Here is a 110498-nt window from a genome sequence, read left to right as displayed (position 1 = left end):
CAACATGATAATGATCCAAAGCATTCCAGCAATACAACCAAGGAATGGCTGAAAAAGAAGAAGATTCGTGTTCTGGACTGGCCCAGTCAAAGTCCTGACCTAAATCCCATTGAAATGCTGTGGCGGGACCTGAAGCGAGCAGTTCATGCCAGACGCCCATCAAACCTCTCTCAACTGACTGCGTTCTGCAAGGAAGAATGGGCAAAAATCCCCCAAAGTAGATGTGAGAGGCTGATTAGTCACTACAGAAACCGTTTGGTTGAGGTAATCTCTGCAAAAGGAGGCGCAATATCCTATTAACTGAAGGGGTTCACATACTTTTGCACACATGATATCTGAGTTTTTCTTAAATCAACCACTTTTGTTAAATAAAGAATGACAATATAACTATTTCTTTTGTTTCAGTCCATTATTTGGAATGTCAGTATTGTGGATTTGGGTATAACTTAACATTTAATAAGGTTATTTTAGTTTTTTTTACAAAAAATCTGACCATCGCTGTGGGGTTCACAAACTTTCGAGCAGCACTGTAGATATTAAGGGTGTAACGGTACATGTAATAGTATTGAACCGTTTCGGTTCGTGGTGCTCGGTTCGGAACGGACGCGTACCGAACGAGTTTCTAATGTAATATAACCCTTACTTTTCGAGGCTGTGAGTCGATCGGGTTAGTTCCTTTTTGTAGATTATATTCACTCCGTCTTCTCTACTATAATGAGGACCAACACGGTAGGACAGTACCCAGAAACATCAACTGCACGACAACGTGGCCGCCGCGAGAACGCAGTGAAATGCAGGCGTTAAAGTCAAGTTGTATAGGCTGATGTTCCTATTGTTGAAAGCACAAAGGTGTGTAATAAACTACTAACACATTTATATTTTGCATTTTGTTTTCTTACAGTACCGAAAATGAACCGAACTCAAAACCGAGGTACGTACCGAACCGAGATTTTTGGTACGGTACGCAAAACGGTAACGGTACACAAAAATCTCGAACCAAGATTTTTGTGTACCGTTACACCCCGAATATATATATATATATATATATATATATATATATATATATATATATATATATATATATATATATATATATATATATATATATACATATATATATACATATGTGTGTGTGTGTGTGTGTGTATATATATATATATATAATATTATATATACACACACACATACATATATATATATATATATATATTTTTTTTTTTTTTTACTTGAAAAAAAAATCTGCGATAGACCGAGCGCGAGAAGTAGCGAGGGATCACTGTCATACTTACCCATAGGAATTTGCACCCTTCAAAACTGAGAGACATCATTAGTCTGCTCAAGAAGAGAAGTCCAAAATACTGTACCTGCTGGGGATGCAGAAGTCCCATTGAAAATTACAAAAATCCTTTGCAGAGATATTGCCTCAAAAGGCTGCGCAAAATAATATAAAGTTAAGGGTTCTTTGTTGTTGAGGCTTTTTTGAGTTTGGTTTTAAAAATAGTTGATGTAAAGTTCAAACCCATTGTCTGATTTACACTGATAAATTTTCACTACATTTTGTAAGTTTACATTTTTCTGTGACCACTGTTGTTTTTTCTTTCATTAACACAGCATTACCTCTGAGCATGTATGTGTAGGTTAAATGTCACCTTGACAGACGCATTACCATGGCAAAATTGAAGCGATGAGGCCTAGTTTCCCTAGAAACAGCGGTTGTCGTAGCAACAAAGCAGAGCCTACTGGTTGATGTATCCCAAGTCCAATCGGAGCGTGGATGCCTTTTTATTTCTGTGCATTTCCAAAGCATTCATTGATTGTTTGCTTGAACTGTCAGTGAAGTGGCTGTAACAGCTGAATTAAGGATTAAATTGATGTGTTGCTTCAAGAAGTACAGTAGATCCAGCGTAAAAGCTACGCCACTGAACAAATAGTGAAGTGAGTATTAACTGTTTCTCTGTCGTTGACGACGATAGACTTCCAATTCATTTAAACATAGAAGACTGGCTGTGAGTGCTGATATTTTCCCTCTGTGGATCAACCGTGCTGGTCTCTCATACAAAAATGGATCTGATTAGTTGGTCTATCAGCCCAATTGACAAGATTTTTTTCAACAAGACACGGTGCACCAAGAGAGCAGTCCTGCCCTTACGGGACCTTCGTCGCTGGTTATGTGAGAGATTCATGGGATCACTGGAAACCAGCGTGTCTTACTGTCCTATTGATGGAAGACATCGAGGATATTTGGCTGTTTGGTGTGATTCAAGGCCTTTTTGGAGGATCGCGTGGAGGCCCGGACCGAGAACTGGCTCCGTGGACTCACGGTTTGGTCTGAGGACGGCTGATGAAAAGTGGATACTATCTTGCGCCAGGTGACGGAACTGTCGGGGCAGATGACTGAACTGTCGAGGCAGACCGCGACTAATGGCAATGACTTAAGGGCCTTGAGATCTCGCCTACGCCATGAGGAGCGCAAATTTGACTGTAGACCAACAGCATTTGGGCATACTAAATGACTTATTCGGTTTGATTTGATTATAATTTTCCTTTTCCGAGTGCCCTTACCCCCCCCCCCCCCTTCTCCTAGAGGAGCCGCGCAGGTGTTGATATCTTTTGTCTCTGATCTCTTCCCAAGGCCGGTCGCAGGGCTCTGGGGCATTTATTTTGTCTACAGACACATACAAATGCTGAAACACTTGCGCAATCACACACGAACCGCCTGCCCCCCCCCCTCCAATCCGCCCCCGCCTTTTTTGCTATCACCCACCCCTCCCTCCAGCCATGACTGGTAGTTTTCCTTTTCTTTCGTACAAAAAAATCCCTGCACGTGACCTGTGCGTCGTGTCATATCCCTGCTATATTGTTGATATGTGTGCGTCTCCTTGTAACTTGGTCTGTAATTTCTGAAGAAGAGAGAGAAGTGGCGGCGCGGAACACAGTATGCAGCTGCCTGATACTCACTCATCGAACGGAATTTCGTTGCATCTGTTGTCATCTTGTGAGAGCTGGTGTCAATGACAAATAAGAATCTCTGAATCTCTGAATCTGAATCTTACAAAATGCTGTAGGGAACTACAAAGAAACTACTGAAGCGCATTTGAACACGGGGTAATGCCACATTCCAAACCATTCATGTTAAACATTTTAGAGACAAAAACACCAGATAAATACAGTATACATACAGACATATACAGTATATTATATATTAGTACAGGCCAGAAGTTTGGACACACCTCATTCGATGCAACCCCAATGATAAAGCTATAAATTCCACCAATCAACCCTGAAAAGCCATACCTGTGAAGTAAAAAAACATTTTAAGTGACTCCCTCTTGAAGCTCAACAAGAGTGCAAGAATGTGTAAAAAAGTAATCAGAGTAAAGGGTGGCTACTTTGAAGATACTAGGAAATATTATATATACAGTTGTGGTCAAAAGTTTACATACACTTGTGATGAACATAATGTCATGGCTCTCTTGAGTTTCCAGTTATTTCTACGACTCAGATTTTTCTCTGACAGAGTGATTGGAACAGATACTTTTTTGTCACAAAAAACATTCATGAAGTTTGGTTCTTTTATGACCTTATTATGGGTGAACAGAAAAAAGTGATCAAATCTGCTGGGTCAAAAATATACATACAGCAGCGCTAATATTTGGTAACATGTCCCTTGGCCATTTTCTCTTCAATTAGGCGCTTTTGGTAGCCTTTTCCAAGCTTCTGGCAAGCTTCTGGTTGAATCTTGGACCACTCCTCTTGACAGAATTGGTGCAGTTCAGTTAAATTTGATGGCTTTCTGACATGGACTTGTTTCTTCAGCATTGTCCAAACGTTCTCAATGGGGTTTAAGTCAGGACTTTGGGAAGGCCGTTCGAAAACCTTAATTCTAGCCTGATTTAGCCATTCCATTACCACTTTTGATGTGTGTTTGGGGTCACTGTCCTGTTGGAACACCCATCTGCGCCCAAGACCCAATCTTCGGGCTGATGACGTTAGGTTATCTTGAAGAATTTGAAGGTAATCCTCCTTCTTCATTATCCCATTTACTCTCTGTAAAGCACCAGTTCCATAGGCAGAAAAACAGCCCCACAGCATACAGCATAATACTACCACCACCGTGCTTGACGGTAGGCATGGTGTACTTGGGGTTAAAGGCCTCACCTTTTCTCCTCCAAACATAATGCTGGGCATTGTGGCCAAACAGCTCGATTTTTGTTTCGTCTGACCACAGAACTTTCCTCCAGAAGGTCTTATCTTTGTCCATGTGATCAGCAGCAAACTTCAGTCGAGCCTTAAGGTACCGCTTTTGGAGCAAGGGCTTCCTTCTTGCACGGCAGCCTCTCAGTCCATGGAGATGCAAAACACGCTTGACTGTGGACACTGACATCTGTGTTCCAGCAGCTTCTAATTCTTGGCAGATCTGCTTTTTGGTGATTCTCGGTTGAATCTTCACCCTCCTGACCAATTTTTCTCTCAGCGGCAGGTGATAGCTTGCGTTTTCTTCCTGATCGTGGCAGTGATAAAACAGTGCCATGCACTTTATACTTACAAACAATTGTTTGCACTGTTGCTCTTGGGATCTGCAGCTGCTTTGAAATGGCTCCAAGTGACTTTCCTGACTTGTTCAAGTTAATGATTCACTTTTTCAGATCCATGTATGTATATTTTTGACCCAGCAGATTTGATCACTTTTTCTGTTAACCCATAATAAAGTCATAAAAGAACCAAACTTCATTAATGTTTTTTGTGACAAAGAAGTATCTGTTCCAATCACTCTATCAGAGAAAAATCAGAGTTGTAGAAATAATTGGAAACTCAAGAGAGCCATGACATTATGTTCTTCACAAGTGTATGTAAACTTTTGACCACAACTGTATATATATTTTGTTATTTCGACATTTTTTTGGTAAGTCCATAATTCCACACATTTTCATCCATAGTTTTATTACGTTCATTGAGAATTTACATTGTAAATAGTTATGAAAATACTAGGGCTGTCAAAATTATCGCGTTAATGGGCGGTAATTAAGTTTTTTAATTAATCACGTTAAAATATTTGACGCATTTAACGCACATGCCCCGCTCAAACAGATTAAAATGACAGCATAGTGTCATGTTCATTTGTTACTTGTGTTTTTTTGGTGTTTTGTTTTGTTGCCCTCTGCTGGTGCTTGGGTACAACTGATTTTATGGGTTTCGGCACGATGAGCATTGTGTAATTATTGACATCAACAATGGTGAGCTACTAGTTTATTTTTTGTTTAAAAATTTTACAAATTTTATTAAAACGAAAACATTAAGAGGGGTTTTAATATAAAATTTCTATAATTTGTACTAACATTTCTTTTAAGAACTACAAGTCTTTCTATCCATGGATCGCTTTAACAGAATATTAATAATGTTAATGCCATCTTGTTGATTCATTGTTATAATAAACAAATACAGTACTTATGTACAGTATGTTGAAAGTATATATCCGTCTTGTGTCTTATCTTTCCATTCCAACAATAATTTACAGAAAAATATGGCATATTTTATAGATGGTTTGAATTGCGATTAATTCCGATTAATTAATTTTTAAGCTGTGATTAACTCGATTAAAATTTTTAATCGTTTGACAGCCCTAGAAAATACAGAAAACGCACAAAAGGTGTGTCCAAACTCCTTGCCGTTGTATGGTCATAATAACAACAAACCCTAACCCTCCTGTAGATATTTTTCAATAACTTTGAATGCCGTTTTACCAGGTTTGCATAACAATTTGTGTTGAAAGTAGGGACATGAGCGACTAGTCTTCCTCATGATTAAACGTTTCGTATTTTACGAGTCGGTTAAATGCAGCATCATGAGCCCCTTTAAAAAAAAATATATATATATATATATATATATATATATATATATATATACAGTGGGGACGACAAGTATTTGATACACTGCCAATGGGTTTTCCCATTGGCAGTGTATCAAATACTTGTTCTCTTCACTGTATATATAATATAACTACATCCCTCCAAGAGTACATCATGAAAATGGCCCCCAGTGATGACCTGCTCGGTGAATGCCTCAGGCAACAGAAGCTCAATAAGGAGGAGGACCCTGAGGAACCATAATGGATGGACAAGCCCCTGCATTGGTGTGTACCACCGACAAATTGAGGAGCTAGCTGACATGGGAAAAACATACCAGTGACTGGAAAAGGCCGGACTGAAAGACAACACAGAGGCACTGATCATGGCAGCACAAGAACAGGCCCTCAACACAAGAGCAATAGAGGCCGGGGTCTATCACACCAGACAGGACCCCAGGCGCAGGCTAAGCAAAGAGGCCCCTGAGAAAGTCCAGCACATCACAGCAGGGTTTAAGATGCTAGCAGGCAAGGCATACATGGAACGACATAACCAGGTAGCAGGCATAGTGTACAGGAACATCTGTGCCGAGTATGGACTGGAGACCCCAGACTCAAGGTGGGCGACACCTCCGAAGGTGGTCGAGAACAACCGAGCCAAGATTCTGTGGGACTTCCAGATCCAGCCAGACAAACTGGTGATGGCCAACCAGCCTGACATAATGGTGGCGGATAAAGACAGCAGTAGTGATAGATGTAGCAATCCCGAGCGATAGCAATCTCAGGAAAAAAGAACATGAAAAGCTGGAGAAATATCAAGGGTTGAAGGAAGAGTTGGAGAAAATGTGGGGAGTGAAGGGAAGAGTGGTGTCAGTAGTGATCGGAACACTAGGGGCAGTAACCCCCAAGCTGGGTGCATGGCTCCAACAGATACCAGGAACAACGTCCGACGTCTCCATTCAGAAGAGCGCAATCCTAGGGACAGCTAAGATCCTGCGCAGGACCCTCAAGCTCCCAGGCCTCTAGTAGAGGACCAGAGCTTGAAAGGAGAGACCATACCGCCCAGGTGGGCGACACGACGATTTAAAATTTATTTATTTATTTATTTTTTATATATAAAATTTTAATTATTATTATATTTGGTATTTAAGCTATCCAAAAGTAATAAGACATTGTTAGTTTTAAATGATATCACTCCGTTAATGTATTTTTTTTTCAGTTATCGAAATACATTTTAAAGTAGAGTAACCCTGGCTGAGATTCCTACATCCCTTTAAAGATCGTGCAAGCGACCCCTGACAGAACAAGCCAAAAGCAACAAGAACACGTATCCTCCACCGAGCACAATACATAGATAAATAACGGTTACCAGTTGGGGACCTGACAATCATAGTAATAGGGTGGGAGATGAGTGTGTGGGCAGGAGTTAAATTGATATTTTTAGCAACAAAAGCTGACAAAATGACACATACTGCATGTATTATGTTAACTCCACCAAATTACTGCTAATTCCAAAGATGGATGAACCTTCATTGAAGTTTACTCCCTGATTTATTCGTTGCCAAATGGACCAGGAGCCCTTAGTTCTTGGTACTTGATGTCCTGGGAAATGAATACAATAAAGGAACATGTACAATGACAATTCTGCCCATAACCCCCCCGTCCCCCCGTCCCCATAGGGCCTCATTCCTGCAACCATGTCTATAGTGTCAATTTCCTATAGGTGTGTGTTACCAAGTCAAGTTTGGTTTATTTGTACTAATCTAACCCTAAATTACAAACAGTCTCAAAAGACTTAAAATGCCCACATTTAGCAAAGATTGACTACTTTTCCTGGAGAAGACACCTCAACCAGGAAGTGAAAAACTTTCCAGGAGAAAAAGAAGAAACCTCTAAAAGGGACCACAAATTCCCCTTCCAGAATAGTCGGGCAGCAATGGATGTTGAATGAACAACATTTAACACATTGTTGCATATAGTATGCTGCAATGTTAGTTAAAACAGCATAAGTGTCCCTTTAGTATTGTAGTTCTTTAAGTAAAAACATAGGGCACACTGCCTGCATAGCAGACATGGCATTTTAAATTTTGGCTTTCAGCAAGGATTAAAATAAAACACACAATCCACCTTAAAACTATGTTATTATTTATTTGTATGCGGGGTGCATGTGGGTGTGCGTGTGTATGGGTGGGACATACATCCCTGGTACTTTTTGACTGAAACATTTGAGCGAATAACATCCCAGTGCTTTCAAATGCCCTTCCCTGAGGTTGGTAATGTAATTGCATTATATGACGCTGACATTTACATAATGCTAATTTTATGAAATTGTTTATTTTAAAAACAAAAACATCAAGAACATTTTGCAATGTTAATGTTCAACTTTGTATGAATCTAATCAGGATATCACTTAACATGCTCGGTGTAGCTAGCGTAATGCTAAGTCAACACGAACATCAACAAATACATTGGCAAGCATTTTGTAGAGAATAAAAAAATAATATCATTATAAAAGAGACTTTGGTTGTTGTACAATGTCAAATTTACACATCTTTGGCCACAGTGCAAATGTGCCCTTTGGTGCACACACTTATTACTTTACGCTTTGTCCTGCACAGTTCTGTCTTGCCTTTTCCCCCCACTTTTTAATTGATTAATTAATTTATTTATTTATTTATTTATTTTTTGAACCAGTGGATATGTGAGTGGACTAGGGCAACATAGCTGTGGTGACTCCTACTATGAACAGCTTAATTAGAGCAGCCGCTGCAAATAGCTGGCATCAGGCTATTCACATGCTAAACTCCACTTGAGCAGTTTTGGGTCTTTTCTCACAATTTTTTGTTAGTTATCTTGATCCGTATGCTGACTGATTTCTGTCTCCGGGCCTTTCTTATCAAACAGTAACTACAACAGAGTTTCTTAGTTCATATTTTCTGGGTTGATTTTTTTTTGGGTGATTTTTATGTGTTGTCATTTTTTTCAATATGGCACTATCCACTTCCCTTTGATTCTAGTCATTGTTTATTTGCTATTTTTACACCAATGATTTGTCATGCCACTTTTTGTTATGTACACATTGCAGAGCTTTAATTTGTATAAAAATGTGCGCTAAGTAAATCTGTCCATACTTCTAGTCTACAAATCTACTTTTGGAATCCCTTTTCACTCCTTCGTGAGGCCTAAAAATCCAACAAAATGGATCTCGCTGACTGAAAATATCTGCCAAGCAAAAGATCATCTAGAGCATCTGGTGCGGTCAAACAAGAGCGGTCTTTCTTTGAGTTTAGGGACATGGTTACACTGTTAAGTAGCCATATTGGTATACCTGTTTCTTGAGTGGATCAATCTCCGGTTCCGTCAGTGACAACCACCGACACTCTTTTTTTTTTTTTTTTAATGCTTTCTCCTATATTTCCGAATCTGATTTACATCATCCGTATCTAGTTAGATATGGATTCTAATGTCTTTTGTTTTTATCATGAGCATTCCTCTCACTCTTTGCATATGACACAAGTCAGGAAACAATTGTGCTCAACAAAAAATGTTTTTTGAATAACTTAAAGCTACTTTTTTACATTGGGCCAGATAGATTTGGATACCCTCCTGAAAAAACATAGTCATTATTCAGAAAGTGCACTTTGCATTTACTTGGGTTGTCATCGGGCAATATTAAGATATCTTAAAAAAAAAAAAATCCCTTTTCACTGTACCATAATTGCTCAACCATTCATTTTCAATGACACTTCATGAAGTTTACAGATAAACTGGAGCCAATCATTGCCAATATATGACAACATATCTGTATTGTCTAGTCTGTCTGTCTGTCTGTCATTGAAAAAAAAAACAACAACAAAAATTGCTGTTAGCTCAGACTTAGCGAAAGCTAGGTTACATGACATGAAACAGATAATTGCGATCAATATACTTATGCAGCTAGCTACAGTAGGTAGTCATTGCGTAACTAGTAAAAAATATATATCTACAACTTTTGAACTGAAGTGTATCATATGGGACTTTTCATTATGTACACTGCGGTTCAAAAGTTTGGGGTTGCTTTTATCCCAAACTTTTGAATGGTAGTGTAATTCTATTTATGCTAAAATACCAAAATTCTTTTGATCATATTGTTGGGTCAAACTCTTGCAAGAAAATGGGTCATGGGCAAAAGTGTACACCAGCTGACTAATCTCTTATGGTCACTATCTTATAGTCTTCAGGTGTTTTGTGTGTGGTTTGGGTTTTACATTTATCGTAGTATCTCATTAGAGTTTGATTTCGGTGAATTTTAAGGTTTGGTCAATTTAAAAATCTCACGTGGTCTCCACAGCTACCCCTTTTGTCAATGTATATACTGACTTTTGATTATTTTCAGTAAACAAACAAAGAATGTGAACAAGATAAAACTGTGAACATACTGTAGCCTCAGCAGGAGCGATGCTCCTCAGACAGTAGTAACAGACAGTAGAGGGCTTGGACACAGTTGAGTGTCTACCTCCACTCGGGTCCCATGGGTCAGCAGTTCCTCCACTGTTGTCCAGTCATCAAGCAGCTTGCTGTTTCTCAGTCGATTCTGCTTCCTGTGGCTCAGCTCAAGAACTACCTGGGACGACAGTGAGCTCTGACCGCCACATGCGGCGCCTTCCTCGCCACTGCGACGCTCTCTGTGTTGTCGTGACAGCACGAGGTGACGTCTTCTCTCAGCTCTGTTCCAGTACCGGCCAGCCCAGGGGCCCTCCACCCCTGTATGGTCCCCACTCCCCTCTGCTTCTCCACGAACCTCTTCGTCAGTGGTGACCTCACTCCGTTCCCGTGCTAGTCTATAAGCACGGGCCCGCAGCAGCTGACTCCTGACGGACTTCTGATTCGACTGTCGATAGTTTGGCGAAGGTGGAGACCTTGGGTTTCTCTGTGTGCCCAGGGTGTTATAATAGGGACCTGCGGAACTTTTGGGAAATCTGATTTGATTTCCCAGAGTCTGAAATGCACGCCAATCCGTTGAACCACTTGTAACTAAGCCATGACTCCTGGAGTCCTCTTCCCTACTGGTGCCTGCGCTCTGGCTGGCTCTGGTTGTGTTCTGGTGACTGCTCAGGTCAGTTAGGTCCATGCTGAGGTGAGCAGGATAACCGTTCCTGCTCCTCAGATTTAGCGTGTTATGTGCTGGATGCAATTGGTTGTTCTGAACCTGCTTCATTTTGGAGTTTGGTTCCATACTCAGACTTGTCCTGTGGCGCCAATGGGCCTCACTTAGATCCATTACAGTGTGACTGCGTCCTGGCACATCTATGGTACGGCCCGCTCTTGCTTGGCGCTGCTCGAGCCACAGGGCCCTCCGCTGACAGGGCTCAGTACGAGAACCTGGAGGCAGACAAGATCTATCAGTCTACTTCTGGTTCTTGGATGTTTCACATCTGATATAAAGGAATTAGATATCTAAACCCTATTATTCTCCAAGTAGTATAGTTCAGTTAATTTTGGTGTGCGTTTTTATACATTTAGGTTGCAACCGATTCCAAAAAATCTGACCTATAATGTCTGAGTGCTTAGATGTGTAAACTGCTGATTTAAAAATGGTTCGGTTAGTAAATCATGTCATCGTTCTCACAGCTTGCTCCAACGAAATGCGCTGTGGTGGAAACACAAATGCCTGATTTGGGAAATGTCCTAATCAAAGGACGATCGAATGCCTAATGGAAAATGGTTTTCAGGTCAGTTTCTGAATGAATTGTGGCTCTGCTGAGATGTACAACTGACTTGATATGATATTTATTTTAATGTGAACTCTGTCAGTGAAGGCCTTTGGGATATACGTTGAAGAAAATAAGTATTTGAACATCCTGTTATTTTGCAAGTTCTCCTACTTAGAAATCATGGAGGGTCTGAAATTTTCATTGTAGGTGTATGTCCACTGTGAGAGAGACAGTGTTGTTAATAATGGCATTAGAATATAACGGCGTTATTTTCTTCAGTTGTGAGTAATCTAATTAATTACTTTTCTCATCTTGGCAACGCCATTACCGTTACTGAGGCGGGAAAGGCATGCGTTACTATATTGGTTGACTGACGCGAGAAAATTCTGAGAAAGACGGACTCATGGAGACTAGAGAGCAGAGCAGGAGTGGGGAGGACAAAAGGAGGGTGACACCGTTGCTAACGCGATGCTACTATGCTAGGTGGCACCAATAATACCTGACTGTAGCCGATAGCCTACAAACTACGCCCACATGATGCTTCGGTAGATATCACATATATACAGAACTAGATGCAAATGACAGACACGGCTGCATTAGCAACATGTATAATAAAGAACTAGATGCGTTAGTAAACAGCCGCCATCTTAAAGCAGTAGACTTCTCAGGAAGCTCTGTTGTAGAGAACCTTCCTAGCGAACCTAAGTAACTTTTTATCTAAAATGCTCCTAAATCGGCAAAATTTTGACTTAAATCTATCTTTAAATGACGAAATAGTTTTAAAACTTACACGTCAAAAGTAGACAGAAGGGAACTAATGCAATAACGAGAGCAATTTTAACAACTTTAAAGGTTGATTCACAACATTAAATGACTTCCACACATAGCAAAGGTTACTATCTAGTTATCGCAATATCCGCAATTCCCCTGTGTCTAGTTAAGTTTAGGGTAAAGAATTGGGCTAGGGCCAATTGTCCCAAAAAGCCCTTTAAACTTCACATTGTGTGACCTGTTTTTTTTTTTTTTTTTTTTTTTTTTTGAGAAAAAAAACATGAAAATTATCACCAGTAACTTTGCCAAGTAACTAATTACTCTTCCATCTAGGTAACTGAGTTACTAACGCAATTACATTTTGGGAGAAGTAATTTGTAACTGTAATTAATTACTTTTTAAAAGTAAGATTAACAACACTGGCTCAGAGAGATAATCTAAAAAGAAAAATCCAGAAATCACAATGTATGATTTTAAACGATTTATTTGTGTGATACAGCTGCAAATAAGTATTTGAGAAAACGAATGTTCATATTTGGTACAGTAGCCTTTGTTTGCAATTAAAGAGGTCAAACGTTTCCTGTAGCTTTTCACCAGGTGCACACACACTGCAGGAGGGATCTTGGTCGACTCATCAGTCAGGTTTCTGTGCTGTCGCTGAGAAACATGGAGTTTGAGCTTCCTCCAAAGGTTGTCCGTTGGGTTTAAGTCTGAAGACCAGCTAGGCCATTCTAGCACCTTGTTATGCTTCTTACGGAGTCACTCCTTGGTTTTCCTGGCTGTGTGCTTCGGGTCATTGTCATGATGGAAGACCCAGGCACGACCCATCTTCAATGCTCTGACTGAAGGAAGGAGGTTGTTCCCCAAAATCTCACAATACAGGGCCCCAGTGCACTCATCTTGTCCCATGTGCAGAAAAACACCCCCAAAGCATGATGCTATCACCGCCATGTTTCACAGTAGGGATGGTGTTCTTGAGATAGTACTAATCATTCTTCTTCCTTCAAACATAGTTAGTGGAATTATGACCAAAAAGTTCATTTTTACTCTCATCTGACCACAAAACATGCTGCCATGATTCCTCTGCATCATCCAAATGGTTATAGGCAAACTTAAGACAGGCCTTGACATGTGCTGGTTTAAGCAGGTGAACCTTCCGTGCCATGCATGATTGGGCTGATTTCTCACATTTCTAAGGATCATTGAGACCCCATGAGGTGATATCTTACATGGGCTCCACTCTGATTGAGATTAACCATCATTTTTAGCTTCTTCCATTTTCTAATGATTGCTTCTTGCCTCAACACACTCTGATTGAGATTGACCATCATTTTTAGCTTCTTCCATTTTCTAATGATTGCTTCAGCAGTGAACCTTTTTTCACCAAGCTGCTTGGCAATTGCTCCGTAGCCCCTTCCAGTCTTGTGGAGGTGAACAGTTTTGTCTCTGGTGCAGAGGTTGCGCTAGACTTTTTCGTTGTCTGTCATTTTGACTGACAGGGTCATAAAAATCCGGTCATAATCTATTTTTACCCGTCACTTAAATTTTTTAAATGATGATAATGACATTGCGGTGACCCTTTGTTTGGCATAATTCACCTTCTGTACTTGTGTGTCCATTTGGCCGAGCGCGTTACCAGTGTAGGTTCAAGCGCCTACACCGGCTACGACAGTCACGTGACGGAGACACTTAAGAGCCGCGCGCAGTCCCCTCACTATCCACTCGCTCTCGCTATATGATTGGCCGAAGAGTCGAAATGCTCTCCCGTGAAATGCCTGTTTAAAAATGTTCCCGTTGTTACTTCTTGCGTTCGCTTATAAGTGCCCATTTAAAAAGGAAAAGCGATGGATGATACTACACACAGAGCGTATTATTAACAAATGTTAAAGTTGTATAATCATATAGCGAGAATAAGAAACGTCACTGAGGCCCCAGTAGGTAGGTAGCCTACCATATGTAGCATATGGAACAATGAAATTAACAGTTCACCTGCTGTGGCCTGAACGTAGTCTCACACTTTCCTCCTGGTGCGCATGGACTTGAATTGCGTGCGCGCTTGTGCAGTCCCTGTTTTTTCACCTCTTTTATCAACACCATCGTCGTTTTGGGGCTTTTTGAAGAAACTTCGGACACTCAGTTGCCTTGACATTTTTTCTGAGTAAGGCCAACGACGTCATGCATCAAGAGAGACAATAGCTAATTAATATGCTCACTCGCCACCCTGTGGTCTGGGGTGTGAATTGCAACCGGTCAAAATGACGGATGGACTTCAGTTTTTTCCGTCACCGTTTTGAAAAATCGGTCAACGACGGAAAATATTCGGTTAACACGACCCCTGCTCTGGTGTCTTTGGACAGCTCTTTGGTCTTGACCATATTACAAGTTTGAGTTATTGTTATAAGTTATTGTTTGGGGTGTATGCTGCTATCGACCTCAAACAAGTGCATCTGATTCAGGATAATACATGGAGTGGAGGAGGACTTTTAATAGGCGGACTAACAGGTCTTTTAGGGTCAAAATTCTAGCTGATAGACAGGTGTTCAAATATTTATTTGTAGCGGTATCGCACAAATAAATTGTTAAAAAATCATGGATTGTTATTTCTGGATTTTCCTTTTTAGATGATCTCTCTCACAGTGGACATGCACCTGCGATCAAAATTTCAGACTCCTCTATGATTTCTAAGTGGGAGAAAATAGCAGGGTGTTCAAATACTTATTTTCTTCACTGTATATTGATTATTTGGGGCTATATAAATCAGCTTACCTTGATTTGTGAGTAAGTTGACTTTGTTTTTATCTGATCTCAGTCTTGTGCCTTGTTAGTCGCTAGAGTAGGGGTGGGCAAACTATTCCACAAAGCGCTGCAGTGGGTGTGGGTTTTTGTTCATACCCACCATGAGGACAGCCTTTCACCAATCTGGTTTCTTACAAGTGCAATCAGTTGATTCCAGTGAGGTGCTTCTTGTTTCCACTGAAACCACATTGGTTAAACTATCTGTGCTGAATCATTTGGAACAAAGACCAGGACCCACTGCGGCCCTTGAGGACCGGTTTGCCCACCCCTGCCGTAGAGGATACAGTATCTATGAGTGAAATGACTGGATTTAACAGCAACAAAAAAGACTACTTACTGGGACATAAGGTAGAATCCCAGAAATCCTGTTCACGACACAAATTTGCCAGCTCAATCCTCTCTGACCTGACTTGACTATTCAGGGGTGAAACGTGTGCTACAGTATTCATTTTGGTTCCCTTCACAAATGTTCAATGCAAATAAGACAACTGAGACCAACTCAAGCGTAACCAGGGGTGAAAGTGGCTAGAATTACTTGCCGGAACTCCCTGACGTGAAGGTCGCAAGGAAGCCAGATTTTTTTTTTTTTAATTCTTGTTTTGGGGGTGGGGGTCAAACCTCCTAAAAACAACTGAAATGCAAAGAAAACTGTTTTCTACTGTTTAATTTCTATACTACAAACAAAAACTGGTTTTCATTCAAAATCATATTTTTTCAATGATTTGCAATATACAAGAAAAAAAAAAAACAGCAATAACCCCAACTTCCATCTCCTAATTTTTATTTTCCCTCATTTCCTCACATTCTAAATGCCAAAATTTAAGTACTTAAGAACATAGGATGTATATTAAAAATTGATGGTAATGTAAACACTTACTTTTGCTTTTTTTTTTTTTTTTTTTTTTTACAATAAAGATATAAGTACCATACATTCAGAAAAATAAGTACAAATGCAGAGTGAAATGGAATATATTTTAAAGATCGCGCAACCAATTACTTTTTGAAATCATAAGGAAATGAAAAAGTAGCCAAACATAAATGAACAAATATAAGTCCAAAGTGCACATTGACAGCTAAGATGTTCTGATCCTCCCCATCATGGCAAATAAAACTAAATATAATGAATAGGCCTCCTCAACTCTTTCTTTGCGCTTGAAGATTTGATCCATTTTCTGTTTTTTTGTTGTTGCATCAATTCAACAAACTTTTCTTTTTATTTTATTTATTTATTTTTTTATGCTCGTCCAGAAAATATGCACATTTGAACCACTCAGAGCTAACTATCTCTGCTGATCACATGTCAGTATGTCAGCCAATTGAACGGATAAATGAGTCCAGGCATTTTGCTTTGCTGCGTGCATTTGCACATTGATGTGACTCATCATCGTCAGACTCGGATAACTGCAGCAGCTGGCTGCCGTCCGTGGAATAAAATAAATAATAAATATAGGTGGAAACAGATTATGTTACACAAGCACTTTACTATACTTGTTTACTTGTGTATGTAAATCTGATGTTGGTAGATTGCTTTCTTCATGGAGATGAAATGCATGTGTGGCAGCTTAGCATTTTTTTTTTTTACATAGCGTTTTGACAGTTGCTGTCATATTTTTGGAATCAAAGCACCGTATACCGGAATTGCGTTCCGGCCCTGAATCTTATACCGGAACTGCCTTCCTGACCGTTCTGGCCCACTTTCACCCCTGAGCGTAATGTAATGTATGTATACTAACCGGGGATGGACGAAGGTGGCGAGCAATTGCGAGGCAGAGTGGGACTCCTCTCAGCGCGGTGGACATGGACAGTGGCAGTGGTGCTGTTGGCCACAGTGCAACTGGGCAAATGCTGCTCCCCTGTGTGACTCACAGGCATTGTCTCGGGGATGGACTCCAGGTCCCAACGGCCTCTTTGCTCATGAGGAGAGTGGCCCAAGCGTAGTTGTGGGGCATGTCTATGAATCTTGTGGAGACATCTGTGTTCGCCAGTACTGACGCTGTGGAAACCTGAATCGCTGGGTTCTGAAGAAACCAGAGATTCGGAGGAAGAGGAGGAGCCCTGCGAGGAGGCGGTGTGGCCTGGTAGCGATGACATGGCATCTGTCTCGGCTTCGGAGAGGGGCACGCGGTGATGTGGGCTCTCGGGGCTACAGCTCAGTCGGTTGTCCACGTCATTGACAGGAATGTAGCCCAGTGGACGCCAAGTGGAGAAGTAGTTAGACTGCAAATAAGAAGAAATCCCTAATGTTAGTTTACAGGGACAAAATGTTTTTTACCCGCGTTCTTCACAGACTCTGATTGGTTGAAAATGGTTGGTACAGGAAGAACAACCTGTCTGGAGAAATTCTTCTGCTCCATTTCTCCAGAGTTGTAACAGCCAAGCAGACAACTCTCGGAATTAGGCTGATGTGCTGACATTTCTGGAGCCTAGACCAACACAGAGGTATATTTTGGGAAGATATTTTGACTCACAAGGCCACACATTTTAGCAACCTGACATAAAACAAGATTGACTTATTTTCAGACTCACTAGAAACCGCTTTAAAATTTGTAGACATCGTAATAAAAGATGGCTTTTACATGATATGGGTACACATCCTTGAATTTAAATGAACTGCTCACCTCGAAGTCCAGGCGGTCCAGATGGTCCAAGCTGTAGGAGACACTGGGCAGGTAGTTTGTGGCGTGATGCTGTGTGCTAGATCCTCTAAACTGGTATCCGTTGGTTGGATAGATCTCAGGCGACATCATCAACCCATTGTTGGTAGCATATATATTGTCGTATAAGTGTCTGTCAGGAGAAAGGACAATCTTGAATATTAGTCTTTAACTGTGCTCTCTAGTATATAAGAACATTCATTCACCTCACGAATACTAATGAAGGCACCAAATGGTGATGTGCATTGTTGTAGTGACCTTGGACATAAAAGTGAATGTGCTACGAGCACATAGTAGTAATAACTACTTTCTCCTTTTTGCTTTTTAACTATGCTTCATAGATTCAAGGAATTATGCTGTCACACCACAATTTCAACATCCCGATACCAACTGAAATAATCCCTTTGTTGTGAGAATAAAAATATAACAATACTCAATGAATGTTTCAAGATGACAATCGACAGAACTGCAACATTTCAACTGAAAAAATACGTTTTCAACATACTCTTTCATATTGTACTGTTTTTCTTACAATTTAGTATACTTTTTATGTCGCTAGATAGGGCATTGGTCTGAGCATAAAAACTACAAACTGGTGAATTTTTCTGCAAAAAAATCGCAGGGTGAGTTCCAAAGCATATGGCGAAAAACACAGACAAGACTGAAAAAGCAGTTTCTGCTCTTGCACTCCTCTTTAAAAGAAACTGCTGTATTTTAAGCCAAAACAACTGTTGTGTTTGATAGAACAATATGTCTATATGCTGCCATAGCAGATTCATGGCGCATTAAGCCCCCGAACTATTTTTAATTTGCCCGTTTTACCCTGAAAACCCCCGTTTACAGACGTCACGCAACCGCTTTTGTTTCAATCCAGCCATAAAACGAAGGTAATTAATAATATTTATTATTCAAAATGTCTGTCATTTTTTGCATGGAATCATTAATTGATGTCTAATATTTCGTAAAAATTTTTTTTTTTTTTTTTTTAAACGACTTTAAAAAATTATTCACTTACATATTTTAAACTGTTAAACAAATTACGTCACAATGAAAAAAATGGTGTCTGTAAAAAAGTCACGGATATTTACCTCATAACTATCACTTAATTGTATTTTTTTTGTTTCTGTCGCATTTTTTCCCGATGTTAGATGATAAATAACCGATCCAAACAAAGAAAATTTGGGAAAAAAATGTTTAAAAAGGTAAATATATAAAAAAGAAAATCTCGACCACTCCTTGATGTCTGCGATTTCTGCATCGTGACCCTTGTTATCTTACCATGTTTCACCCATAAAATCCCCCCAAAATCCAGCTGTAGCCATTCACAGCTGTGTCTTGACACTCAGCGATACATGCGACATGGAGTTTTTGGATCGAAACAAGGTAAGTACGCGATAATATCTTGTTAAAGTCATGGCGTCTGTAATTCTGCTGTCGCCTCCAGATAGGGTTTTGCTGTTTAAAAAATCTTACCAATGATCACACGTGCATATCGGACAATTCAAAGTTGGCTAAATTGGGGGTCTCAGAGCGGAACTTCAAGTCACCTGAGTGTTTTCGCCATATGCTACTATGCATGCAACATACCCAGTGTTGTATCTGCCTCTGCCCTCATCAGCCTCCATCAGTCCAATGTCTCTCAGAGCTTCCCAGTGTCTCTCTGAAGACGTCCTGTGCTCTACGCGCCTTCTCCGGTGGCTACGTCCCATTTTTCCCTCCACCTGCATGCCGATCGGCTGTCCATACTGGTCCATAAAGCGCTGCTGCTCATCGCGGTGTCTGTAGCGACTTGGTTGTCGAGCCTGGGTAAAGGGACAACACATAGCAGAGGCTCTTTGCAAAACACTTTTCAATATACAGTAACAACTACAAGTCAGAAGAAAAAGGCACCATCACACACATATTGCCTAAACTCATGAGGTACGATGCATTATTATGTGGGGAGCTATCACTTATGGACATCACTTGATGGCTTTGAAGTTTTGAATAAGGATGTTTAAATAGCACTAAATAGCCACTAACGGCTTACTCATTATTTGTTGGGAGAGGCGGACCAGAAATCCACGTTTTTACCGATGTATGTCATGTTTGTGCGCATTCTCAGTTCTTTTTTTTTTTTTTTTTTTTTTTTTTTAATTCAGCACCTGATTGAGCCAGATGGGCAGGGCATTGCGACACACCTGTGGAGCATTAGGAATGCTCAATATTTAAGGTCACCATCTGCAAGTGTCGGACTTGCTTGCTTACTGCTGTGTGCATCATCTCGAAATCTCTTGCCTTCTTACAGTTGTATTCTTTATCATCACATTGTTGTTGTGCTGGTATTTTTGCTGGATTTTGCTATTATTTATTTTTGCCTTTGCTGCCCATTGTTCCCGTCCCCTTGGTTGTCTTGCCGACTGGTTCGTGTCATTTTTGTTTGTATTTTTTTCACGTGTTCTGGCGTGCTCACTTAGGTCTTGTTTTTTGTTTTTTATAATAAATACTCCAAATTTCCATGTCTGTGTTTGGATCAATATTTAACGGCTAGCCGTTTCATAACACTATCAGAAGATACAGTGGGGCAAATAAGTATTTAGTCAACCACTAATTGTGCAAGTTCTCCCACTTGAAAATATTAGAGAGGCCTGTAATTGTCAACATGGGTAAACCTCAACAATGAGAAACAGAAAATCACATTGTTTGATTTTTAAATAATTTATTTGCAAATCATGGTGGAAAATAAGTATTTGGTCAATACCAAAAGTTCATCTCAATACTTTGTTATGTACCCTTTGTTGGCAATAACGGAGGCCAAACGTTTTCAACTCTTCACAAGCTTTTCACACACTGTTGCTGGTATTTTGGCCCATTCCTCCATGCAGATCTCGTCTAGAGCAGTGATGTTTTGGGGCTGTCGTTGGGCAACACGGACTTTCAACGCCCTCCGCAGATTTCCTATGGAGTTGAGACCTGGAGACTGGCTAGGCCACTCCAGGACTTTGAAATGCTTCTTACGAAGCCACTCCTTTGTTGCCCTTGCTGTGTGTTTGGGATCATTGTCATGTTGAAAGACCCAGCCACGTCTCATTATCAATGCCCTTGCTGATGAAAGGAGATTTTCACTCAAAATCTCTCGATACATGGCCCCATTCATCATTTCCTTTACAGATCAGTCGTCCTGGTCCCTTTGCAGAAAAACAGCCCCAAAGCATGATGATTCCACCCCCATGCTTCACAGTGGGTATGATGCAATTCCGTATTCTTTTTCCTCCAAACAAGAGAACCTGTGTTTATACCAAAAAGTTCTATTTTGGTTTCATCTGACCATAACACATTCTCCCAGTCCTCTTCTGGATCATCCAAATGCTCTCTGGTGAACCGCAGACGGGCCTGGACGTGTACTTTCTTCAGCAGGGGGACACGTCTGGCAGTGCAGGATTTGAGTCCCTGGCGGCGCATTGTGTTACTGATAGTAGCTTTTGTTACTGTGGTCCCAGCTCTCTGTAGGTCATTCACTAGGTCCCCCCTTGTGGTTCTGGGATTTTTTGCTCCCCGTTCTTGTTATCATTTTGACGCCACGGGGTGAGGAGAGAGTTGAAAGTCCGTGTTGCCCAACGACAGCCCCAAAACATCACTGCTCTAGAGGAGATCTGCATGGAGGAATGGGCCAAAATACCAGCAACAGTGTGGGAAAAGCTTGTAAACAGTTACAGAAAACGTTTGGCCTCCGTTATTGCCAACAAAGGGTACATAACAAAGTATTGAGATGAACTTTTGGTATAGACCAAATACTTATTTTCCACCATGATTATAAATAAATTCTTTAAAAATCTAACAATGTGATTTTCTGTTTTTTTTTTCACATTCTGTCTTTCATAGTTGAGGTTTACCCATGTTGACAATTACAGGCCTCTCTAATATTTTCAAGTGGGAGAACTTGCACAATTAGTGGTTGACTAAACACTTATTTGCCCCACTGTACCCCGTTTAGGCCCACCCAAAAAAATCCTCTTGGCATGAGATGAAAAAGAGATTATTGCTATTACTGAAGAATACAGCACTAAATTATTCTCAGTATTTGCATCTGTCTTAAGCACTAGTCTTCAAACATACCAGTAGTTCATGTATTTAGAGAATCATGAAAATGACTAAACAGAACTTTGAACATGCCGTAAATCTATAATATTCGGGTTGTCGTTCTTATATTTTCAGAGGTTCAAGTTGCAAGCACCATAAATAAACATGGCCACATTTGATTTGGTGACGACTGACCTCAGTTATTAGACATTAAGCGACGTTAAGCGACATTTTCTATGCTCACAGTAAACATTTTATACTGTCCCACGGTAGATATTAATCTGTGGGCTCTCTTTACTGACAACAAAACAGAGCTGACACTTGCAGAACAAAAACGCAGCAACAGAACATACACTTTTCTTTGGGATTTTATATAAAGCTTTTCTCTTATGACATTACTGAAGGTTTTAAAATTATCTTTTCAGAGAGATGTGAGGTGTTTTGGAGAATAAATTACAGGGAGCTGACTTGGACAGTTTGGATGCTGTACATCCAAGGGTGGATATTCATAGTGAGACGACAAGCGTTGACATGCTAGGCATGAGATAGAGCTATGAAGGCCCAGGTTCATAGCAGAAAAAATGCAGAAAATTGTGACCCTTAACAGGACAAATGGAAAGAAAAGGAAGTCTCTGCAATTCCACTGTTGCCACAGCGACTTTGTCAACAAACCAAAAGCTGAGACGGTAATGAGGCCCACAGGATGTAGGTCAGCATCCCTCGTTCACCCCACCCAACTCTTTATGCTCACGATGCAATGCCTCAGGCTCACACACAAGCAATGTTATATGCTGATGCATGTTGACGGTGACACGAATTGATTCAAGTCTCACTTCATCTACGCTTTGGCTTTCACTCATTTGCTACCACTTTGCACTTTGACTTCGGACTTTCTCAATATATCTTATATATCTTTAGCTATATCCCCTCTCTATCCTTGCATTTATCTTCTACTGTGGAATGAAAAAGTATCTGAACCTTTTGGAATTTCACACATTGTGCATAAAATCACTATCAAATGTGATCTGATCTTTGTCAAAATCACACAGATGTAAAAACAGTGTCTGCTTAACTAAAACCACCCAAACATTTATAGGTTTTCACATTTTAATGAGGATAGTATGCAAACAATGACAGAAGGAGGAAAAATAAGTCAGTGAACCCTTTGCCTAAGGACACTTAAAGAGCAATTGAAACCATTTTTTTACCAAACAATTTAGATCAGGTGTGTGCCCAATCACTGATGAGTGGTTTAAAGCTGCCCTTCCCACTATAAAACACACCTGGGAAGAATTGTCTTTATGAGAAGCATTGTCTGATGTGCATCATGGCTCGGTCAAGGATTGTTGATTTGTATAAAGCTGGGAAAGGATACAAAACCATCTCTAAAATTCTGGATGTTCATCAATCGACAGTCAGCTAAGTTGTCTACAAATGGAGAGTTTGGCACTGTTGCTTCTCTCCCAAGGAGTGGCCGTTCACCAAAGATGACGCCAAAATACTGAGAAAGGTAAAAAAAGAACCCTAGAGTGTCTGCTGAAGACTTACAGAAATCACTGGCACAGTCCAATATCTCTGTGCACACATCAACTATACATCAAACTATGGCCAAGAATGGTTTTCACTGGAGGAATCCCCGGAGGAAGCCACTGCTGTCTAAAAAAACATTGTTGCTCGTTTAAGGTTTGCAAAAAGGCACTTGGACTCTCCACAGAAGCTTTGGCAACATATTTTGTGGACTGGTGAAACCAAAGTTGAATTTTTTGGGAGTAACACACAACGTCATGTGTAAAGGAAAAATGGAACAGCTCACTAACATCAACACCTCATCCCCACTGTGCAGCTTGGTGAAGCAAGCAGCATGATTTGGGGCTGTTTTGCTACCTCAGGGACTGGACAACTTGCAATCATTAATGGAAGAATGAATTCAAAAGTTTATCAGGATGTTTTGCAAGAAAACCTGAGGCCGTCTGTCAGACAATTGAAGCTAAAAAGAGGATGGATGCTGAACAAGACAATGATCCAAAACACAGAAGTAAACCAACTTCAGAATGGTTTCAGAAGAACAAAATACACGTTCTGGAGTGGTCGAGTCAAAGTCCAGACTTGAACCCCATTGAGAAGCTATGGCATGACCTAAAGACATCGATTCATGCCAGACATCCCAGGAATCTGACTGAACTGCAGCAGTTTTGTAGGGAAGAATGGGCCAAGATTAGTCCTGATCGATGTGCGAGACTGATCTGCAGGTACAGGAAGCATCTGGTTGAAATTATTGCTGCCGGGGGGGGGGGGGGGGGGGGGGGGGCACAAAATATTAAATATGATGGTTCACTTACTTATTTTTCCTCCTTCTGTCATTGTTTGCATACTATCCTCATTAAAATTTGAAAACCTAAAATGTTTGGGTGGATATAGTTAAAGCAGACACTGTTTTTTAAACTGTGTGATTTTGACAGATCAATCACATTTTATGATGTTTTTATGCAGAATGTGAGAAATTCCAAAAGGTTCAGATACTTTTTGATACCACTGTATATGGAAGGTGAGCAGGAGCCTTGCCAGCCAATGGCAGGACACATGTACCTACATACAACATATTGTAGCACTAACACCTGCGGACAAATAGGATTTCTTAGAAACCAGTTTTGGAAATGAAGAGGACACACTGGAAGAACATTAAAACTCCACACAGGTTCAAACCTTGCACTATTGAATTTTTACCACTATTTGACCACCAAGCTGCCTCATCTCATCATCGTCACACTATCTAATCACACGATATTATTAATATTTTCTGTCTCTCTGTCAGACTATTACCTTGTAAGCAAAATGACAGTACTTCTCTTACATTTTGTTGGTTTGTTAGCATAATGCTGATGAGAGTTATGATTGCTCCTGCTTTGACTGCATCAACCTTCATGTGGTCAAGTCATTAGCTACACCAACTGGTTTCAGTGCTTTCAGGTCAGAATATAGCAATGAGTGAAGAGTGAAAAACATTGTCATTATGTGGTGCTGAAAGAAATGCCGGATGAAAACATTGCATAAGCGAGTGATGATGCTGACATGGAGGAGGAAGGAGGAGGGTGAGTCACGCTCTTTTCTCGCTTTTTGGACTCAAATGTATTCTATTGATGGATTGGTTTTGTTTTGAGTAAATAGAATTGCCTGTTTGACTCATTGCTTTTTTAGCTGCTTTCGATAGTCGGAAACCATTGGTCAGACATTAGATGCGTCATGAAACAAACAACCCCAAATTATAAAGTCACTTTTCTGTTGATATGTTTTTTTCAAGTTACACTAAAGTGTTATTTAATTTATTTTACATCATTTTTTAAAACCTTGGATGCCATTTCACCAAGTACTACAATTTGCATTAAAAGTGCACAGAATGTCATTTTAATGTCAATCTCGAGTCATTTTTGGGTCTTTCAGAAAAAAACAATTTGAATATTCAATATTTAAATTTCAACTCTTTATTCTGAGTGGCCATTGGCCTTGGTAATGCATGCAGTGACTTGACACATCGCAGAGACGAGTACTCCAGTTGCAAATGCACAAGTATAGATTTAAATACTGCATTATTTGCATACTGTATGTTTGGAGCGTCTCACTATGAAACCAGGAAGTGGCGACAAGCTTGCTTGATATTAGTGGGTGTGGCGTGAAAACAAAGAGGGCAGGTACTTGCATAAAAAGACATGGAGCGACATCACACCATGACCAATTTCAAAGACAGAGTAATTCCTGTATACCTTACCAAAGTGATTGCAATCAAGTATAAATATTACATAAATAACTTCAACCAGGGCACATTCCCATTTCGACTTACAGTAGCTTATGCATAAAAGAGTGACAAATATTGGAAAATAACTTAAGTGCCTCTTTAAAGCACATTTTTAACAACAACAATAATAATTTAAACTCCACCCTTATTTAATGTTAAATTAAAATTTTTAGTTAATGTGAAAAACGTCATTAACATTGGCTTTTATTTAGGAAAGTAATGATTAGATGTGTTTCCTGTTTCAATTGAGCAAAGGCATTTTACAGAAAAAATTCACAGAAACCACCAAATGAAAATATCATAAAAAGTTTTAATATTGAAATAATGATGATCTGTGATCACTGTGAAATATGGGCATTAAGCTGATGTACTCCCAGTAAACCATGACTTATTGTCATTCATTCAGTCTATGAATGAACATAAAGTACACTAAATGCAACAGGTAATTTTACAGGTGTATTATACAGTCATCCATCCAATGAAACATCATTTAATTGTACTGTTTTTCAGTGTGTCAATGTAGGTTACTTGCATATATAGATGAAAGCTGGAGTATGTACCGGTTTTTGTTAACAGGTCACCCAAGCCACTATCGTTACTACAAGCGATGATACAATGATAGTTAAGCCAGCATGAATGAATGTACAGTATGACTTCCCTCTAACATTATGTGCTTGGGTTAGCCCACCATCCATAAAACGTAGTGACTGACGGCCCCTGTGGCCTTGTATGTGACATAATAACACAATGCCGCGCAACATCCTCTCATTTGGGACATTACTATGATCATGCAACGTTAAAACATAACCATGTCACATCACCATATGGCAATGTATCGTCACTAACATCAGCATTTCAGTGACTTCATGTAATACAGGTATTTTTGGATGACATCTGATCTCATTACATGACATTGTGACATGTTGCTTGATGAGGTAGTCATGTGGCCACTGTGAGGCATTGTTGTTGTCACATGACAAGCAGACCGCATATTATTCTTAAAAAGCTCCCTCAGACGTTGTCATGGCTTGTAACCACCGACATTTTCAGGACAATATTTTGACGCCTGTTTCCATGGTAACCGCAAATCCAGATATCCAAAGAAAGACGCCTCCTAGTTGATTTTCTCCCTGGAAGAGGTCACTCACCTTGGTCCGAGTGAGGCGACACCCCATGCTGGCAGCTGGGCAGATCTTACGAGATGTCAGGATGGCGATGAGGAAGATGAAGAAGAGGACAAGGGTGGAATGACAGAAAAAAAGATTCCATGAAGTGGTCCCCTCAGTCTTGCGGCCCCGGGTGGTTTATAGCAGCTGCCATGATGCTGCTATGTGCAAAGCATTCAAATATGAAGTGGTGAAGAGCAGAGGTTCTTCTTCCTCCTCCCCCTCCTTCTCCTTCTCCTCTCTCCACTCATTTTTCTGCTTCAGATCAGTGCCCAATCACAGAGCCCAGATAGCAGCCTGATGCTGTGATTGGCCAAAAGCAGCATAGCTGAAAACATCCATTCAGGGTTCTCTGTGTCCCTCGTCACCCATCTTCTCATGCTTCTTCTCCTCATAATCTTCCTACACGGACGTCTAATGAAGCATTATTATTTTGACAGTCACAACAGCATCAATTAGTACATCCTGCTCTGTCTGAAATTATGGAATCTCAACCGAATTATACTTACGCAGCCAAGGATTTGATGTGTGAGGGTGGGGGGCTGCTACATATAAACAGTATATGATGATAATACTTACTAGGATACTGAAATAACGTCCAATAATGTACACATCGGTGAGACAGGAAGAGGGCAATTAACAACCAGCCTCACTTGAAATTTAATATATACTGTATATCGCAAAAGTGAGTAGACCCCTTACATTTATGCAGATATTTATATCTCTTCATAGGACAACACTGAAGATATGACTCTTTGACACAATGGAAATTAGCCAGTGTTATCAATATAACAAAAAAAATAAAATAAGAAGCCCTTAATATCTAAACCACTGACAACAAAAGTGAGTTCACCCCTAAGTGAAAATGCCCAAAGTGTCAATCATTATGGTATTAGATGAATAGCACACAACTGGTTCAGAAGTTACTTGTTCAGCCAACAACAACATGTTAGTACCGTATTGGCCCGAATATAAGATGGCCCTGATTATAAGACAACCCCCTCTTTTTCAAGACTCAAGTTTGAAAAAAGACTTTTTGAACACAAAATAAATAAATAATTCGAGTACATCTGAAACAAATGATTATAACAATATATTTGAGAGAAAAAGCATGTTATTTTGCCTCATTCAAATCTTAATATCTGAATACTTAAATATGTAAACTAAAGGGCAATCACATTCGTAAATGAATGGCTTCTGGTTTTTGAAATATAAATAAACCAATCTATTATGATAAAACAACAAAATTGCAATAACTGCATTAACCATCAAAGTGAGGTCTAACTAACTGTAGTCTTGAAACAAGTCTGAATAAGGAAAAACATTGCAATAGAATAATGCAAACTGGTTGAACTTGAGAGTAGCTGAGATCTATCATGACAGAACATTGCTCCTCAAATTCAGCATTCGCTTCAGTGATATCTGGCGCCATCTAGCATCGTGAATGGGTAAAATGTCTAGACCCCGAATATAAGACGACTCCCACTTTTTCAGTCTTATTTCAATGCAAAAAAAACTTATATTCAGGCCAATATGGTGTTAATAATCCTATTTCACAAAAAAAGGAAATAAAATATGGGGTCCCCCAGGGTTCAATTTTGGGTCCACTGCTTTCTTATTTACATTAATGGCTTTGTTAATTCTTCTGACATACTACACATGATTAAGTTTGCTGACGATACAAACTTGTTTCTTTCACATAAACACACATTACATCTACAGCTCATTTTAAATGCAGAGTAAAAAAAAAAAAAAAAAAAAATAGCTGGCTCAGGTGCAACAAACTTTCCCTCAACATCAACAAAATCAATTACATTGTGTTTAGATTAAATTAGCAATGTCAGTTTAAAATATGCGAGTGAATGATGTTTTAAAGTCTTTTTTTTTTTTTTTTTTTTTTTTTTTAGGAAATATTAGACATCAAGTAATGATTTTAAGCTAAAAATGACAGACATTTTGAATGATAGATATAATTAATTACCTTCGTTTTATGGCTGGAACTAATATTCACATAAGAACTAAAGTTATACAACATAAAATATACAATATAAATGTAAACTACATCACATTTCTAAAATATAAACACATAATAAAATAAATAATAGCCCATTTAAATAAAATACATTGAAATGAGCTAAAACACCTGTAATTGAATAATAAGAATAACACACAGATCCTGCTTACACAATTAATTTTATTAATTTCTGTGTGGTGCTTTAACTTGAGAAAATCCACCAATAAAGCTTTTTAAACCGTTCATAAGAAAAAAAAATGATTGAGGCATTTCATGTGTAAAATACATGGTAAAATCTTTGTCATTGAGATTGCTTTTCTCTTTATCACAGGAATTCTTTTTTCTTTCAGAAATAAAACTGACCAATACGCAGGGTCTGAAAGGCAAATTGTTGCTGGATTATCTTTAAATACCCGCTACTTTTTGAGCAGAATTCTAGCTTTGTATAGGCTAATGTTCCTAATGTTGAAAGCACAAGGTGTGTAATAAACAACTAGCACATTTATAATTTACTTTTTTTCCCTTACTGTACCGAAAATGAACCGAACCGTGACCTCAAAACCGAGGTACGTACCGAACCGAGATTTTTGTGTACTGTTACACCCCTAATAGTTACTGTATATGTCCATGCATGTGTCTTAAAAGTCTCTACTTTTTAATGATTCTTAAATATTTTGCAGGAAATTTAGTCTATTCATTTTTTTTAGCATCAACAAAAGAGTTGTTTCTGTTTATTTGCTAAATTTGCTGTCAATTTTCAAAGACAACAGGACCAGCTGTTTAACTACATGAATGTCTCCAATTTTGACAATCGTCAGCCACCTGGACGAAGGCTTCGCCAACATTCTGCAGCATCTTTCTCCCTATTTTGCTGCAAGCATTGCAGATTCTTTCCACAATCTGTAACAGGTCACTGGCCTTATTGGGGAAAAAACATCTTGCTTTTAATATAGCCCCACAGAAAGAAGTCACAAGGTGTGATGTCAGGAGAACGTTGAGCCCATTCGCAGAGACTGCTGCTATATTCAGCAGATGATTCGGAAGGTTATGTTCTAGCCAGGCTGACTTTGGGTTCTTCAAGTGCTTCAATTGTAAGATAATGATGGACGTGTGGAAATATGTCCCAAAACATATTTTCACCCTTTTGCAGCTGATAACATTGTGTTCTGGCTTGAACAGTTTCATATGTCCCGTAGAATTTTAGAATGAACTTTCTTCCTTCAAAGTCTTGCCGTTAATAATTCAATGGCTTTAATCAATTTAAATAACATTAGACAATTTAGATATCAGCTGCTAAATGGTGTATACATTAGCTGCCGTTTTTATTTACTATGATAGCAAAAATATCTTTGTGCTGGTGAAGTCAGTCAAGTCAATCAAGTTATTTATTTAGCCCTTAATTACAACAATGTATCAAAGGGCTTCACAGGCCCACAATTGACAAAATATTATGATATCCCCAGATCTAAACCCCTAAAAGTGCAGAGAAAAACATAAAACCCCTTCTGGGGAAAAACAAATGCTCCTTGTTTATAAACCTCAAAGAAGGCTTGTCAAATGCAAAATTCATAAAAATATCAAAATATTTCCTGTTTGTAATTTTTTATTCCAGCAGGAGACTCCTAGTGTGTAAGTCCACTTTTCATTAAAAGAACACCATGATTACATTTAGCAGCTATCATTTTAATTGATCCACCCACCCAAACCTATCACCCCTGCCACAATGTCTCGACACACTGGCATGCATCGACGGTCATTTGGGTTCCTAGCAACCTCATATAACTTCACTTATGTGGGTCCTGAACCAATATTCAAATCGAGAACCTCTCAACCGAGGTAGGCTCACCACCACTCCACTGTGCTGCGTATTACAAAGTATTATAATTAATGAAAATAATATCCAATGAATGTGTGTACTCGTCATATAATCAATGATTTCCCCTGCTTTTACATTATGAGTACTTTAACAAACTGAATGGAATGTTTTCTCATGTGTGTGCATGTATGTCTGCATCAGTGTGTAGGCATATCATCCTTTTCTTTACAATGGCAGCGCAATGAAGATGATGAATATAAAGCAGAGGACAGGAATAAGCATGAGTTGAGGTGATAAAGGTGACGTGGCACTAATTGTCATGAACGGTCTGTCTTCCCGAGATATTTTGTTGACTGGCAGGCCATTGGTCCATACTTCTTGTTGTCCCACTTTCGAATCTTTCTTCACAGCGGCCTTCCGCTGGGCTGGAACGGAGGTCTGGAGTGGAAGAATGGTTTTGCTGCTGGTGGTGGTGGTGGTGGTGGCAATGCTGCTGCTACTGCTGATGGTGTCTACTTGGTGGTATGACTCCGCTGTTGAAGGAGGAATAGCCAGAATATTCTCCTCCTGCTCAGCCAAAGGCAGGTCAGGCTTGACTGTCACGAGAGGGTGAAGAGAGGGGCTCAGTGGCCAAGGGGTGGTGCTACTGCTCATGGTTATGTCCGCCTGGTGGAATGACTCGGTTGTTGCAGCAGACAGAAGAATCATACCGTCTTCTTCCCGCTCTTCCTCCTCCTCCTCCTCCTCTTCCACCTCTTCTCCAACATCCTTTTCAGGAACTAGACCACACATCCCAAATAACATCTTAGTAACTTTTACCATTTCCCCCCCCTTAACAACTCACTGTCAGCCTGCCTTTATTCACTGCCATTGACAGTGATTAAGGAAGCAGATGTGTTCTAAAAAATTACTGTTTTTAAATTGACCTCACAATAACTTTGGTATATTATCATTTATTATACTGGAACTAAAGAAACAGATCAACACGCTTCCTAGTATTATAATCAGACAATTGGACTTAGTAGTTAGTGTAGACATTCAATGTATTTCTTGTTGTTGTTTGTGTTTCTTTTCTTTCTTCTCTTGTGTTCATTTTTTTCTGTTCCCCCATAAACCCTTCATGTTCGCTGCTTTGTCATAATAAATGGCGTATGTTGAATGATCCCGGGCAATAGGTCTTCCATTATCCGTGTCAAACAGCTGAACAGGACAGGTTTAAAAGAAAAAAAGAAAAAAAAAAACGCTGACTCGGACTTGACTCCCATGAGCTGGGAGGGTCCAAGACTCGACTCATCTTGTGCGGCAATAACTCGAGACTCGACTTGACTCACGAGACAATGACTCGAGACTCGACAAGCTGACCCGAAAAACCTGGATTGTAAATGAGTTCTCACCTGTCATTGATCTACTTGGAACGCTTTAATACTGGTTTATTTCCTGCATACTATACTTCATAGGTTGTTTTTTTTTACATTGACTTTCATTGACAGTAGGGTTTTCCTCAAAGATAATTCTATGTGCATTGTGAGTGGGCCAGGGAACAATTGTGAAGGCCATGCAAACCTGTGACTCGACTCGACAACCATTCGACTTGACACAATTTGTCTTCACAGCCTTTGACTTGACACGACTTGTCTTTACAACCTTGTAATTCGACGCGACTTGACTCCACATAACCTCGTGACTTGACTCGACTTACCCACAACAGGTAAGACTCGGGACCTACTTCCAACTCGTATCATAGTGACACATGCAATTGACTGATTGTAACTGCTTTAGTTTTACTGTTAAAAAATTAACTCATTGGCTGTCCTTGACGACAATAGACATTTTGACTGGACCTCTCAGTAAAAACCAATTGGATGTATGAGTGGCAATGTCATAGCCTGAGTTAAATTCTGGTTAGTTTGTGCCTTAGTGTTTCTTGTCCCTGTGATTATCCATTGATTTCACCTGTTGTGGCCTGATCCTTGTGTCTTGACCAATCCACTGCCTCTTGTATCAACCACCTGTGTCTCATTGTCTTGTTACCCCATTTCTGTATTTAAGTTCCCCGTGAGTCGTCTGTTCTTATTCGGTCATTGTCTATCCAAGTGTCTATCAGAGTGTCGATGTCTCTCCCAAGGTCGGCTCTTGTTCATTTTGCGGTCCATAGCCCTCGTGTCCCTCTATCCTCTGTTTAAGTTTTTAATCCCTTTTGTTTGTACTTTGTGTTTTTGTTAGTTACCATTAAAGCATTTTTAATTCACCGCCACCCTGCCTCGCCTCCCCTTTTCCCTGCTTTCGGGTCCACCTCGCTCCCACGTAGTGACAAGCACTGAAACATTATTCAGTGCCAGCCTTGCCAGTTCGAACTAATTTGATATTTATCGCTGACAATGGCAGTGAAGTTAACAGGGGTATTTGGCATTGAACCATCAGCAGCAATGAATTAGTGTTTAACAGATTTTTTTTGTTGGCTGATCAAATGTATTGTGCAAAATGGTCAAATATCATTATACAGCAAACAGCTATCCTGGTATAAATTCTTATGTAATGTGGTCAATTCTGTCGTCTTTAATATGATTAAATGTGTGTACTGTACAATCATCAGATAATTTAGTATGTATTAATATACAAGCGTATTCTGTAATTTAGTATGCAATGTAACCAAATAAAATAGTCCTTAATGTAATTCTTTAACTAGGTAGGAATAATGGAAAATCAATTTACCATATGTTAATGACGATCAAATGTATATAATTACTTTTAAAATTATATATTTTGTGTGTATGTGTGTGTGCCTATGTGCAAATAATGTTGCCGTACCGCAAAGGTTGTTTTCACAAGTTTGTAGTTCTTCTGGACATCGGGAGCACCAGTCTCCTGGCGAATAAGGACGCTCATTGTCGTAGTTTCCCCTGCACACACACACACACACACACACATAGACACACACCATTATTGCAGTAAAAAGGTCAGGGGAAAACTATCAGAAAGACTTAAGGACACGGCTACTGATATACTTTGGTGTATTGTGTAATATTTGATGTTACTAATGATTTCATGTGCATAGTCCATAATTGTTCAGTCAACATTTTGAGTTCCACAACAATTCTAGTTTATTGTGTTATGTATAAATTAGGCATAAGGTGTACATTTAACTAGCGTTGCCAAAAGATTAAAATCTTTAATAGAGTTAATCACAGCTCAAAAATTAATTAATCGTAAATAATCGCAATTCAAACAATCTCTAAAATATGCCATATTTTTCTGTAAATTATTGTTGGAATGGAAAGATAAGACAAGACGGATATATACATTCAACATACTGTACATAAGTACTGTATTTGTTTATTATAACAATAAATCCACAAGATGGCATTAACATTATCAACATTCTTTCGGTGAAAGGGATCCACGGATAGAAAGACTCGTAATTCTTAAAGGATAAATGTGAGTTTGTATATTGTGACTAAATATTGCCATCGAGTGTATTTGTTGAGCTTTCAGGAAATGATACTGTAGCGACTTAACTGTTCTGCCCAAATGCATGATGGGAAGTGGTGCAACAGTCTCTCCCCACAATATTTATAGTTGCTGTGGGAGAGATGACAAAGCTTTTGCCAATTAAAAGCACGGCCCCAATGAATGCTTGTATCTACGCCACTCTGCCTCTTATCTCTGTATATAAGTAAAACGGTGCCATTGTGGCAATGCGTGAATGAGCGAATGCATTAGTTGCGATAAATATTTTCACGTGAATAATTTAAAAAAATAATTATCGCCCGTTAACGCGATGTATTTGACAGCCCTACATTTAACAAAAAAAAAATCTACACACAACACAACAATCTAACGATATACTGGCAAGCGGGGTAGCCAGTGGGGTGGACAACCGTGGCCACCCCCTGGTGGCGCCACTGCAAACACGGAGTTTCTACTGACTAGCATGCACTCTTGTAAGAAGCTCTTGACATCCTTTCTTCCTATTGTCCCCCGCCGGATATTTCGATGCAAATGTAGTATGGCGGGTGTCGAAGTGCCGCTTTATATTTGACCTTTTCATAGATGCAATTTTATCATTGCATATTAGACACACCGCAGAACCTGCTCTTTCCACAAAGGCAAATTCCTCTGTCCATTCCTGCTGAAAAGTACAATACTTTAGAGACTTGTTGTACTTTAAAAGTGTTGAAATTATACAAAATGCACACATTGCTTGTATTTTTAGGTTTAGACATATTGTATGGCTCTCACGGAATTACATTTTAAAATATGTGGTGTTCATGGCTCTATCAGCCAAAAAGGTTCTCGACCCCTGATGTAGAGGAAAGGATTACTGAACACATTTGAGTATAAATGGGATTTTTTTTAAGGATACAAGACTTGAAAAAAAGAATTTGAGGGATGAATATCTGGATCTAAGATTCAAATGTTTTAAATAATTCAAACAAGGAGGCGGTAATACTTTATCAAGTTGACTGCTAATCAATAAACATCAAGAAGTCATACAACTTCCAATTTAGAGGACAGTTGTTTTTCTGGATGGGTGAATGCAAGACAGTAGGACGGAGAATTTCTAACCAAGCCGACGAACAGGTGTTCACTGCTACATTATCAATAGCTCCAACGAGAGTGAGCGGTGTAAGGCTTCATTCTTTTGACTGCAAGCTGTATGCAAGAAAATAGAACTGCTATCAAGATAAAGGCTGCAACTGTGGCTGCCTCGTATCAGCAGAAGCAGTCTTACAGCTAAATCATACTCTTATGTCAGAGTATCATCTAGGCATACTATACTCATACAATAGGTTTAACAGTGTAAGGGAACGTATGACTTTAGCTATTTGCTGTGGCATGCCATTTATCCTCTGTTGTTGTTATGAGGTTTTCTTCAGAAAGTACTGTAATTAAAAAATGTGGCAAGGTGCACACTCGTTCTTTGTAATCTCAAATATGTTTAGCGATTACCTATGAACTTCTAACATAACATAATGTCGTTAATCCAATTGTTTTTGTCCAGAGCGTACGGGTGTTGTTCGTCAATCAATGCACTTTTAGTGTCATAGCTCAACTGAGAAAATCTTTTCATGACTAAGTGCTGCCTCGGCTAACTCGTAACACTTTTCCAAACAATCAGTCAGCACCCGTCCAGTATGGCCGCTGCCAGACAGATTCCGCAGATGTTGTTCACATGAATATAACTATCAATGAAGTCTGATAATCACTGACGCTGGGTAGTAGTTGCACACCAGGAAAGAGATCTTCTCCCAGTCCAGACCCTCCATGGTGCTACACTGGTGGACGGCACAGCCCACCGCATGTGTATCCGACCACACCATCTGCAAATTCAAGGCAGAGCCTCACGTCACCTACATTCATCAGATGTATACAGTTAAATATGTATATCCATCCAACATAACATTAAGCATGAGCCCCCATGTGCACTAATAAGCACCACTACAAATGGTCTATTTTCTTTAAGAAGCCTATGTATTGTGTGTTGGACCCTGATCAAGAAAATTCACCTCTTGCATTTCCCTTCAAGTGACAAATGTAAAATAATACTGTTGGACTGATACTGATATCGATGCGGCACTAAAATAACGTAATCGGCATTGGCGAGTACTAAAAGATAACATACCGATGCTGTGTAATATGTACGTTTCAAGAGCTGGTTTCCAACTGCTGGTCGTCCGAGTCAAGATGGCAACCAGCTAAGCATGCCACCAAAAAATGAGAGCGTTTGTTGTCCTTCCCAAGATGCTGTCTAAATGTCTAATCGTTGGGTGTCCAGTCATCCTTCTATTGTAAGTTTAAATGGGTTGATCACTATGGTAGACGTCAAATCTATTTGAAATGACAAGGTGGCAGCGAATGAACATTTGTCCATTCAGCTGTGTCTGATCAAGCCAAGTTAGCACTTACTTTACATTCAAGTGAGTATGCAGTATTCATTCATTCATCTTCCGTTCTGCATATCATCGCTAGCGTTTCAAGGGTGCTGGAGCCTATCCCAGCTAACTATCCACAGTAGGCGGGGAACACCCTCAGTTGGTTGCCAGCCAATAACAGGGCACAATGAGACAAACAACCATTGGCGCTCGCACTCATAGCTAGGGACAAATTTGGAGCGTTCAATCAGCCTACCATGCAATTTTTTAGGATGTGGGAGGAGACTGGAATAACCAGAGAAAGCCCACGCAGACAAGGGAAGAACATGGAAACCCAGAAAGGCCGGAACCCAGGATTGAACCCGTTGATCTCAAAACTGTGAGGCGAACGTGCTAACTACTCAACCATCATGCCCCCCGGGTTTGCAGTGATTTAGTACTAAAAAAATGTGGTACCGGTACGGTATCAGCATTGGCTGATACCACACAACTGGAGGTCTGAATTGGTATCGGGAGCCAAAAAAATGGTATTGGTGCATCATTATTATACCTGGCCTGGAATTGTGAAAATTAAAAATTAAAGAAAATTAAAGACAAATGAAATGTGAATTGTGAGAAAATAAAGGCAGTCATATTTGGAGTATTCAATATATTAATATTAAGTATTAATTTAATATTTGAGGCTAATGTGGGAAACAGGTCCAAACAGGAATTGTTGACACCGCTTTCACCTCATGAAAGCGTGGCTATACTTGGCCCACTTACTGTGTGTGTGTTTATGTGTGATTGTAAGGGTGCATCACTGACCTGTGTGTAGTGTCCACACATTTTGTCTTCATCACAACTGTTGTTTTGGAAGTCATAGTTGAGATGTTCTACATACGCACACACACACGCAAACATACAGAGACACATTTTTAGTTATTGAATTTGGAGCAAGACACAGATGTTAATCCACCTTCTATAATTCAACTGAGATGAGGTTACTGTAGATGGCTGCCGGGAGCTACTGTTGAGGATAGCTGGTCAAATGATGCTAAAAAATTGGGTATTTGTAGTTTTTCTAAGCTTTTTGTGGTACAATAAAGTATCATCAAATGTGATCTAGTCAAATTTAGTGTGTCATGTAATTTAGTATGTAATGTTATCTAATAATGGTGCATGTAAGTTGATTGATTAATGTTGTATTTTTTTTCTTCCACCGCAAAAAGTTAGGTGTATGAGCGTATATTAACTCTCTAATGTGCCTCCTCTGCTTACTTACCAAGGAACCACTTCTCCATCGCTGCTCGCAGGTCCAGGGTTCCAGTGCTGGCGTAGAGGTTCTCTCCTGTGTCCTCAAGGTCGGGGTTATGATTCCAGATGCACTTGGCAGCATAGCCCTCAGCCAACACCTTCAACGTTGGGTCCCATTTCTGAAGAAGCAACAAGTGGGTGATGGCCTCGCAAGTCAGTACAATTATGGTCTTCATGTCTACCCACTAACACTCAATTCTTTAACTTTAAAGTTATAGAGCACTGATATTAATTCATTTTTTTCTTGCCTCTTTTTTTGTCTGAGTCAGAGAACTGTGTCAATTGATATCCATTAAAATAGAAAAAAAATAGCACAACTGATCATCAGAAAACATAGCATTAATTTTCATTGTTACGCTGACGACACAGTTGTATTTATCAATTAAACCTGATCATATCAGGCAAGTGGATATACTAAGTATCTGCATCCGAGATGTAAATACCTGGATGAGCACTAATTATCTTTTACTTAACCCTGAAAAGACAGAAGTCCTTATAATAGGCCCTAAAAGTGTGAGAGACTCTCCAACTTCCCAGATAGTCACTCTGGACAATGAGAGTGTAGCCTCCAGCACCACAGGTAAAAACCTAGGAGTTCTATCTGACCCAGACCTATCATTTAAAGCTCATATTAAACAAACCTGCAGAACAGCCTTTTTTCACCTGCGCAACATAGCCAAAATTAAAAATATTCTGTCTAAAAGCGATGCAGAAAAATTAATTCACATGTTCGTTACATGTAGATTGGATTACTGTAAGGAGTTACTCGCAACTTGTCCTAAAAGTTCCTTAAAAGGTCTTCAGCTAGTCCAGAACGCAGCAGCAAGACTTTTCATAGGAACTAATAGAAGAGAGCACATCACCCCTGTGCTCCAAGCCCTTCACTGGCTTCCAGTCGAGTTTAGAATTCAATTTAAAATCCTCCTTCTTACATTCAAAACCATTAATGGTTTGGGGCCATCTTATCTCACGGATGCTCTGGTTCCATACCACCCCAACAGAACACTTCATTCTCAGAATGCAGGTCTACTGGTAGTTCCCAGGGTCTCTAAAAAAGTACAGTAGGAGCTAGAGCCTTTAGTTACCAAGCTCCTGTCTTATGGAATCAGCCTCCAGCTAACATTAAAGAGGCCGACACAGTCTGTACATTTAAGATGAGACTAAAAACATTTCAATTTGACAAAACTTATGGTCAGGCTAGTTGAAAACAGACTAGACTCACAGTTCAGTCTCAGCTGCTCTAGGAGCTATAATGCTGGGGGAAGTACAGCCACTGAGTCCTATCCACTGTTTTTCACTCTACTTACCACTTGTCTTTACTTTATTTCTCTTTTCTAATATCTAAGATCTAAGGATGGGGGATGTCCATGACATGTACTCATCTCATTCATTTACTTCAGGGGTCCCCAAACTACAGCCCGCGGGCCGTATCCGGCCCGCCTCTACATTTGGTCCGGCCCCCTGAACAATACCAGAGAGCATTTTGATGCCCCCCCCCCCCCCCCCCCCCAATAGTGCTATTTATTTCCTAGCTTTTTTTTCTGTGAAGAACCCAGAGAAGATTATTTGGTTATTATCCATTTAATTAATAGTGTTATTTAGGGTGACCAAATGTCCTCTTTTGCCCGGACAAGTCCTACTTTCACGTAGTATCCTCGTGGTCCGGGTGGGTTTTATGAATTCATAGAAATGTCCGGTTTTTATGATTTTTCACGGGACCAATTTGAAGAGAATCCCCTCGGCCGTTGGGCGGCAGAGCCTGCCTGCGATGACATGGCTCCTAGTAGTAAAGAGGGAAGGAGTAGTTCTTCTTGTTTTTGTTGGCAGTTTACCCCTATCATGAGGTATTACCGCCATCTACTGGGTTGACGATTTGGCCACAACGCCTGAAATTTTTTACGATAAATACGTATGTAATGGCAGCTGTTGACTTCTGTCGGAGCTTTGACTGTAGAATCCCGTTTGGTGTCGCATCGTTGCGCTGCCGATGATTGTAAACTTTTTAGCAAAGTTTGATTTTTGCCTCAGCTAGCTATCAGTAAGCTAAACCGCGCTAGGCATTATGGGAAACGTAGTTTTGAACTGCTACATTTGGAAACATGCTGGTTGAATAGTTGAATAGTAGTCAGTTTATTTCGGTTTTTGTTTGTGTCCAGTCTATAACACTGAATGAGAATATCAATTGAATGGTAATAACAATTTGCCAAGGACACTTGTCGTGTTAGTAATTCATAAAAATGTTTAGTTGGCACATAGCCTACTGTGTGTATGTGTATTGACTGGACTACATTTCTATGGGTCTGCATTATATATTATACGTATATCTATTATATATATATATATATATATATATATATATATATATATATGGCGGAAAACACAGACAAGACTGAAAAAGCAGTTTCTGCTCTTGCACTCCTCTTTAAAAGAAAATGCTGTATTTTAAGCCAAAACAACTGTTGTGTTTGATAGAACAACATGTCTAAATGCTGCAGTAACAGATTCATGGTGCATTAAGCCCCCGAAATATTTTTAATTTGTCCATTTCACCGTGAAAACCCACGTTAACAGACATCGCGCAACCGCTTTAGTTTCAACCCTGCCGTAAAACGAAGGTAATTTATTATATTTTTTATTCAAAATGTCTGTTATTTTTAGCTTAAAATCATTAATCGATGTCTCATATTTCGTTTAAAAAAAAAAAAAAAAAGACAAAATAATTATTCACTCATATATTTTAAACAAATGACGTCACAATGAAAAAAAAAAATGGCGTCTGTAAAAAAGTCTCGGATATCTACCTCATAACTATCGCTTAATTGTATTTTTTTGTCACTATCGCATTTTCTCCGATATGTTAGATGATAAATAATCGATCCAAATAAAAAAAAAATTTTTTGAAAAAAACGTTTAAAAGGGTAAATATATGAAAAAGAAAATCTGAACCAATCCTTGTTGTCTGCAATTTCTGCATCGCGACCCTTGTTATATTACCATGTTTCACCCATAAAATCCCCCCAAAATCCGGCTTTGGCCATTCACAGCTTTGTCTTGACACTCGGTGATGCATGCTACATGGAGTTTTTGGATCGAAACAAGGCAAGTACGCAATAATATCTCGTTAAAGTCATGGCGTCTGTAATTCTGCTCTCGCGTGCTCTCACCTCCAGATTGGGTTTTGCTGTTTAAAAAAAATTTTTTTTTAAATGCACTCCTTCTCAAAATTTTTCTTCCCCTAGAAAATAGAGATTTTAAGCTTTCCAATGATGTATAACACATGCATATCGGACAATTTTGAAAGTTGGCTAAATTTGGGGGTCTCTGAGCGGAACTTCAAGTCACCTGAGTGTTTTCCGCCATATATATATATATATATATATATATATATATATATATATATATATATATTTTTTTTTTTTTAAGTCATTATTTTTTTTTTTTTTTTCAAACTGCATTTTTCCATCCAGAGTGAGGGGGCACACTTTAAATATATCTTTGAGAGAACTTCGAGTAAAATTTAAGTATCTTGAGGCCGGGCTGAGTGTTCTCTTTTTTTGGACATCAAAATATGGTCACCCTAGTGTTATTGTAGGAAAGTGCCTTGGCAGTGCATAAACACGTTTGGCAGATGAGTTACCTAGGGTGACCAAACGTCCTCTTTTGCCCGGACAAGTCCTACTTTCATGTAGTATCCTCGTCATCCGGACGGGTTTTATAAATTCATAAAAATGTCCGGTTTTTATGATTTTTCACGGGACCAATTTGAAGAGAATTTCTCCGACCGCTGGGTGGCAGCATTTGACATGGCTCCCACTAGAAGGAAGGGAAGGAGTAGTGATTCTTGTTTTTGTTGGCAATTTACCCCTATCATGAGGCATTACTGGCATCTACTGGGTTGACGTTTTGGCCACAACGCCTGCCCAGTTGTTAAGTTTTTAATGATAAATACGTATATAACGGCAACTGTTGACTTCTGTCGGAGCTTTGACTGTAAAATCCCGTTTGGTGTCGCATCCTTGCGCTGCCGATGATTGTAAACATTTATAGCAAAGTTTGATTTTTCATCAGATAGCTATCAGTAAACTAAACCACGCTAGGCAGTATGGGAAACGTAGTTTTGAACTGCTACGTTTGGAAACATGCTGGTTGAACAGTTTGTCAGTTTACTTCGGTTATTGTTTGTGTGCAATCTAGAACATTGAATGAGAATATCAATTGAATGGGAATAACAATTTGTCAAGGTCAATTGTCGTGATAGTAATTTATAAAAATGTTTAGTTGGCACATAGCCTACTGTGTGTATGTGTGTTGACTGGACTACATTTACATGGGTCTGCATTATATAATTATATATATATATATATATATATATATATATATATATATATATATATATATATATATATATATATATATATATATATATATTAGTCATTATTCTTTTTTTTTTTTTTTTTTGTCAAACTGCATTTTTCCATTCAGAGTGCAGGGGCGCACTTTAAATACTTTAAAGTTATATAGACATCTTTGAGTGAACTTCGAGTAAAATTCAAGTATCTTGAGGTCGGGCTGAGTGTCCTCTTTTTTGGAAATCAAAATATGGTCACCCTAAGTTACCTGCTTAGGGTATTCGTTAGCCGCCACGAACTAACCGCTAGCCGCCGTGTGCTAACCGTTAGCCGCTAGCGCTAATCGCTAATGCTAATCGTTGGCCCCTTTGGCTACATGGTGGAGGCTGAATTTTGTTTGTTGCCAATTCACTTATCTAAATTGTTAGTTATTTTCCTGCTGAATGTGTCTGCTCATTATTGTGAATGATTACCATTGTATGCATTATGTAAGCAGTGTATTTCATTTATATTATATTTAATGTTGTTCCTGTTAATTTAGATATGTTTTAATACAGTATATGCTTATAGGTTATATATATATATATATATATATATATATATATATATTAGGGCTGTCAAAATTATCGCGTTAACGCGCGGTAATTAATTTTTTTAATTAATCACGTTAAAATATTTGACGCAATTAACGCACATGTCCTGCTCAGAAAGTATTCTGCCTTTTAGTAAGTTTTACAGCAAGGCTTTTTGCGCTGTCCAACAGCGAACTCTTGTGGTCCCTTTGCGACATGGTTTATTATTTTCTTCTTTTCTTTCTTCATTATGGCTGCACGACGTCTCGGGCTGATAATGTTGTGCTTATATGATCCTTGGACAAGATTTGTCCGTAAGTATGGTTGTTGTAAAGAATGTACATATTATGTTAGTAAGCGAAATGTTATATTTTTTGTATGAGACGCTTTTTGTTTATGTTTAGTGAACCTGTATAGCGTGCTAAGCTAACGTTGTTGCTAATGCAATGCTTGTGTACTTTTATTTTGTAGTTTTACGACGGTCTAAAGAGGACAATGGTTTGAGGCCATTTTATTAATAAATCAGATGAAAAAGGAAGTCTACTTATTAAGGCGTCGTTCACTAGCTGTCTAGCTTTGTAAAAAGTAGACGCTTCGGAGTGAGGACAGCATAGACAGATTTAAATGACAGTAGAGTGAAATGCCCACTCCAGTCCTTATGTACCGTATGTTGAATGTATATATCCATCATGTGTCTTATCTTTCCATTCCAACAATTTATTTTACAGAATATATATATAATTTACAGAAAAATATGGCATATTTTATAGATGGTTTGAATTGCGATTAATTGCGATTAATTACGATTAATTAATTTTTAAGCTGTAATTAACTCGATTAAAAATTTTTAATCGTTTGACAGCCCTAATATATATATATATATATAAAATATTACTGACATGTTATATGGTTATCTTGTATTCACAGAAACCACAATACAACAAAATAAATCTCATTCTCCTTTCATCATCATTAAAGGAAACAAATAAATCCTGAACGTCCCCTGTTGATTTTCTGATCGGAGTCACAACTCCATAGCGTCGCCGGCTTTATACCACACACTCACAGAGGGATCCCTAGTCAAATTAACCCACTTTTTCAGTTATTATTATTATTATTATTTTTACTTTTGTTCCGTGAAGAATCCAAAAAGGGTTACTTGATTGTGGCTTTCTGAAAAACAATACATTTTTACATATAGGCACTCCTGCAATCGTCACACTTTTTCTGTTACAAACTGACCCCGGCCCCTCATCAGAGAAGGGAAAAGTTATGTGGCCCTCACAGGAAAATTTGGGGGGGGCCTGATTTACTGTATCTGACTGTGTATCAAAATTACTCTGTAAAGCCCTCTGAGATAAACCTGTTCTGGTATAGGGCTATACAAATAAAATTGAACTGTTCACCCATAAAAACCAAACATGCTGCATGATCAGCCCAAATGAAAAGTTTTTTTTTTAATTTTTTTTTTAAACACCATAAAAAGCTGATTTCAGGCGAAAGAAGCAGTGGAATGGGTGGAGCAAAAAAAAAAAAAGGGGGGGGGGGGCTGGGTAAAAACAACAACAACACAACATTGCACTTACACCCTGAACTGGTTGCCAGACAATCGCAGGGCACATATAGACAAACAACCATACATGCACACACTCACACCTATTAATTTGGAGTGTTCAATCAGCCTCCCACACATTTTTCTTGGGATGTTTTTTGCATGTTTTGGGGATGTGGGAGCGAGCTGGAGTTTGTATTCAAATATTGCATAGTAAAATCTTTTTTTTTTTTTTAAACATTGTAATGTGCTTTGGAAATTGGTGTTTTCCTCTCTTTTTTGAAACACTGACAACTGATAAAACTGTAAAACTGCGTTTGTGTGTGTTTAAATCATTTTCGCAACTCAAACCAGGTTAAGTAATCTGGGCTGCACATTCCCTTTTTTCTCTGCAAGCTTTCTACATCTGCAAATACTTAGCGATTAGACACACGCGCACACACACAATTGACACAGACCAGCAATTGTTACATTCAACTTGTATATTTGAGAAGTTGTATTGTCTGAGTGATAAATATTAAAGATACTGTTCATAGATTTTAGGGAGTTTCATCTGCTTTTAGCTTGCCCTTCTGTTAAATTCTTCACTTGTTTTTTGTATGACTTGTTTGCAAGCAAAATCATATCCGATTTGCATATCACTATAATACTAGATTCTTAATTGACATGTGTTTTTAATGTAGAAGGAAGTCAGAGAACTCCGAGAAATCCACACAGGCACAGCGAGAACCTGCATGAGGATGTGCAAATCACCCTTCCAATCATTAAGTATTCACAACATAGCTTGTTGAGCATGGGTGCGTTTTGGGCTTACCAGAGGCAGCATGGCGGAGGCAGTCGGGGACACCTGCCCTCTGTAGTGGTTGTGGAGCTCCACCAGCAGCTCCTCCCCTTCTTCGGTGAGGGAGCTCCAAGCTCCCGGAGCCAGCAGCAGAGCCAGGAGCAGCCAAGCCCGCAGAAGAGCACCCAAGCCCACGGAGCTGTCAGACCTGCCCATTCTCCTCACCTCATGAAGGGCTAATGTACCTTTATGTTGCATGTTGGGAAACAGAGTTCTTGCAGTGTCGAGAGGGAGAGGGAGGTCCGTCCAGAGGTGTCTGTGTGTGTGCTTTTTGTGTGTCTTGTCGTCTCCACGTTGCAGATGTGTGCCTTGATCACCACCACAGCAGCTTTAAGAGTGAAAGGGTCCTCCCTACACACATACACACTGCATCCTCTTCCTCCTCCATCATCCCACCCTCCTTCTCCTTCCATCAACTTTACAATGAAAGCTGAAACAGAAAAGACACTTTTTACACTGAACCCACTGAAGTAAGATATTGCTAAAACTGGCAGCACTTTCAGACAGCAATGGACTCATGTACTCAGATCATTGCTTTGGACCCAACAAAGTAGTAGATGTCTTTGCGACGATTGACGTCAGTGTCAATTCCATACAACTACTGTTAAAACATTCTCACACAAAATTTGCTATTGGCTCTTCAACATTGTTCTTCAGTTCTTGACTTCATTGTTGTTTTGGGGTTGTTTTTTTTTTTGTTTTGCCAATTTACGTTTTTCTTCCGTTCTTGGTTGTTACATGACTCCAACTTGGTCTTTCGGCTCCTGAATTTGTTCTTGACATGGTTCTTTAGGTTATTTCTTTAGTTAATCGTTTTAATTTCGGTCTTGGTTCTTGATTGAGTCTACATTTTTTACTTGGTTCCTAACTTGTTTTTTCAACTCCTGCCTTGTAACTTAGTCCATGTGAGTAATTAGTGTATTTAACCCCTGGGCGATCAGGTCAAAAATATAAGAGGAATCTCACACACAAAAACACAGAGACGTGTGAGTGTTAATGTAATGAAGAACAAGAAGAAATTACAAGAGCATAAGAACCACAACAAAATGTGAGTGGATCATGTCCTGGAAATGTTCCTAAGATGCAGGGTGGAGCACCAACAAATAACTCACTTCACATATGCAGTCATTTATTCTATTTGCACATTGCTACATCGCAATGTGTGTGTGTGCGTATGTGTGCAAACCTTGGATGGAATTTCCCTTTTACATACAATGCGCGAAAAATGGGAAAACAGACACAGAAACGCACACATCTACGTACATCATGAGAAGACTATGCAGTGATGTGTGAGCCCCACCCTTGTGATCTAGTTGCCATTGACTAACTACTAATGGCTAACAGATGATTATGTGAAAATGTGTTAATTTCTTGTTTTGCTCATGTCCTCATATGATTTACGGACAGTCCGCTCACGCATGCTTAGTGTTTCTGCATATGTTGCAGACCTAATTTGTGATCAGTTAAATTCAAATCATTCACACAACAAACTTTGCAGCAGACTTGCATGTTGTCACACATCCAAATATAAACTTTGTTTGACTTTAGGTTTTTCTTTAGTTCTAAAGTTTCCAACTAGGCGTTCACATTAAGTGTTCAGAGAGCCTGATGAAAATGATGATGTCATGGCTATGGAAGCCAACACCTCCTTGGAGACCATGTCAAACATTTCAGCAAACATCTGGACCAGTGGACCCCAACCCAGGAACTGGTTCAAATTGATATTTGCCGTCTTCACATCCAAGGCCAGAAGACATAGTAGTTCTTACATTTGTATATTTGTGCTGGAGTGTAGGAAGCTGGTGTGCTTCTTGACTACTGTTGAGCGCCACCTGAGCATGAACTATCCATACACTAAGCCTAAGTCAGGAGGTGCAGCCCTCCTTACTAGGGATGTCCTCGATCTGATCACGTGATTGGAAATCGGGCCATTTTTCAGAGGATCGGAATCAGGTGAAAAGGATCAGGTTTTTCATATCATTTTTTAATTTTGTTTTTTTAACCCAAACAAAATACAGATATACAATGGCATCGCCAAAATAAACAAAAACATACAGCAACATTCGCACTATGAAGGTGCACCTGACTATAAACCACCACCCACCAAATTTGACACGAAAATGGCATTTGTTCATGGATAAACCACACTGGATTATAAACTGCAGCTGTCCCACTGTATTATGGGATATTTACACCAAAATAAATTAATCGGTAACACTTTGACAGCTGCATAATACGACTGTAATAAGACCAAATGAACCACCATGAAGCCTTGAACCAATTGGCTGCAAAGCTTCATTGTTTCAAGAAGCTTCATTTGGCCACCACTGCTCCCTTGGGGGAGACAGTCAACCTCTGCTAACAATACTGTTGTTGTCAACGTGCCTCCTAGCATGCATTGCAGCACTACAGATGTAAATAAGAATCAAAATTCATGTTCTGTGTAAATTATTTCTTCAGTTACTGTTCCAGTCGTTTCATTAATTGCTGGTTATGGTATTTGGTAACACTTAGACAGTGGCGCCATAAGACTGTCAAGCTTGACAAAAATGGAGTTAGTGACACAATTTGCCAGATGACACGTAATGATATCTGTCATAAGCATTCAGTAATACCCATGATAGTGTCATGTCATAATTATGACGGCGCTGTCAAATAAAGTTACCGATTAATCCAAATAATTAAATAAATCAACAAATATGCCGCACTGGACTATAAGCCGCACGATTCTAAACGAAGGATAAAAGTAGTGACTTATAGTCTGAAAATTACGGTATACGTTTTATACTCTGCAACACTCCCAGAAAAAGCGGGAAAGGAAGTACCGCAAACAATACAGTACTGTAACTTGTTTGGAACTTTTGTTTGAATGAGAAAAAAAAAGAAAAAAAATTGCGTCGGATCGGGACTTGACATTGGCAGATTTTCAAAATCAGGGGACTCCGATGCAAAAATATGCCATTAGGACAGCCCTACTCTTTATCATCAACTCATTCACTTTGAAACATCATGTCACAAGACATCTTCTTTCAAGCACCACAAAACATTGTGTTTTATGGCTGCATGAACAGAACAAAAAGATTAGATTCCCTTCTTTCAACATAAAGAAAAATTTGTTTCTACTTTTTCGTCTTTAGTTAGGAACAGTTGAGCATCACAAACAACAATGTATACGTTTTTGGTAGTGAATGAGTTAACTACTATCTGCAGTTTACTGAATGTAGTTCTCTCTGGTGTGCTACACAAAATATACAGCTGAGTTTTAGTACCAGCATCCAACATGTGGGAGCAGGTTTTTACAAATCTTTTTTTCCCAGATGTCAGTTTCAAAAAACATGAACCAGTCACACCTACAACCAATTAGTTTTCAATTAACCATGCGATCAGAAACTTGAACTATGTTTAGTTATGGTTGCTTATCAGGAGGCATACCCCAAAGTCGTTACACCATTCACAGGAACAATTATTTGTGAGTACACTTTCCAGTACTTTACAGTGTGTAACCGTGTCGGGCAAGGCAAGCACCCTTGATAACAAATAAAAACACAGGTCTGGCAAAAATAATGAAGCAGCAGAGGTGGTGCCAACAATGTACAATTTATTTAATTTTAGTGAATTTATTTTTAACAATCATAAAACACACTCTCTATTCAAAACTTCCTAAAATCTTTGTGTGAATATTTGAAAAAAAATTAACTCACCGCAAATCAAGGATGTTGGTTTGCATAGGGACGGTAGGGACATAACACTACCAAATTTTCAGGATGCTCAAATTGTCCCCACCAACTTTTAAGCAATCTTATTTGCATTGTATAATGAGTTCAGTTATAATAATAATCATATTTAAATAATAATATAAAAATTTTGATCGTCTTCCAATAGGGATAGAATAGACCCTGCCATTATTAAGTGAATTATTTTCATTATGTTCACTTACATTTATCCCTTTTCACTTGCTGAATGTGCCATGTCCCCCCCCCCCCAAACGCATGTTTGATTGGCTGATGACTTGACCACCCCTCCCGCCACACAGACACACACTCACACAGCCCCAACAGATTCATGTTGACAACATGCCGCCCCCTTCGAAGAGGAGGGATATTAGAAGTTTTTCAGTTAGCAGCAGCCACTGTAAGTAATGTAAAAAGACGTCCATGTTGTGGAGGTGAGGGAAACACCACTAATTTTGCTACTGAGTGTCCGACATGCATCAGAGTTAGCATAACATTAAACTGTGTGAACTTGCCTACCTGCAAAATGACTGTGGTCAGGCCAGCCTCCACAAGGAACAACGAAGTTGAGCTAGCCATCCCTCATTTGGATCATTATTTGCATTGTGGTAATGCAACGTGGTGGCTTCAGAGTGCAAGTCCCTTTATTAAATGTAGCTCCAACCTCAGTTATAATCTGTTTTGTCTTATTAATGTCCCGTCCCCAGCAAAAATGTACATGCAGGTTATGCTGTTATATCAACCCTACCAATGTTGAGACGAAACCTACGCCCTTGCTGCAAACAACTCAAACTCAAGTGAAAATATCCCCCAACCAAGAAAAAGGCAGAAAAAAAAAATAACTACCAAGTTCGGTTCAGTTAAATTCTTTAAAACGATTTGAGTGAATTAAAAGGGAACTTGACTAAACAGAGAAACTTGATTAAACACGGGGAAAAAGGGAACTTGACTAAACAAGAAACTTGATTAAACACAGCGAAAAAGGGAACTTGACTAAACAAGAAACCTGATTAAACAGCAGTGGCAAACGCCCCCCTTACTTCAGGTGCTCACTGCTAACACAATAACAACATAAGGTTAACCAATTCAACCCAATCAGGCACAAAAAATGTAAAAGTACCTCAAACAGAGCCAGCTCCGCGCAAAAGCTGGTTGTCAGCAGGTTTCGTGTCTTCAAGGGCCAAAAAGGCAAACAACCTGCACAGCACCTGTGCATGAGCCAATTTATAGCACACGGTGGAGGATTGGCAGTCAATTAGGCATGATGCATTTGACAGTGGAAATATTGGGCACCCTATCTTTCCACACTTAGTTCACTCATTCAGCTCATTAATTCACCAACTATGTAAAGTGACGGTTACCACTCAGAAGGTGTACCCACAAGTCTTTGCGCTATTCACAGGCGCAAAGCCTAAAAGGAATCGAACATGCAACATAGAATACATACAGTGTATCACAAAAGTTAGTACACCCCTCACATTTCTGCAGATATTTAAGTATATCTTTTTATGGGACAACACTGACAAAATTACACTTTGACACAATGAAAAGTAGTTCGTGTGCAGTTTATATAATAAAGTTAGTTTATTTTCACCTCAATATAACTGTAATATAAAACGGTACACAAGAAAGCCCGCAAACAGTTTGCTGAAGACATGTCACAAAGCGCATGGATTACTGGAACCATGTCCTATGGTCTGATGAGACGGGCGGGCTTTCTTGTGTACTGTCTTCAGAAGAGGCTTCCTCCTGGGGTGACAGCCATGCACACCAATTTGATGTAGAGTGCGGCGTATGATCTGAGCACTAACAGGCTGATCCCCCACCTCTTCAATCTCTCTGACAGCACTCCTGTAACGAGTCACATGACATTTAGTGGGGGGGGCAAGCAGTACTCAATTTGGACATTTAGGGAGGTACTTTTTTTCAAAGGGGTGTACTCACTTTTGTTGCCAGGGGTTAGATGTTAATGGCTATATTTTGAGTTATCTTGAGGGGAAAATTAATTACCTTTATTATATAAGCTGCACACAGACTACTTTTCATTGTGTCAAAGTGTCATTTTGTCAGTGTTCGTCCCATGAAATGATATACTCAAATATCCACAGAAATCTGAGGGGTGTACTCACTTTTGTGATGCACTGTATATATACAGTATGTACTGTATACTGTATATGAAACCGTGCTGATGCAATTTCAAACGTCTACATTTTATGTATGTATAGCTCCAGTGATGTCTTTTCTGTGGAAACTGGGTCAAAATGGCTCTTTGAGTGTTAGACCGTCACAGACTAGTTTATATTTTGTATTTAAAATATATATTTCTGTTAAGTGAAGTATGTTATATTTAAACAGACTAGCTATCTGAAATGGGCAAGACTCTCTCCGGCACTTTTTTTCTTTTAAACTATATAAACAAGCATTGAGAATCATTACTGTATACAGTATGTCATTTTCAAAATGAAGTAATCAAAAGCATTTTACACTTCCAACTGTTCATGTTTCAAGAACTGATTTTGAAGGTCTTGTTATGATCTCCAACTCAAATCCTCAAGGTCTTGGACGTAATCGTGACTTGGTCTCAATCAGGGGTGAAAGTGGGCCAGAACGGTCAGGAACGCAGTTCCGGTATAAGATTCAGCGCCGGAATGCTGTCCTGCTACATGGTGCTTTGATTCTGAAAATATGATGGCAACTGTCAAAACGCTATGTAACAAAAAAAATGCTAAGCTGCCACACATGCATTTCATCTCCAAGAAGAAAACAATCTACTTACATCAGATTTACTTACACAAGTGTTAACAGAAGGCATAAAAAAGTGCTTCTGTAGCGTAATCCGTTTCAACCGATATTAATTTTTTTTTTATTCCACGGACGGCATGGAGGTTTCCCCAGCTGCTGCAGTTAACTGAGTCTGATGATGATGAGTTACGTCACGCAGCAAGGCAAAATGCCTGGACTCATTTATCGTTTCAATTGGCTGACATACTGACATGTGATCAGCAGAGATTGTTAGCTCTGATTGGTTCAAATGTGCATGTTTTCTGGAACAGCAAAGAAAAAAAGTTTGTTGAATTGGTGCGACAAAAAAAGGGCAATGCAACATAAAATGGATCAAATATTTAAGAGCAACGATAGAGTTGAGGAGGCTTACTTACCATTTTTAGTTTTATTTGCTTGGACTTATATTTGTTCATTTATGTTAGGCTACTTATTCATTTCCTTATAATTCAAAAAAGTCGATGTTTGCGCGATCTTAAAAATATATTCCATTTCGCTCTGCATAATATAAGTCCTTTGTAGTTATTTTTCTGAATGTATGTTACTTATATCTTTATTATTAAAAAAAAGTACATCTTTACATTAACTTCAATTTTAATATACATCCTATGTTCTTAAGTAGTTAATGTGAGAAAATAATGCAAAATAAAAATTAGGAGATGGAGGTTGGGCTTATTGCTGTTTTTGTTACCTTTTATTTCGCAAATCATTGAAAAAATACAATTTTGAATGAAAATCAGTTTTTGTATGATTTATAGAAATAACTGTGCTAAAACAGTTTTCTTTGCATTTCAGGTTTGACCCCCACCCCCTCACCCCCCCCCCCCCCCCCCAACAATGAAAAAAAAAAAAAAAAAAGTTATTAATTAAAAAGAATAACATTTCTGGCTCCGTGGCGACCTTCACGTCTGGGAGTTCCGGCAAGAAATTCTTGCCACTTTCACCCCTGGTCTCAATGCCTTCTTCTTTCTTGCAAGTCACTATTAATCAGTTTAGTTATTACACTACTTTTGAAATCAAATAGCCAATATAATAACAGCAGTAAATTGCTAATCAAGATAAATGTAAGAAAATGTTTAACAAAGTTTGACCAATATGCTAAGAATGTTAACATCACCCTTCATCAGCAACATTATGCCAGCCACTTGCTTTTCTCAGAATCAACTTAAGTGACACAGGCGTGATGATTCTGCCACCATCAGAAACGGCAAGTCGGCAACAACTCTTGGTGGATCACATATTATTTTTTTGACATCCAACCACTCTTCCTCCTATTTATCCTACGTGTAATACACAGTACTGCAATCACCGCAGCAGTGACTTCCTACCACCCTTTCCATTTTATTCATTTTTTGCTTGTTGTAGCTTTGCCAAGGCAAACATTTTTACCTTTCTCTCCTCCACGCCACGAATCACACTGGGAACCATTTGGGGGGGGAATCTGTTGTTAGATTTTTATGCTGATTAAAGCTAAAATTGGCAAGTTGCTTCCAAAATTGCAATGTTTTTGTCTAGCACGTTAACTTTACCCCCAGTTTCCTATGTTGTTACTCTTGCACGCAATTGTAATTACAGTAGCAGTACCTTTTGTTAAAACAATAGTTAAACATTACATTCATGTGTGTTTTTCATATTTCATTGTTAAAATATCATTTTTGTAAAACAAGCACTATGTTTTAAGACAACAGGGATCCTATGGCTACAAACCGACGTCAGTTTTGGATGCCGCAGCCAAATATTATGGACAGCTGTCGGACCTACAGTAAATCAACAAAGATTGTGTTCCCAAGTGTAAAGTCTTTGAGGTTCTTTCCTTTTTGTTTCACTTGTTGCCAGAATTTACCCCTTTCAAAGCATTGATCTGCATGGTTGGAGCAAACACGGGGGAGTTTCATGATGGAGTCATGAAGATGAACGAGTAAAGAACCACACCCTAATTGGGTGGCGTGAAAATCACAGGCGGAGTTTGACTTTTGTGGGAGGGAGCGGGGGTGGGGGGCAAAACATGCTGACCCCAAAAAGCAGTGTCAGCAATAAAATCAACTTACAATATAAGTATATGTAGTATGTACGCATGTATATACTACATCGTGACACTGTTTATGTAAAATCCTCGGTTCAAGCTCAGTTGTTGTTGAAGCCTTTGTAAGCTTTAGTTTAAAGAAATTTAAAATACTTTCTCACGTGTAGTTTTGGCTAAGTAAACCATAGGACTGTCTCTAAGGTGCTAGTCACATGATCTGTTTGAAAAGTTATTTTGACCGATTATGAAATACTTTGTAGGGTTCGTGTTCATTTCATTCCTTGTTGTTGTTTTATTGCTTTACAACCTTTATAGACAACATTTTTACGTCTAGGTCTTTATTTTAAATGGCCCAGTTTTGGACATTAGGCTTAATCTTCGAGTTAGCGGGGGTTTAATTAGTCGCCGGAGTTGATTTCAACAAATTCCGTGCAGTTTGTCAGTTATTTGTTAGTTTCAGGGCTCCGGAGTGGCTGAGTTAGCGCGAGTGAGACCTAACAAATAAATTGAAAATGCGTCGTTGTTCGAAATACCCATGTGGCCAAACTGCTGTAATTCATTTCATTATATTTGTTTTTTTTCTTATGCGTAATACAACCACTATAAAGAGGAGTGCTTCGGCCACTTGTGCTTAGTCTGCTGGGGAGTGTTTCGTTCCCACAAAACACATACACAAAAAAAATCTGTGACATCACTCCACCCTGTTTGCCTAGACAACCTATTCCCTGCAGAGCTGCTGGATTACAAATGTTACTGTTCATACTACAATTATTGACATGCAATTTAAGTTTTAACATTATCCTAAAAACATAGCCAACATTATTTATTGCATAGATTATCTGTGATTCTCATGTGTGCATGTTGTTTTTTATTGGTAGGCTAAGCAGGCACTGTTAACTCGCGCTAGCTAAGCCACTGTGGAGCCTTGAAACATAAAACTGCATGGAATTTGTTCAAATCAACTCCGCCAACTAATTAAATCCCCACTAACTAGAAGATTAAGCCTTATGCCAAAAATTCTAAACTTCCCCTTTAATTTAATTTATAGTAAAATCAATTACATGCAATGACATTGCGGGCTCCGGGAGGGGGGGTACTGCCCCCCTTCAATCTCCGCCTATGGGGAGAAGGGTATAACCGGGATTAACGCAAGAAATGTCAAGCTCTGGAGGATATGACTTGGAGGAAACCGGAAAATAATTGAATTATGTGGCGAGAAACAATAAAGGGTATGAGAACACACAAGGTGACATGGCAAACGTGGATATGGGAGCATGTAATTGGAACAGAGTGTGAAGAAGGAACCATGGACAGTGATGGAAAATAAGGAGTTTTCCTAGGGTGCACTGCCCCCTCGTGGTGTTGATGAAGCAAACACACAGTCATAATAAATAATGTATTGTGATGTCCATTTGGCGAGGAATTCTCACAGCACGCAAGGTCATGTGTTATCAGAAAAAACTTGTCCAAGGATTGAGAGTCGAGCGCTAAAAGGCTGAACAGGACACGACAGCGGAGGGGCAGTCTTCCGCTCACTAGCTTTCAGCGCAATGCTCTCTGACTGGCCGTTTGGATAAGTCTCTTCCGATTGGTCACTGTGTTCTTTTATGGGCTGTGATAGGCCAAGCAGAATATCCCGGAGCTCTTGTTGCTCATGGCGGTGGCGGCTGCAACAGTAGAGCGCCGCCGGGTCCAGAGGGTGCGCCTCCGTGTTAAAGATGTAGCCCCCCGAGTTCAGGATGCATCGGCCATCCGGCCCACCCTCGACCCACGACTCTGCCCCGTTGCTGTGCAGGAAGTGGGTGGGGTCAAACAGTAAATAAAGGTACTTGATGGTTTCAGCCAGGAAGAAGGACTCCATTCTGTTGTCCAGCTGGTGGTCTCGCAGGTCTTTTACCTGAAAGCACAAACACGCCATCAGCACCGACCGACGTCCTCGCGCCGTATCTGCCGGGAGGCACTCACGCTGGCATAACCGCATGGTGTCTTAGCGATCCGCTCGACGGACTCGACGGCATCCAGGCCAAGCTGCAGGTATGTATGATCATTGGTCGCCCTGAACAAGTACATGGCGCTCTCTATCAACTCTGCACCGCATTAAAGAAAAAAAACCATGAGGAATTAGGCGAGATAAAGGTAAATGACATACATTTTGAGGACCTATGTGTGAGAAAATCTGATGTGGCTTGTCAGTGTAAAGGCCCTTTAGTATTTCATAAACTGAACAGGACATGTTCAAAGTAAAGAAAAAAGATATGGAAACAAGGCAGACCGGGTCTAAGTGGGTATCCCTCTCTCTTGTCCACTGTGTAGCCTTGCGAGATGCTGTAAAACTCGGGAAGACCTCCAAACTGCCTCCACACAGAGTAATAGTTCTGGAAGGTTCTGACAGCGCTGTCCAGATTGCCGAGCAGAGTCTGTAAAGAAGACAAAGCCCTGTAAAGGATCGAGCTCCCCTCATTTCCCGTGAACGTGGTGTGGAGGGCGTGGCTACCTGTAGGCCAGGCCAAAACGCTTCCAGGGATTGGAAGACGGGCATGGATACGGTACCTTTGTGCATCTGCACCCATAAGTACCAGTCATCAAAGCGCGTGTAGTTCTCAAGGGCCCGGTCATAGGCTGTCAAACCAAAGGATCACTACATCATGTCAGTCCTATTTCTGCAAGTGACAGACGGGTCACATTATTCACCTGTGAACATGTTCAGCAACTCCTCATCCTGCAGCAAGATGGCACCCTTCACCAGATACTCAAAGTAGGAGTCTACACCAGCACCAATGCCAGCATCCTGCGCCACCCATTTTTTGGAGACTACATCGATGTGGTTTCCCACCTGCAAGCCAACAAACACAAACATAATTCATGTTGCTTACAAATACATAACAACTCAAATCAGCAAACATCTGAGGATTATACTGTAGGTGCTCCCACAAAGGAATATCCTCAACAAGGGCTGTTTAAAAAAAGACGCAGAGTCAGACTGGCAAGACATTACGGATCAGTGGTGTTACCAGAATGCCAGGTGTGGGTGGGCATTAGTCATACCTGGGGGTTGGGGGCGGAAAAAAAAAAAGCTACAATGCACAAGTAGGTCGAAATCCAGCGTAGGGCTACTGCACCTTAAAAAATGTTTTGGTTTCTCCTTGAGATAACTGTTGTTGTGATTTGGTCTAAACCAGGGGTCCCCATCTGCCGGGCCGCGGACCGGTACCGGTCCGTGGCGCATTTGCTACCGGGCCGCACAGAAATAATGGTAAATGGTGTTATACTTATATAGCGCTTTTCCACCTTTCAAGGCGCTCAAAGCACTTTACACTATCTCGCCACCCACCTACTGGTGACGCAGGAGCAACGTGGGGTTCAGTGTCTTGCTCAAGGACACTTAGACGAGTTCATCAGGGCTGAGAATTGAACCCACAACCTCTGGGTTGGGGGACAACTACTCTACCACTGAGCCACGCCACCCCAATAATTTAATAACAGGCATGAAAATGGGTCAGGGGTTAAAAAGGTGAGAAGGGTGTGGAGGAAATATGTTCCGGCGTTCTGCCAAAATGTCCTCCGTTGGCGAAACATGAGGCGAATTTGACAATTTTAATTTTTCACATAAGGCTTAATATTCAAATTAGCAGGGGTTTAATTAGTTGAAGGAGTTGATTTCAACCACCATTGACTCGCGCTCTCACTCCGAAGCCCTGAAACTATCAAATAACTGGCAAACTGCACAGAATTTGTTCAAATCAACTACAGCGACTAATTGAACCCAGGCTAACTCAAAGATTAAGCCTAATGTAAAAAATTCTGAACTTCCCCTTTAAAGTTTGACCATTGAATATGACCATTAAAATGTTGTCTATAAAAGTTTTAGAGCAATAAAATAACAAAAATGAATGAAATGAATAAGAATCCTTCAAAGTATTTCATAATGGGTCCAAATTATTTTTCGAACAGATCCTTTGACTACAGCACCTGAGAGACAGCCGTTTGCTTTGCTTAGCCAAAACTACAGCTGAGGAGGCAAGATGGATATTTAGAATTTCTTTAAACCTAAGCTTTCAAAACCCTCAACAACAACTGAGCTTGAACAGAGGATTGAGCACGAGCAGTATCAAAAAGTCCTGGCTGTCTTGTTACCCGTTGTGCTGTAATTCCAGGTGGTGCTTGGATTGGATGCTTTAGCGGTCAACAGTCTTTTAGAGCCAGCGCAAGGAGATATTTTTGTCATCTTTACTGGACAAAAATGTGAAGTAATGGCTGTGTTTCCAGTGTGCAAATGCAGCCGTTTGTAGTATATCTCCTGCCTATTTAATTGCATCCTGGCGAGATAGCAATGCTATGTTGTTTTGACCGCAAATTCCCAGCGCTCACGGCTCACGGTAAAACACGTCACCTGTTTTTTTTCCATCCCCGATTAGAAAATGTGACACGTGATGTCACTCCCATGACTACAGTATTCTTCATTATACATACATTATGGGGCAATAACAAAATAGTAACGCACAGGCATCAAGGAAAGTAACTTTAATCAGATTACGGATTTAGAAAAATGAACGCGTTAGATTGCTCTTTACTGAAAGAAAGTAATCAGATTACTGTTACGCATTACTCACATAACGCGTTACTGACAACACTGCTTTTATATTACCATTAAATACACAAGCTTGACGCTAACTTAACGGGAGCTATTTTTTTCACCAGAGATTTGGCTAGCTCTGGACTTGTCATAACGCAAAATATGAAAACGATTGAAACCATTACTCACCAAATTCAATATGCTGGCAAATGCATTCATCTAAAAAAAAAATTGGGAGACAGACCTCTCCTCTTCCAGCGAACGTGAATTTGTGCTTAGAACAAGATCATCTGTCATAATTAACGATCTTTGACGCTCTTTTCTCCCCTCCTGCATTCAAACTTGTTTCTCTGTCAGCGGCTGTGTTTAACCTCAATGAAGTTGCTCTCCTTGCTAAGCCTTGCCTATCATTCGTCTTTGTAAGTTTTTAGTAACTTTGTGTATTGAATTTGAAATGAAAATGTGTGTTTTTTTTTTTTTTTTGGGCTAACCTTTTCATTAAGCTAAACTGTTGATGCTACTCACACTTGGAAAAATACGTACAACGTTTTAAATGTATTCATTTGGTATATTTCAGTTGCCACGATGTGAGAGATCAATAAATTGCAGAAAAGTACGCCTTGCGTTTGGAGTGCTTGTTTTTGGGTTTGCTGGAATAGCGTCACTGGCACACGCAGCATCAAACAGGGGAAAGGGTAAGCGCTGTCGCGCCAAGCCACTTCTGGCTGCATTTTTGACACATGAAAAATAACGATTAAGTACTACTGTATGACGGAAAATTTTAGTGGTTTTGTAACCGCGACGTTTTAATAGCATGGTAAACCGTGAAGGTAACCGGCACATGCCTACACCCGACCCCCCCCCCCCCCCCCCTTAAAAAATTTCTCCTCGGATCTACACGATTCACGTAGGTCATCCTTTTTTACTTCAAAACGGCGAATTTCGCCGAAAGGTGAGAGATTTTCATGCCTGTAATAACGACCGAATCCTGGCCGAATTAACCCTTTCCCCCTGCTTAACACACCAATATCCCTGTCTACTCTAGATATAATACTACGGGATAGATTAGAATGTCGTCATAGAAATCAATTGATTGGACTGCTAGCAGTACATCTTGTTTGTGTATATATCGATGTGCGCTTGTCCTCGATAATAACGTATTACTAGGCCGCGGGCGCAGCACATCTGTTCCCGGAAATAATTAGCCCCCACACGAGCGAAGATGACTGGAAAACAGACGTCTTTGGAGATATTTTTACGGCGAAAAGGGCATCTGACGAGCCTACAACCTCGAAGACCCACGAACTGCGAAGGAGTGGATTCGTGACCCGTTTGTGAATAAACCGAGTGATTCGAGCATGTCTGTGCAACAGGAGGATCAACTTGTAGAGATCGCAAATGACGGCGAGCTTATTAAACGTACATTTGAGACAACAACTCTACCGAGGTTCTGGATTAGTCATTCCGGAATATCCTGACATCGCTACGAGAGCATTGAAAACCTTGCTACAATTTCCAACATCGTATCTTTGTGAAACGGGCTTCTTAATTAATGCTTAACGACAAGGCAAAGTCGTTAATGGTGAGAGCGGTGTGCAGTTGTTGTGTGGAGCTAACATGGCAGGATGTATCTGTGGAGAACCTTTCTACAAGTCCTTCCATGATCAAACTAAGTTAATATTCCTTTCTTTCAAGAAAGTTTGTATTGTCTACTTTAGAATCGCTGCATTTGCGCATTTTGCGGCTATGTTTAACGTTACGCAAGCGCAGAACCGCATCGTTGCAATTTTTGATGGGTTGAAAAATTTGTCAGAACACCGGTCCGTGAAAAAAAAAAGACCCAAATAACAACGGTCCGTGGTGCAAAAAAGGTTGGGGACCGCTGGTCTAAACAAATAAAAGTTGATTTGATTTCATTTGACTTACAACACATTCATAACTGAACAGTAAGGACATGCAGGTGACAATGTTTTTTTTAGGTAACCTATTGTGGTTCCTCAGTTTTATTATTATTATTATAGTTATTCTTTGTTCCGCAGCCCCTTTGAGCTCAATTTGAAAACCTTAGAATGCTTCAAAATGCACCACAATTGGCAGGTAGGTCAAGACAGGTGCAATCTTTGATACCGTGTAAAGACATTCCAAATACACTATGTAGCACCCCCTAGGAGTCATTCTTTGTCCCGCCGACACTTTGAGCCCTACTTTGACCGCCACAGAACGCTTCAAAACTCACCAAACTCAACAGCCAGGTGAACTGGTGAAAACTTTGATAAAATGTAAAAGGAAAAAAATGCGTAAATGTGTGTAGCGCCCCCTAGGAACAAAAGCATTTCATTTTTTTTTTTTTTTTTTTTTTTTAAAGGTGAAAGGCGAGGTAACAACGCAAAGGTTAAAACTTAGAACACATCAGTACTATATGAATGGTATACCATACGCAGTGCCCAGACTGCCGTTAGTACTACATTCAGTTTTCCTTGGGTTATCAGAGCGTGTCCGTGGGTGGGCACTGCCCCCCCCCTGCCCCCTGGTAACGCCCCTGTTACGTATGCTAAATTTATATAGCGAATTATGCTGTATCTGTTTAGGATTCAATTTATGCCGAGATATAAATTTTAAGTAATACTGTACTGCCACCCCCTCCCCCAAATTGTAGTAAAGATTCAAAATTTAAAACTGACATTTTGATAGCATGCACAGTGGTTAGGTATTGTACCTTTGGAGAAAACCTTCAGTGTGAAAGTGACGGTCAAACCTTTGTTCTTGTTTCACACACACGCTACTACTGTAAATAACTGCATTTACTGTGTTACTAAACTCGCCTACACGTTTTACATTTACCAGTCCGATGTCCGACCTGGTCTTCCACAGAGCCCTCAGTGCCCGACGTGCGGTGTCCTCAAACGTGGTGTCGCCGGTAAGTCGACTCAATGTGGCGAATTCCAGGATGAAGGTCCCCACACCAGCGGTGCAGGTGACGGGTGTCTCGGTAGGACTGACACCCCGCAGCAGGTTGACCGTGCCATATGGCATTCCGGTAGGGGTCTCAAATGCTGAGAGACATGGGGACAATGTAGCCATGTTTGTTTTTAGTTTTTATGATCTAGATTCCAAATGTTTTACCAAAACCAGATTTTTGATACATCACTGTGTGTGAGTTTGTGTTTAATACCAGGTAGTAGTTTCCTGGCGGCGTCCTCAGCCATCCTCAGGAGTGGCCCAGAACACGGCCAGCCGGGTTCCAGGTGCATGCCGGCCCGGCCTGAGAGCAAGTGGGCAGACAACAGACCTCCCACCACTGACGGACACAGAGAAAAACATCATGTTTGCAAGCTCGCACAGAAGCAAGTTCTGAAGGTGAAGAACATTCAAAAACGCAAATTTGAGGTGTTTTTTTTCTGTTTTCTCAATGCTTATAATAGGTCATCTTAAAACAAGTACATCTTTACGCTGCAAAATTGAGGGTGAAAGTTTCTGAGGTGTGAGTTTATTTGTAGCATTTGTTTTCGATCTTCTCCTGTTTAGTAGTAATACATGTCAGAAGTATAGCTTATTGGCATCATATCAGTGATGGTTACTGCCTTAGAAGCAGCTCTCCACTAGCTAGCCAGCCAAAACTAGTTGGCTCATGGTTCGGCCCAGGTAGCATCGAGCTTTCCGTAGCAGTACCCGAATCAACGTCTGTGGACTGAAGTGTATTGGTGGCCTGACAAAGTGTCATTTTTGCCCCAGGCCATCTTTAAAGTCCGACCCTGCTTATGCCACTGAGTGAAATTTTCACCTTATTAAGATAAGATTTCAAAAGCTCAGTTGATGTGGCACTTGCATGAACTAGGGATGTCCCGATCACATATCTTTGCACCCAAGTCACCTGATTTTGAGAATCTGCCGATACAGAGTCCCGATGTGATGCCGAAAAAGTGTTGTGCAAAAAAAAAAAATGTTTTAAAAACGTTATTGTTCCACTGTGCCACCTTCATAATGTAAATTATTTTTAATAATGTAGAAAAATGCTTGTCTTTTTTAAATGCCTCATCGAGTGAGCCCACTCAAAAATCTGCTCACGTTGCTGAGAACAGCCACTCACACGCACAAAATTAGTTGCCACGGCACACTACCGCTAGTGTTTAACTAGCTATACAATGACTGACGCATTTGGCGCCTTTGAAGCTAGCGCTGCCAAGATTCTCTGGCCAGATCAAAGCTTCACCACCTAACTTTAACAAGCAAGCTCCAGTGCACTGCTGACCAAGCAAGGAGCAGGAGGAAGAGTGAGAGGCTGTACAAGCATGAAGCAGAAAAACATAAATGTTTTTTTTTTTATCGAAAACCTGATCCTTTTCACCCGATTCCAATCCTCTGAAAAATGGCGCCTTTGGCCCCATTTCCGATCATGTGATCGGATCGGGAAATCCCTACCACGAACCTCTGATGTTTGTCTCAAAGACGGAGGCATTGATGTCAATGTCAAAGTCGATGGTGTCTTGAAGAAGTGACGCCACGCGTTGAAACTCAGTTTGGTTTCCCAGCACCTTCATACACCATGTAAAAAGTGTCAAAGCACACATGAGCAGGATGCAAGAAAACAGGAAGCACATTTTCAATCTCACCAGCAAGGTATCAAGTGCGTCGATGAGTGTCAGCGAGAAACTGAGGAAAAAAGAGGAGGTGTTGATTATAGTGATGTAAAACAAGTTAACAACTGCGACTTATGCTGCATTCGAGGAAGGTGGGAAGTCAGACTTATCCCACTCGGATGGTACCAGTTGCGACCTCAAAGCTTTCCAAGCGAATGTAAACAGCAAAGGTGGCTGATGGCGACAAGTTTTTTTTTTTTTTTTCGTCACCGGAAGACATTTTGACCTCCAGCAAATTTTCCTTCCCGTAAATATGTAACTATACTGCCAAATACAGTATATATATTTGTAAGGTATGTAATTTGCTTTATTTCTACCACTAAAAGAATATCATTGGATAACTTCATGCAAAGAGATAGCAGCATATCCTCACGCAACGTCAGTAAAAATCTTATAGTGTTACGAGTAGTGGTTTTGAATTACTAAATTAATTTAATAATAAATAGATACAGATAATCTATTTTTATAATTGTGTCATTTATTGTCCATTGTCGGTCTGCTTTTTGACCTTCCTTGAATGCAGCATTAGACCTTGAACTCACCTGCCCCAAGTGTCCTGCCCATCACAGGTGAGGGGGCGGAGTTCATCATAAGGGAAGGCATTATCCAGGTAACTGTTGTAGGCGTGGTAGAACATACCTTTGATTCGTTGTCTGAAAGATTTCAAAAAGTACATATTTACGCAATGTTTGCTATGTTTATACACCTCAAATGTAGCACATTTACCTCATATCTGCCACGGTTTCAGGCCTAGGACTTATTTGACCAATGCTAAACAGGCTAAATCGGTAGTGGGCTAGCAAGGGCTTCACTATGGTGTTGAAATCTCTAAACATACAATTAGGCATGTGCCGGTTACTGGTTTCAAGGTTTACCGTGCTATGAAAACGTCACAGTTTCAAAACCAGAAAAATTTTCCGTCATACCGTACGGTATTCGCTATTTTCATATCCCACAAATGCAGCTAGAAGTGTCTGGAGCGGCAGCGCTCACCCCTCCCCCTCTGGTCATTGCTGTGTCTGTCAGTAACGCTACTCTGTCTGCTGTAGACGAGAAAGTGGCGAAACTTCACTTGAGCTTTTTCCACCGCACCCCCAAAAACACAGTCGCTCAGACTTCGGCTATCAAAAAGAGACAGCTGCGGCTTGGAAGAGGAAGGACAGCAAACGTTCAAGACATGCTTGCTGAGGGTGGTTGCGGGGGGGGGGGGGGGGGGGGGGTGACACCGCAAACATGATTTCACATTTACGTGACCATCAATTGTCACTTTGCACAAAATTGAAGGTCTGTAAACGCTGTCATGAACGTTTCCCACCTGCTACGAGAGTTCAGCGTGTTTAGTTTCTCTAGCGATGGTAAAACAAATACTAAAACGTACGCTTGTTAACAAGGCAAATAATGTGGCTAGTTAGCATGCCAAGACAGCTAACTAGTTTCCTCTCACCTGACCTCTCCAAACCTGACCCAGAAAACATAAACAAGCTCACATTCCTGCATCAGAACTTGTACCGAGAGAGAAATATGTAGAAAATGAAATTAATTTTAAAATGTTGAGATGGTGCTTTAAAGTCAGAGAAGTGCCAGCATTATATATGCAGTATATATTTAAAATTTTATTTAGAAGTGTTTTTACTTTTTTAAGGCAAATAATTTTTTTGTTCTAATCTTGAGCAACTTGAGCTGTGGCTATAGTCTATAAATTCTATTTATTTTTATTCAAAATAATTCAGTTATTTCGTGTTAATTTATTTATTTTAACATTATATTCATGTTCCAATTTGCAAATATGTTGTGGGAAAAATAATGCAGTTCAATGGGAATCTTTTTCTGTTTAATCCATACATCTCATAAGAAAACCTTTTAGAACTATAATTGCAATTCCGTGATACCGTACATCCCGTCAAAATATCATGCCCGCACATGCCTACATATAATTCGATAATATTAGACACCACCTAAAATAAATAAGGGCTAAGAAACATACTTGTCAAAAATGAGAGAAGGGGTAAAACAAAGCCATTTAAAAACGGAAGAATTGTGCCCCTAGTCCCCCCCTGGTTATGCTGCCACTGAAATTATTCTATCGAACCGGAAATGTGTTGTTTTCCGGTTCCTGTCGCGCGCTTGGTGGGGCTCGCGTGTGACTGGATGTGATAGGGCGCGCTCGGGAGGGGGGTCCCGGTGCCAGGATTGGCGGTGGGGCGACGTAGGGTCGTTCACCAACGGGCTTACTACCACAAGGGATTCACACGATTACTGGGTTCTATGTCACAGAGCTGATTTGTGTACACCCTACACCTTTCAATCACTTAGTTTATAGACTCCCTCACCCCCGTACCCCTCTTTCCCTGGTCAACAGGCCCCCCACATGGTGTCAACCAGATATACATCTAGCTGACAATAGCACCAACATATTAGTAGTTAGTGTAGACGTTCAATGTATTTCTTGTTGTTGTTTGTGTTTCTTTTCTTTCTTCTCGTGCTCCTTTTCTTCTGCTCCCCCATAACCCCTTCCTGTTCGCTGTCATTATAAACGAGGTATGTTGAATGTTCACAATGGGAGTATGTCATACTCTCACTGTGAAACATTAAAACTAGGGCTGTCAAAATTATCGCGTTAACGGGCGATAATTAATTTTTCAAATTAATCACGTTAAAATATTTGACGCATTTAACGCATGTGTCCTGCTCAAACAGATTAAAATAACAGCACAGTGTAATGTTTACTTGTTACTTGTGTTTTTTGGTGTTTTGTCGCCCTCTGCTGGCGCTTGGGTGCGACTGATTTTATGGGTTTCAGCACCACATGAGCATTGTGTAATTATTGACATCAACAATGGCGAGCTACTAGTTTATTTTTTGATTGAAAATTTTACAAATTTGATTAAAATGAAAACATTAAGAGGGGCTTTAATATAAAATTTCTATAACTTGTACTAACATTTATCTTTCTATCCATGGATCGCTTTAACAAAATGTTAATAATGTTAATGCCATCTTGTTGATTTGTTGTTATAATAAACAAATACAGTACTTATGTACCGTATGTTGAATGTTTATATCCGTCCTGTGTCTTATCTTTCCATTCCAAAAATAATTTACAGAAAAATATTGCATATTTTTAAATGGTTTTACGATTAACTAATTTTTAAGCTGTAATTAACTCGATTATAAATTTTAATCGTTTGACAGCCCTAACTGAAACTGTTCAGACCAACCGGGCACTTAGACTTCCATTCTCCGTGTCAAACAGCTGAATAGGACAGGTTTAAAAAAAAAAAAAAAAAAAAAAAAGGAAGAAAGAAAAAAGAGGAAAAAAAAAGAAATGTGTTGTTTTGCTGTGCATTTTAAAATGACAAATCTAGAGACGTGCTTTGTATTCAAAATATTAATTCTGAATGTCCATCTAGTGCCCATTTCACTGATAAGCTTTCACGATGAATATTGGATATCGTATGGTAATGTGATTTTTTTTTTTACTTCCTGTAACTTGGCAACGTAGCATTTGTAAGGTGCGCGTGCACGCGTACCTGACATCGTGCATCTCTTCTTCGGTAAACTGATGATTGGCCGCTGTGCTGACGAACACACACACAAAGAGTGCGGTGCGTACGGGATCGCGCATGGCAGCTGGAAACAAGAAATACCTCAAAAAGAAGGCTGGCGGCAACGCAACTAAACGTCTGCTAACAGCTAACGAGTATAAAATCAGAAACCGACAAAATTACAGCAAGTAAATCTCCTTTCTCTTCTTTGCAACGTCCCGAGATCTTGGTGCTTCGAAAGCGGAAGTTGTTCTCATGTCACTTCATGAAACACAGATATGCCTGTCATTAGGACAAGACGACGCATACCGGCTGAGCGAAGTCCGTACGTGACGGCCACATTGGTCGGGGCAACCTTGCAAGTACATAGAAAAGAAATTATAAATCGCTTCATTCAAAACCAGTTTTATTAGAATGAATTGTTTGTGCAAAGTGCGTGCACACATCATTTCGCATAACCTGAGCTTTCCATGCATATGTCTCAAACATAGATATCCATATTATTAGCCCAGCTAACCGACACGTCTACGTTACGGCCATATTGAAAGGGGTGACTTTTCTATTAGTCCAATGCACGGGCGTGAAATTATGAGAGGAGTCTGGCTGCAGCCCGCCTCTCTCAGTACCCTGCGCCGACACGCTCTTCTCAGTACCCATCCCGCTGACAGGAAATGACGCAATACCGCAGCTCTCAATCCCCTCAGACCGGAAATGTCGTCAACCCTTGCGACGAAAACAAGTTACGTTATTTCACCTCTCGCGAAGAAAGCACGGTCAGTGGCCGCACTGAAAAAAAGTTTTTAAAAGCGTATGCATGTTTAAAAATGTTAAATAGTTAAACAACACTTGCGGTGAAAATATGAAGTGTTTATTCTGAGTTGAAAAGACCGTACTTATATCTAGTATTCTTAATGTAATTTAAATAATGTCTTCCTTTACTAACTGCATGTGACTTTGCTCTACTTATATTGTTTAATACGTACTGATGAATTCAGCAGCGAATTGGCTAATGCTGCTAATGCTTTTTACATTTTTTCCCCCTCAATGAACAGTCTTCTTTGTGTAGTTTTCATTATATTGCACTCTTATTTTTCATTATGTACATGCCTGCAATTCGCAGCTCGCTGTTTTTGTTGTTGTATGGTATTGTTGTTTTACCTTCATTTGTTTTGTCTGGTCCTTTGTAGTTTGAATGTTGTCACATGATCCAAATAGGACAAGGTTGTAATTTTTTCTTGATATTGTTACTCTGCTTAGCTATATATTTTTTCATTATTATTATTTTTTTTTACTAGCTCCTTGATCACCACCCCATTGGGAAGAAACTAAATCACGACCCCCAAATGGTAGTCTTCCCATGCAGATACAGGGATGTCACAGAGATCCAAATGGAAGTAAGTAGCATAAGTAGTAATGTACTTTAGATTTTGGACTGTGCTGAACACTTTTTTTTGATAGACATCGAACACTGTAAAACCCACTGTGCAGACAGGACCAATGGTGACAATATAAGACCATGCCGAGCTTCGTGGACGGTTCAAACTCATCCTGCCCAGGAACGGCTGGTATGTTTTTATGTCTGAGACAAATGTTGTGCTCAGTGGAAATCTGGATAGGCTTATTATCCCTTATATTAGTTAACAATTGGACATAATTGATTATTTACTCTTTGTTTATTTAACCAATCAACATTCTCATTAGCTTATGCAAATCTTGAATATAAAGAGGCCAGAAATGGTGTTGATTGTCTAAAAAAAGAAAGTTTGATTGACACGTGCTGACTTTTGGAACGTTGGCCTGAACAATGAAATGGAATCAACTGTGAATTTTGAGGATTTAGTTTCTCTAAAGAACATAATGTCACTTGTACAATTAAGTAAAATGTAACTTTTTGTGTTTGTTTTTTGCAGATATGAAATGCATATTTATAACTTGTCTAACAAGTAGCTCATTCAAAGATATAAAAAAGTATTTTTTGGCGTGTGTAGGGTATTTTAACTATGTAGCCTACAGAATGCTTGTATGGGCTCATGTAGGTGTCTGCGTACGTTTGTATTTATATAACATATGTCCGTGTGTATAGATTATGTATTTTTCAGGGAAGGACCATATTTGTGGCTGACCCCTATGTTGTTGCAACATGGTGAAAGCCTACAGGATGTGACCCACACATGCATTTGCCTGTAAGGCTGATTAGTAACAACTACAACTTGGAGCATTGGTTCATTTTCAAAGAACAGTCAAATCATAACAAATTAAATGATCCAAATTCCAATTATTTGTGGGAAGAAAAACAGATCCAATCATGAGATCAGGGAACTATTGTTATCTCTAATGAAATTCAGTATCCATTCATATTGGCATGGCGTTTCCATGATGATCCAGAATAGCCTTGTTTGGTTTTGAAGGTATGTTCCAGTCGATCCTTTTATGTTGCCCCTTCAATTAAAGCAGAATTGCACTCCAGATGATTCATCCAATCATTTGAAGCAAATTTCTAAAATGCCACTCTAAAATTGCGAATGTTTTGTTTCAAGGGCGTTGGCCCGGTCTCAACATTGGTAGGGACGAATATAATGCAAGTAAGGTTGCTCAAAAGTTGGTGGGGACAACTTTAGCATCCTGAAAAGTTGGTCGTGTTATGTCCCTACCGTCCCTATGCAAACCTACGCCCTTGTTTTGTTTGCATGAATCATTTAAACCTGACTGGTTGGTGTTCTTATGCATGGAAACACGTTTGTAATTGTTTAACTACTGTATTTAATATGAACCTATATTTTCAATTGCAGAAAACGTTGACAGTCAATCAACAGGGGGACATGGAAAGAGAGAATTGGAAGTGAAATAGAGGTATTTGTAAAAGTGTGTATATTCATTGATTCAAAACTTGAAGGAAGTGACTCGGTTAAATTCTTACGTTAGGGTTTTCCGGGATAGCCATAGGGGAAGGACTGTGGCATCTTCATGTTGATGGTAGGTGAGTTTAACTGTCCAATTTTGTCCTCTGTGATATTTGTATTCATTTATCCATTTGTAGTATGCTCTTTGCACTGTTCTGGATGCTCTCTTTGAGTTTAACCATTGTAAAATGAAGTTCACCGAATCATTCAAATTGGGCTACAAAATATCCTTGTCGTTATTCTTTATTTACACTTGTTTTTAATTTTTGTTAGACTGATATGCCAACTCTGAGGAAGTGGTGGTGTATATTGATAGCGGACAATTTCAAACTTGGGTGCATGGTAAGTCTTTGAAACTGTTGATATGGCATTCATAGGAAAGTAGGTGCACAGCACCTTAATTCTTTGTTGGAAAATGTGGAATACTTATTTTTGTATTTTTTCAACTTATGTGAGCCACAGGAAAGAGTTTGCCCATTGGACAGATGAGGCAAAAGCATTACTGCAGGGTGAAGTGCCACCAGTCTATCAGTTACAGAAGTGAAATTTGAATATAATTGCTGAGGTCAGCTTTTAAAGACTTTTTAGTGTCCATTACTCTTACGCACTTTTGAACATGCCCCCCTTTATTCACTGATTTATTTTAGGAAGAGGTGCAACCACAGCTCCTTCAAGTTAGTGGTGGCCCACTCCAAAAAGATATGGCGGGAAAAAATGGTAAGATTGTTTATATACCTAGTTTAATGCAATGCCTGAAAAGAAAAATCAAGTATAAAATTAACAAAGCATCATTTTTATTTTACTTATGTAATATTCAAATAGCTTTTCTTTCTCTTTTCCAATGAACAGTTTTGGTAAAAGGATTGTGCAAGACAGCACAAAAGCCTCGGACAGGGCTAGGGGGAAAAAAAAAAAATCAATGCAGTAGGAGTTCCCAAGCATCCTGCAGATGGAAGAGGATGAGCACGAACTACAATGTCTTGGAGCCATTCAAGTTCTGTTTCAACCATCTGGAAGATGGATTTACCTTTTTTGAGGAGATTGTTGACTAAAGAAAATATCTATTCTCTCAATAATAATAAAAAATAATAAAACTAAAAAAATAAAGTTTACCACATCAGAACTGGTTGTATTGAGTTCATTTTTCTACACTTATGAATTAGTTTTTGTTTTTTTTTCTTTTATCTCAGATGTTAGTTGTAGGTAGTTTTAATTACCTGTGATGAAGGCGGGAGTGCTTGCCGAAAAATGTCAGGTAATTAAAACAACCTACAACTATTGTCTGGGATAAAAGAAAAAAAAAACAACTAACACATGACAACTTTTGTCATTTCTGTTTGAAATAAAGTTGCCTTTCCTGGAGCAGAAAGTTTAATATAGTTTCTGAATTAGTTAATTAGGATCTTCACCCACATGAATGAATTTAAGTAGCAAAATGAAAGACAAAATTGGTTTGGTTGCAACATTGAGAGAATATTACGTTTTTGATACATTAAATTGTAATGAAGCTATACTAATGTGTTCGTTCATAAAAATGTAAGGATGACAGCAATTTTGTAATAATTCTCAATTGGAGTATATTTTACAATTGACAAACTAAAGTACACACTGTGATAGGTCACAGGCGATCTTTCAGTCACTAATTAAACCTTTATTGCAGTAGTGTGTATTTTAATTTTGATGTACTGTAACCGTGTTTTTCATTTTGGTAAAATCAGCAGGCTTTAATAAACTGACCGCGCTTAAAGAGTTAATCTCCCGATTTCACCAAATCAATTTAAGGAGCATATAAATAAATGATTATTTAAATAATAATGAGTGATGCTGAAACCGAAAATAAAAGACGTGCGAAAAGAAAAGTAAACTAGTATTTACGTTCGAATGGACGCTAACTATTACGATAAAACCGGAAGCTCGGAGCTCCAGCGCAGCTTCATGTTGTCATTTCCGGTCTGAGAGCTGCTATATTGCGTCACTTCCTGTCTGCGGGATGGGTACTGAGACGAGCGGCGCAGGGTACTGAGAGAGGCGGGCTGCAGCCAGACTCTCTTGGAAATTATGGAGGACCAAACCTGTCAAAACTGAAAATAAATGAATAAATAAATAAAAACGCACCACATATTTAAAAACCCAACAATTTATTATTATTATTATTTTTTTTGTGTATTTATTTTATTCCACATTTATTTTTGTGTTTTAATTTGTTTAGTCTTATTTCTTATTTTTGTATTTATATTTATAAGTAAAGTTTTTATATTTACTTTTAAGATGTATTTATTTCCATATTTATTTTTATATTTTTATTTTTTATTCTCATTTCTTATTTTTCTGTTTATAGTCATTTATTTATATGTCATTTTGCCAGCTTTGGTCCTCCATATGCAATCACTTTGGAATTTAAGCAATTCTCGACTGATTTTCATAATGTTTTCTTTTTTGTCAGCGTCAACGCGGCTGCTGTTGACGCAGAACATTATATTGAAATACTAACACATTAAAAGAGCTTTACCCAATTACACAATTGTTCTTATCAATTTAATCTATTAGACACTGGGGAAAAGTAAAATATTTATAGATAAAATAATGACAAAGAAAATACTGAGATGGTAATTGTTCAGTCATTAGCCATGTTTAAAAAAATACTAATAATAATATTTCACAAACTGCTAGCATGAATTTACTATTACGGTAAACATTAGCAGTCATAGATATTTATTTACTTTTGTTTCACCTGAAACGGATAAATGCCAAAACAATTGTGAAACATACTGAATCCATTCAGTTTGAATACCGTATTAATTACAAGCAAATGTAGATACAACAGCTGCGTTAAATTAGAATCTATATGATGTTGTTTTTTAATGGGGAAAATATTGAAAAATAACAGTATTTTGAGAGTAATTAATAGCTCACGGCAACATTTTGATAAAAACAACAGAACCTGTTCATTTTGACAATGGTGAATTCATAGAACATTTTTATGTTATAAATTTTGAAAGCTTACTGCAAGGCATTTTATGACTAAACTTCAATAACATAGTGTGGCCTCTATTCATGAAAAGGGGAAGTGGGAAGACCTTCTGTTATTAGTTTGCATGAAAACAAATTAAGTGAAGGAGACCGAACAAGAGTTTTAGGTGATGCACTGGACCACAGCAATGGAGAAAGTTCTTCTGGTCGTGGCCATCGTTGCATCAGGAAAGGAATTAATTGTTGGGATGTGTAAATATTTTGACGAACGTGCCAATTTAACATGTTTTCCTCTTCTTTAGGCCAGTGTGCATTATGCTCCAGCGCTCGCCGGGTCTTCTATGTTGTTAATCAGACAATGTCGCAGAGCGAGGCCCTGCGCCACTGCAAAGACAAACATCATAACCTCGCCGCTGTGCAAGATCAGGAGGATGTAAAGACGATGATGAACATAGAGGACCTTGAGACGATACTCAAGGAAGAGCAGGTACTCATGATAACATTAGACACATATGAAATTTTGTCTTTCTACAGCATGAACAAGGACTCTTCTTTTTGACTGGGAGGGCTGGAAGTGCTGATTGAGTGCCAACTCTTACATTTAAAATGGGTTGGATTTTATCACCATCAATGGTAGCCAATGAGTTTAAAAAGAAATCCATCATATTCTATTGTATAGTGTAGATATACTGTATGTATTCCCTCATAATTGGCCATTTTACTTGGTCTATTCATCCCCGTATTGTTTGTGTTATTCACTAGGTGTCTGGAATAAGTGAGAGCTCTTCTCCCATGGTTATTGTAGGCAGATAACAACATACAGCAGCTGCCTAGTAACTTTCCACTTTCTTGTGAGCTACATAAGGGGTTGACATGTCAGCTGGCATCAGTGGTCGAGACTGAATCTTCTGTCAGGAAATAAAACACAACCAGTATTCTATTCTAAGGACAGTCGCAAGGAGAAAAAGCTCACATTCAAATCCAGACACTCGAGTTCGTTTTACGTGCACGGGGATCGCTCTCCAACTCTTTTTTCCATCGTTCACCCTTTTTATTGACAAAGTCACATGATAATACATAGTAATAGAATATGCAGAGAGTGAGTACATGGCATGCAGTGATTGGTTAGTTCAGAATAGCAACTGTTTAGGAAGTGCCTTATTTGGTGTTGTTTCTCAAAACTGGATGCTTACTGTGAAACGATACCAAAGAAAAACGAGAATGAAACTGAAGTATCAACTCTGGTGTTTTTCCACAGCTTATGATCTTGAAATTATGACCGTGGCTGGCACCAAAAGGGAGGGAAAACTTGATAACACAGTTACCTGAACCTCTTTGTATTATGTTCAAAGAAATACAACACATGAACCTGGATGAATAGCCTAACAAATGAATATAGTATCACACCAGTAATGTGTTTTATAAGCGCGAATAAAATATATTCCTTCACATCTTCTGGAAGGCACTTTGAGGCAGTGACCATCATTGATTAAATGTATTTAGCTGCAGTGATTAGTGCTTACTTTTTGTTCCTGAATTGCGTGTCGTCATCTCCCGTTCCTCAAGAGAATTAAAAGAACTTTATTCTTCAATAGATACTGTATATAAAGGTTATCTTTTACACCACCATCATGGAAAAGTAACCCAATATATTACAAAACTATTGTTTAAAAAATAAAAAGCTTGAAAATCGTTTGAAATGTTTGTTTACTTCTAAAGATGGTCTTTAGAAGATGGTCTGCCATAATTACACGGTGGTACACCACAGACACAGCCAATTCCAACTTTTTAATAAATTCCGACTTGGCACCGCTATTGACATTAGGAAGCTTCCTTTTCTCACCTAAGTTACGTTTGGATGTCAAAGTGAAGGGTTTGGCAAATAACCACCGTTGTGATGGTGTGGGAAAAAAAAAACATATTGCAAAAAGCGTCTGCCTATGTTGGTTCCCTGTCCAAGACAAAGTTGCCTTGATTAAGGACCCTCTGCTCTGTAACACCTGTTCGGCAGGATCTAGAAGTGTCCATGTTATTTCACAACACAAAGAATAATTTATGCTTGGCCCTAATGACTCTAAATGTAAAAAAAATAAAATAAAATAAAACAAGTCAATTGTGGCTTTACTCGCAGCTCGCCTGGATCGGCCTGTCCACCAGAGAGCCACGCTGGAAGTGGTCATTGTTGGGGCAGACCTTCTACAGAGACCTGAACTACAGCAAGTGGAATCCCGAACAACCAAACGACACGCAGGACAGAGAATGTTGTGTTCTGATGGACCACAAGGGATACTGGCATGACGTTAAGTGCGACCAACAGCTTCCATTCATCTGCAGTGAGATGTTCCGTCTTCATTCAAATCTATCCAATGTTGTCTTAACTCATAAAGTTGGCATGTGCAGTGGAATCTTAAAGTTGGAATTCTCCATAAGTGCACAGTTTTTCAAAAAGTGCTCATGTGCAGCAGGTGGTGCGAAACCCCACGTAGAATAATTAGAATAATGTCAGTCGATCCATGAGTTGGTTTCCGCGTTAACATGTAAGTTAGTTATCTAATTTTCCACTCATTGCAGGGATGCTGCACAGCTGATTTCCACCAATCCAATTTTGAAATGTTATAAATATTCACATGATGCAGGCTCTCTTTCGATTTGGCCCCTAACGCTTAACGTTGCGGCAAAAACACATTTTTTAAAGCCCCATTCATTTCAAGAGGAAAACACATGTCCAAATTTCGAGACATACCCTGTCCTACATTTTTCATTGGATTCACATTATTTACAAATGCAAAAAAATCAGGATCAGGGCGCAAAAAAGGTCTGTACAACAGTTTCACAGGAATATGACCCCCCCAAAATCCTCATATATTTCCAATGGCAAAAAATTACCAAATCTCAATACGAAGTGACCTGAAAAAGCCCTAAAATCTACAGGAAGTAACAAATGAACAGGAAGTGACCCAGAAATGCCCCAAAATCCATTTTGACTGGGAAAAGGTTCATTTGCCCCTCCCACTCAAAATCGATTGGACGTCTAGCGCAGTCAATGGCAACCAATGAGTTAAAAAGGAAGTGACCTGAAAATGCTTTAAAATTAATAGGAAGTGACCAAAAATCTACAGGAAGTGAGAGCAAAGTGCCCACATGCATATTCCCCAGAAATGGCATTTTCTAGTTTAGTTACTAAGTTCACCTTTTGGTAGGATTTGAAAGTCTGCCAGTCAGTTGATCCTGAAGTTTGCGGAGTTGCGTAAAATTCCCGAAATAAAATCATTAACTAAATAAATGTCACCCAAAAAATATTAAAGTAAAAAAGAAACAAACACTTACAGCATTGCTTTTGTCTCTTTTACCATCACGTTTCAAAGGCGTAGTTTTCTTTGAAATGATTCACTGATTTGTACGTTTTTGTGCATCACAATTCTCTTCATCACCTAAAAGAATGTGTTCCCTGTGTCTCATGGAGATTACACCCTCGTGGAAAAAAACCTGACCTGGTACGATGCCCAGTCGTCCTGCCAGGGGAACAAGAGTGAGCTGGCTACCATAAGCAGCGAGCCAGAGAACCACAAAATTAAACTCCTGCTCGCTGGTCGGCACAAAGCCTGGCTCGGCCTAAAACGCGACTCATGGAAGTGGTCGGATGGAAGTGGCTTTGCATTCTCACACTGGCAAAATGGAGAGCCTGCCAGTGAGAGTGACAATGACGTCTGTGTAGTGGCCAACTTTAGTAATGGAGCACAGTGGAAGAACCACAACTGTGACTCCCAACTCCCCTTTATTTGCTATCATGGTAAGTGGACATCGAAATTTACTCCACAATGACCCAACGATGAATACAGACTAGAACTCTTCCGTTAGGATATAATTCAGATGACATTTTATGTACGTTTTTTATCCTCACTATGGAAATTACAGCAACCTGACTGAAGGCCAAAAAAGCCCGAGCATAAGGGGAGAAAGTAAGGCAAGGGTGTGGACCCTGGTTTCTCTTACTCAGATTTTAAATACAAGGATCTGATATCAGGCTGCCCTTATTGGAATCGATTTGGCCAAACGCTTATGTGTGGGCGAGATAGTAGTCTGGTTTTACATGGGTATTTGTTCAATGGTCTTGAACTTGTTTATACTAATCCTTGAAGAAAATTCAGGTTAATAAAGATTAAAAACATTAACAGGGAGTTGTTTAGTGGAATTAAAAATCTGATATTCTTCCCCCTTTCTTTCCGATTAAGTGGTTCAGCCCATGAGGACACTATTGGTGAGTTTGACTATGCTGCCGAAGACTGAATCAGTGGATCTTAATCAGGAAGCAGTGAGCACGGCCGTCTTGGAGCGGGTACATATTTCTTTACTAAAGCAGTGTCAGTTGTGTCTCCTAAATGTCATCTATGTGCATTTAGCTGCAGAAGAGGATGCAGGACAGCCTACAGATCCAACAGTTCAATGTGAGCTGGAAGATGCTGGAAAACAAAAGAAAAGGCTCTCACCAGGAGAAGAAGACCAATAACAGTTGATAATAAGATAAATGAGTTTTAAATGGTCACATACTGTAGTTTATAAGTTCATATAGTACACAAAAATCAGTGATGCATTCTTGTTCACCATTTCTTTAATCTGAGTCAAATATTGAATTATGAAAATTAACCAATATTTCATTTGTTGCGCATAAGAAAATAAAAGAATTTGTCAACCTTTTAAAAATATTTTTTTAAACTTGAAGAGCATTACAGAAAATACTGTACTGTACCTATTGTCATTGCCTTTACATTTAAGGGATTGAACACATTTGTTACACACAAATCCAAATTGACAATTCATAACATAACAACCTAGATAAGGAATAGTATTATTTCTCCATATGATTTAAAAAAACGAAGAAAAAAGACTGTTCAAAAGTCATTGTTCTTTAATGTGATCGAAATGTCAACTACGATTATGGCTGTAGCAAGGTCTGTTTTTCCAAACGCTTTTAAAAACAAAATTAATAGGCGCTGCCTCTTAAGTCACAACACCATTGTAGCATTAAAAATTATATGAAACTGAGACTGACTTTGTCCTCGTCTTTTCTCGCCTGAAAACACTGTACAAAATACTACACAGCAAGGGCGTAGGTTTGCATAGGGACGGTAGAGACATAACACTACCAACTATTCAGGATGCTCAAATGGTCCCCAGACTCTCCGCCAACTTTTAAACAACCTTATTTGCATATAACAATGAGTTCAGTTATATAGATAATTTTGTGTAATTTTGTCCTTCCAAATTCTGTAAGGATAGAACTGACCCTACCATCATTAAGTAAATTATTTTCACATGTATTTATTTTTTGATTTTTAATTTTGGCAGGATTTGGATTTTTAATTATCGTACCTCTTTTCACTTGCTGGATGTGCCGGTCCATTTTTTCCCCCTCAAATACACATTTGATTGGCTGATGACTTGCATTTATTCATTCATTCATTCATTTTCCATGCCGCTTTTCCTCACGAGGGTCGCGGAGGTGCATTTATTTAAAATATATTTATTTTCTACATTATTTATTTTAAAATATTTTTATTTGCAGCCATGCAGACAGATAATCATACATTGATCATAGTCGAGGTAAAAATATGTAAGTGTTATATATGTTCAAATATTGCAATTTAAATTTGCTAATAAAATCCAGACATTTATTCTGAAATTTTTCAAAATGTTTTCGAAAACAAAGTTTTCATTTGAACGTTGTAACAATAGACATGAAAGTTGGAATACAGATATATTTTGCTTTGATCATGGGATAAAAGAAAAAATCCACTAATCTATAGGTTTAGACAAAATTAACTCAATACAACTATTTAGCCTATCAATTAATTAGGTTCATATTCGTGAGAAATTTAGCCCGTTCACCCAATCTGTTTGGTCTTATTAATGTCCCATCCCCAGCAAAAAGTTTACATGCAGTTTATGCTGTTATACTGTCCCTACCAATATTGAGACCAAACCTCCGCCCTTGCTGCACAGTCATAAAAAAGACAAAATATCATGGCAATACAGTAGTTCTGTTATTTCAGAAGTTGAAGTGGGCACGAGTTGATAGAGATGTTCTATATATTCCAACATGTAAAGAGGAGTGAGGATCTAGCAAATAACACATAAAAAATACTCACATAAAAAAAGTGTTTTGCCCAGTGTCCTGTCTTGCTGTGAAAGGTCGGTAACCGTGGCAACAGGACCACAACAACAAAGCAGTGAAGGCTGCTAAGCTAACACAAAGCCTGACACGAGCCAGGTATGATTTAATACAACTATGTGTATATATATATTGAAAGATATATTGTTTTGTACTTGTTTTTGTATGAATGTAGTAGATATATGTTTTAGAAAGGCTAAGTAGAACATTAGGCTACATGCTATTCTAAAGTTTTCACATCCACTCATATTGTGATGAAGATTAGTTTGCTAGTTTACACAAATGACGTAATCCTGAGGTACACATTCCACTGACATTTAGTAGGCGGCAAGAAATGAAAATAAAATAATCGACCTCATGAAGCTTCTACTGACACTGTAGTTTATTTGTCACTTAAATGTGTCGTTGACTTTGGCAACATGAGAGTTTCAAAATTTTGGAAGGTGCCAATATAGTCACATGCTCTTAGGTAAACAACAAAAGCTACGATGAGCAGCGCAGATGAAGGGACGGGCACGCCTGTGGAGTCCAGCGCTGAGGAACAAGTTGGTAGTGGAGACGAGCAATTGGAGGAAGTTTCACCTGTCCCGGCTCTGAGTGGTTTCCTGTAAGCGCCTGTTCACCTTCTTACATGAAATGTTCCCACATCCTGTCTTTCATACACCGAAATCATCATGCAATGTTGCCATTGGTCTTATATTTAAATACACAAGGCGACGCCAAAGTTAAGGCAGCCTGGGTTTATCCAAACTTTTTCATGCCATAAACAGAGGAGCAAATATATAAAAAATAACCAATGAGGTCAAGCCCCACACACAAACACGCTCGTACACAAATATGAATACATTTTCCTAAACAATGCTGTTGTTTGTGCTAACTGGCTAACTGCTAGCATTTGATGAATGACAAACAAGTGTGTCTCATAGGCCCAGCCTGCCCCTTCCTGAGTCATACAGACAAAATTCTGTGGAGGAAGTCCGGGTGCTAGCCATCGCTGACAACTTCCAGTGTCAGTATCGCCTTTTGTGTCCTGAACGCAAACCTCTGCTGCTCTGCCCCATCAACGAATGCGGCGTTCAGGTGACTGCAGCAAAACTGACCATAATACTGTGTGTAACTCTATGTAGCCATGTCTGTCCCCTAAGTGTGTTTGCCTTTAGAAGTTTGTGTCAACCACACTGCGTCCCACCATGACAAGCCATCCCGAGCTGCTAAACTGGGATGGATGTGCTTCGTTTGTGGCTGACTTCCTGTCTCTGAATCCTTTGGAGCCACCTGTAGAGCTTGTGAGTGACATACTGGACAAGCTTGCCTTATGTAATGCATTATGTGACTTTGTTTTGTGACTTGTAACAAAAAGATGTGCTATCACTACATACTTTCAATCTTGATTTGAGGGTATTTATGCACATCTAAATTAGGTTAACTCTGAATGGTGTAAAAATCACAACTGCTGTGGCAATGTCTCTGACTTTAAGTGACTTAAGGTAATGCTGAAAATGGTTGCTTGACTTTGCAATGAAAAGGTGTGTGTATTCCCTCTTATTAACACTAGAACTAGCAAGGGTGGATCAGTTGATACAAATTACTTTTGTAACCAGAGAAGGGTCATCTGACCCTAATCAGCATATCTTTTCTGAGCACTGAGGTCCTCATTAGTCATTCCCATTCACACTCGCAAAACCACAGGGTTGGATTGCTCCAATTAGCATCTTGAGTGTTTGCAGGTCAGGGCTGCCTTGGCTTTGTTGGACAGTGGACCGCTCAGGCAGGCAGTTGGGCGGACAACCTTTTTACATATTCCAAAAGCTTCAGTTTCCCTACGTATGTACTGTATAATGAAGCTTGTATTTGGTGTGACAAAACAGCTGTTTGAGCTGTTGTGGTAAGTTCTTTGGTCATTGTGTGCTTCAACGTAATAAACTCTTGACAACTGAATATTGGACTTGTCAAGACAAAGTTAAGGCACTTGATGGGATTTGTCCCAGTTGTTCTAAAACTCAATTTTCTAAAATGTAGACAGTCAGGTTTAACTACAGTTCTGGATGCTAGTCGTAGTTTCATGCCACATGGCCCTCTCGTCATTTTTACATTAACCCAGGAGTTAACAAGTCTGGATTTGCAAATATTCAAGATTCTAATTGCAGCTCTCCAGAATGACCCCCCCCCCCCCCCCCCCTTTTATACCGACGCTGCTTGATTGCTCGTTTGAGTGGTCTATTGTTTGACAAAGCCAAGTAGTCAGTTTGGTATCGGGGTCATTTGACGCCTTTCTGGTATTTCTTTATGTCCCAAAAACCCCGGGACTTCCAGTGTTAAGTGTACTTTTGGTATATGGATTTGTTTGCTGCGAACTCTCATTATGAGATCAATGAGCTTCCATTATCAGTGATGCAAGCCATCATTAGGCTAAAAATTCCAAATAATGCCATCCGAGTGATAACAAGAACATTAAGTTTGTCCAAATCAACAACAACATGTGGCTGGATTTTGTTGCTCTTTTTTGAATGTGCGATAACAGCGGGAAAAAATTGTGTTTCTTGTAAAATATTCTGATTCACCACAGATGTGATACTTTAGGGGAAAAGTGGATCTTCTACCTTTTTACCAATTAAGTTATGGATGATGGCAAAGTATAAAGGTTGAGCCCTTTTATTGGGAGAAGTGTGTATGTGCAGCCCAGGTTCCTGTTCTCGGCGACCTCCGTGTTGCGCAGTCAGACGGCGACGTGTTTCGAATATGCCACTGTACTGTGCAGTCTGCTGCTAGGTGCCAACTATGATGCCTACTGTGTTAGCGGCTACGCTAGCAAGGAGATGTGTCAGCTAGACCAAAGACGGCAAGAATGCCCCATACAGGGCGCTCAGGCCAAGGTAGGCAAGTCGGCTGGTCTGTGTGTGCTCGTTATAACAGCAATTTTCGCTGGTGTTGTGCAGGAATCTGACATGCCAGCTGAAAGTGAGCCATGGCAGAGATTTCAACGTGAACCGAAGAGTCGATTCTTGACACGCCAGGCCAAGAAGAAACAAGAAGAGGCTGAAGCTCAAGCCAAGCAACAGGAGGTAACATAAAAACAGTCTCTTATACATCTCATATCTCTCTTTTTGCTTCTATACCAACAACCTTTGATCCAAGCAGGAGATACCAGAGGCACCTGCCGACCCCCTGCGAGGTTTACGGGTTCACTGCTGGGTCCTTGTGTTGGCTGGGTGCCGCAGCGTCCAGGAGAACTTCTTGATCGACCCCCTGACAGGAAGGAGTTACAGCACCACTTATGAGCATTTTCTGGGTGTGGAGAGTGTGTGGAACAACCTCAACTACTATGTCAACATGCAGGACTGCAAGAACAGCTGTGCTGTGAGTGTCGGAAATCTTTATAAACATAAATTCAGTTTTTTTCTGGGGTAAAATTTCTGAGTTTTCAAAAGCCTGCATGACTTTTTTCTTTTAAAGGTTGCGCTAGAAAAGTGCAAAGCTTTTTGAATGTAATATGTAATCTGTTGGGTTTCTGGGTGAACGGGGGACCCAATTGCAGAGATGACAAGCAAAATTGGCAGTGACAACAATTTATTGAAAGGTTTGGTAGACGCCGTCTACTAGATGGGGTCGAAACAGTCAGGTGAGCCTTTGCAGTGGGTGAGCAGATTGGCAAGCAGGCGTTCAGGCAGACAGGTTTTAAAAGATCTAGGGAACAGAAGAAAAAATAGCGTTATAGCAGATTTTCAGGTTTTCTGACTGAGGCTGGGGTCACGAACTCGTTGAGCTGAGTTGTTGATCTGGCGATGAGGTGAGGCCAGGGACTGGATTAAGTAAGCCGTAAATGATGATGACCTGCACCTGGTCCCAGGCTCACCCATCTGTCCAATCCTGCAATCAAGGCAGACACACACACACTCACACAAGAGGAGGAGCAGGGCTCAGGTGGCAGGATTCCTAACACTATCCATATATTGCACTGCCATTATTATTTTCATGGGTAGGGTATAACTTGAAAGTGGATTTCCCAATTGTGGGTTCGATGAAGACCATTCCAGTCCATTCTTTACCATTTCTCTTCATTAGGGTACAAGATGGAACTCATCCCTGCTGTATTTCAGTATGCCTTAAAGTCTTTACAAACAAAACTGACAGTTGACCAATTCGGCCGATGCCTCACTGCTGCGCTGACCAACAGTTGGCAACTTGGCATATCATGCAGGATGAAGTGACGTCGTACACACCGCAACAACTCAATCCTGAAGCTGAACTTTGTTGCTTCTGCGGCTACTCGAGAAAAATACACCTCCTCACAGCTCTAGCAGCTTTATTTTCACGCATGTTACCGCTGTCTGGAGGTGTTTGTTAGGAAATTGCAGTCGGTGCAGACATTGTCAGTCCATGGTTTTCCTCAACATCCCTAGTTGTGGTTGAGGTGTGCTGGGTTGGTCCTGAAGGGTGCCGACTCTGCCAGGCCTAGCTCCAGAAGGGGTCCCCAGTGTAACGTGTGCAGATGAGGAAAATAGTTGACCATGCATTCTACATTTATGACATGCGTCACCTAGTGGCACACATGACATAGTACCTCTAAATTACATGTACAGTTTTTTTTTTTCTATGAGTCGCACCTGAGTATATGTCGCACCAGCCAAAAAATGTGCAATTAAAAGGAAAACATATATAAGTCACACCTGAGTATAAGTCGCATTTTTTGGGGGGAAATTTATTTGATACAATCCAGGCCGACCCGGCCCGCCAATCAATTAACTTGATTTGCAGGCCTGAGCCTGATTAAAACTCGAAATTTTGTGTTTCATTTGTAAGCATGAGCCCTGAAAAAAAAATCTATGTTTTATTCCTGAGGACTCAGGAGGAGGAGGAAATGCCGGGATGCGATGCGTGGTTGCGTTTTGTGTGATCACATTTGTGACGATACCTGTGTGTATATGCATAATGATAACAAATTAAAGCCTACCTTTTGTTAACCAGTTAACCAAGTGTAAGATGGATATTCAATAAACATTTATATCTTTTATATTTGTGTGTCTGTTCTAACTGGCGGATGGTGGATTTAACATTTATTTTAAACACTTCGAGTTGGCAGAAAAAAAAATGCAAGTTTTCTCAATGTTTAAATAGTCTACATATTTTTATGATCATTATAAATGCATTAACAGAACGAAATAATGCTGGAAAAGTTTGTCAAATATGTTTCTCGTATGAGACCATAGCACCACATTCGTTTACATTCAGCGAAGCCGACACAGGTTTCTGTATAGCATCTTCAACAATTTGAATCCTTTCCATATCCCACTCCTACCGCAGTTGTTTTCTTTTCAATTCCCCTGTTTTTAGTTTGTTTTTCACTCCTAGCTGCTGCATATCGAAAAGGGAATAATAGGATGGACTCACGGAGGGCGCCAGGGCGGTAGGGGAAGATTGAAAAGAGAGTGGGGCCACGGTGTTCACTTGCACAGGCATGCACAGTTCCTTATCTGTTTTATCCAAATTATTTATTTTATTTAACATCCATACATCGTTTTAGTATAAATATATGAATATATATTTATTTTAGAAAAAGTTAGCGAGAGAGAAGTCCGGCCTGACCCGACCGTAAATAATCACACATAAGTCGCTCCAGAGTATGAGACGCACCCTCTGCCAAACTATGAAAAAAAACAGCGACTTATAGTCCGAAAAATACGGTACTTGCACAGGTTTAGGAACCGCAAGTTTTATGTGGGTTTACACCACTCATCTTAGTGGATCTGGTCCCTGGGAGCCCTAGGCTCATGAAAAAGCCTATTGGAACAGGAACTTTATTTAGAGTAAATATAGTGCCGTTATTAGTACACTGACTTCCACTAAGTTAGAATTTGATAGGTTAATTCTGAACCCTGCAACATTCTTTCGTAGTGTGCACACTTCAAAAACCACATTATCACAACTAATATTTTTTCACTTCCCCTGGCTAAAATATGTTTTTTACAGTTATCAGTTTATCGGTCCCATAAATGGTGCAACATTTGATGATTGGTTATTTGTCTCCTTGTGCCTTTGATTGGTTGGCAACCAATTCAGAGTGTACCCCACCTACTGCCCATAGTTAGCCAGGATAGGCTCCAGCACACCGTGACCCTTCTGAAGATAAGCGGAATGGAAGATAAATGAATGAACCAAACTTGTCATTTGAACTGGGTTGTGTAACTTTTTATATGCATTGTATAAAAGTGTAAAACCATTGGATGCACTTATTGGCATCTACATAATTGTGTGTGCAGGATCTGGTATATGACCTACATGACATCAAAATGTGGGAGCCCGTCTTGTTTGGTGTCACCAGTAAAAGGCAACTCAGCATCGAAGTCCTCAAGAGGAAGGAGATGAAAATGATGGGCATGACTTTTGTACGTGTCTGTGCGTGCTCGCACTGTTCGAAAGAGAGAGACAAGAATTTCAGGAAAAAAATGCAATAATTGAAGAATAAAATTCTAATGGTATTTTGGTGAAGGTGGAAGAAGAAGAGGAGCGAGTATTTCAGATGCCGAGAACCTGGGTCACTTCCATATACATCTCTAAAGAAGGTATATCTGATGTAGCTGCTCTCCTTCCCACATTGCACTGTTTGACAATTTTGACATATACTTGGTTTTTAATAAGAAAAAACACCACCATGACAACAACAGCTTAACAGTTTACTAATGGCTGCTTCATTTAGCAGTTCAATTTGGCGATATTCCTGAACTCTTAGCTCGCCGATCAAATTCCACATCAATCAGCCAACCGTCACCCTTCTTTCACCTAAAACCATTTTCAGAATCTGGCCATAACTCGCTGTTACTTAAATAGGGTTTACTATCTAAAAGGTCCTTCTGTAGTTCTTACCTGCTTAAAATTCTGGAGAGACTCTTCATACTTCCTCATGATCTAAGTACCACTCATGCCCAACCTCGTCCATTCTACAGCACTGATTGAAACTTGTTCAGCTCACTATTTCTAATACATTATTATTTAAAGATGAATATCATTTTAATAACTCTCTCGTCGAGTTTAAGCCTTGATCTGATTTGAGGACGTAGGCATTGGCTCCGACAGTTGCTGATTGGAGATGTACTGTGATGCTGTCGACATGCTTTTCCAAGATGATGGAAAGAATATGTGATCCTTGTCTGGGATTCACATTTGTTTGATGATCTTAGACATTAAAGTGGATGACTAATGCAAGAAATAAAAAAATATATATTTTCAAAAAGGAATAAAATTTTTTTTTATCACTATCAAAATCACTGCATTTGACACAGTCAGATTTTGCTACCACAAGCCTACAGTTAGATTGATTCAATTCACATTTCATGTAAACCCATGTGGGTTTACCAACACTTCTGATTTACATTTCCACCATTCTTTATGAAGGTAAACTATTACAAAAATAAATTCTGAAATTCTTACTTTATTGTCCACGGAGCAGTGATAGAACAACAAGAGACAAATTTGAAAAAGAAATTTTGAAGTGCGAATAAGACATGACAGATGAACAATTTGTTGCTGTTAGAGTGGTCATCAGTGCTCAGCCCTTGTTAATAGTTTTCATGTGTATAACTATAAGAACAATTAAAAGCTGATATTCTTGTGTGTTTTTGTGTTGTAATGTTTGATGTGGTGGTCAGACTTAGAGACGCGTTGGCCAGGAGGTTGGAAGATGATTCGTTACAAGAAAGTCGAACTGGAGATGTTTGCACCTTACTTACGAATGGATGGTCTGGTGACCCGACTGAGTACCTACAAGGACTTGGATTGTGAGCATACACATACTAAATTCATGTGCGATGCTGATGCGATCATATGTGTATAATGTGTGCGTATGTGTGTTTCAGGCACAGAGTTGATGACTGTAAAGGAATGGTACCAGAACAGAAATGACCACCTGAAGGAGCGAGAAGTTAATAAAGTAACAGGCATCACGACCGAACGCTTCACACCGGGACGACACTTTCACCTTTTATGTAAGTTATTAGTAACGGCACACTCATGCCACAGCTATCATCAGTGGTCAGAAAATACCTGTTTATTAGAGGGGAAGCTGTCCTTGTATTACTTCAAAGGAATTTTCATAATGATAATTCTTTTAATCAAATAGTAGCCCCAACTAGGAAGGGCAATGAGCATCATAAAAGACTACACACACTCTAGCCTCCCCCTCTTCAACCTGTTGCCCTCTGGCAGGTGCTACAGGGCCATAATGACCAAAACAAACAGACTGAGAGACGGTTTCTTTCCAAGAGTTTCAACATACTCAACTGAAGTTGCACTGAAATGTCACGGTAATTAAACTGCTAATGCCACAGAATTGTCACATCTCACTAAGGCTAGCTTCATACTGCAGGTCTTCATGTACATTTCTGATTTTTTGTCATATCTGTTTTTTGGGCATGCCCGTTCAGACTGCCTTTGTCCATTGAGCCTGTTCAAATATTACACATGCGCTCTAATTCGCAGTCCAAGACGCGCTGAGCAAACTGACCCACATGCGAAGAAGCATTAAAACAAAAAACTACGCACTGTGCGTGCATGACACACACACACAGGTTTGCCCCCACTCGGCCATGTAAGTGTTATGATCGTGAGCAGAGAACCCTAAAGCAGGCACGTGAGGTGGCGTGGTTAGGAAGTCAAAATGTTTATTTGATCCAGAGTCGTGGTGTTCTTTGATGTAGAGAGCCTGGGCAGAGGTAACAAAAGACGTGAGGCGTTAGCGAGATCCTAGGACAAAGCAAGCAAGGTCGATGATCAGATAAGGTCACTCAGAAATATTCAAAACACGAGAAGACACTAACAGTACACTGAAAGAGACGATCCAGCGACATGGTGGAGCTCTGGCTGGCTTATGTAGGCTGGTGATGGTGAATGCTGACAGATGCCATCGCTCCACCCTTCAGGTGCTGGGCCTGTAATTAGATGACAGACACACCCACACACCTGTCCAGCCCGGGGCCTGACAGGAAGCACTGCTGAAATATTGCTCATTTGGCGCACAATAAGAAACCAAGCATTATCAGGCTTATCTTTGTCTTCATTTTAATTTTTTATGACTGTGGTCAAGGCCGCCTCCTGCATAGTAAAAGCCCAGTTCTCACCAATGCAAAATAACAGCTTACGTCCCTGCCGTCTTGCGTGCTGCTCTCGCTCTTTGCTGACATAATTACTGCATGAATGCCGATTTGGGAGATTTGACAGTTCAGACCGCCACCACATTCTGGAAAAATGTGGCCCAGATCAGATTTAAACCACATACGGAAGTGATCCAGATCGGCTTTGAAATGGTCCACTTCTATGCGACTTGTCACGTTCAGACCCTCAAGTTAATGCCTCACTCGAGTCAGAAAAACACGAAAAAATCGGATTCGTGCATTAACACCTTCAGGATAAACCTAGTCTAAGTAATGTTCTCAGACATCTGTCTCAATATGGGCACTACATAATCAGGGTACTGCATATGCAATATTTGCACAGTTATTTCAATATCTATGCACAAACTATCATTTGCACTATTATATAAGTCAGCCATCTGCCTCCTGATCTGCGCACTGTATATATTATCACTACATCACCACTTGCTGCAAGTCATTTATTCACTTTATTCCCAATCTTTGTTTTTTTATCATCCCAATCTGTGTGCACAGTTTTTGTTTTCTTTAATTATATTAGCCTCATTAAACTTTTGCTTTCGTTTTATGTGGTTCACATTATGGTTAAGCTTTAAATCTCATTGTACTCTGTACAATAACAATATAGGCTTGTATTCTATTCTACTCAGACTACACTTAAAATGGACAGATAAGCACTGTTTTCTCATCAGGAATAAAGGTCAAATTGGAAAAATGTCCAAGTAAAGTATTAAAACATCAAAGCACAAAATTGTAAAAAGAGTTCAAGCAAAAAAGTCCATATTCTAGAAGGTTTACATTAAACTTTAACTCACTACTTTAACTTCTTTTTTCTTTAACACTTACAGGGCACTAAATTAACATGTTGGCAGCCATTGACAGTGCTAGACGTCCAATCCATTTTAAATGGAACGACCCTCCCGGTCAAAATGGATTGGACATCTAGCACCATTAATGGCACTGAAAGATGAGCATTCGCAGCCAGTCCTCCCAGTTTAACTTAACTGGACATCTATCATTAGTAATAGCATGTAATGCATTAGATGGGAAAAACGTTTTAGTGTTTAGAGTTTTACTTGGTGCTGTAATCAGAGTGTATTTCTGTTTTTATTCATTTCTTTAATTTAGTTTCTATTAACATTGTATTAATATATAGTTATATTAATATAATATAAAAAACACAATAATTTTTATAATTTAAAAAATATATACATACAAGAAGAAGAGCTTCCTAAATTCCTGGTTGTCCGGGACTGTTGGCAACCCTACATTACATAGTTGTAACGCACCACTCACGTTATGCTCAGTTCATAGGTACACATCCACTCCAGCAGATGGCGGCGAGCACGAGATGGAATTCAGCGGTGCTCGCGTAGACGGCCTGGTGCGTCGGTGGGACACACCGGAGGAAATGACGGAGAGCTTTAAAGGCCGCGAGGACTTCCTCTACTACAGACAAGTCATTTTCGACTGTAACGTAAAGTTGCCAGAGGAGCACATCAGCACAGAACCAGAAGAAAGACCCCTGCTGGTAAATTACTTTAAATGACAACTAATACAGAAAGTGGTCGGTGAATTTTTATTTCCAGCGTCCACTCAGTCAGTGAGTCAGTTAGGCCCTGGGGTGAAAGAAACGGTCCGATACGCCGTTCCGGTAAAAGATTCAGGTCTGAACGGCCATGAGTCTTTGATTTAATCCCTAAAATATGAAGTCGACTGTCAAAAGCCCATGCAAAAAATTTTTTTTTTTTTTTTAAACTTCCAGGCTGCCACACACGTATCTCTCAGATTTGAATACACGAATATACCGGTATTTATTATTTATTCATTCCATGGATATCCGCCCAGCGGCTTCGTCTCAGTGTATCTAAGTCTGACGAGTTGTGTCGATGTGCGCATGCGCGCAAAAACCATCCTGGACTGAGTTGTCCGTTTAATTGGCTGACAGAATGAGAGGTGATCAGAACAGATAGTTAGCTCTATGGTTTAAATGCAAATATTTTCTGGAGACAAAAAAACAAAACAAAAAAACAGAGGTAACGAACAACTTGTTGAATTAATGTGATACAAAAGGATAATGCAACAAAAAATTGATCAGATCTTTAAGAGAAAAAGAGTTGAAGAGGCTTATTTTTATTTCATTTGCTCTGATAGGGAGGGTCAGAATATCTTGCATGTTAATGTGCACAACTGGATTTATTTTTGTAAATTTATGAATAGGCTACTTATTTATTCCTTTATAATTTAAAAAAGTCAATGTTTGCATTATCTTTAAATTATATTCCATTTCAATGTGCATTATGTAAGAGTCATTCTTACTTATTTTATGTAATATATGTTACTTATATCTATTTTTTTTTTTTTAAGTCAATGCTTACATTATCTTTAATTTTAATGTACATTATATGTTCTTAACTTATGCTCTAAACTTTAGAATATATTTAACTACTTTAGAATCTAAAGTACTTAAAATTGAGGTTTTGCATTTAGATATGAGGTAATGAGAGAAAATAAAAAAATAGGAGATGGTTGTTGTTACTGATGTTTTTCTTAACTGATATTTTGCACTTCATTGAAAAAAATACAATTTTGAATGAAAATCAGTTTCTTTTGTGTGCAGTAGCCTCATGCATGTGTAAAACCTGTTGTGTTTATTGTGTGTTATCGGCAGTGTTCTTAATAACAGCGTTATAGTATAGCGGCGTTACTAACGGCGTTATTTATTTTAGTAGTGAGTAATCTAATTAATTACTTTTCTCATCTTTGCAACGCCGTTACTGAGGATGTAAAGTCGTGCATTACTATGCGTTACTAAGTTGTTTCAATGATGCGAGAAAATTCTGAGAGACACGAAGAGAGAAGAGCGGGAGTGGGAAGGAGTGAAAGCGGTTGTGACACTGTTGCCAACGCGACGCTAGGCTAGGTGGCTCCAATAATACCTGACTGTCGCCGACAGCCTACAAACTATGCCCACATGATGCTACGCTAGATATCACATGTATATAGAACTAGATGCAAAATGACAAACTCGACAGCGTTCGAAAATGTATCGAGAAGTAGATGCGAAATTATACACTCGCTGGCGTCAGTAAACAGCTGCTATCTTAAAGCAGTAGACTTCTCAGGAAGGCTCTGTTGTAGAGAACCTTCCTAGCGAACTTAAGTAACTTTATATCTAAACTACTCCTAAATCAGCAAAATCTTGACTTGAATCTATCTTTAAATGATGAAACAGTTTTAAAACTTTCACATGTCAAAAGTCGACAGAAGAGAACAAATGCAATAATGGGCGCAATTTTAAACAACTTTAAAGGTTGATTCACAACATTAAATGACTTCCAAATAGGGTTGTTCCGATCATGTTTTTTTGCTCCCGATCCGATCCCGATCGTTTTAGTTTGAGTATCTGCCGATACCGATATTTCCCGATCCGATTGCTTTTTTTTGCTCCTGATTCAATTCCAATCATTCCCGATAATTATTCCCGATCATATACATTTAGGCAATGCATTAAGAAAAAAATGAATAAAATTCGGACGAATATATACATTCAACATACAGTACATAAGTACTGTATTTGTTTATTATGACAATAAATCCTCAAGATGGCATTTACATTATTAACATTCTTTCTGTGAGACGGATCCACCGATAGAAAGACTTGTGACTTTGTATATTGTGACTAAATATTGTCATCTAGTGTATTTGTTGAGCTTTCAGTAAATGATACTATGGCCATCCCAAATGCATGATGGGAAGTGGAACCATGACTGGGCATCGTGCTACCAATTGATATATCTTCTCTTCGTTGGGAAATAACTTAAGGTGTTCAGACAAAGATCAACTGCCACCTTGCTTCCCCACATTGCTTCCCATGATATTTCTAATCATAGGGAGAGGGATTGCAAGGCTTTAGCCAATTAAAACAAGGTTCCAAAGGCTGCCAAAATTCACTCTACTCATTTTGCGCTGCCTTTTATCTCTCTATATAGGTAAAATGGCGTCATTACAGATTGAGCGCGACAATGAGTGAGAGGGTCGTGCAGTGCATACATTAATTGCGTTAAATATTTTAACGTGAAACATTTTATAATAAATTAATTGCCGCCGTTATTGGGATATTTTTGATAACCCTACCTTAAGCCTAAACTAAAGACTGGATGAGTGTAACATATTATGTCTGTAACGTTGAATACAATTAGAAAACGATTTAATTCAAATATATACTGTATATATATTAAAAAAGGCATGGCCGATATTTTTTTGCCGATTCCGATACTTTGAAAATGACGTGATCGGACCCGATCGATTGGCATCGATCGGGACATCTCTACTTCCAAACATAGCAAAAGTTACTATGTAGTTATCACAATATCCCTGTGTCTAGTTAAGTTTAGGGTAAAGAATTGGGCTCGGGCGAATTGTCCCAAAAACCCTTTCACATAGTGTGACCTATGTTTTTTTGTTGTTGTTTTTTTTAATGGAAAAAAAAAGATGAAAAGTAACAGCAATTACTTTGCCAAGTAACTAATTACTCTTACATTCAGGTAACTGAGTTACTAACTCAGTTTTTTGGGGGGAGAAGTAATTTGGAGCTGTAATTGATTATTTTTTTTAAGTAAGATTATCAACACTGGTTATTGGTAGAACTCTGCTACAAAGCAGTTTTCTTTGCATTTCAGTGGTTTTAGTAGTTCCCCAGCCCCCCCCAAAAATCTTGCTCAATGGCGACCTTTATGTCAGGGAGTTTTGGCAAGGAACTCTAGCCACATATAGCCACTTTCGCCCCGGGTTAGGCCGTTAGTGTTTCACTCAAACGATTGGCTCATTTGATGGTTTGCTGGTCTTGGGTTGCCATATTGTTGTTTCAGTCTGTCAGATTTCCATTCACAGGTGGTTTGATTACTTTGCTAGTTACTTTAAACCTACTATGTTCGATAGTTGGTTCACTTGTTGGTTGATTGCTTGGTTAGTTAATCGGTTTACTCTTTAGTTGTTTTTTAGTGAGTTTGTCATTCAGTCAGGTCACAGTGGTGGATATCAGGTGGGTAACACTTGTCATATATTAAGGTGCTATCCCAAGAGGCCGTCAGTTAAAATAGTTTAAGAGTCCATTTAATAAGATGAACCGCTGCAGGTAGATTTCTTTGGAAAAGTGTTTTTTGCTCAGGACCTGAAAATTACCGTACATGTATATGTTACAAAACATAGTATAATGCAAATGTGTATTTTAACCTACTGTACAGTACAATGAACCTATATAAATTATGTATTTGGTTACTTTGGTGGTTGTCAATTCTATGGTGGTAGATTTGTGTCTTTATTATTCAATCCAAAAAAAAGTTGCTTCAATCAAAATATATATTTTCAATCGAAAAAAAACGTCACTTCAATCAAAAAAAAAAATGTGTTTGAATGCAAAAATAAATTTGAAACTCAAAAAAATATATTTGAAAACTATTTTTCTTTGATTGAAAAATTTTTTTTTTGATTTAAGTCAAGTTTTTTTTTATTGAAACACCATATTTGATTGAAGTCATGTAATTTTGCGTTTGGACCACATTTTGGCTAGGACATTTGTGTCTTTATTATTCAATCAAAAATTAAGTTGCTTCAAACAAAAAAAAATATATTTTCAAAAGAAAAAATCTCTTCAATCAAAAATTTTTAAAAATTCAATCGTAGAAAAAAAGGTTTGAATATGAATAAATATTTGAGACTCAGAAATGTGCATTTGAACACTTTATTTTTCATTCAAACTGTTTTCTTCGATTGAAGCAATCCTTTTTGTGTTTGAGCCATATTAGGGGTTAGACATTTGTGTCAAAATCATTCAATCGCAATAAAAGTTGCTTTAATCAAAAAAACAATTTTTAATCAAAGAAAAAAAATCATTTGCAAAAATATCTTTTTTGAAAATATATTTTTTTATTTGAGATCTATATATTTTTTATTGAAGTGTCACTTTTTTTGAAAAGCAAAAAGTTTTAAACTCTTTTTTTTTTTTTTTCAAAGTGGAAAAAGTTTTGATCACACTTTTTTTTTTTTTTGAAGTGGGAAAAGTTTTGAAGACACTTTTTTTCGATTGAATCATTTTGACACAAAGATTCAACTTCAACGCTAGTTCCGGTGTGTTTGAGTGGCAGCTGATTACGCCAATGGCATAAAAGTATGAAGCAAGAATAATGGCCACCAGGGCTCCATCCAGCCATCGGAGTCTCCTGGAGTCCAAGCCGAATATAGGGCACCGGTACGGGGGTGTGACATCGGCATTTCACCGGAGTTTCTAGTTATGCAGTTCATTCTTTGTCTGATATGTTGTGTATTAATTTTGTTAATTGTTGATTCAGTTAATTAGTTGAACTAACATGTTAATGAGTTTACAAGTTAATTGGTGTGTAGTTGTTGTTTAGGTTAGTTGTTTTCTTGCACTAGATACCAGTGGTTAATTAAATGTTTGGTTAGCCAGCCAGTCAGTTATTTAATTAGTTATTTGATACAAAACAAACTTGCTGTCTATGTCTGATATTAAGCTATGCTCATCACCATCATGGAGTCCAACAACATTAGGACACAGACTATGAATTTTGATACAGCATGTATGTGTACATTTGTGTGCGCACAGAAAGTGTTGGAGCGTTTCCACAGGAATCCAAGGAAGGATGCTAATGACGATGTGGCTGAGCGAGTGTTTGTGGCGTCGCAGAGGAGGATTGATGTAAAGTACCATCTGGAGGAGAACCGCTTTGTCCCATGCATGAGGACTTTTACCAAGCCACTCGGGCCAAGGGACAGCGAATTCAGGGCAGACATGGTTACCGGCTTCCATGTACGCATACGTAACCACGTGTTTTTAAATGGATGCTGACAAGCACAGCAGTTACATCATTTTTTATGTTTGTCTGTTCATTTAGGTGGATCCTGACCAGAAGCCCCTAAAAACACTGGCTCTCTACGAGCTTCTCTCAGACCTCGTCAAAGCTGAACAGGAAGTGGATCTCCAGATCAAGAGCTCCAAAAAAGAGGTGTGAGCAGGAGGCAGGCAGGAGGGTTTTTGGTGTGTCTTCTGAGCAGTAAGAGTGAGAGAGAAAAATATTTGCTGGTAGATACAGGAAGTGCAGGAAAGAATGTGAAGGGAAAAAAATCTTTGAAATATAGTAGTGTATGTATGTGCAGGTGCGAGACATCGTGGCTTGCAGGGAACAGGAGGAGATTGATATTCTTCTTCACTTTTCGCCATGGACTGCCACCGGCATAGCCAAGGCCCACAGTCTCCGAGAGGAAATGGTTTGGTTTTTGTGTAGTACACAGCATAACACAAAAATAAACAACACAACAGACCCCTCAAATAATATTTTTTATGATTTTCCTAAATACTCCACGCAAATAACACTGAACATAATTTTCAAGTTAGTAACTGCTGGAGGATCATTGCGTACTGGCTAGGCTAGGTTCGTACTGCAGGTCTTAATGCACAATTCCGATTTTTTGTCATATCTGGGTTTTTTTGGCGTAGCTGTTCAGCCTGCCTTTGTCCATTGTGCTTGTTAAAGTAGTACGCATCCACTAATTCACAGTCCGACATTTGCTGCGCAAACTGACCCACAGGCGCAGAAGCATCAAAACAAACGACTACGCAGCTGGCTGTACATCATTCCAGGGTGAACATATTTTGATTTCCATGCATGCATGACGCATACACATAAGCCTTAATGTTTGTGCTTGAGTTTGCCTCGACTAGGCCATGTAATCAATACTGAAATATTGCTCATTTGGCGCACAGAAATAAAGCCAAGCATTATCAGTCTTATCCTTTTCATTTTATTTTTTTATGACTGTGGTAAAGCCCGCTTCCTGCGTAAAAGAGTTCAAACTAGGCGCTAACGCTAATGCACAGCTACATCACTGCTGTCCTGCCTGCCGCTCTTGCTCTTTGCTGACGTAATTGTTGCATTAATTCTGATTTGAGATACTTGACGACCGCCGCCACATTCTGGATAAATGTGGCCCAGATCGGATTTAAACCACATACGAAAGTGACCCAGATCGTATTTGAAGTGGTCCACTTCTATGCTACTTGTCCCGTTCAAACCATCAAGTTAATGCCTTACTCAAGTCGGCAAAACATGAAAAAATCTGATTCGTGCATTAAGATCTGTGGTCTGAACCTAGCCAAATTACCGACCTAATGCAAAAATGCAATTGTCCAAAATTATGCTCGGTAGAGTTTCAATGGATTGTATAGAGCAGGGGTCCTCAAATACAAATCTTGAAGGTCCGCAATTATTATTTTTTTTCATCCAAGCACGGGTCCATTTATTAAAGTCGGTCAAATACAAGGCAGGTCGAAGGTGGTAAAGGTGGTTTTGTTTTGACCAAACAAAAATACAATGCACATTCTGATTAAATAAAAATAAATTACCAAAACATTTTCTTGACTTAAAATAAAAATACAACGAAAAAAAACAGGCAAGTACAATGTTTTCACATGTACACTAAATAATTGACAAGAGCCTGTCATCAAGGTGCAACCTTCAGTGCGTCTTGTGGTTGATGAATCTGAGTGAGATTTGTTGACTTTTGCTGTCATTTCCGCCTTTTCTTTTCCTTCGAACATTGCTGGCATCACTTCAGTCATACACTCTTTTATTATTGCTCCATCAGAGAACAGCTTCTTATATTTGGCCAACAACCATGACACTGATTGAGCACTGCATTGCAATTTGTTGTTGTGTCATAGATTTAACTATAACCTTGCTTGACTCTTGATATGACTGCTTCAACTTGTTATTTTCTTGCCTTCTCAATTCTGATTTAGGAGGAAACTTATCTTCAAAAGAGCTGTGTGCTTTAAAATAATGGAGTTTCACATGTTCACTTTTTCTCAGAGCAACTGTCTTTAACCATATTAAGCACATAGGTTTGATACTTGCAGTTGGTAAAATGGACGCATATTTGTCAGTCCATTCCTCATTGAAACGGCGATTTTCGTTTTTCACAGTTCTTCTCTTGGTCAACTTTGAGCATGCCATTTTGTTAGATTCGGTCTTCTACTGGTGGCATGTAAACAAACGGATTGAAAAGTGCCGGGTGCGACTCGTGTTTTACACTGCTGCGGTCCGTCCACTCTAGCTAGCAGCATGCAGGCTCTCTCAGCCAATCAGCACATCCATGCAGGCTTTCTCAGCCAATCAGCTCATCGTTATCAAAGAGATGACAACAGAAGTGGGAAGATGCAAGATATTTGACTAAAAATGAGACAGAATTTAGCAATAGAATAGTATTGCTTAGCAAAAGATCGGGCTAATCATACAAAAATATATTGGTTTTTTAAAAAAAATGGATAATGGATAATGGTTGCAGAAAGCGTCGACTCTTTTTTTGTTTTGTTTTGTTTTTTTGTTTTTTATTGTTTTCCAGTCACCAGTTAAATTGAACATACATTTCTGAACAATGGAAGCAAACTTGCAAACTATGTGACATTAATATATAGGAGGACATACCCCTTTTCCTCTTTGGGTTTTGGTTGGTTTGTCATCACAGGTAACATATCTAACTGCACAGCAAGACATGTTGACAGCTCTTTCTGTAACCAGCATGTGCAGTAGCAGAAGCAATTATGTAGGCTGATAATCCCTCTATAGGTAGCAAAAAACTGGAAATAGTCTTTTTTTTTTATTACCAGCATTAAGATGTCATCTCTACTGAAAACAAAAGATAAATCAAAAATATCTTTGTAACTTTCAACAAAGGACCCCTTATTCAATAGCAGCTTTGCAATTCTTGCAGCCATTTCTTGTGTGGTTTTGTACAGTTTCTGTTTGAAAAATACTAGGTGATTAATTTACTATTCAGGCCTTTTACAGTGTCCCTCAAAAAAAAAAAAAAAAAAAGAAAAACTTCATTATGTTTATGGTGAGGGGACAGTGCCCAAGCAAAGGAGCATGCTGGATGTTTTGGGCAGTACGGTGTAGCAAGAGTAAATTTACACAGCGGGGAAGGTTTCTCAAATAGAAACGTGCTGTATTCCAGATCGTCAATGCTCTGATAGCCTCCAATAGAAAAGAAGCTGGCTGAGTTATATTGTGCTATTTTGGCTGATATTCACTAGTAACAGCATAAGGTTAATGTGCTCTCTTAGAGTCAATCAAAAATAGAGACAAACAAATGGCGGCACCAAAGATAAAAGTCTGTGAGAGTCGGAGCTATTCTGATGATATTCATTCAGAGAATCTGCAAATTATCACATCTTTGCTGGATACAAGAATTGTAAAGCTACCATCGAATCCGATAGTCGTCATTGCCTAAGTCATATATGGTCAGTTCTAAAAAGTAAAATCAAACATCTGTGTTTGTGTTTGTGTCCGTGCACGGCTTAGGAGCGCGTAGCAGCCGAGGAGCAGCGGTGGTTGCTCGAGAAGGACACAGACTTCTTGGCTTCTTTCCTCATCGGACTGCGTGACATTGAGATCACAAGCGCCGAAGATGCACAACGTCTATACGAGGATAGCTTGACAAACTTCAATGAGCAAATAAATGCACAGACACGACTTATTCAGGAACGTCACGACCAGGTATATGGCATTGGATGAATACCTCATTATGCGATGTAAAAATATTTCTCAAAGGTGACCTGATGTGGAATTCAATTTTTTTTTCACCGTTTCATGCATGTGATTGTGGTAAGAGTATCATTTGTGGTTTGTAATTTGATTGCAATCTCTTGAGAGCTGTTTCTTCATATAATATCTCATAGCTTGTTGAAAAGGGACAATCAATGTACTATCCACAATCTGCAACATCTTGTCCAATGAACAATTCACTTAACAGTGTCAACCAAGTGTCAACTTGTGTGTGTGTGCAGGCGACGAAGGCACTGCAGACGATACAAGAACATTACCAGGAGACCCAACAGGACATGAGCCACCAGGAAACGAAGGAATACCAGGCGTACTGCGCCCAGCACACCTTTCAGATACACATCGCGGAGAAACGGCTTAGCATGTAGATACACTGACATAAAACACACACACGGGCCACATTTAGATGGAAAGGGTCTGAAGCAAAAACGCAAAAGTGGCCTTTTGTTGTTACTTTTTTGTGTAGATAAACCTGCCTGGGAGACGCAAAGGTGCACCAAATTTGTAGTATGAACGCCCAGTGTGTAGGTGACAGCACTACCAAAACTTGATTCCGGCATGTAACCCTTCTGCTCCTGTTCCGTAATACCGGAGACGGTGTTCCCGACCAATTGGGCTACTTTCAAAGACTCAGTGTGGGAAAGAAAACCATTGGGCTGGTTAATAAAATTTGGGCTACTTTTAACAAAATCTTATCTTGGACAGAAGGTTGTAATTTGGTCCGATTTTTATGGACCCCAATCACCAACGTCACACAATCACGTGATCGCTGTATTGTGCCGCCATATTGTCCGTCATTGTGTGTCCGTATTGTCAATGATCATAGTTTCTAAAGGTGGATTCACTTGCAAATTATGGAAGCCCCGGTGCTTTCAGACGCTGTAAACTCATTGGATCAGTTGCATAAAAGCCATTATTTGTAAAAGCTTCGGTCGATCCAGTCGCCAGATCCATATTTGATGCCCAAACCGATGTTTCCTCCCGTCCGGGCCCGTCCCGTGCGTCAGAGCTCGTCCTGAGACCACAAAATTTCCAATCATACTCCAGTTTATGTCACGATGAGGAGTCAGGTACCCAAAATCGGCACCGGCCCGAATATAAACCGACATTTGGTCAGCTGAGCGTCACCGTTGTCAGGATTGTAAGATTAAACTTGATCGACAATGGGACGGTGTGTGCCGAAAAATAGCTGCCCGCGTGAAATGTCCCCCCCAGACGGGAGCTCTTATTTATAACGCTTTATTGACGTGAAAACATCAAATGTTTCCATGGACGCATTACAGTAATGGATTTACAACTGTAAGATCAGTTTTAAATAATTACACAAAATATTAGTACTGTATTTTAGTAACAAATCGTGGACTGGGCCACATAACCATCTTTGAACAAAAATGTATTAGTCTACAGGTTTTCACGACCACATCTCAATGACAATCACACAGGTATGACATTTATTAGTTCAAGCAGAGTAAAATAATACATTTTCAAGGTACAAGAAAGTCGTTTCCGTGTGGGCGCTCCTGTCAGGGGCGACATTTCACTCAGGGCGGCTATTTTTCGGCACAACACCTGCTGTTGCGCTCACCTTCTTGCTGCGCGACCGTGGCGACGAGCTTCGTAGTCTCCGTCTGATGATGTCTGTGATCGATCTTGTTGGCATCATATTGATGTTTTCGCGGCTGTCTGACGGCTGTCGACACAAACGCATCATGGACCGAGATAAACAAACCGTGCTGCTTTTGAGATTTGCCCTTTTAACAATGGGCACACAGCAACTACTCAAATGACCGTTTATCTTCTCTTTTACTGCAACCAACCGCCACACATGCCTTCACCATTTCGATTAATCAATGGTAACGATTGTCAGGAAGGTTTTTGGGTTCGTTTACTAGGCGGTGATTCCTTAGACAAGCAGAAAAACACGCAGTAATAGGAGGAATGTACGTAGTGGTAATATGTAAACACGATGAGCTGACGGACAATATGGTGGCACCAGTCAGGGTGGCAGAGTTGTGACGTCACGTGATTGGGGTCTATTGAACTGGGCGGGTTTACAGTGTGATTGGGCCGGAGACTGTCTTCTCTGACAGTCTAATAAGCTCATTTTTGCATATTCAACCATTTAGATGGCAACCTGCTTCCGTCTAAATGTTATGGATATCTGGGGGGGTGGAATTTTATTTTTCCGTTTTTTGGGAAACAGCCCCAAAGTTACATGACACTATCTGCGTTTGCAGGCACAAGAGATCAGCTGCTCAGAAGTACCGTGCATTGGACCAAAGGCTCAAACAAGATCCCCGACTGGCTCCTTTCTTACTCAACTGAGGACACACATACAGTGCTGCTCAAAAGTTTGTGAACCCCCTCAACATTTTGGAATTTTCTATTATTTCAACCTGATTTCCTAATCAATCAATTCATTAGTTTTTTTTTGTTTTTTTTAACAGTTGTGTTGTCGAGACTAAATTAAAAAGAGTTTTCATCAACTGATGTAGGTGCAAAATTGAACTGTTTGGTCACAACCAAAACCGCCATGTCTGGCGAAAAGTCAACACTGCATACCACCAAAAGAACCTTCTCCCAACAGTGAAGCATGGAGGTGGGAATGTCAAGATCTGGGCTTGCTTTTCATCCTCAGGACCTGGACAACTCCACATAGTCCAGGGAATCATGAATTCTGAGGAATATTGTCAAATCCTAGAACATAACCTGACGCCATCTGTTTTGAAGTTAAAGCTTGGCAGAAGGTGGATCATGCAACATGATAATGATCCAAAGCATTCCAGCAATACAACCAAGGAATGGCTGAAAAAGAAGAAGATTCGTGTTCTGGACTGGCCCAGTCAAAGTCCTGACCTAAATCCCATTGAAATGCTGTGGCGGGACCTGAAGCGAGCAGTTCATGCCAGACGCCCATCAAACCTCTCTCAACTGACTGCGTTCTGCAAGGAAGAATGGGCAAAAATCCCCCAAAGTAGATGTGAGAGGCTGATTAGTCACTACAGAAACCGTTTGGTTGAGGTAATCTCTGCAAAAGGAGGCGCAATATCCTATTAACTGAAGGGGTTCACATACTTTTGCACACATGATATCTGAGTTTTTCTTAAATCAACCACTTTTGTTAAATAAAGAATGACAATATAACTATTTCTTTTGTTTCAGTCCATTATTTGGAATGTCAGTATTGTGGATTTGATTATAACTTAACATTTAATAAGGTTATTTTAGTTTTTTTTACAAAAAATCTGACCATCGCTGTGGGGTTCACAAACTTTCGAGCAGCACTGTATATTTTTATTATTTATTTAATCACAGTGGAAGTTCACATGCACAAAATTTCGCTCTGTGGTGACTTTTGTCATTCATTTGACATAAGACATTAAAGGATGGCTGGATAGATTTTTTTTTTTAAGTACAGAAGGACAATAGAGTACTTACTGTATGAACAAACTTGCATCAAGAATGTAATTTTAAAGAATAGTAGCGACCAAGGACTCATTCATCACTGCTCTCACATGCTACTGTGTTACAACAAAATGATGTGAAAATATAACAAGGCCAACTGTATGATTTTGACTGCTCGTTGATTAAAAATTCATGATGTATTCGAGTATATAAAACACCTATTTTAAACTATCAATTGAGTACGTAGTAATTTTTTAGATTTGTAAAGCCCCTTTCAGACTTATAGCCCACTAAATTCCCGTTTAATGTGATGCTGTATTTACCTGTGCCATGGCTTTCAGACATGGGGAGATGTACCGGGAATAACCTAGGTAGGACACTTTCAGACTTGTGCCGTGTAGGTGACTCGGTGTTCTCTGGGCGGGGCGGGCGGCTGTCGGGATTCTATAACCCGAACATTATGTCATTTTTGGTCGGCATCGGCAACAAAATAAACCACACATTTCCAAAGATGGACTGTCTCTGTAAGATCCAGAAGAAATTTAATTCAGTTATGTTTCCAGTTTAATTTTGCTATCTTTCCGGTTTGCCATGTTGATAACTGAGATGTTTATTTACCACTTTTCATCTTACTAAGAAGGAAGAGGAAATGACGATCGGCCTGCCATGATACAGTCGGGAGAACAAGTATTTGATACACTGCCAATGGGTTTTCCCATTGACTGTGTATCAAATACTTGTTCTCCCCACTGTATATACACTGCAAATTTCAAAACACAAATTTAACACCCTCAGAGTTGAAACTACTACTGACCTGGGGTATGCATAGGCGGAGTTTGATTTTTGGGGCAGGGGGGGCACAACATGTTGATGTCCCTGAAACGCAGTGTTAACAATAAAATTAACTTATACAACAATATTTATAATAATAAGTTGACAATGAGCGTTTTTTGTTTCCCATCATTCTTAAGGGGAATTCTAAATCAGGCTTCTTAGGACAGCTATACTTTTCGTCAAGATCGTCATCCATTGAATGTTGTACGCCCGCTGGTGTTGTGCCAATGTAGTTACCCCAGTCAAAATTGTATCCCCTGGGCCGAGCCATATGGAGGTAGTTTTGTGTCGTTATTATTCAATCCAAAAAAAAGTTGCTTCAATTAAAAAAAAAAAAAAGAATGTGTTTGCAAAAATAAATTTGAAACTCAAAAAACTAAAAAAAAAAATGCATGTAAAAGTTATTTTTCTTTGATTATTTATTTATTTATTTATTAAGCAACTTTTTTGATTGAAGTAATGTTGATTTGTGTTTAGGGCACATTTTTGCTTGGACATTTTTGTCTTTATTATTTAATCGTTGCTTCAAGTTTTATTGCTTTACAACTTTTATACATCTGGGAAAGTCAATTACATGCAATGACACTTTTAGGCCACCAGGGGGGGCCTTCCCCCCTTAAAATCCACTTATGTTTGTATTAGGGCTGTCAAACGATTAAAACTTTTAATCGAGTTAATCACAGCTTAAAAATTAATTAATCGTGATTAATCACAATTCAAACCACCTCTAAAATATGCCATATTTTTCTGTAAATTATTGCTGGAATGGAAAGATAAGACAAGACGGATATATACATACAACATGCTGTACACAAGTACTGTATTTGTTTATTATAACAATAAATACACAAATGGCATTATTAACATTCTTTCTGTTGAAGTGATCCACGGATAGAAAGACTTGTAGTTCTTAAAAGATAAATGTTATAGTTACAAGTTATAGTAATTTTATATTAAAACCCCTCTTCATGTTTTCATTTTGATAAATTTTGTAAAATTTTCAATCAAAAGTAGAGTTAATATAATAATAATAAGAATAAAAATAAAAATAACAATAATAAGAATAGAGTGACCAAAGTCTGAGTAAGTTTTATGTGTATTTTGCATAGCTATTTTGATTGGGAATGCCAGTTCACTTTGCATTGTTGTTTAACTGTGTGAGAATAGGGCCTCATTACTACAGACTGAAGTGCTTTTCTTTTTGTGAACATTTTTTTTTTTTTTTGAGAGATAGGAATATTATTTTTGTTGTGCTTTCACTAAATGATACTTATGTTTGTTGTGAAGGAGTTGCCGAAGCTTATGCCAATGAACGGCGCGGTCCAAAGAACGCCTGTTTCCTTTCGCCTTTGTAACATATATCTCTGAACATATCTTACCCAAAATACAACAAGAGACACATAATTGCCACTAAAAGAAAGAAAATTTACAGAAATATGTCCAATCCAACAGCATAAAGGTCTCACAACTACTAATTCTCCCACTTTTAGAAGGAATAACATTAGTATGGAACGGCGCTGCCCCCAAGCGGCCGGTGGCATTCTCTTAAACGGCATCATTGTAATCTGTTTGAGGCCATGCGTGAGCGGGTCATTCGGTGCATGCGTTAATTGCGTCAAATATTTTAACGTGATTAATAAAAAATTTTAAAAAATAACGCCCGTTAATGCGATAATTTTGACAGCCCTAGTTTGGATGTTAACCACTGGTTAAGTGTTAAATTAGCACTTTCGAAAGTTGAATTAACACCGACAGTTACAAAAAAAACTAAGTGTGAAATATGAACACCACAATAGATGCCAAGAACACTCAATTAGTGTTCAGCGTTCACTAATTAGTGACACCAAAAGTGTTAACTATTCAGCACTGCACCAGTATTCAAGTAAGATTTTGTGGTACACAACAAAATCACGAGTGTTAATTTCACTCACAGTTAATAGTTAAAAAAAAAAAAAAAACGTATTTCTGAGTTTATATAATCCTCACAGATTCTGAGTTAAAGATACACTTTGGCAAGTGTTAATAGCTTGCATCTCTTAAGTAGGCAAAAAAAGTCAGGCTCACTTATTCGTCTTTTATTCAACCGAACACACCCCACCTATTTACAGATAAAACTACTTGCAGTTGTGGTGTCCCTTCACCCACAACTCTTTGCGCCTGCTTTGTTTTCAGACCATGCACTTAAACTGGGTGTGGCTGATTTTACTCTGCTAGAAGTACATTTAACTCTGCCAGGGGTGTGTGTTCAGCTCACTTAATTGACGCCGTGCCAGGAGCAATCTTGTCACTGCTAGTGTGAAAACAACACCAAAATTAACACCGGTCAACACCAAATAATTTACACCAGAAAATCAACACTACAGATTTTGCTGTCTACGTCTTCAGCCTTCGCGCTGTGACCCGGGCAAACTATTCTACAAAGGGCCACAGTGGGTGTGGGTTTTTGTTCATACCCATCATGAGGACAGCCTTTCACCAATCTGGTTCCTTACAAGTGCAATCAGTTGATTGCAGTCACGTGCTTGTTTCCACTGAAACCTCATTGGTTAAACTGTCTGTGCTGAATCAGTTGGAACAAAGACCAGGACCCACTGCGGCCCTCGAGGACCTGTTTGCCCACCCCTGACATAAGGTCTACCCGTTTAAATACAGTGGTACCTCGAAATACGATCATTTCGACACCTGATTTTTTCGACATCCAACGTAAAATTTGACTCGCCATTCGTTTCTACGTCCGACGACATGCTCGAAATACTTTGTTTTCCCGCAAGACGGACGCACGGCTGATTTTCTTGTAAGAGAAATAAACATTGGGTTCCAACAATGTTAGTGCAGGTGGTAAAAAAGGGGGAAAAAGTTAGGCTTACCATTGAAAAGAAAATGGAAATGATAAAAAAAAAAAATAGATGAGAGTGGGGTGTGCATCCGTGAACTGGCTCAACAATACAGCCGTATACGGTCTATGATCTTTGTGGTCATCCTCCGTTCACCAATCTGTATAAGTTAACAATTATTATTATTTTAACATCGCCAAAGAAATTGCCAGCTTCGTCAGGTTTTTAAATCATTTATTTCAGAACGTGTGCAACACAAAATGCCGACTGTCCGCCACCGCTGAACAAGTAAAGTGAAAAAAGTCCTCCCTCACTCTGACACGTCAGCCACACGGTGCGTTCAGGTGCACCACGCAAAAATACATCTGCCACATTGCAACCCCATTCGTTACATTATTACAGGTATTATTACTGTTCCCATTATTATTATTCCGATTTGTATTCATATATATATTTTTTTTGCTTTGTGTAATTGCTATTTGCAATAGTAGCAGCAGTATTTGTTAGGGCCTCGGCCCCGCCCTCCTAAGACCTGGCCCCCATTGGGCAGGCGTGTTTTTATTGATTTGCAGGTTGGAGGCCAGACGGGTGGAGCGGCCACAGCTGCTGGCAATACCAATCTGCCATTTTATAAGCCAGTGGACGCCACTACCCCGTCGCCCGATCAACTCGTCTGTTACTCACATCAGTTGTATCTCGCATTCCTTACATGATATCTTTGCTCAGTGGCTCACGACTACCTTGCTTTCATCCCAGGTCCTGTTTTCTGCGCGCCCCTACGTCGGATTCCACGCCTGCCTCCCCTCCGAGCCTCCTCGTCAGCTCAACTACCCCGAGCCAAGCAAACTTCCACCCGCCACGCTCTCTCTCGTGATCGCTAATAAAATACTACTTGCCAGAACCCGTTTGTCTGCACTGGGATCCCTTCTGCTCACGCACACTCTAACGGTATTTATTAAGAATTTAGTGTAGGTTTTCGGGTTACGGAACAAATTAATGGAACTATAATGTATTCTTATGGGGAAATCCTGCTCGACATACGACCATTTCAACATACAAAGAAGGTGCTGGAACAAATTAACTTCGTACGTAGAAGTACCACTGTACCGGGACTTAACCTTAGTTCAGCATATGTTTGAAAAGGGTTTAAGTTTCATGTGAAAGGTAAGCGGTAAAGAAAATGAATGAGTTAACAGTTGGTCACTAGTATTTGCTTTGACTTGCCTTACTTATTTTACACTGCCGTACACTCCTATGGAATAAAACTTTGACCAAGTTTTCAAATACATGTTTCTAGGCTCCATAATATCGAAGACAAAGCCATGCGCTTGTGTGCTGTCAGTGGAAAAACACTCTTAAGTGTGAACAAATAATAAAGAAATTTGAGAAAATGTGACCTCATCCCTTGTACTTTGTGGTGCTAATCTGATTAAGAATATCACAATCAGGTTCGGTACAGAGAAGTCATACCATATTCACTGAGTTGATATCATTTTTATTTTGCACCATTAAAAAAAAAACAAAATGACAAAATTGTCATTAAAATGTGTTTTCCATTTGAATTGAAATTCTAAAATAATGTGTCATTGTATGTCAGCTCTTAATGAGGCCCAAAAAAAGAACACCGGTTGAACCTTATTAGGTCAAATTGTCCAAAGTCACAAGTGTCATTCAATACCATGGACGGAGTTCCTCATTCCCTGACATGTGCCATAACCTTCTGCACTTTTTCGGGGCTGTCATTTCATCTCACACAATTTAATCCTGTTCATTGTTTGGAGGTTTTTTATTTCACTCCTTGATATATTTTACAAGATGTGGCCTGTCAGATCAAGCCACCAGTTTCTCTCTATGACTCCCCCTCACTTTTTAAAGGGGCAGTTTAGAGCAGTTTTTTTGGGCTATTGTCTTTAAACTGAGGTTCTTCCCCAAAGTTTTAAACATGTGGTGGTACAACCTTCTTGATTGGAGCGTCCCAGCCAAGTTACTTTTCATGTCAAAACCCCTGGGAACAATTAGTTGCAGGCATTCCCGGATAAACATGTCCTGCAGATGTTCCAGTCTTGTTTTACAATACGTCACAGCACGATGTCTGCTTTGTTATGAGTTTTTCATGACATCCTCCTTGCAAATGACTCTGATGTCCTCACCTTGAAAAATTAACTTGTGTTAATTTACTAGTTACTTATTCTAAAAGTAACTTAAATAACTAGTTATCTGATTTAAAAGGTATCTAAATTAGAATGACTTTTTCTTAGTTGACTACCCAGCTTCTCCTAAAAATGACAACCAGGCTTCAATTAACACAAAATACGACGCCAATACGAGCTCAGCAGGAAAGTGTTATAAGTAGTCTGGACTAAAACATGTGAAGGGTCTCTTGAGTGTGTTGCCCACAGTGGAGAAGACCCTCTTGATTTTGCTCTGCTCATCTGCTCCATCGTGCCAGCTGTTGAGCGTGTTGGTCAATTGTGTCAACACAGCTTCATCAAAGGACATATCATCTGACAACAATGCTTCGAGCAGCTTCTCCTGAGAGCCAAACTGTTTGAAAAGATATTTTAGGACTACCTGGACGAATCTGCTGCAGCTGACCATGTTCTCCCCCGCCAAAAATGACAAGTTGACATTTAGCACTTTTTGAGAGAGACGTCGTATGACAACAAACACGTCATCCAGCTGTAGACTTTTGCGTGTCTTCTTTGGGAAGTATTTAACCAAAGTCATAATCAACATGCTGACAAAGTTCCTGGACATCTCTCGTAGCAAAGCATCTGGGTAGTCCTGTTGGTCACATCTGGATGGAGAAACGTCTGACTCATCTGATTCGGTTTCTGTGCTCATGATGTTGGCAATGAGAGTGTCGATGTCTCTTAATGCGCCACACACCTCATCGGCGCTGGCCTTACGCTTGCTTGGTTCCATCTCCATCCAAAGGAGCACCTGCTGCAAAAACTTCCCTACGCAATCCTCGACAATTTTCTTCATGACCTCTGGTTCCTGGGCTCTTCTCTTCTTGCGTCTGTGTGGTGATCGCCTGTCCGAAGTCCCAGTTGCGATGCTGGCCCTGATGAAATCATAAATTTTATCACTCAACTGTCTGGAGAATATTGTGATGTCATCTCTTAGGCTCTCCATGTTCTGGCTGACTTTTGGTCTTTCCATAGGAAACTTTGTGTACAGGTCCTCTACTTTATCAACTATTCCCTCAAAGTTTAGAGGTGGAGGACTGCCGGGCGTCTCGAGGTTAGAGGCCTGCTGATGCAATGTGCTCCCTGAGACAGTAGAGGGCTGAGCCCCCACAAGGAAATCAGACTCCTTTTGAAGATCCGTAGCGGTACAATCTGTCACCAGTTTTGTAAACTGATTTTTCGAAAACTCTACAAAGCTGCTTTTACGGATGACCTCCTGGCGAGGTGTTGGCTCTCGAGAAGAAAAAAAGTTGGTCAAGGTGTTCTGGATCAGCCTCAGGTCAAAGTGAGGACAGAGTGATGCATTGCTTTTTTTCTTGTTGGTAGAATAGTGAAGGTCACTCCTAATTGTCGTGACAATGTTGGATGCTGTACCGTGAAGATCTGCGGAGGTTTTTGGTTGGGAACACTCAGGATCGGACTCTTCAGGGTCTGTCCATTTACGGAGGATTTCACTCACTGCCTCTGTCGTTTCTTTGACGCTAATGGCTGATTTTGGAGTGTTAGACATCTTTACACTCCGAGGTTCCTCATCGTCTGATTCCACAGATTGACTGGTTTTTGGACGCCAGCATGCCCCTAAACATCTTGTAGTGGATTTAACGCGGGCCAGGTAAGACCACAGAGCCCCACAGCAGAGCTTAACCATCTTGTATAGAACCTCCAGTTTGCTAAATGTCCCCGGGACGTAGATGGCCACTGGCTCGGTGTCAGGTTCAGTGTCAGAGGCAAACGCCAATGTGCGGTTGACCCTCGTAGAAATTTCAGTTGACATCATTGAATCCAGCTTGCTGGCATAGTCACATGGCTGCTCGGGAACGCTGAGCGCTGACGCGAAGGCTGTATTCATGGCACCGTCCATGACTGGGCTCATGCTTTTGGGCCTCACTCTAGCCACCCGCTCCTGGAACAAAGGCAGGATGACTTTAAGAGTGTCAGCTGAGAGTTTCTGAGCAATCTCCGTGCACATATCAGCCAATATGGCCCCTGTGTCAGAGTCAAATTGTCCGGCAGCTAGCAGACACCACTGCGGCGAAGAAATTTTATCAAAATGTTTCGTCACAATTAGGTGGAGAACCTGTTGATAGTCTGTACAATCCAACTCCATTCTCACACATTCTTTCGCGTGCCTCTTCTGGTGACCAATCAGCCAAACTAAATGATGACACATTCAAACAGGCCAAAGTTGTCCAGTTTCTCACCCTATGACAAAGGAAGGCTTTTATAGGCAATCGAAAAATTTGCTTTATGATGTCAGTGTGTTGTTCTGACTCATTGTGATGATATGGTATGCCACCACAACTTCCTGTCCAGTTGATGATGTCACTTTTCTCTTGTATGAAAGTTGTGGCTATGACACAATTCCAGTTTGAAAGAAAAAATACAGCTTCATTGTCATTGTTTCCTTTTATAATGCAAACATCAGAGTCAATCACTCTAAGTACTTTGATTGCAAGTTACTACAATAGAAGGATGTTGGAGTTGGTATTATGCGTGAAAAATGTGTTGAATATACAGTGCCTTGCAAAAGTATTCGGCCCCCTTGAATCTTGCAACCTTTCGCCACATTTCAGGCTTCAAACATAAAGATATGAAATTTAATTTTTTTGTCAAGAATCAACAACAAGTGGGACACAGTCGTGAAGTGGAACAACATTTATTGGATAATTTAAACTTTTTTAACAAATAAAAAAACTGAAAAGTGGGGCGTGCAATATTATTCGGCCCCTTTACTTTCAGTGCAGCAAACTCACTCCAGAAGTTCAGTGAGGATTTCTGAATGATCCAATGTTGTCCTAAATGACCGATGATGATAAATAGAATACACCTGTGTGTAATCAAGTCTCCGTATAAATGCACCTGCTCTGTGATAGTCTCAGGGTTCTGTTTAAAGTGCAGAGAGCATTATGAAAACCAAGGAACACACCAGGCAGGTCCGAGATACTGTTGTGGAGAAGTTTAAAGCCGGATTTGGATACAAAAAGATTTTCCAAGCTTTAAACATCTCAAGGAGCACTGTGCAAGCCATCATATTGAAATG

General features: G+C 39.5%; 6 protein-coding genes and 2 long non-coding RNA genes across 26 annotated transcripts; 3 read left to right on the top strand and 5 right to left on the bottom strand.

Annotated features, from left to right (window-relative positions):
* Positions 1–7529: 7529 nt before the first annotated feature.
* On the bottom strand, positions 7530–27367 carry LOC130912485 (uncharacterized). The gene is made up of 7 exons (XM_057830610.1): positions 27281–27367; positions 26754–27185; positions 19344–19558; positions 17721–17889; positions 17430–17525; positions 16836–17319; positions 7530–11203 (listed from the first exon to the last, which is right to left on the bottom strand). Exons 2-7 carry the CDS (start codon positions 26778–26780, stop codon positions 10287–10289), a joined length of 1908 nt encoding a protein of 635 aa, XP_057686593.1. The 5' UTR covers positions 26781–27185; positions 27281–27367; the 3' UTR covers positions 7530–10286.
* A 2518-nt stretch (positions 27368–29885) lies between these two features.
* Positions 29886–50283, bottom strand: LOC130911900 (peptidase inhibitor 16-like). Of its 2 annotated transcripts, none has more exons than XM_057829559.1 (7): positions 49335–50283; positions 45058–45514; positions 37739–37889; positions 37282–37349; positions 35813–35922; positions 33410–33501; positions 29886–31380 (listed from the first exon to the last, which is right to left on the bottom strand). In XM_057829559.1, the coding sequence occupies exons 2-7, from the start codon at positions 45280–45282 to the stop codon at positions 30827–30829; spliced, it is 1200 nt and encodes a 399-aa protein (XP_057685542.1). In that variant the 5' UTR covers positions 45283–45514; positions 49335–50283; the 3' UTR covers positions 29886–30826. The 2 variants fall into 2 exon arrangements, with proteins under 2 accessions (XP_057685542.1, XP_057685541.1); XM_057829558.1 differs by having other exon boundaries at positions 49936–50283.
* A 2148-nt stretch (positions 50284–52431) lies between these two features.
* edem2 (ER degradation enhancer, mannosidase alpha-like 2) lies at positions 52432–66629 on the bottom strand. 2 transcript variants are annotated; one of them, XM_057829333.1, is made up of 11 exons: positions 66360–66629; positions 63372–63482; positions 62803–62842; positions 62619–62724; positions 61365–61490; positions 61028–61245; positions 56311–56452; positions 56114–56238; positions 55892–56036; positions 55585–55706; positions 52432–55516 (listed from the first exon to the last, which is right to left on the bottom strand). In XM_057829333.1, the coding sequence occupies exons 1-11, from the start codon at positions 66452–66454 to the stop codon at positions 55061–55063; spliced, it is 1686 nt and encodes a 561-aa protein (XP_057685316.1). In that variant the 5' UTR covers positions 66455–66629; the 3' UTR covers positions 52432–55060. The 2 variants fall into 2 exon arrangements, with proteins under 2 accessions (XP_057685316.1, XP_057685318.1); XM_057829335.1 differs by having other exon boundaries at positions 61034–61245.
* Positions 66380–77276, top strand: LOC130911794 (C-type mannose receptor 2-like). Of its 3 annotated transcripts, none has more exons than XM_057829337.1 (6): positions 66380–66558; positions 72547–72731; positions 74376–74577; positions 75708–76034; positions 76477–76556; positions 76645–77276. In XM_057829337.1, exons 1-6 carry the CDS (start codon positions 66453–66455, stop codon positions 76756–76758), a joined length of 1014 nt encoding a protein of 337 aa, XP_057685320.1. In that variant the 5' UTR covers positions 66380–66452; the 3' UTR covers positions 76759–77276. The 3 variants fall into 3 exon arrangements, with proteins under 3 accessions (XP_057685320.1, XP_057685319.1, XP_057685321.1); XM_057829336.1 differs by having other exon boundaries at positions 76477–76580; XM_057829338.1 differs by having other exon boundaries at positions 66416–66562; positions 76477–76580.
* LOC130911795 (uncharacterized) lies at positions 67107–70416 on the top strand. 11 transcript variants are annotated; one of them, XR_009062474.1, is made up of 10 exons: positions 67122–67147; positions 67562–67595; positions 67670–67768; positions 67863–67939; positions 69164–69224; positions 69297–69347; positions 69548–69616; positions 69731–69839; positions 69922–69991; positions 70124–70416. It is a non-coding gene; the product is annotated as an uncharacterized LOC130911795 (long non-coding RNA). The 11 variants fall into 11 exon arrangements; XR_009062468.1 differs by having other exon boundaries at positions 67833–67939; XR_009062472.1 differs by lacking the exon at positions 67562–67595 and having other exon boundaries at positions 67107–67147; positions 67833–67939.
* A 1102-nt stretch (positions 77277–78378) lies between the features above and the next one.
* Positions 78379–101869, top strand: ccdc135 (coiled-coil domain containing 135). Of its 5 annotated transcripts, none has more exons than XM_057829330.1 (19): positions 78379–78512; positions 78883–79020; positions 79340–79493; positions 79574–79699; positions 81092–81286; positions 81350–81475; positions 81549–81770; positions 84671–84796; positions 84901–84973; positions 86057–86185; positions 86264–86392; positions 88861–89084; positions 94179–94382; positions 94468–94578; positions 94730–94840; positions 97933–98127; positions 98418–98557; positions 100431–100529; positions 101483–101869. In XM_057829330.1, exons 2-18 carry the CDS (start codon positions 78902–78904, stop codon positions 100516–100518), a joined length of 2472 nt encoding a protein of 823 aa, XP_057685313.1. In that variant the 5' UTR covers positions 78379–78512; positions 78883–78901; the 3' UTR covers positions 100519–100529; positions 101483–101869. The 5 variants fall into 5 exon arrangements, with proteins under 5 accessions (XP_057685313.1, XP_057685311.1, XP_057685314.1 ...); XM_057829328.1 differs by lacking the exon at positions 101483–101869 and adding an exon at positions 100641–101464 and having other exon boundaries at positions 100431–100544; XM_057829331.1 differs by lacking the exon at positions 101483–101869 and adding an exon at positions 100618–101464 and having other exon boundaries at positions 100431–100544.
* Positions 81966–85523, bottom strand: LOC130911797 (uncharacterized). Its single transcript, XR_009062477.1, has 4 exons — positions 85275–85523; positions 84690–84819; positions 82169–82280; positions 81966–82097 (listed from the first exon to the last, which is right to left on the bottom strand). It is a non-coding gene; the product is annotated as an uncharacterized LOC130911797 (long non-coding RNA).
* Positions 101870–106828: 4959 nt separating the features above from the next.
* Positions 106829–109643, bottom strand: LOC130912533 (uncharacterized). The gene is made up of 2 exons (XM_057830675.1): positions 109536–109643; positions 106829–109361 (listed from the first exon to the last, which is right to left on the bottom strand). Exons 1-2 carry the CDS (start codon positions 109626–109628, stop codon positions 107610–107612), a joined length of 1845 nt encoding a protein of 614 aa, XP_057686658.1. The 5' UTR covers positions 109629–109643; the 3' UTR covers positions 106829–107609.
* Positions 109644–110498: the final 855 nt, after the last annotated feature.

This window comes from Corythoichthys intestinalis, chromosome 2, assembly GCF_030265065.1.
Source record: "Corythoichthys intestinalis isolate RoL2023-P3 chromosome 2, ASM3026506v1, whole genome shotgun sequence".
Classification (NCBI taxonomy): domain Eukaryota; kingdom Metazoa; phylum Chordata; class Actinopteri; order Syngnathiformes; family Syngnathidae; genus Corythoichthys; species Corythoichthys intestinalis.
The sequence above is the reverse complement of the archived record's forward strand: the minus strand, read 5'-3'. Positions and strand labels throughout refer to the sequence as shown.

Coding starts and splice junctions, on each gene's coding strand:
- LOC130912485 (XM_057830610.1), bottom strand. CDS start 26,780: ATGGGGTGTCGCCTCACTCGGACCAAG. Junction 19,559..26,753: donor GTCGCCTCACTCGGACCAAG/GTGAGTGACCTC, acceptor CCCTTTACCCAG/GCTCGACAACCAAGTCGCTA. Junction 11,204..16,835: donor GCCACCTTCGTCCATCCCCG/GTTAGTATACAT, acceptor GTCTGCCTCCAG/GTTCTCGTACTGAGCCCTGT.
- LOC130911900 (XM_057829559.1), bottom strand. CDS start 45,282: ATGCAACATAAAGGTACATTAGCCCTTCATGAGGTGAGGAGAATGGGC. Junction 37,350..37,738: donor GATGGAGAAGTGGTTCCTTG/GTAAGTAAGCAG, acceptor GTGCGTATGTAG/AACATCTCAACTATGACTTC. Junction 33,502..35,812: donor GTGTGCAACTACTACCCAGC/GTCAGTGATTAT, acceptor GTGTGTGTGCAG/GGGAAACTACGACAATGAGC.
- LOC130911794 (XM_057829336.1), top strand. CDS start 66,453: ATGGCAGCTGGAAACAAGAAATACCTCAAAAAGAAGGCTGGCGGCAAC. Junction 74,578..75,707: donor ACAGCTTCCATTCATCTGCA/GTGAGATGTTCC, acceptor TGTCTCATGGAG/ATTACACCCTCGTGGAAAAA. Junction 76,581..76,644: donor GCACGGCCGTCTTGGAGCGG/GTACATATTTCT, acceptor ATGTGCATTTAG/CTGCAGAAGAGGATGCAGGA.
- edem2 (XM_057829333.1), bottom strand. CDS start 66,454: ATGCGCGATCCCGTACGCACCGCACTCTTTGTGTGTGTGTTCGTCAGC. Junction 61,246..61,364: donor CGCCAGGAAACTACTACCTG/GTATTAAACACA, acceptor CATGTCTCTCAG/CATTTGAGACCCCTACCGGA. Junction 56,239..56,310: donor GTTGCTGAACATGTTCACAG/GTGAATAATGTG, acceptor TTGGTTTGACAG/CCTATGACCGGGCCCTTGAG.
- ccdc135 (XM_057829330.1), top strand. CDS start 78,902: ATGAGCAGCGCAGATGAAGGGACGGGCACGCCTGTGGAGTCCAGCGCT. Junction 79,494..79,573: donor TCAACGAATGCGGCGTTCAG/GTGACTGCAGCA, acceptor GTTTGCCTTTAG/AAGTTTGTGTCAACCACACT. Junction 98,558..100,430: donor GCGGAGAAACGGCTTAGCAT/GTAGATACACTG, acceptor CTGCGTTTGCAG/GCACAAGAGATCAGCTGCTC.
- LOC130912533 (XM_057830675.1), bottom strand. CDS start 109,628: ATGTGTCATCATTTAGTTTGGCTGATTGGTCACCAGAAGAGGCACGCG. Junction 109,362..109,535: donor ATTGTACAGACTATCAACAG/GTTCTCCACCTA, acceptor CCTTTGTTCCAG/GAGCGGGTGGCTAGAGTGAG.